At 42.5% G+C, this 144,179-nt stretch overlaps 2 protein-coding genes and 1 long non-coding RNA gene across 21 annotated transcripts; 1 reads left to right on the forward strand and 2 right to left on the reverse strand.

Annotated features, from left to right (window-relative positions):
- Positions 1 to 1,892: 1,892 nt before the first annotated feature.
- On the reverse strand, positions 1,893 to 24,809 carry Bnip3l (BCL2 interacting protein 3 like). 11 transcript variants are annotated; one of them, NM_080888.3, is given in 6 exon segments: positions 1,893 to 4,476; positions 5,800 to 5,949; positions 6,071 to 6,174; positions 10,524 to 10,596; positions 16,209 to 16,392; positions 24,614 to 24,716. In NM_080888.3, coding segments are annotated over 6 exon segments (657 nt in total). In that variant the 5' UTR covers positions 24,711 to 24,716; the 3' UTR covers positions 1,893 to 4,427.
- A 6,797-nt stretch (positions 24,810 to 31,606) lies between these two features.
- Ppp2r2a (protein phosphatase 2, regulatory subunit B, alpha) lies at positions 31,607 to 90,645 on the reverse strand. 6 transcript variants are annotated; one of them, XM_087584814.1, is made up of 11 exons: positions 90,327 to 90,645; positions 88,535 to 88,609; positions 86,707 to 86,786; positions 57,266 to 57,363; positions 45,248 to 45,413; positions 40,487 to 40,599; positions 39,386 to 39,563; positions 38,777 to 38,941; positions 37,813 to 37,982; positions 35,203 to 35,294; positions 31,610 to 32,589 (listed from the first exon to the last, which is right to left on the reverse strand). In XM_087584814.1, the coding sequence occupies exons 7-11, from the start codon at positions 39,543 to 39,545 to the stop codon at positions 32,310 to 32,312; spliced, it is 867 nt and encodes a 288-aa protein (XP_087440940.1). In that variant the 5' UTR covers positions 39,546 to 39,563; positions 40,487 to 40,599; positions 45,248 to 45,413; positions 57,266 to 57,363; positions 86,707 to 86,786; positions 88,535 to 88,609; positions 90,327 to 90,645; the 3' UTR covers positions 31,610 to 32,309.
- Positions 90,646 to 100,219: 9,574 nt separating this feature from the next.
- Positions 100,220 to 107,060, forward strand: LOC102555410 (uncharacterized). Of its 4 annotated transcripts, none has more exons than XR_015638895.1 (4): positions 100,228 to 100,358; positions 102,449 to 102,664; positions 104,192 to 104,414; positions 106,812 to 107,060. It is a non-coding gene; the product is annotated as an uncharacterized LOC102555410 (long non-coding RNA). The 4 variants fall into 4 exon arrangements; XR_015638896.1 differs by having other exon boundaries at positions 100,230 to 100,358; positions 102,449 to 102,539; XR_015638894.1 differs by lacking the exon at positions 102,449 to 102,664 and having other exon boundaries at positions 100,220 to 100,358; positions 104,175 to 104,414.
- The last annotated feature ends 37,119 nt before the right edge of the window (positions 107,061 to 144,179 follow it).

Here is a 144,179-nt window from a genome sequence, read left to right on the forward strand (position 1 = left end):
TATTTGACTTTTACAATTGAGTTGCTGTCTTGAGTTTTGCTTTTACAAATGTTAAATGATCTTGGAGTATTGTGGTGACTAAAGATGAGAAGAGGCTGAAGAAATGGCTCAATGGTAGTGAACCTGCTGTGTAGCCATGAGGAAGGACTAGAGTTCAAATCACAGCCCCCATGTCTCAAGGCAGAGAGAAGGGGATCTCTGAGGACTTGCTGACTTCTGGTCGAGGCAAATAAATATAAGTCCTAGGTTAGGAGTGGGTGGGAGTCGGGGTGGACCGGACTTTGACCCATAAGGATATGTGGATTAACAGAGGCCACACATGCCCTGTCTCAGCCTCCGGGCTCATACTTCACATTTGAACTCCTAAAGTAAGTCTTAATGAAGGAAAGTGGAGTCGGGCTCATGGGGAACGCTCCCTCTCGGTCTCCGCACTTCCTCTGGCCTTCTGACTTGTACTGGAACCAGCTCATGAACAGTTTACACTGTTAACAGCTAGTGGCAGTGTGTGGGAAGCTGGTGGTCATTTCCTCCAGCTCCTTAGCCTGACCCCTAAAGGCTGTCTCTTTTGGCAAGTTCAGTGTGGACTTACCAAAGGAGATGAAGATCAACCTGGAGAAACAGCTGAAATGTTTGCCCCACCCCCAACTGTACTCACCATACTGAACCTAGTGATGTCCCAGTCAACACCTTGAAGTTCTATTCCTCTTTGTACCAGTGTGGCCAGCACTGATTCCTAGCAGGCAAGGGGACAAGGCAGACAGACACTGCCCTGTGACCCAAATGCCATCAGGGCTGCTGGCTGAGCACTTTTTAGAATCTGCATTACTAGAGTCCTATTTTGTTATAATTCTCCTAAACACTAATGATACTTTAGGACTAGAATAGTTCTAGGAAGAGTGATTCATGATGCTTGCTCTTAAGAGGCTGGTGCCTGCAAACTGCTTCTGCTCTGAGTTGCCATTCCAACTCTGAATGATATGACAGGAGTTTGACAGTTTGAATACAAGGCTCATAGGGTAAGAGCTTAATCCCCTGCTGTAAGTGGAAAAGCTTGAGCTGACAAAGTATACCACTGGAGACCGACTTTTTAAAAAAAGATTTATTTATATAAGTATCCTGTAGCTGTCTTCAGACACACCAGAAGAAGGCATCAGATCCCCATTACAGATGGTTGTGAGCCACCATATGGTTGGTTGCTGGGAACTAACTCAGGACCTCTGGAAGAGCAGCCAGTGCTCTTAACCACTGAGCCATCTCTCCAGCCCAGAGACTGATTTTGAAGGGTGGTCCTGAGTCCTTTCCTGTCTGCCACTACTGACTTTGGGTTAATTAGCCCTGTCTGGCCCCAGTTCCTTTAGCTGTGAAGTCACCCATCACTGATACTAACATCTGCCACAGTGCTCAGTTAGGGGAGTCCCCAGCAAGCAGATTTCTCTTAGAATGCAGGGCAGGTAACTTGAAGGGATACTGACCTACAAAGTCTGATTCTCTACACTGCACTGTACACTGAATTTTATACAACTCCACCACCTCATTTCAGGTTAAATTTTAATCATAGTCCCTACTTATGTGGGGATGAGGGAGTGCTGAGGGTTAAATCCAGGACTTTACAGGGCAGGCAAACTCTCTCTCCTTGTGAGCTGCATGTACTGTTCTACAGTAACCAAGATTAATGTCAGGCCAGCCAACCCCCAAGGCGATTACAAACCCCAAATGATTGAACACCACCATCTTGCTGACTGCTACTCCCAAACAAAAGGCTGGGCAGCACCACTTGGGCCAGTCAGGTCCTCTGACCCCAGTGAGTGAGCTCTCCGTGGAAAGGGCTGCACGTAGACACAGAAAGGTTTTTCGGGCAACAGGAGCGAAGTCAAAACGATATTCGGACAGGCAAGTTTTGTGAGAGCTTTAATGGCACAAAATGTTTATAGCTACAAGTTACATGTGTTCTGTAAACTGAAAGGAATGACGCCAGTGCTGACGAAGAGACAGACGAAGGATGCATGTCACTCTGGCTCCATTAATACCAGGAGGTCCAACAAACGCTTCACTGTGAGATTCGTCTCACGGGCTGTCTCCATTTCACTCTTTACTGCAATTGAGTGACTCACTGTGCTGTCTCTGTGCCGCTTTTCTCTTGACCTACAAACATCTGAGCCAGGTTTCAATAAACTTAGAACGAAGCCTGCTTTTCATCCCAAATTGTAAACAGGAATAAAGCTTTTTAAACCTTATCTTAAATTTCAACTCTGTTGAATCCTGCTTTGTGATAGGACAATCTGTTTTCACTCAACAAGAATCTGTGTAGGAGCATGAACATCCTGTATGTTGGAACCGCAAATCGACATCGTACATGCTCACTGATGGACAGTTGCTCTGGGACATATTCCATGATTTTATTGATACTTTCAAAAACTGGCAAAACTAAATTTAGTTTTAATGTTGAGACAAAATCATAAATGTTCCCACAGTTCAATGGCACTGCCGATGAAACTGCTACTGAATTTAGAGAGGTGATGTCCGCCTATAAGAGCATTAAAGAGTGATTCTGCTCTGCTCACACGTCAGTGCTGCAAACTGTGCTGCAGGTTAGCCTCAGCAGTCCTGACAATTTGAAAAACAACAACAAAACAACAGGCCACCAGATTTGCTTTCTTCCTAAGAAACTCAATTATAAACACTTGAAGTAATAGGTGAGAAGGCAGATCAAGCATCACCAGGTTTAAGAGCAAGAAAGGAAAAGGGCAGAAGTTGCCCTCAAATCAGGTAGACATTAAATGCCAGAAAGAAAATAACTCACAAAACTATTTTGGATATATTATCTGCCTTAAAGATAAACAGCCATGTTCTTGAAAAATGACAGAAATGTCTTATCTACCTTCCTTTCCATTTCCATATAACACACCAATTTTATAACCCTTTATGTGAGAGAAGAGTGAGTTTCTGCATGCTGGCAAACCTGGTTGCCAAATTTATTCAAGTCAACCTGGTGCACCGTGTAGGTTGCTAGCCTTGAAATTCACAATGGTTCTATAACTTCAGCAAAGTGTACATCATTAACAGTAATTATTTATATATAAGACACAGATTCCCTCAGAGTGATGCTGTGCTCTGAAATCTAACAAAATCTACTTGAGATAATCTGCAATCCTGATACTAGCAATTTGGTCCTAAAGCTTCACATTTTAGAAACAGACAGAAGAAAGTCTGCCATTCAAAGAATTTTCTGAGTGCTATAGAGCATCAGGAATTTGACAGAACTGAGAAGACACTTACGTAAGACAGTCACAGGGGCCTGGGAGAGACTAAGGAGACCTTGGGAAGACTGTAGCCAACAACAGGAAGTAAGGACCCAAAGAGAGTGAATGGCATCTTTCCAGAACTTTATCAACTGTTCCCACAATCCAAGTCTACTTTTCCAAGTTACACAAGTACTTGGAATAACTCTGAAGTTATTCTTCAGAGTGTAAAGGCTCCAGAGTGTAAGCAAAGCTTCCTAAAACAAGAAGCCTCTATTAACACCATGAATCAGACTCGTTCCAAGTCTCTTCTTAGAAAAAAAGAAACTAGAAAAACAAAGAAAGTCATGAAAAATTCACATGCAGTTAACACATGAAAATACCAAACGCATGAAAATCTCAAAAGTAAGTTTCATGTATGTCTAGGCCTGAGACACTCCTTACAAATAAAGATTCTCTACCATAGAAAAGACAGCATTGCAATATACTGATGTTAAACCTGCGAGCATGCTCTCCTCTCCTCTCTCCTGTCTGTCCCTCACACAGCTGTCTCCTACCCATTCAGGGCGGCAGGAGGATGAGGAAAGAGGGGCTCCAGAGCTGCTTTAAAGTAATTTTTATTGCCCAGGATTTTTTTTTTCCTTGTGTTTTGCCTTCTTTTTTTTTTTTTTTTTTTTTTTTTTTCCTTTTTTTGGTTTGTTTTCATTTTATAAACTCAAGCTCAGGGAAGCTTGTTTTTGTCCTGGAAAACAAAACAAAGACTAAACAAAGCTTTCATAGTATTATTTGCAAACCTGACCTCATTTAGAAAGAGATGTAATTGCATGGCTAGAACACAGCTTCTAGCATGAATGATGCAGGTGTGACTAGTGGTACTAAGAGGAGACGATGCACTGTTGACAAGATTATAATCTGCTGGTGGCGTTGCTGAAAAAAGCCCTTGCAAATTTCTAAACAACAGTAAACTCTGTTAGGAATCTCTAAAGTGTTTTACAGGCCAAAAAGGGAACAAGGTTAGTAAAATGCCCCAACAGAGTTTGAGTAAAATACTGGATTTGAGAGTTACTTGGAATTGGGCATGTAAAAATAGGGTTGTAGGTGGGGATCATGCTTACAATAGGTCTCAAATTCAAACTACAATACACCACTTCACAGGCCACACGGATTCCCAGGGGCTTTTCGTCTCCCTCAGTAGGTGCTGGCAGAAGGTGTGCTCAGTCGTTTTCCGATATAGATGCTGTAAGGAAGCAAAGTGTATCATGTTTTCTATTTCCACAATTACAGCAGCCTGGCCCATAGGGTGATCTCTGCTGACAAGCTGGGACAGCTCTGAAAGCCCCAGTGCACGTTCCCCAGACTCCCCGACCACTCTTCGTCTTCCTCTACCTGTTAAAGCAGCATGCTCCAACTGAGGCACAGGCCACTGAGAGCTCGGAGCAAATGGCTCTAGGCACTCTGCTCCCTCTTTAAGTCAGGACTGGAGAACACAGGAGAGTGATGCTGTCCAAATCAAGCTAAGAAAATGAGACCCCTTCACAGCACACAGCAGAGCACTCCCCAGCCTCCAAGTTTCTTTCGGATAAAATGTTCTTTTGCTATTTCGAATCTAGAGAGAAGGTCCCAGAGCCAGTATTTTAAGATAGGACCTGACATGGCTTTCTAATACCAGGCAAGAACATGACCCTTTCAACAGCAAGAGCAAAATAGGCCAAGAAAAGCAGGCAGCACAATCCTCAACAATGTAACAGCAGTTTTTAAGCCTCCCTTTAAAACATTTTCTGTGGTAAATTTACTTAGCACAAAAACAGCTTAAAGATTCATGAAAGCAAGAAATACTGCAAGCCCCAAACCAAGCTTATGAACTGAATAGTCGGCACGTATTAAGAGTCCTCCCAAGCCCCATTCCCCAACCCTGCTTCCTCCACACGTGCCTTTCACTCAGCTGTCTGTGAATACTGGCCCTGTCTTTGGGAGAAGATCCTCTACAGGGCAGACAGTGACGGATGCACACCTGCCCATGCTCCAGAGCAGGCACTTCCGTCGCTATGCTGAGCCACTCACAGCCAGATCAGGAATGATCCACTTTCCATGCATCAGACACAGAAAAGGACTCACTGGGCATGCTCAGAGCACAGCAGGTAGGTCTTGAAACTAATATTAATAAAGCTAATGCTTACAAACTAAAATTTTTCAGAAGTATATTTTCTTAAATATCAAAATCAAGGGGTAAAGCTATTAATTGAAAAGACATGCCACAAGTTAATGAATTAAGGGAAATACTAGGTTGACTTTTTAATAAATGCCACAAAGTCTGAAAGACAAAAAACGATACCCAAAGCAGCCTACCAGTGTATTCCAGAATCATCCTCCACAATGGTGTGTTTTACCATCTGGGGAAGGGAGGGCGATCATTTTTCATTTACTCCTACATTTATATTTAATAATTTATAAATTACTCACAATTAGCCAAATTTTAAATAACTCATAAAAGATAAATAATCAGGGCTCCTTTCTTTCGATTGCCATTAAGTCACACGAACAGCGCCATCAGGGTACTTACCCCAGCCCCAAAGCCAACACGTGAGAGAGGAAGAGAGATGGGATGAAGACCTTCAGGAACTCTGCAGAGAAAATGCCCCCTTTCTTCATGGCTCCACTCTTCCTCATGCTTAGAGAGGCTGCACGCTTAGGGTGTCTGAAATGGAACTCTCTGGGGAGGAAGTCCAGAGGCTGGAATCAGACCACAAGTGCTACAGACAGACACCCGGTCTGAGCCAGCCCCTCCATGTGAGCACAGAAAGCACATCGACAAGACACATGCAGTCACTTACTTGGGTGGGATGTTTTCGGGTCTACTGGACCAGTCTGATACCCAGTCTGCACTTTTCTTCAAAGCCTCAACTTCTTTTTCTCCATCTACAACTTCTTCTTCTGACTAAAAAGGAGAATTAAACAGTGAGAAGGAACAAGAGAGACACAGAAAAGAACAATTCTTTTTAATCCCAAAACAAACTAAGTACAAAGTTGTGCACTGGTAATTTTGATGGAGGGAATGTCCTGTTTCCTAAAACCGAAGCACAGACTGTAACCCTGGAAAAGCCCTCTGCAGGGATGTGGCGAAGCAGTGGAGTTGCTGCTGAACCTGGGGATGCACACACAGTATTTCACTGTATCCTTCTCAACATTGTACCTCCCTACACTGTACAGATTTTCAACTGCATTTAAAACAAACATACCAAAAAGGAGATGGGAACAAAATAAACCTGTGAGAGAGTGGGCAGAGGGATGTGGTAAATCATGAAATTGCTGGCCACCTAAGACCAACATCTACTAAAGCTGATCTCACTCATTAACCTTTTCCTTGGTCAATTCCAAGCAGAAACTGCTGCACTGCACTCATCAGATAAGGACAAGGCTTGTGCGACTTGCTGAGGGCCAAGCAACTAAAGGGAGAGACCACTGTTTTCTAACCCAGGCAAGTTGCTCCAAACCCTTTCTTACTCTCTAAAGGATTATGTTTTAATATGAACATTTCCCAAGATTTTGAAAATATGTCAGTCAAGTTTTTCTGAAATAAACTATTTTTAAGTGAGCCAGAGGTTAACATGTATTGCAATAAACAAACAAACGAACGAACGAATGAATGAAAAAATTCTTTTTACTGTTAGTGATAATCTAAACTTTCAGGACAGAAAAAAAGAAAAACCCTTACATTTCCACAATCTTTTTCTTGTTTTTGTTTCTCTGAGACAGTGCCTTATTCTGTAGCCTAGGCTGACCTGGAATCCACTATGGGGCCAGGCTGGCCTTTGATCTCCCAAGTGCTGGGATTATAAATTTGAGCTACCATGTCTGGAAAACTCTTAACAGAAACCAAGGGGATGACAAATTCCTGGAAATGACACATTAGTTGTATTTATTCAGTTTCAAAGGAATGTGAGGCTGTGCTCCAAATCGGAGTCTTAAAGCTATGGAACACTCCACAGCTTTTGACTGACAGTTGAAACCACCTGGCCATGCTCACAGGATGCTTTCCCCACAGCCCCAGCTCCTCATGACTCAGCTGTCTGGGAGCTTGAGCCTGGCTCTACACAGAACACCCCTTTACTACCAAATCCAAGCCAAAAGCTCAGGGGATGTCTGCGTCCCTCTGTCAGCATAGTCCTTATCGAATTCTGCTGAAGTTGGCAAATCCCACTGACTAACACAATGCAGCACTTAAGACGAGCTTTTCCCAGCAGGCACTGAGCTTCTCTCAGAATCATGAACTGGCTCTGTAACCCTGAACTCATCCTCAGGCAGAAATCAATCAGTAGTCATGCACTGAGTAACAAGCCCTGAGCAGCATGTACGCACACCACCTCTCAGTCTTCAGCCTACCACAGGTTATTCTTCTGTTTTTATTTTTTATTTGCTTATTTATTTATGGTGTGTAGAAGCCACAGGTCAACCTGCAGAAGCTGATTTATTCCCTCCACCATGTGGGTGCTGCTGCTTCAATGTGGGGATGGAACTCAGGCGGTCAGACTGTCGTGCTGGTCCTCCTGGTTCTTTTGATTTGGTTTCAGCAACACTGGAGACTTAAACCCAGGACCTCCCACATGTTAGGCAAGAGCTTTGCCTCAGTAATGACACTCTAGCCATACAGCAGTTCGTTCTTAGTTCCTCCTTTGGCCTCCCAGAATTCCTAACTGCTTTCTGGTTTAGCTTAGGTATTTTTTAACCAGTTAATATTTTATTCTTTTCACAATACAAACAGTGAGATGTGCTCTGAATTTTCCAATATGATGAGATTTCCTCCAGAGAAGTAAAGCATAGTTACCTTTGGATTCATGTAGTTGTTTTAGTCTACAGACACAATTCTAACCTTAAACTGTAATATTTATTATGTTTCTGCACTATCCTGGGGTTTTGGAGAGGGGATGGTGAGACAGCCTCACCACACTCCAGGCTGGCCTCAAACATTCTTTAGAGCCTAAGCTATCCTTCAGATCTCATGATTCTTAGCCTGAGTCCAGAAACTGTAATATAGGACTTAATACTATGCTTGGTTCATTTTGAGATTTTGGCCCATCTTCCTGTGACTAAATATGGCAAAAGGGCACTGCATCTAACCACGGAGGACTCATGCTTTGCTCTTCCCTGGACATACACAGGCTTCCAGTCAAATATCTCAACTACCTCAGACAGTCAGGGAGATAGGGAGGGGGTCAGTCCTTATCTTACACTCATTTAATTCTTCCTTTTCTGGCCCACCTCCAGTTCTCTTAAAGTCTCTAAGCAGGGATAGTAAACTGCATGCCTGTATCCATGTACAAATAAACCATAGTCTCACAAATCCCAACTCTGCGCTAGAGCCACTGCAAATAGCAAGAGTATCTGCCTGATACTGTGAACAGGTTTCCTGCTGCACAATGGAGCCTCATGAGTACTGTTATCCTATCAGTAAGAAAGACACTCTGCCCTGGCTGGGCCAGCTTAGGAATCCTCACACAGGGTTCTGCAGTCCTGTCAGTTTATCTGTATGCCCAGCAAGCTGTCCTGGGACCAAGTCCCTTCAGAGGTTAGTCTCAGTGGAAGAACGAGACAGACCATGGGTTTGGATCTACTGTCAGTCCTGACTCCAACTCTGACTTGGATTGTCATCTTAGGTGATAACCATATGAGGACCAAGTGTCTCTCTCCCCATTTCCCCTAGCTAGGCCAAGAACACTACAGTGCTAAACTGTGAAGTTTTCGGGTTTGTTTACATAAACTCAGCACCCAGTACAGACTGGTAAGCACTGGTATTTTTCCTCACTTCTCTGGACAAAGCTGGAGCCTGACACCTCACCTATTCCTCACGGGTGCGCATAAAGAGAAGAGGCAGCCTCAGTCAACTGCTCTTAACTTTCCAACACCAAACTTTCTAACTCATGAAATATCACTTTCCTAATCCCCAATGATTAATTTTTCAATTGTTTCTTCAACTTTAAAAAGGCAATATAGGGCTGGGGATTTAGCTCAGTGGTAGAGCGCTTGCCTAGCAAACGCAAGGCCCTGGGTTCGGTCCCCAGCTCCGAAAAAAAGAAAAAAAAGAGAACCCAAAAGGCAAAAAGGCAATATAAAGCATCTACCAATACATCATCTTCATTTTAAAATTCTTACCCCACACTGTTTTTATAGGCATTAGGCTAGGTGTGCCAAAACCAATGCTATCCCTGCCTGCCAGCCTAGCATGGCTGGTCCCATGCTTAAGGTCAATCACACTGGCAATCTGTCAGAATCTCATAAGCTCTCCTGAATTTCACAATTTCTTTTTAATTTTTTGATGGCTGAATTCAGCCCTAAAATCTCAGTTAAATTCAGTGACCGAATGTGCCTGACACTGGTGTCCTTACTTTAGGCTCTGATGACCTGACATGGCTCAAGGGGCAGGGACTACAGGACTGCTGATGGTTTGACTCCAGAGTATGTTTATGGAGCTTCCCAACTGAACACTTGGAGATACTCTTTGGAATATGTATAAACAAAAGTAAATAGACTGAAGAACATATACAGCAGAACATCAGCTCCCTGCTCTCTTCTGTCCTGGGGATGCCTTTTGTCATGAATTTCATGTGCCTTTTCCACATCAGTTATACCATCCTGCCTGTGGCCAAACTCACATACTAGCCAGAGATTTAAACATTTCAGCAATCACTACCAATCTTCTTTATACAATAAAGTGCATCACAGAGTAAACTGGTAATCCAGGTTTTAGCATGTGAGCAGCTGAAGTGGGCTTACATAAGCCAGTGTTGAGCACAGGGATTTTTCCAGCATCAGAAAAATAGCAAAAGGGAGAGCAATGAGGTGTGGGGAAGCTGTGCAGTCTGACAGAAGACTAGAACCAGTACCAGGCACTGCTCCAGCACAGGTGCCTATGCCCGCAGAGTGAGAGGACAACGCAAACAAGGCATCGGCAGGCCTCATTCAGATAGCCACCAGTACCTCTCAACACCTAACCACAAGAGAAAATGACAAGGAACAAAGAATGCCTAAGTTCCACTGACTATCTTTATGCTTGCTGGTAAGAATGCAGAACATCAAGGGCCAGCCTTGTACAACTGTGAGCAGCCCAACAGTCAAAGAGAGCTCCATGAGCTCCGAGCTCTGCACTCTGCAGTTAAACACACCAATGGCAAACTACTAAGTCCTGACGCTTCAGAATGCAATCAGGTTTGGAGCCCAGCCCCAGTTTTCAGCCAACAAACTTGAGAGACTCTTATGTATTTTCCAAATCAAAGTAAAACACACACCTACCTGAGAGCTGTGGTCCCTGCTGGTGTGCATCTCAACATCAAACATTATTTGCCCGTCTTCTTGTGGTGAAGGGCTAAGAGAGAAAACTTAGTCATTAGTTTTTCTTTTCTTTTTTTTTTTTAAAGATTTATTTATTTATTCTATATAAGTACACCGTAGCTGTCTTCAGACACACCAGAAGAGGGCATCGGATCTCTTTACAGATGGTTGTGAGCCACCATGTGGTTGCTGGGAATTGAACTCAGGACCTCTGGAAGAGTAGTCGGGTGCTCTTAACCGCTGAGCCATCTCTCCAGCCCAGTTTTTCTTTTTCTTTTTTTACAGTTTAGTTATGTTTCTGGACATGGATGTCTTTATGTGTGGCTGCACATAAGTTCCTGGCACACATGTGAAGGTCAGAGGACAATTGGGAGTCGATTGTCCCCTGCCACCATGTGGGCTCTGGAAATAGAACTCAAAAAGTCATTAGGCTTGGCAGCAATCCCCTTTACTACCTGAGCCATCCAGCTAGCCTTCCCAGTAGTTTTAGTTCTTGGTGTCATATCTTAAGACTTTATTGGAAAACAGAAAACTGAAAGCTACAGCAAGCTAGCTTGGAAACAGGAGCAAATCTGAAAGTCTATCAAACACCAAGTAAGCAAATTGTATGTGAGACAAAGTGGTGAATGTAATGGAGCAATCATGCAAAATGCTCGGACTGTCAGCGGTAACGAATGCCTTCACAGGGATAACGCCAGAGAACACAGGCGGCCCGATGATGTAGATGCATCACACTTTCTTGTACCACTGTCCAATCCAAACAGCCTGAGTTCTTTTGTACAAGCCCCCAGACCTTAGCACAACTGGATGCCATGCCAGAAGCACCATTCTGAGTTTAAAACCCGGCGTAGAGTCCCCAACACCTGCCAAAATAGAAACAAAGACCTAATCTATGAAAACCTCATTCATAATCCCAGGATCCAAGAAAAGTCCCTGGATGTATTAACTCTGCTTTTTTGGCTTCTGTAGTTTCACTGCTTTGATAACTGAAGTGTGACAACCAGGATGTGGGTTTTGTGCATAAAAGACAAAGAATTAATGATGCTCAGGGGCTGCATGATCAAGGCTAGCTCTCTGCACAGCCACCAGCCAGCAATACACTTTCTGTGTGGCATTAAGAGTGTTTGTGTGTGTTCCCTGATGGAATTACCTCACAACACTCCTGCTCAACACTTTTGAGCAACTCCTCAGCCTTTCTCAGTCTCTTTAGAGGTTTCTGTGAGGCAGAAACTGCTCTTATGATTCTGTCAGGGCATGTCCTTTCGCTGCCAACCTCTTGTGAGTATACACTACAGCTTTTAAAGGCTACACAATACATGTGTTGGTCCGTTTTATGTCAACTTGACACAGCTAGAGTCATTTTCTAAAAGGGAATCTCAATTGAGGAAAACCCCCCATCAGACTGGCCTGTGGACAAGCCTGTAGTGAATTTTCTTGATTAGTGATTGATGTGGGTCCAACTCACTGTAAGCAGTGCTACCCCTGGTCAACTGGTCCTGGGTGCTGTAAGAAAGCAGGCTGAAGAAGCCTGGAGGCAGCATCTCGTGGCCTCTGCTTTGGTCCATGCCTTGAGTTCCTGCCCTGCCTTCCTTGGATGAAGGACTATAAACTGTTAAGATTAAACAAACCCTTTCCTCAAGTTTCTTTTGGCCACGTGCCTCATAGCACAGAAACCTTAAAACAGTATGTGATACCACCAGAGATTGAATGCAAAAGTGGGTGAGAAGACAGATGTCCTTTAGGTCAAAACTGAAAGAGTGAAATTGTCAACAACTGCTCTCCATAGTATTTCTGGTTATAGAGGTGGCATGGTAACACACCTTTAATCCCAGTACTTGAGGCAGGTAGAACTCTGTGCCATTAAGGCCAACATGGTCTACACAGGTGTTCCAGGACCCATCTCAAACAAACATAAAACAAACAAAAAACCCAAAGCCAAGTAAAAATTTAATTATAGGAAATAGGTATTTTTCATCAAGAGTCTGTATGGGTAGGTGAGATGGCTCAGTGGGTGGAGATGCTTGCCTGGGAACCTGAGCTTGATTCCTGGAACTTACTTAAGGTACAGGGAGAACCAAATCCAAAATGCCCCTCACCTACACATAACACACTAGGACACATATGTGCACAAATATGGCAAGTATATATGATCAGTTAAATTTTAAAGAAGTCATAAATAGAAATAGAAAAGATAAACAAGCATCATATACATTTATTGTCTTTGTGATGATAACACCATGACATCAAAGTGTATGGCCAACCTCATACAACTATGACCAGACCCAACAGTCGAAGTGACCTGCTACTTAGAAGGACTTTCCCATAAGTCCATAGAAATGTTGTACTGTTGACACCAATCTTTGCTAGAGAAATACTCCCTTCTTCACTGGCAAGCTAGTTACACCAGAGGATTCAGAATGCCATCAACCTGGAGCCCAGCGCCTCTCAGGTTCACCTGGGGAGCCTGTTAAGCCACTGTAATATGCTTCTCCTGCACTGACAGCCAAAGGAAGAGCTCTAAGGATGAGCCTTCACTAGGCTTTTGGACATTGCCTTGAGACGGCAGGAAAAGAGCACAAAGCAAGGAATGCTGGGACATTTTATAACCACCACTACAGTGGCTGTCCTAGGACTAAGAGATCTACCTACCTGTCTCTGGAATGGTGGGATTAAAGATGTGTACTACCACATCTGGCATGCAATAGCTTTTAAACAAAACATCTGTAAAACAGGCTAGGCCTAGTGGTGGAGGCCTGAAATTCCAGCTATTTGAGACTCTGGGTCAGGGAATTTTCACCCAGCCTATGCAACTCAGCAAGGCAGTTCTAAAACCAGAGTCACAAGAGGGTTAGGAATGCAGCTCACAGGCTGGAGAGATGGCTCAGCCGTTAAAGGCTAGGCTCACAACCAAAAATATAAGGAATGCAGCTCACCAGAGCAGTTCATGCCCAGCACTCTAGAGCATTGAGTTTGGTCCTCAGCACCATGAGAAAAGTAGAGAAGGGGAGACAGAAATGAAAGGAAAAAGGAGGAGAAAATGTACATCAGCTGTGACTAATGTCCAACAATTCGAAGAACTCTTCCACCTACCTACATTGTAGGTCCTACAAGAAACGCTTAATAATAACCAATTGCAAGTCAAATGACACAAATCTTCAAAGCAGTGTTGTGTGTTTGGTGCGCACGTCGGTGCAGGTTCAAGTGTATGCTCTGTAGAAGTCGGAAGTGACTCTTACTACCTTCCTCTTTGCTCTCCATCTTAAGATAAGGTGGTGTCTCTAACTGGACCTAGACCCACTGTCTCAGCAGGACTAGCTGGCCAGGGGGCCCCCTTGCCGTTCCTCATCACATTCAGGAACCCGAACTAAACTCACCCTGGGAAGATGACTTCATAGTCTGTCTCACACATCACTGCCATCATAAGCTAAACAGGCTGTCCAACAAGCAACTTCTTTGTACCCTGTGAAGAACAGGCTCATGGTACCAACAATCAATCTCGTGCTAGCACATAAACAAAAATAGTCTAGAGAGCAGAAAGCTTCAGGAACCCAAAGAGAAAGCTCTAGAAATCCTTCAGCAAATCTGTGATGGTTTGTATATGCTTGGCCCAGACAGTGGCACTATTAGAAGGTGTGGCCTTTTTGGCAGAAGTGTGTCACTGTGGGTGTGAGCTTTAAGATCCTCGGGGTTGGGGATTTAGCTCAGTGGTAGAGCGCTTGCCTAGGAAGCGCAAGGCCCTGGGTTCGGTCCCCAGCTCCGAAAAAAAGAACCAAAAAAAAAAGAGTTGCCTTGGTCATGATGTCTGTTCACAGCAGTAAAACCCTAACTAAGACAAAGTCCCTTGATACAAAACTTTATTCTGGCCAGGCATGGTAGCATGACCTTTTCCAGCACTAAGGAGGCAGAGACAGGCAGATCTCTGTGAATTTGAGGCCAGCCAGGCTATATATTTCATTCTAGGCCAGCCAGAGCTATGTAGAGACCCTGCCTCAAAAACAAACCAACAAAACTACTGAAAAAACAGACTAGTGCTACAGCCTCCAGAATCAAGGGCAGCTATTCAGAAAAAAACACGTGCTCACTTCTGCTTGTGACAGGAGAGTCAGCAACAAGGCAGAGGCAACATGGGGGGTGGCAGGGTGCTCACTGTGCCAAATAACCAACCAACCTGTCTTCCAGCTGCCTTGGAGAGAGAACTGGGTCATAAGGCATACAGGAAGGTCAGGTATGATTTAACTGCTTTCTCTTTTTCTCAGACAAAAATTAACCATGTACTATAGATGAAACACATAACAGCTAAGACAAACATGCACAATCTCTTCCTCTAGTCCTACCTAGCCTGCTGCTTTCTAGACATCCCTCAATCTTCTTCTTGTGTATGTGCATCTTCAACATGGTGAATAATCAGCCAGCTGCAAATGAACCAGCACTGAGAAGCCTGTAAGGCTAACATTGTGCCAGGGACTACACTAACAAGTTCTCCCTATTTCTGGGGATGGTTATTACTACGTATGGTTATGTAGTCAGGCAGGCCTTCATCTTGTAGAAATATGTCTGCTCAGCCTCTCGAATGATGAGACTATAGGTATGACTTAACTATATGAGCTTAGAATTGTTAGTATTATTTAATACCTAGTTTCTCAGGAAGGGAAAGGAAAAAAAAAAGCTCAAACTGAAAATTAATCACTTGTTTTCCTTTCCTACAGCTTTCTGTATTTTTAGTCCTCAGCATAAAAATAATACATGGACTCAGGGTTTCAGAGGCAAAGAAGCACACAGCGATGTAAGAATTGAGTGACACGTCCTCTGAGAACACACTGCTTACTGAGAGTCACAGAGCCACAGACACGGCTGTAACCTCCGTCAACTTGCAGACCTGTAGCTGAGCATTTATTACGTGTCTCATGTGTGCCAACCTTTTACTATGAAGGGTGAAAGAAGGCCACATGGCTCTCCCTGCTTCTGCTGCCTAGAAAGGGACAGAGATTTGTTACTGTGAGTCATAATATGGGCCCAAAAAACAGGAAAATGGGATAAACTCAGATGAACTCTGAGATTACATTAATGACACTAAATTCAACTTTCATCTTAAAATTGCATTTAGTTTGTGTGTGTAGATACATGTGTGGCTGTGTATGTGGAAGCCAGAGGACAACTTGAGGAAGTCAGTTCTCGCCTTCTACCATGTGGGACTGAAGATGAAACACAAGTCAACCAAGCTTGACATCGAGTGCTTAACCACCTTGCTGACCTGTTACTCAATTTCAAACTGATAAACATCTAAAATTAATTTAATCTGAGAATAAAAATGACAATGGGGGTGGGCAACTCAGGTGCCTATCCAGCAGCTATTCAGTTATTAATTTAATTTTCTTGAGACCAGACCTCACCACACAGCCCTGACTGGCCTGGAACTCAAGATGTAGTAGATCAAGCTGACCTCGAACTCACTGCCTCTAACTCCAAGTACTGAGATTAGCGGTGTGCACAATCATGCCTGGCCTAGCTGCCTAGTTTAAACATGTATGCTACAATAAGTCTGGAGGCCTATTCTACTAACGAATATTTAGGCCAATAAGCTTGCCCCTTACAGAGTTAACTTGACAGCCACTCAACTGCCAACTTAGCACCCAGAGCTTTACTTACCTGTCACAGTGAGAACTGCCTCTTGAGCTGCTCTGTCCCGACTCATGCTGCGCATCCAGAAGGATCTTCTCCATGTCTCCATTGTGGATGGAAGACGAGGAAGGAACGTGCTCCAGGCCCCCATTCTTCCCATTTCCATTACCGTTGCCATTGCTGCTGTTCATGGGTAGCTCCACCCAGGAACCTGTTGGACGGCTCAGATAATAAGTCAGAACCACGGCAGGGCCAAAATCCCTCCTGTGCCACAGATGTCCATATGCTGGGTTCAGATAAGAATTCTGACTCGCCTCAAACAGAAGCCAAAGTCTTCTGAAGAAAATAAATATGAAGGAAGTCAAGAAGTCCATGCTGTTATGCCCCACAGGGACTCATGCACCAAAGCACTCAGAAGGTAGAAATCTGAAACTACGACCATGTGTTCTCCGTCGCTTTTCTTTTTTGTTAAAGCTTAATTTGTATCCAAATTGGTTTTGGTGAAAACTCAGGCCATTCTTCAAAACTTACATGCCTCTTTCTTTACTAGACAGGATGTTACCTTTAACATTTCACTTACACACAAAGGCACTTGCCATGTCCGCTACAGAATTCCTCAGCTCTTTAGGAATGTGCACTAAATTAAGTCAACGTATGACTTAGTGACATCGCCCGGTTCATCTTAACAATACAACAACTGTCTACTAACACAAACTGAAAAGGCTCATGGAGTGGAAACCTGAATGTAATCACAAAGCCCCCAAATAGCTCCCAAAGCCGGAGCATGCAGTAATGCAGCTGGTCCTTAATGAAGCTAGGTAAGATTAAAACTTGGCGGGTGGGGAGCACTGGCTCCATTCCACAGATGTGCATCTCTCTCCTTTGCTACTCGCTTCAAGTCTTTCTCTTCTACACCGAACATACCTTGTCAAGTTGTTCCTTCCTTTTTTTCTCCCAGGACCTCTACTTTCTAGAGTTTTCATTAAGTCCTGAGGGTACGGAGGAGGGAGAAGCCACTGTAGATGGGTTACAAGCAGAAAAAAAATTGGGACAAATAGTTGAAGGGGGTGGGACCAAAGGAAAATGGGATGGGCCTTTATAATCTGAACGTTTTGAAAGTTCTTATTGGCCCAGTAAGTTAAATGATTAAGGTTCTTAAAATTTTAATAGGAATTGCAACAGTAGCCAATTAGTCAACTTGACAAAAAAGACATGCTCTACATTCCCTCAGTACAATCCTTTGCTTTAGGAAATATGACCAGCAGCCAGGTACAATGTTCACACGTGTACTCTGGAGTCTGAGGCAGTATGATGATCAAGAGTGAGGCCAAGGCTGGCCGAGGCTACAGAATAAAGCTCTAACTCAAAAGGAAATGAAAAAACAAATAAAATTTCCCCCTAAACCAAACTAACAACCTCCAAAATGTAACCTAGCAGGTCAGCAGGGCCAACTCTCTCTAAATCCTTAGCAGATCAGTCAGAATCATCAAAGACTACCTCAAACCCTAAAATACACCCAAATGAGTCAATGACACCAGGCCTAGAGGGAGGCAACAGCTCTTCTGGCTGGAATGGCACTCCAGCCTTTAACCCCTCCTATCCTCACTCAGTGTCATCAGAATACAGAGCTGTGACAGAGGGACCTACTTCCCAGAGCTGCCAGAACCAACCACATAACATAAACTGCAGGCCAACACTTACTGACATACCAAGGAGTTTGTATCTGTTACTAAAGGGTTAGCTGTCTCTCCATCAAAGGCAGCGCCTCCTCCCTCTGCCCCTTGCCAGCAGTCTTGAAGTCACCAATTAATTCCAAACAACACAGGCAAACAGCACCTGGCCTCATTCTACACCTACATGAGGATGGGCATGGACAGAACCCGGAAGGATGAGCACGTAACGCCAGTATCGTTAAGAGAGATCTTTAGCTGGCTACAAACGTGCAGAGCACATCTAAATTTAGATCTCTGTAAAATATTCTAGAGGGAGGGACAGAGAGAATAAACAATTTCCCCCCTACTCCCACTGCTTCTAGGATTTCAAGCATCTGTTAAAACCAATGGTATTGGTTCTTGTAGACAGCCCACTGTGCAAAATAAACAAAACCAACAAAGCCCAGGGCTGCTCTGGCAAAAGCGCTGAGGACCCAGGGCTTCAGATAGATACTCAGACAATCAACATGTGCTTGGAAAATCTGATCAAAGGAAAACGGTGGCCACAGTGCCTGGGTTTCTTTCTGCTCCTCACTTTTCTTATGGATTTCCAACCCACCATGCCAACTCTACTTTCTGCTTTAAACATATACAGTCACTACTTTTAACGTTAGGAACTGAAGAAGACACACCTAGAAAAGTTTAAAAGTGATCCCTGCCGTGACCTCAACAGCCTGAAGCACAATGCCCTCTTCCCACTGTTAAGAATGTCTTTGCAAAAAAAAAAAAAAAAAAAAAAAAAAAGAATGTCTTTGCTAGGCATGCACCAGCACCACAGTTAACAGTGCAGCGTGACGACACACCTCATCCTAATGCTAACAACACTTGGGCTTGGACAGGTGCCTTGGTCTGTGTCTCAGTTTCCTTATCTGTAAATAAGGATAAATGCTGTATCTATTTCAGAGTTACTAGGATGGCACAAATAAAGCACACAGAAGATTGTAGTACCAGGGCAGAGAAGTGCCACATCCAGGTCAGGTCAGTCATTATGGTAAAGTATAGTCTGTATGTCTTCAAAAATCACAGGACTTCAAAAGTATGTTCCTTAAGCTCAGAGGTGTCTGTATATAAAACTAAGATTCAGGGCTGGAGAGAGGGCTCAGCAGTTAAGAGCACTGGCCACTCTTGCAGAAGACCTGGGTATAATTCCCAGCACCCACAAGGAGGCTCACAGTCATCTGTAACTCCAGTTCCAGAGAATTCCATACCCCCTTTCTGGACTCCTTGGACACCAGGCACACATGCTGTGAACATACATGAAATGCAAGCAAAACACACATACAATTTTTGTTTAAATCTTAAAAACAAAACCCTAATAATTCTTCTTTCCTCCCATTTCTAGTGCCAATTTTTGTGGGGTGTTTTTGGGAGGGAAGGTTGTTTCTTTGTGGTATTGGGGGACTGAACCCAAGTGCAACAGGCCTAGGTAACCCAAGTTTTGATTGTGATTTGCTAGAAATGGTTTCATGCAACTCAGTATATACCTCAAATTCCAACACCTTGAGTGCTGGGATTATAGGAAGGCACTCTACACCTGACTCCTATTCCTACATCCAGAGGAAATCACTTAAATGGTTTCAAATGGAAATTTCTACAAGTAGTTTTTTTCTTATGAAAAAATTTTTTTGGGACTCAGAGTAATGGCTCAGCAGTTATGAGCACTGGCCATTCTTCCAAAGGACTTGGGTTCAATTCCCAACACCAACATGGCAGCTCAAAGCTGTTCTGTAATCCCAGTCACAGGAGACCTGACACACAGACACACACACAGAGGCAGAACATCAATGTACATAAAATATTTTTTATATTTATTTTTTGTTTTTCCAGATAGAATTTCTCTGTGTACCCAACTGTCCTGGAACTCACTCTGTAAGTTCGAAAATTATTTTTTTAAAATAAACAAATGGAACTGTACTATATATAAGTTCCTCTAAGTCACTGGTTCTCCACCAGTAGGTCATGATCCCTTTAGGAGTCACACATCAGATATCCTGCACATCAGATTCGTGACAGTAGCAAAATTACAGCTATGAAGCAGGAACAAAATGATTTTATGGCTGGGCGTCCTCATGTTCCACAACTGAGGAGCTGCATTAAAGGGCCAAAGCATTCGGAAGGTTGAGAACCACTGTGTTAAGTACTGATTTTTACCTAAACTCTGAAAAGCCTTTCAATGTTAGTGTGTGCATTCTTCTGAATACCTCGAATCTCATTTTTAAAATTTTACAACTTCATGTGCATGGGTGTTTGGCCTGCATGATGTCTGTGTACCATGTGCATGGCTGGTGCCTGTGAAGGCCAGAAGAGGGTGTCAGGGCCCCTTTAGTTGGAGTTAGCAGTTAGAGCCACTATGTGGTGCTAGGAATCAAACCTGAGTCCTCTTTAAGAGTAGTCAACACTCTAGGGGCTGGGGATTTAGCTCAGTGGTAGAGCGCTTACCTAGGAAGCGCAAGGCCCTGGGTTCGGTCCCCAGCTCCGAAAAAAAGAACCAAAAAAAAAAAAAAAAAAAGAGTAGTCAACACTCTAAACCATTGAGGCCAGTTACCTGAAATCTCACTTTTTATAAAGACACAGCATACTTTTAACTATAATCCAATGACAATTACCCAGAAGACTATATTCCCAATATTTTATTACACTGCCGCCGGAGTAAGTGAACATTCTGAAAGGTCATCTGACAGTATCTAACCAGAGCCTTAGAAGGCTAGATTATCTTTAACTCATCAACTGTCTTTTAGAGACAGTCTAAGTATGTGTACATATGCACCTGTATGACTGCATGTGTATCATGGAGACCAGAGGTCAACCTCAGGTAGTTCCTCAAGAGCCATCCTCCTTGTTTTCTGAGACAAGATCTCTCCTTGACCTGGAAGCTGATAATTAGGTGAGGGTAGCTAGCCAACAGGCCCCAGAGATCTATCCATCTCTGCCTTCCCAATGCCAGGATTCCAAGTGTAGACCATTATGCCTGGTAGATTCTGGGAACTCAAATCCCCACACTTGCAATGACTTTAATGATGGAGCCATCTTCCTGACTCCAGCTGTATTCTCTGTGGAAGCATGCTGTGCCATAGAGAAAGCTAGGTATACATTCCTTACAAGGAAACATATTAGACAGGTGTGGTAGCTCACACCTGTAACTTTGGCCAGTGGGTGTTTGAGGCAGGAGGGTTGCTACAAGTCCAATCAAGGTCATTATGGGCTGCACAATGAGACCCTGTCTGAAAACAAAACTAAATAATCTGGTGTTGATAACAGAAATAGAAACATTTTAAAACATTAGGTTTATCTTCTGAGTATGACCCAAAAAGAAAAAGGGGAGGGGAATTATTTCTTTTGTTATTGTCTTTCACTTCATGCCTAGGCTGTCCTGGACCTTACTTGTTATGAGGTCTACATTACCTTAGCCATGGTCCTAACTCACTTACACTCTCAGGTTCTCTTAATGTGCCACTTCTGCCAATCCTCACAAACTCCCCTAAATACTTGGAAAGGAAACATGGTGAAGATTTCATGTAATCCAAAAAGTACATAGAGGAAACCACTTCCAAGGCAGTTAGTTCTCTTCTTAACAAGAAAGCTTGAAAGAAAGAGCTGAAGTAGTTATTGTTAAAGGACTGGGACTGTTTACATGTTCAAAGCTGCTTCTTTGTGCAAGTTTGTACAAAGACATGGAGTCTTATTTTCTAACTGAAGTCTTCTGGAATGGCTAGGGAAAGGCATTTCTGGTTCTGGTCAGTAACTGATCATCACACTTACTACTAAGCTTCTCGCCAACAATTAAATCCCCTTACACATCACAGGAAACATTCTTTCTCATTTCCCCCCAACTTTTCAAGTCGCTAGCACAGAGTTAGGGGTTCTGACAGCCCTTCTGTCTGCTTGTTTCAGGTACTAGATGCTGGGATCCCAGATAATCACGCAAGAGTCTGGCACTCTACTGTACAGTGGTACACTAGTGACTGACAAAGGCATCACATGTGCCACAGCCTGAATCTCTTCCCAGGAGTTACATGAGAGTTATGACACCACTCTGATCTTCCTTATGCGGTCCTTGTAGTCTCCTATGTGTCTTATTCATATCTTGAGAAACATGACAGTTTTCTTAATTATAAAAGTAACAACTAGAAACCTTTTAACTTTGCAAGAGGTTTAGGTATTTGCTCTCCAACAGTCTCTACAGTGTTAGACAACAGAATCGGAGAAAGGTTTGACTCTTTCAAATATATCAATATTTTGGGCTGAAGAGATGGGCTCAGCTATTAAGAGCATGCACTGCCCTTACAGAAGAACAGAGTTCAATTCCTAAGACCCATATCTGTTTGTGTTCCAGATCTTAAGGACCTAACATCACTAAAGTGGACATACTTCAACACAGGTGTACACACACACACCCCTAAAAATAATCCCTAAGAAATTTCAATAATTTGCTATTAAAACTCTGCTGTGGGGCTGGAGAAATGGCTCAAGAGTTAAGAGCAGTATCTGCTCTTCCAGAGGACCTGGGTTGGATCTATACTCCAGTTCCAGGGAATTTGATACCCTCTTCTGGCCCCGTGGGCACTAGGTATGCACATGGTGCACATACATACATGCAGGCACACCCATACACATTAAAAACAAACAAACCCTCTGCTGTGATCCTTGAACTAAAGATAAAAATCCCAAGCCAGAGATAATCTGTACGAGTTTCAGCTGCTGTTTTCCACAGTTGTGGAACCATGGCCAGCAAAGTGCTTGGACTTATCAGCAATTAGGATAGTTTTAGATGTCTGAATAAGTTTTGCTCAGGGGGGTGGGGGAGTTCACTGGGAAGGTTCAATAAGGCTTGTTTTGTTCAATCCAGGGTTTAAAAAGCAAACAAAGAGGCAAGGATAGTAATTAAACCTGGCATTATCCAACAGCTTTCAGTAACTTTAAAAGTGCAGTTTGCTTAGCCTAAGTACAATACTTTCTATCAAGCAGATTTCCCAAAGTAACATCTGGTATCACATATGGGATGGAGGTTCTATAAAACCACTAAAAAAACGAAGCTGGTTGGCCAGTGACAAACTCCTCCCAGGTCTGTCAGACTTTGGGATAAACAATCACAGAGCTAACCCTTTTCAGTTCTGTTGTTAATAGAGAATCCAAGGACAAAGAAAATCCCTTTGTACTTCACATCCCACACTAACCAGACATCTAAGTAGTACGAAGACGCTGAACCTCAGAACGGACCAGACAGAAGACACACATTCAGAAGCGTGCTGAGTCCAAGAGAAGGCTTCTGAAAGCACCAGAGGGACTCAGAACATGTTATTTCTTTCTCTCGTTTCTAAAACTTAAAATTCTGAATTACGTGACATGAGTGAAATTTAAGGACACAATTGACTAAATCTTTGTGAAAGCCACCATTTAGAGAAGTTATCAAATAGTGCTTATCAAAATATGGGGCAGGGGCAATGTGTCTTAAAATACCCAAATTGTTACTTAAAATACCCGAATTGTTACTTATTTTTTTGGTTTTGTTATTTTCTGACACAGTCTGTCTCTGGGGCCCAGGCTTACTCCACTTCCCTAGAGCTGGAATGGCGGCCAAGAGCCACCACACCCGGTTACAATACCAAATGCTCTTGCAGCCATCCTCTAGGCTCAGTAACAGGTCTTCACTAAGTCGTTTTTGGCCACCCTGGAAGCAACCCCTCTTATGAAAGACACTGCCTGACCTTTAAGCATGCAAATGGCTTTTAAAGAACTTTATCTGGCCCTGTGTCGACTACCACCACCCACTACCTCTTTCATTAAGATATGAAATCCAAACAGAAAGATTGGGCAAGAAGGCAGGGTGATCTCACAACAGTGGACACTCTGGGGACAAGATGTCTGTTTGACTGCAACTCTATCCTTACCATCAACTTTCAATTGCCAATACCTGTGCCCTGTGTCTGTTGTGCTATTTACTGTATTTTCTGAAGTCCACTGCAGATTTGGTCGAAAGGGATGTGATCTCAGGGCATGTGCTGGACACTCAATCCATTTAACATAAGAAACAGCACGTTTAAAGACACTAGTATGTTAGCCGCCTGTCACCCCAGAACTTGGCAAAGTGGAAAGCAGGTAGGATCAGGTCAGACTCAGCAACACAAGTGCAAGCCCTGCCTGGGCTACATAAGACAAAAAAAGAAAAAGCAGTAAAATATGAGTTCAAGGTTAACAGCAACAAAAAACTCACATGAGGAACTTGGGAATTTTTCAGACAAAAAAAAAAAAGAAAAAGAAAGAAAGAAAAGAAAAAGGTAAATGTCAGAGGCGGAGCAAGCACCCTGAAAGAAACTCCGATGACCCCTGGACTGGAGTGCGGTAGGAGGCAAGCCCAGCACGCACACCTGCGGGGCGGCACGTCCACCCGCCACGCCCGGCCAGTCGCATCCATCTCCGGGTGTCCCCGCCGCACGTCCCATGCCCCCCTCGGCTGGCCAGCTCCAGCTTGCCGCCCACAGCTGCGTGCGCCGCCGGCTCCAGACGCCCACCGCGACCCTAAACCTCTGTGCCCAGAGCGCAGGCCAAGAGCCAGCCCCGAGCGCCTGCTCCTGACCGGAGGGCGTCGCTGTCACTCACATGCCGCAACCTCGACCCAAACCAATGAGCTGCCGTCTGCTCCCGCCCCCCTTTTCCCCCCACCGCACGGCGGCAGCGGCTCCTCCCCCATCCCTCCGCTGAGCCCGGCGGCCCCGTGCTCACTGTTGAGGCCAGCGGGCGGCGGCAGGGACTGCTCCCCTTCCTCGCAGTTGTTGTTGTTGTTGTGCAGGGGCGGCGGCGGCTCGACTAAGTGAGACATGGTCGGGAGGCTGGAAGCGGCACGGCCGCAGGACGACAGTATCCGGCTCTCGGGCAGCAACACAACAAGTCGAGTCCCCCCGCCCCCTTTTCTGCGCCTGCGCACTCCCTCCCAGCGTGACGTCAGAACCTTCCCGGGCCACGTGATGACAACACAGGCAGCCGGACTATAGGGTCTGAGCGGGGGTGAGGGGGCGTGACCAGGCCGAGTTGAGGCGGGGCATTCGCCAGCTCCTCCGGACTTGCGGGTGCGGAAGTCGCGCTGACTCGGGCGCCAGGAACGAATTCCTGCGAGTCAGTCGCAATAGCCGGAAGGGCTGAGCTAGGAAGTTGACACTGGATTGAGAATGGGAAGGAGTGTGCAGCCCGGAAGCTCCGGGCGTGAATGGAACCCCTCCCACGCCTGCAACATCCACGTAAGGACTCACCCCAGGCTTTAAAGAAGCAGAAAACCCCAGTTCCTCCCCTGGTGAAACATCCATTTGTGCCTCCCACAGGATACCGTGTGAGGTACCTTGGAGCTAATCACATTGTTGGAATTTCTAATATTTTAATTACAAAAGTAACACGCAATCACTGTTAAAAAAAAAATCAATGGCTGGGCGTGGTGCATACCTGTCATCTCAGCCCTTCCAGAGACTGAAGCAGGAGGATCCCTAGTTCCCTGTTATCCTGTGAGCCCTTGCCTTAAAAAACAAATTAAAAGGGGAAAAAATAACCCACACAGATTTACCCAAACCCTGGTTGTTACCTGTCTCTGTTAATGCCCTACCTCCTGTACGTTGCTGACTCTGTTACTTAATTCCTAAATACTCCTACATTGTATCTTTGTCAAGTTTTCTCCACCTGATTTTCGTACAGAGAATGTTTTTCTTTTAACTTTGTTTCAATCTGTAGATGTTGAATTTTCATGTAATTGTCTTTTTAAAAAATATGGTCTGAGATACCCACACACCAAAATATTAAATCTAGGACTAGCCAGTGAGATAGTTCTGCCGGTAAAGGTGCTTGTTAAGTAAATCTAGAGACTGAGTTCGTTCATTCCCCAGAACTCATGGTATACCGAGAGCTAACAAAGTTGCCTTCTGACCTCCACAAATGCACCTTGGCATGCACTTGCCCCCTATAAATCATAAATACATGCACACACAATGATTTGAGATTTATAATTTTAACTTTTATTTCTGTGCATGTGTGTGCTGGTGTCCAAGGGCCTTCTGAGGCCAGAAATATCAGATAGCTCTGATACTGGACTTCCTGGAAATTATGAGCCATCTGACTTGGGTTCTGAAAATCAGGTCCTCTACAAGAGCAGCACAGGCTCTTAACTGCTCAGCCACCACTCCTGCACCAGTCGTTATATTTTTTAAAGATTATGAATTTATTGTATAACTAATTCTCTCTTAGGGTTAATTGTACATGTGGATTCTTCCTTAATTCTCCTGGAATTAACTTTTCATATTGTAAATTCCGTCTTTGATTCTTCCCAACTTTGTAGCCAACTGACCCAACAATACATATCTATTATCTATTCATTTCCTGGCCTTTTTGAGGCAGGGTCTCACTTTGTAACCCATGCTGGTCTTCAACTCACTACATAGTACAGTCTGGTCTCTAGCTCTTGACAATTTTTCCTCAGCCTCCTGAGCCAAGGAAACATATAACATCTCAAATGGGTCATAGACCTAAATGTAAAACCTGAAAAGTATTAACAATAAGTCTTTGTCACTTTGAATTAGGCAAACACCTTAGAAGACACCCAAAAACACAATCTACCAGAGAAAAAAATACATAAACCATGAGAATTTATTACTGCTTTCAAGGGCCTGAAGGGGATGGCTTAGGAGTTAAGCACATTGGTTACTCTTGCAAAGGACTTGTGTTTGATTTTAAACATCCATGTTTCAGCTCGTTCACAGGGGACTCAACACTGTCTTCTGGTCTCTGAGGGCATGAGGAACCCGCATGGTACACAGACATACATGCAGGCAAACACGCACATGCATTTAAAAACAAAACTCCCTATTATCTGGTGAGATGACTAGGGTTAAAGGCTGGGTTGCAGCCTAGACTAATGTACTGAGTTTCATCTCTGAGACTCACATAGTACAAGGAGAGAACTGACCCCCATAGGTTGTCCACAGTGCCATACAGAGAGAGAGAGAGAGAGAGAGAGAGAGAGAGAGAGGGAGGGAGAGGGAGAGGGAGAGGGAGAGGGAGAGGGAGAGGGAGAGAGAGAAATCACCTTTAAGGTCTTTTCCTCCCTAGATACGGTGTTATATTTATAAAGGCATAATGAAGGTATAAAAACATTCTTCTGTGGGTTTTCTCATGTCTAAGCATTTTATGCACCTAAGACTGACAACATATAATGCGAAGTAGGCAAAGTAGACCATCTCATCTCATTCTCTGACCTCCAAAGGCATGCCTCCTCTTCTCTCAAATACATAAATAGAAGATCATTAGAGTGAAAAGACATACTTTTCAAGGAGCCATTAGGAATGAAAAGAAGGGGCTGGGGATTTAGCTCAGTGGTAGAGCACTTACCTAGGAAGCGCAAGGCCCTGGGTTCGGTCCCCAGCTCCGGGGGAAAAAAAAAAAAAAGGAATGAAAAGAAATACTCCTCATATTAAGAGAATGTACTCTCCAAAGCATATTCTGTAACAGAGTCTTATATCCAGATTAGAAATGTTGGGGAGCAGGCAAACAAACTGTGTTACATTGTTATTTCTTTCAGATTTTCGTATGAATATTTGTTTGCATGTATGTGTATGTATGCATGGATGGATACATGTGTACAATGATTTGCACCCTCCAAGGCAAGAAGAGGGCACTGGATTCCCCTGGAACTGGGATCACAGATGGCTATGATCCACCATGTAGGTGCCAGGAGCTACTGAACCTAGATCCTTTGGATGAGCAACAAAAAGGCCCTTAAAATGGCTGAGCCATCACTCTAACCCCTACCCCCTCCTTTTTGATAGTGTCCCAGGTAGTCCAGGCTGGCCTGGAACCTTATATTGCTGAGGATGACTTTGGGCTGCTGCTCCTCTTTCCCTGTTTCAAGGCTGCTGTGATTACAGGTGTGCACCACCACACCCAACCTAAGTCACTGTTAACTTTCTTAAATGGATAAAAATGAAAACCCAGTTTTTGTTCAGTTAGTGGATATTAAAAACATGGCTGATATAATCATGATCCAAGGTTTTGGTATTTTGGAAAGTATTTTTGCCATCATGTCCCTATCATGTAAGGTACTAATTCTGTCTGTAGGGCTGTACACTAATCGGTTTTACACCGAGACTGGTATGCTTACTGGTATGCTATTTGCAAAATAAAAACAAAAATGAAAAACCAAGAACTGGCCATGGAAAATGCACACAAGTGAGGCTATGTAGACAAGAAAATTCTGTTTATAGATAATACTTGACAGTCACCCACTAGCACACACTTGGAAGACAAGAGAAGCAAGGAAATCTGGAGTTCAAGACTACCCTGTCTCAAAACAAAATCCTCAACATAGGAATCTGCTCAAAATGTCAGGGGGAGAAAAGACACTAAGCTTATATAGGTGGATCCAGTTCCTATTGAATACCCTCTCTGATTAGGTACTTCTTGACTGTCCAGAGAATCAAATTTACACTATTGCTCTTAATTGCACAAATGTGCATGGAGTGTCTGGCCTTGTAACACGGTGTATCAGATCTGCCTTTGCAAGGGAGAATGGTGAGTTCTTTCCCAGAGAGGCTGGTGCATTCCAAACAACAGTTGGCTTTAGGGTGTCTATCACTGGTCTCTGCTCACTGCATGGTCTCATTGAACAGGGAATTAACCTGGACATAAGCACACTTTAAAATGACCTTTTACTTGATCTGGTTTGGGTTTTAATGGCTTTCGTGTCTATATAGTCCAAAAACATTTCACAAAGGCTAGTCGAGATTTAACTACTGCCCTCTAGCGGGAAATTACCCAAACAACCTGTTGCTGGCCCTCTTTCTAAATATTTTTTTATGCCAGTTTAACTTCCTGCTTGGAGAAATCTTTGTAAAATTCAAAGTTTTGTGGTTGTCTATGTGACAAGCAAGGTGTTACAGAGGACCATTTTATGTTAACTTCAAATTTGTTAAGTCTCTAATTCAAACATAGGGCTAGTGCGTCCCAAATGACCCAGTGTCTTAAGCATTTGAGAACACTTTCAGGTTCTAAGATTCACTAGACATGATAATTAAGAATGCTGCGTAAGGGGGTTGGGGATTTAGCTCAGTGGTAGAACGCTTGCCTAGCAAGCTCAAGACCCTGGGTTCGGTCCCCAGCTCTGAAAAAAAAAGAAGAAGAAAAAAAAAAGAATGCTGCGTAAGAAACTGTCATATAGCTTCAACTCTCCACCTTTGGACAAATCATTATGGGTTCTCAAATAGTGAAGAAAATTGGTAAGATTCATTAGACACACTTAAAATGGGGAGTAGCACAGGATCTCTCCATAAGTAGCTCTGGAACCTACTTTGTAGTCTGGCCTTGAATTCAAGGGATTAGCTTGCCTTGATCTCAAATGTGGTGACTTTGTAGGGTAGGTTTGTCTCCCATGTGGTGGGACTGAAGGTGTGTACCACCACACCAGAGCTTATACACATTTAAAAAAAATGTTTAGTGTGTGTCTAAGTGGACATGCAGGTGTGGAGGGCAGAGGACAACTACTGAGATTCTCTGTCACTTAGGTTCTGTCTGCTGATCTCAGATCAGGTTTGGTTGTGTAGTACTAAACCATCTTGATACTGGCTCAGTTGGCAATTTTGGGTAGGGTTAGGGACAGTGCAAATTATTTCTATTTGAAATCATGTGGGATAGAAAAGGATGAACATTCTTAAATAATTGAATGGTTTAAGTTTCACCAAAAAAAAAAGTTTTTGCCAGTACTGTTTAAATCTACACACAGATTTTCTAAAAAGAAATATATTGATGTAGTAAGTTGCATGTGACTGTTTGCATTTCTCTAAGGTTGGTGGGATGCTTAGGGGTAGCAGTGCAGGCAGTGAGCAAGCCTGATGACCACCATTCATGGTGGAAGACAAACCTATTCCTGTAAGCTGTACTCTGACCACCACATGTATGCTGTGCCAGATGCACTCAGGCACCATATAATAATACTAATGTATCAAGTGTAAGATTTAGGGGGTTGAATAACAAAGGAAAAAAAAGTTCAGGAATAATTTTTCTAAAATTCTGGGAAGAATGGATATACAACTTGATACCGAGAAGTTAGTTATAAAGTGTGTTAGAGGTTTATATATTACCAATTTTTATTGCCCAGCCACCAAAGACTGACATTTAACAGAATGAGAGCTCTCTCTTTCTAGCACTTCAAAAACATTACAAGAGGGTAAAATATGTGTACAGATCATAGGAGATTAGGAAAATACAATCAAGTTGACAAGACTATATTTATTCTATAAGTTTTATTAATAGAAAGTTGACTATATAAAATGAGTGGCTGGGCTTAGTTTGCTACACCAAAGATACTGGAAAAAGACTTAATATGATTATATAGCTTATGATAGCATTCCAGATAGGCATCTTAAATATGACAGGTTTCTTTTGACTATACAAAACTAACCCTTATAGTGATGGATGAAATCATTAAAAATTACCAATTGAATAAAAAAAAAGGGACTCCTATTAACTGTTTGGTGACTCAAAGTCAAACCATAGAAATTCCACCATCCCAAAGGATATGAAAAGTTATCCATCAAAAATTAGTATTGTTGGTCTTTCTGGATACATAACTATCCACTTGCAAGCCAAAGAAACAAACAGACTAAGAATGTACCCTCACTCCCCAAATAAATTAGTAAAAGTGCCATTAAGAATCATCAGACATATTGTTTAAACAGATTCAAATTTAACTCCAAAAGATACAGTAACTTTATTACATAAAATTTCTCCGGTGTGCTAAAAATGTTAATGTACAAGACATAATATCTGTGTAAGTGTAGAGGGAATTGTGGTGGAGTTGTTTAATCATTTTTCATTACTGAAGAACAATAGGCAGTGGGAATATATAAGCACGCAGTCCTCTAAATTCAACATTGTTATATTACCGTTCAACCAAAATACACTGCCATCCTCATATAAAGGCCTGCTTATTCACCTTTTAAAAATAAAGTCCATTCTCTCTCCATAAAGCTTTCTGCAGGACTGACGAAGGTCCATCCCACGCTAATTGGGACACTCTCCATCTTTGGTTTTAGGGCCTCAGCACTGGGACACTTTGGGTCAACACACATCTGGTGCTTATGCAGTTGCTGCAGTCCATGCAGCACTGTACCTTTAAAAGCTTGCTCCAAATATACCTTTGGAAAACCAAAACAGAAGACGTATCTATGGCAAAGTACAATCCATTGATTCCACAGCAATTAGTACAAAACAGCTCTATAGAGCAGCATCAGGTTTCATCTACCAAGTTACTTCCAGACGGAATTCCAGTCTACCATGCCTGAAGAGTGAGAAAAGTCAACTTGTCTACTTGGTATTTCCTAAGGCAAAGGAATTAAGCACTGAAAAGATTTCAGAGTGAAGCTCTACAACTGTGGTTCTCATGGACAGCAACATTGTTAACACACACACACACACACACACACACACACACACACACACACAACCCAAAAAACAAAAAGCCCAGAACCTTCTAGCATTTCTAGGCTGTGAACCCTTAACAATTATATATATTCAACACATGGATGCACAGAACCATGATTCTGAGGTTTCATGGAAAAGAACACTTGTTAAAAATAGTTCACAAAAATACCAAGGAGACAACAGAAACCCATTTCATTTCATTGTGCCCAAGGATGACACAAAATGTTGGTTTAAAGAGGTAGATGAAAAAGAAAGAAAACCAGATTCTCCATTCTTTGTCACTTTTATTCAGTAGTAGTTTTTTTTTTTTCCTTATTTTCAGTGCCAGACATGGCAAGGAGTGATTACAGCCAACTGTTATTAAAACATTTGTTCGTAACATAGTCCCCCATTACCACTGACCCCAAACTGACTCATTTTGTGTGCTTTCGTTCTTCCTTTTTAATACGCCACCACCGAGACAAGGTGGAAAGGGCAAGGATAAGAGATGGAGGGGAGAGTCCAGGAGGCCAGAGAGGAGGAATGCTACAAGCCACAGTAAGAATGAGCTGTATTTAATTTAAAAAAGAGGGGAGGGATGTACCCCACAAATGATACAGTAATGAGGATACACAAATTCCATAGCATGACTGAAGGCGTTCACTGTGTTTGACGTCATCACAATGGAAGGCATAAAAAGTGGAGTACATCAATGCTGACACAGTCCAGTCCAGTCCACCAGGCAAGATGGTGCAAGAAGTCATTAAATTAAAAGTGCCCTTCCCTTCCCTAAATGGCTAGCAGACATGGAAACAGCCCGGGATGCATCCGCACAGCTTTCTCCATGTGGCTATCAAATGTGTTGTTGAATGGCACACTGTCAAACACTGGAAAGGGACGCCACAATGGACCGCTCTCTTATAGGTACGAATGCTAGATTCAACTATCTCACTAAGCAGGAAGTGGCTCCTCTGCAGAGAATGCCAGCCTAATTCACTTTGTCTTGAAATATATACAGATTGTTTGTAGTCGCTACAGCAATGATGTTTTCCTTGGGATGCCAGGCTGTATGAAGGATTTTCTTGTTGAAGTCTAGACTGTCAACACTTATTTCATCTTTCTTTCGCTTGCCACTTGCACAGACTTTGCGTGGTTTCAAAACTGTACGAGGCTTATTGTTTTCTCGCGATGCTTCTAGAGTTATATCCCGCTTTGTGTTCCTGTCGAACATTCTGAAGAAATTATTGTAGGATCCAGTCATGACAACACTGTAAAAGTAGAACACCCAGTCAAACATGTAAACAAGAGACTGTGTTTACTGTAACAAGGCCATGACTATCCTGGCCCAGCACTCTATAGGAAGCAACTTCTCTATACTTATTTGAGTTAAGACACAGAGCTATTGATATTAAACCACAAACACTGGAACCCTCCTTCCAAAAAACAGTCTAGAAAATTGGAGAGAGTTGACAGCAGCTAAGCGCATTCCCTCTCTGTATGAGTTACCCAGTGAATGAATTTTTCCAACTGCAGGTCACACAGCCAACACAACCAGGTGGTTTCTAGAAGCAGCAGCCTGTGGAGCGTCTACCAGTAACATGCCAACCTCCTCCAAAGCAGAAAAGGTTGTTTCTTAGGAGGCAAATTTTCATGATGCAAATTATGGCCTTTCTTACTTGTCAGGTAATTTTTTGTTTTTGAGATCTCTTTATGCAATTGAGATTGACCTTAAAATTATAACCTTTCTGCCTCAAGGTTCCTAGTGCAAGTACAACAGACCTGGTCAAAAAATAAAACATATCTTCATTAGCAGAAAATTACCATACTTGTAACACAAAACACCTTTGGGAATCCTCATGAAACCAACAATGGTCCCCAAACTCAAGTGTGTACATGACATTGGACTCCTGGTCCCTTTGTCATCCTTCTTCTGGTTGTATCCCAGGAGACCTATTTTCCGAAATTCCCTTACCAAAAACTTTTTCAACTTTTACTACATATCTTCAAAAGCAAATTTAGACTTCTGAAACCTTTCCTATACAGAATGTCAGTCCCTCAAAAAACAACAGAAAATCTAAAAGTTGATACATGTCTCTGGCAACAATGAAACTGTTTAAGAATAATTCATATTCCAGGCCTACATGGAAAACCCTTGCTGGGGAGGTGAGGGAGAATCACATAAATTAATCTGGTATGCCCACCCCTCCTGGTATCCAGATTTGAAGATTGTATATAACATGTATTTAATGAAGAAACACAATGCTCACACAGACTGTGTTACTGTCTAACGCAAAATGCTGAGGTTATAAAAGACAAGAAAAGACTGAAGGACTCTTCTAGAATGAAAAGAACAAGATGAGATATGACATCACGTTCCTCTCTGCCATGAGGGACTGAGACCACCTGGTGGGCCAGTAAGCTCTGTAGACAGCACTGACAAGCTAGCACTGAGGTCGGAGCTGCGGCAGACAGGATGTGTCCTTTAGGAGGCAGTATGGGAACTGTGAGGGTTTGATGAGTAAGAGCCCTTGCTGCTTTTACAGGTTTCTGTTCCCAGCAACCCACTGTGGCTCATGACTAACCACCTTTTACTCCAGTTCCAGGAGATCTGCAACCCTCTTCTGGCCTCCACGGGCAGAAGGCACAACACGTATATATACATGCAGGCAAACATTCATTCACAAAATTAAAATAAACACCTTAAGAAATAGTTTGGAACTTAATAAGTAATTTGAAAAGAATCATTCCAAAAACATTTTCCTTTCAATTCTACCGACCGACCTACCTACCTACCTACCTACCTACGGTTGATGGGTTTACTGATTGTGGTGTGTGTGGTGTGTGTGTGGTACGAGGAGGTCGGAGGACAATCTTTAAGAATTGGTTTTCTTTCCCTTGCGAGTCCCAGGAATCCAACTTCGGCTTGGCAGCCTTTTGCTCCATCCGTTACCCTGCCTGCCCTCAGAAAGTGTTCTTAATGTTGAGAATAACTTCCTTCATAATGGAAGGAAACTGAGAACAGCTAACCATACAGCTATACAGCACACACTTACACACCAGTATGTTCTCTTCTTCACATCTGTCCTTCCTGGCCTCACATTTAGCAGTGATATCACAAATGCTTGGTCCACAGAAGGCCTGTGAGTAGTGTGGCCTCATGTAAAAAGACAAGCACCCCAAGCTGCATGGCTCTCCGGAGCATCTAACGCTAAGGAATCTGAATCATATCAAACTTTTTAAACTCAACTACTGCCAAATAAAGCACCTTTAACTGCATTAGATAGGGACGAAAGCAACTTCAAATTGAGGCCTTAACTGAAACACAAGCATGAAGCGCTTGCAATAACATATAGTGTTACTTCTGTGAAATGGAATGGAGTGGTAACCAGACACGGAATCAAGTATCTGCTGCCTCAACAGTTCCCCGAATGACAGACCAGCACCAAAGAAAATCCACTATTTTAACTAAGTGTGCGCATAACAGAGTTGTGACTCTATTTTAACTGTTTCTTGAATCATTGTTACTCAGGCTAGCCTCAGACTCTTGAGCTCAAACAATCCTCCTGCCTCAGCTGCCCAAGTAGGTGGGACTACAGGCACACATTGTACCTGGTTAGCAATGTTGTTATTAGGCTTACAAAGGGGGAAAAGATTTTAAGATAATTGAAGTACCTATAGCATCTTGCTATTGATCGCCTCTGCTTTACATTTACTTTGAAAATCAATGCTTAGTTTTCGTCATTAAGTCTCTATTCATTACTAGAGTTATTAGCAGCTACCCAGAAGAAAAGTGAATAATAATTAACTCCTGTCAAAAAGAGAGGTTATATTTTTACCTAGTATAACAAACAAGAGATGAAATAGCCAGTTTCTTTCCTTACCTGTCAGACCCATTCCAACAACATTCAAATTTGTCAAATATGCAGTCGTTTTCATACAGTGAGCAAAGTTTACTTCTGAGGTATTCGTGTACCTGTAGAGAAAATAATACACTGAGTTTACATCATTGTCTTCTCAAATCAGGAACATGACTAAAAATCCATATACTTAAAGAGTGAGTATACAGAATCACACATCCCTTTAATAGTACTATTTCTCTTAATCTTGACAAACTCTTAGGCAGGCCCACTTTCCTGTGATACAACTAAGAAAAAAAAACCACCTTTCTGGGTGCACTGTACCCTGATAAGAGGTATGAGACTAGGGGCGGGCTTTGAGGTCTTAAAAGCCCAAGTCAGGCCCAGCCTCTCCCAGCTCCTGCTTGTAAATGCCACTGCTCCAGCGCCAGGCCGGACTCACAGAGATCTGCCTGCCTCTGGCCCCCACCCCACCCAGGTGTCTTGGTCACAGGTGTCTCTTGACATCAATAGAACACTAAGGGAGACCACACCTAAGTCAGAAAGTAATTGAAAAGGATGAATAAGAGACTAACAAACATTGCAGCAGAATTCCATTTCCACGTCTTAGCACTCCGCCCACGACTACTAGTAGGAATGCTGCTTCCTTGCCTTTAAGTACCATTTTCTGAGCACAAATTTAATTTTGGCCAATTAGTTCCAAAATAAATATACAGTGCAGCAAGGCTTCAGTGATGGTTCAGTGATGAACTGGTTTCTCTTGGCTTTCATGTACCCACATCACTCAACAGAAATTCAGTGGTGGGCAGTGAGACAGATGACCAGTAATGCTTGCCATGATGACCCAAGTCCCAAGATACATAGTAGAGAGAGCAAAATCCTGTAGGTTATTCTGACTCTCATATGTATGCACATAGTGTACTCATGTACATACACACAAATAAATACAATAAAACATGAATATCACTTAATATTATTTATTCAGCATAAAAAGGTAATGAAGACATATCTCTTGAAATTATTATTCTACATTTACTAGTATTTCACAAAGAGTAATTTTGGAAAGTCAATCAGATAAACATAAAAGTAAGTAAACCTTCGACATAAAAGGCAGTCAAGCATGGCACATCTCTACACTGATGGTACTTCCCAGTGTTTGCTGAGATTATTAATTATCAACCGTTCCTGTTTCACTGAATGAGACCTTTAGGAAGAAGAAATGACAGCCACCAGTAGGTGACATGTTTAATTTATGCTGCTCAGGTTGGTCTCAAACTTAGGGGGCTCTAACCTCCTGCTTCGTGTTCCTGAGTTCTGGTATTACAAGTGTGCATTGCACACTCAGACCTAAGCTCAGTATAAATGTCCACTGTACTTGTTACAAGCAGTGAGTGATTCTAGCCATGTTTATATAACATTAAAAAAACTTCTTTCCCCCTCTTGCCTTCTTGCTCTTGCTTTGTCCTCTTCTCCCTACCCCCACCTCTCCACGTGCTCATGGCCAGCCTCTACTCAGCTACTCTCTCTGCCTTTCTCTGTCCCTACTGCCCTTTTAACTCCCCTCCCCATATCCTGAATAAACTCTATTCTATACTTAAAAAAAAAAAAAATATATATATATATATATATATATATTGTTTTTTTTTTTCGAGACAGGGTTTCTCTGTGTAGCCCTAACTGGCTTGGAACTCAGAGATTCACCTGCCTCTGCCTCCCAAGTGCTGGGATTAGAGGAAGGCACCACCATCACCTAGCTAGTGGAACTGCAACTGACATATTAATGGGAAGAAAAACAAAGAAACACCAAAAATAGCCTTTAGTCCCACAGAGTCAGCAAGATGACCATATAATGCAGACAGGACTGTGAAGCTAGTCTCACTGCCAACTTAAGAAAGACAGCTACAAAATGTAGCTCTCCTTGCCACTGCCAACACTTTGAAAACAAAGCACGATTTTCTCTCTTTGTGTCAATGCAACATATTTAGAGGTTTGAAAAATTAAGACTGGAGGAGTGTCTCCTAATTGTTCTGTATGTACACCGTGCATGTCCTGAATCCAGAGCAGTCTGACTGTTTTCTATACCTTGCTCCATAGGCCCTGCTGGACTGACTTGTGCTGCACTGTGCAACTCAGTTTCTCCTGCCTGTGATGTCACAGATACTGGTCAAGGATAGAAGCTAGCTGACAGAGGGAGAAACCTGCATGTACATTTTGCACTGGAGAAACTTTCCTAAAGCCGTAGGCTGAGATTTCAGATCCTTTAAAACTTGAGACAGTTAGCCAAAAAGGAGCCATGACTTGGCTGCTCAGATTTAAGCTCTGACTCACTATTACCCACACTGTTTGGGGTGTGCCCTCTGCTAAGAGTGTTCTCCCCAACCCTGTGCCTACCTCCACTTCTCACTCTCACAAACAAAGGAGCACACCAATTTGCCAGTAATGAACCACATGAGTAACAAAATTAAGTGTAACCCTGAACAGACAATATACTTTACACCGGCGATGGTAGCATATTTCATGACTCAGATTCTGAGAAAAGCTAGTCAACAGTGTAGCACTCCAAACCCATGTAAGGAGCACCCCAACACACCTCCCACAGGTACACACTCTTCAAAAGAAACAGCCTGCAAATACCTGGTATGTCTCCACGGGCCTGTTTTCCATATTCAAGTCCCAAACTTTGACTGACAAATAGTCTCTAGTCATCATATAGCGACCACTGTGGCTGAATTTTACATCAGAAATTGAGGAGATGATTTCAGAAAAAAACGACCTGTTGCTGGGATCTTCGGGTTCTTCAAACACTGAAAAAGAAGGGAAAATGTTTCATATTTGGGCTTGGATAAATCATTTTCCAAAGTAGCCACTCAAGTGAGATAAAAATCACAGGCTAATCCAGAAAAATTAAAACATTTTGCCAGCTTTAGGAACATGTTTCCTCACAAAGTCTTTTGAGAGAAAAGTATCAATACAAAGTGCAGAATCCTGCTAATAAGGTAGGATTCTGGTTCTGCAGAGGACTCCCAAGGTTCTTTACCTCAGTGCACACCCGACGCCACTGCCTCTATAGCATCACTCTGGAAACCACCACCAACCCCACCTATCTAGGATTTTGTCAACTGGAACATATTTGGATTTTTCAATGCAACCAAAGCCAAGAAAATAATTTTACAACCCCCTTGTTTGGATTTTAAAATAGTTTATTTACTTTTATTTTACTATGTGTATGGTATGTATTGATGTGTATGAAGAGTGTGTGCAGAACAAGGTGTTGTTCCTTTGGAACTGGTGCCACATACAAACAGCTCTGAGCCGCCCCAGTCTTCTTCATTGCTGAATCAGGTCCCCAGCCTCATTCATTTAAAAGCTCATGTTTCCTCAACATTTTATAAAGATGAGAAAGACCATTCTTGGAGACGAAATGGGAAGGGAGGAAAGGAAGGAAGCTCTAACTGATATCATACTACAGAGTTTGGTTATACCTATACCCGACAGACCCTCCTACCCTGTGGGCTCCCTGTGGAATACCACAGACACACAAGCCCAGGTCAAGTCTGAGTAGATGACCATTTTAAAGAAAGGGCAGAAACAGACTTACGTTTAGAATGCCTGTCACAGAGTGCAGATGCCCTCATGTCACATAAGCGAATGGTCCCTTTACTGCTGCTGTACACAAACGTGTTACAGCTGTTGGGATGGAACTCTGCGGCTGTGATCACCTCCGTGAGCTCCTCCATATTGGCAGGCTTAATGTCCACAATATCTAGACGGCATTTCATTAAGGAATCTATACTCGGAAATGGGCAGATAACGAAGATCAAGTATTTCTTCTCAATAATGACTCCTTTTTATAACCCCAGAAGTGTTAAAATGTGTTCTGTATCTTTCTTTCTTTACTGAGAGGTCTTCCCATCTGTAGACAGGCTGGCCTGAAACCCCTGACCCTCCACTCTCAGCCCGCTGAGTGATGGGACTGGGAGATAGCACTGCTACACATGGGCAGAAACAACTCTTTAAATCAGTTCCGTATCCCAAATTTCCCAGTTTTGATTATTTAAAAAAGAAGGGGTGGAGAGATACCACACAGATGGAAAAATATTATTAAATCAAGGACTCAAATACATCTAGGAGAGAAGATAAATCTAAGATTGATAGACATAATTTGATTTCTTTACCAAACACCAAACTAAACAAATCAAGTGGATACTAAAACTCCTGTCTGTAATTTCCAGATGCCAGAGATTAATTCGCAAATCATCTGCTGATAAGTAGGTTTCATAATCACTATTGATAGAAATGGAGTTGATGTGGTAGGTATGGGCGTTGGCAAATATTCTCCGCGGACTGGCCTCCACCATTAGATCCATGGGCCTAAACACCGGCACCTGTCAACAAAATAAATCCTTTGAAATAGTATTCAAGATTCATAAGACCATTATTCCACTTTTGAGAAAACAAGTCATAGAAGAATATAGCTTGAGTTTGGGTTTTTTTTTTTTTTTTTTTGGTTTTTTTGTTTTGTTTTATTTTGTTTCTAAGTCACAGATGTTGGTTGGTAAGCAGTGAACTAGAAGAAAAATAAACAATCTGAACAACCTACCTTCTTTTCCAGGAAGAAACAGTACTAGTTTATAAATCGTAGCTCTCGTATAAACTAGCAAATGTTTCTGGTTTGAATTATGAAACTAAAATAGAAAGCCCAGTTTCTTTTTTCTTTTTTTAAAAAATATTTATTATATAAACATCAAACAGCTTTCAGTCTGCATGTGTGCCTGCAGGTCAGAAGAGGAAACCAGATACCGTTACAGATGGTTATGAGCCACCATGTGGTTGCTGGGAATTGAACTCATGATCTCTGGAAGAGCAGACATTGCTCTTACCCTCTGAGTCATTTCTCCAGCCCAAAAGCCCAGTTTCTTATTCTTAGCACCTTTAGCACAAACTGTAAGAGTCTGCCATTTCTACTTCCTCAGCTCCAAAGCTCTCTATGTAGCAAAGAAGGTTCCAGCACTGAAAGCCCAAACCAGTGAATAGTATAGTATAAAACACAGGTTATGTGTGTCCAGCTCTGCCTCTGTTAGCAAGGAGACCACTACAGAGTATTTTCTGTTTCAATGGAGAGATACAATGTCTCATAAAGAAGTGTTCATTAGCTTGGAGCCAGAGTATACAAATATTGACAAAAAACCAATCAGAGGCTTTTCCCCCCTTTCTTTGAGGACGTGGTCTCCTTATATCTCAGGCTGGCCTCAAACACAGAGACCCACCGCTGCTCTGGGACTGGGAGTCGTTGTTATTAAGGACTTACTCGTAGTGTAGTGACTGTAGTAGGGTCTCTATACCTTCCATCTTCCTCTTTCAAGTTATAGCCTTCTGGTCTTTTGTCTCTTTCACTGATTTTCCATAATTTTATTGTTTTATCTGGGGAAAGAATGAAGAAAGCCTTCAAAAACAGCAGGAAAAAAAATAATTCTGATAGGCCATTTTAAATATGCCATCAAATACTTCACCTAAAGGAATTTTTACTTCACCCCACCCCCTTTGAGACAAGGTTTCAGTGAACAGCCTTGGCCTAAACTTCCTACATAGACCACGGGCTTCAAACTCAAAGAGAGATCTCCCTAGCTCCGTCTCCCAAGGGCTGGGGAGGGTCCAGCCAACGAAACCTTTCTAGAATTCTTATATACCTCATTCAGGTGCTAGAATGAAAAGAGTGAGGCCCCACTTTCAGCACAAGCTACTCTTAACAACAATAACAAAAAGAAAAGCCATGTGCTTATTCATAAAGTCTAAATAAGGTCTCTAGTTCTCAGAAATACTTCGAACTGTTTCAGGGGTATAAACACGTATGTCTGTGCACAAACGTGCCCAGCAATCAATATTACGGTAGAAAATAAGCAGCACTGCCTATTACTGAGCTCAAGTGGCAAGGCCTAGCTCCTCAGATCCTATCCCAGTGTATCTAATGGGAGACCAGGCTCCTTGATAGCATGATTGTTTTGAATTTGTCTTTTCTCCTCTTGAATCAAGGATTCCCTAAATACAGAACAGGGGCCCGAAAACAGTGATTAAAAGCAAATCCTCAACTCCTTCAAGACAAAAACCCCTATAATTCAAGGATGCATACAATAACATACTATATGCACTTGTGCACACGCACACACAGACACTACCTTGGAATTGCATTTAGACTTATTAGTTCCAAATATAGATGTATTCTCACATATACTTTACCCGGTCTAATGTTAGCATCTTACGCAACAATGGCAAAGCTTGTGAAAACCATGTGTAACACTACGGAAACTAAGGTGTCCCTAAGATTTGAAGAAGTTTCCCATTAACCAACACCCATTTTCTGTCTCAGGGTCCAAACTCCACAACATTTTGCCATGAAGCCTCCTTAATCTTTAATCTGCCTCTCAAAGACTCGGATAATTTGTCTTTATCAGGGCAGCTGTGAATAGTAGGAGTGTGGCCCTTCAAAGAATGTCACTGGGTATTTAGAAGAACACAATGGAGAAGTGACTTCCAAGCTCATCATACAAGGATACAGACTAGGTCAGCATAATTGGTGGTTGGTAGTTGATATTGTCAGGCTTCGCCTCCGCACACTTTGCACACCTACTCACTTTATTCTTTGGAAATAAAAGTCTACCCATGTATTGTTTAAGACTATTTACTATGGACTCATGTATGATTTTATGTAGTTATAATTCTAAAATGGTATTTTTATACAAAAGCAAGACATTTTGAATGATCTTTTTTTTTTTTTTGTTCTTTTTTTTCGGAGCTGGGGACCGAACCCAGGGCCTTGCGCTTCCTAGGTAAGCGCTCTACCACTGAGCTAAATCCCCAGCCCCTTGAATGATCTTATATAAGCAAAATTGAATATCATAGTTTTAAAATAGCCTGAAAGCCATTTTAAAAGTGATACAAGACAATCTACAGGGAGACACTAGAGCAGCCATTTCTACTGCCTGCTTGCAACACTTGATTCAAGTGTAAACTCCTGGCTTCAGCATCTTACAGTGTACCCCTAAGCTCTCATCTAGATCTTGTTTGTGATTCCTCTGCAGCTAGGCTCTGCTTCCAGTATACTACTAGGCTTACAGACAGATGGTTGAGTAATAGGTGCTCACATAAAAGCCATTTACACTCTCTTTTTTAACTTTGGAAGACATAAGCATTGCTTAGAAATCCCTTTCTGAAGATGAGAATGACAAATACCCCCCACCCCGAGCTCTATCTTCAGTCTATTGAAATTCATCAACCTTATAAACAGTCCAGATAGGACCGTAACATACCAAACTTTCAGATGGGATTAAATTAGTTCCTATTTTCTTAGAGAAAAACAAAACAGCGCATGTGTGCACACAGGCCCATGCCCCCCCCCCCCCAACAAATAAAGCCCTCTAAAGCAAACAAACAACTCTGACAAAATCTGAAAGAATTTTTTTAAGGTACATTTTTTTTCAATCATAAAGCTTGTGACTTAGAATTTAAAAATGTTTTTGTTTCAGTCATGGAATACAGAACACTGAAATACTATAATAGTTACATGATCTCAGTGTAGTACACTGGGAAGCAGGAAGACAGGAAATAAAATTGCTACATGAAAATCCATTTAATTAATTATGACTTAAAAATATCTTGCCAAAAGCTCTGAGAACAACCTCTTTACTAGTGCTCATGCTCAATACGGTGAGCAGCAGGACTCAGGGAAAGGCAAACAACTTTTGTTTCTAACTCTGCATTTAATATATAAGGGCTTTGATGCTATGTCTCACAGTAAACATGGAGGCCACCCTATGAGTGCTGACATCTCCGAGATGCTTTATGTACATCAAAACCATTGGGCATGGCTCCAGTTTTACCCTTCCTCTACCTTCTCTAGCCCTTCACACTCAAACACAAGTCTGTAAAATGCTGACCTTTTAAATACTACCATATTGGGCCCTATTTTTAAACACATATCCCCCCAAGGTGTTACCAACGTCTTATTTAGATATCCCCCACCAATGTATGACTGTCTAATTTAGATTATCAGTAATAACAACGAAACACTGCAATCTGTTCTTTCAGGCTTGTAGTGGTTTGAATAATTATAGCCCCCATAGTCTCATGTATTTGAAAGCCTAGTCATCAGCGGTGGGCTTTGAGGTTTCCAAAGCCCATGCCAGATCCAGTCTGTCTGTCCCATTCCTTTCCATATCCCTTGCCCCTCCATGATGATAACGACTAAACCTCTAAAACTGTAAGCCAGTCCCAATTAAATGCTTTCTCTTATAAGAGTTGCCTTGGTCTTGGTGTTTCTTCACAGCAACAGAATAGTGACTAAGTCAAGGCCCTTAAATAATTTGTAGCATTATTCAGTATTTTCAAATGTAGGCACCTACTGTGCTTAGAGATACTGTCCACTGTCTATAGAACACACAGACTCCTAGGAAAGGAAGGTAAGGTAAGTATGTAACTGGGTATAATGTTGCCTTTAATCTCAATACTCAGGAAACAGAGGGAAGCAGAGTTTTGTAAGTTCCAGGTAGGCCTGGGCTACTGGTGAGTCCCTGTCTCAAAAAAAAAAAAAAAACAAAAAAAAAAAACAAAAACAAAACAAAACCAAAAATCAACTCTAGAGACAGAAATACCCTTGACCATAAAAACAAATATTTTCAAACCACAAACTACAATATACAACACACTTCCCAGGGATATTTGTTTCTAAAAGTAAAACAAAACAAATATATAAACACATAGTATAATCATATTACTTACTTGATGCAAAAAAAGTGTTGAAGAGCTATTTGATGTACCTCAGTTTACCACATAAATCAAAATGAAAGCAAGACTAGAAACTATCATCTGATTCTTCTATCAAGGATGCAATGTATTGCAGCCGTGTTATATCACTTTCTTTCAGGAAGAGGTGAGGTGGGATACAGTGGGCATACCCATGTTTGGGAGGCCAAAGTAGGATATCAACATTTCAAAGCTATCCTGGGCTATGATGCAAGACTGTCTCACTACCTCCCTTGCCTCGTAAACACGAAGAAATTGTCATTTATTTAGAAAGAGGAAGGCAGAGGGTAAAAAGGGTAAAAAAATTTAATTGAGAGAAAATGGGTCTCCAAGGAGGCATGGAATCAGGAGTAGAGCGATGTTTTATGCACTGCATCCCCATAAATTCAATACAATAAACCACAGGGTACAAGAGTGCACGAAGGGGCTCTAAATATCTCCCACTGTGTTACCCTAAGTAGTCATGAGTCTACACACTCTGCAAACAGAAAGATGTAAGTGCTAAGGTTTGCTTCTATTAATAGTTAGATGAGATAAATGTGAGATTTCTGCTAATGTGTGTCAGCCTAAAGTTTTAATAGACCATGACACCCAGATCTCAAAGTGTCACCCCCATCTCTTCAATCTCAAGGTCCTGATAAGTCAAAACTCACTCTCTCTCTCTCTCTCTCTGTCTATCTGTCTGTCTCTCTCTCTCTCTCTCTCACACACACACACACACACACAAATTTATACTACTCTTAATTTGTCATGCAAAACCTCAAACTCTGACCAACATTACACCCAGCTCTAACCCTTTCTCCCACCTTTCCTTACACAAATACAGCTAACATGAGAATCTTCTTCCACCCATGTGGCTTATAGAGAAGAAAGTGAAGAGCTAGTCAAAGTCAAGGAAGAAGCATACTCTCCTAGAAATCATCCTGGAGATAAATCATCTTCTGTAAAGTTTGGAAAGAAAATAAGCATTTTCTAAGCATTGGGTCTACCTGCCAAGTTACCATGTTAATATACATTCATAACAGTGCTGTAACAAAGACACTGCTACCTATGTCTTCTGGTAAGGAATATTCAACTCAGGATTTGGGATCAACCAAAGGAGGCAGAAATAAAATTGGCCTAAATAAAAAATTAGTACCCAGGAATCTGAATTTGCAAGTTAGCAATAAAAGAAGCAAAAGTAGTAAATTAACGTTCTGCACAAGGGAAGGGCCTGCATCCTCTGGAGAACCATATGCCCATGGATGCCTGAAAACAAAAGATGCACACTTACCATTGGTAGACAATAAAAACTGGGCAGCATTTTTCTGGGGTAACCACCTAATTTTGTTGATCTTCTCTTCTATTTCTAAGCTTTTCAAGTAGTCAAATTCTGGCTCATGGCTCTGGAAGGTGCTGTAAACATTGTATTCTCCTCTGCTATGAGACTGGATTTTGTTCTACAACAGAAAAAAAATATTTGGACTATGTTGAGAAATATATCAAACCATAATCAACTCCAACAGACTCTGAAAATTGTAGATACCCCAACCAGGCAGCTCTATCTTACACCCTATTGTACTGTTTTCTGTATTTAAAATTCTTCAAGGAGAAAGAAAGCTTTACGAAGAGCAAGAAGGAAACACTTAAGTAAGCTTCATTTAATAGGGAGATGGTATACCAAATACAGACTGATTTAATTAACTTGTATATTAAATAGCATAATCATACCGTTAAAGAAGAAAACTGAACACCCATAGTAATGGATACCATTTAAAATGTAAAATGAGAAAGCCACTGATCAGAAACAGCTAGCTGGAGCACATTTTGTCTGCTCTTTTATCTAATCTGATACTTGGTCTTTTTGCCGTTCCTTTCTATATTCCCTACTGAAAAGCTCTTTAAAAGGTGCTCTCATAAATCCAACAACCCATGTCACCCCTTTGGACAACTTTGCTGCCAATTAAGTATGCAACAGCACCCTGGCAACGCCTGCCTGAACCTCTGCTCCATGGCTTACTCTCCTGAGTTCTGATTACAGGAACCTCACACACCAATGCTTAGTTCACTTCGTGCCAGTCTGCTGGTATATATTTGTTCAATTAAAGGGATTCATATAAACATTACTTGTGACCTATCACACAATTAGAAACACTTTTGTAAGAATATTATTAAAAAAATTTACTAGAATCTTCAGAAAAATAAATGATATTACAACTGTATGGATAAGCAATCACTTTAATAAAAACCAAGTTATCAAGTGAAGTATTTATAGCTACCAAAATAGCCATCTTCCCATTCACATCAGAAGAAACCTGTTCAATTATCTCGGAAACACATACTTTGGTTTGTGTCTTCTAACAGTGTAGTCATAACTGTTCAATCACTTATTCTGGCACGTATCAATAATTAGTGAATGGGCTGGTCAAAACTGTGAAGTCTTCAGAATATACCAAGAACACATCCAACCTTGGGGTGTGTTGGTGTGCCACACTCATATACCAAATTCCATAACGTATTTGTTTTTTCATGTATACTAAAATACCACATGCTGTCAATCTTTCACCTAAACTTACCCAAACAGCCTTATATGAAATAAATAAAACTACAATTGAGTTATTATTGTGAATATTGTTTTAATTTTCTTTAAATATATTTAAACGATGGTATATAGTACCATGAATATCTAAGGCTTAAAGAGAACAGAACCTCATGTCAAAAGTATACACGGGTTGGGGATTTAGCTCAGTGGTAGAGCGCTTGCCTAGCAAGCGCAAGGCCCTGGGTTCAGTCCCCAGCTCCGGGGGGGAAAAAAAAAAAAAAAAAACTTGAAAAAGTATACACTTCAAGTACCCAGTGTACAAAATAAGAAGCTACACATGGAATTATTTCATGAAAACCATAAACCCATGAAAACCATGAAAAAATTTTTCAGAAACAGAATCAGAACACCATCATAAAGATTCCTCAAGAACCTCACACAAGGTTCAGACTTGATCTATTTCAATCTATTACAAAAACCTAAAACAAGCAAACAAGCAACAACAACAAAAAGGAGTCCAGCAGCTATAGACTACATGAAACACCTTTTACCAAAGAAAATTTTATCTTAAGGGTAAAAGAAGCCACACCACCAAACTACAGAAGAGAAGTGAAGAAGAAACTCACCCCTAAGACAAAGTAATAGAACAGATGGCCTAGCACTTAAAACAAAAAACCTTCTGAGACTACAAAAGGGAGCTTGCAGCTGGCCTTTTCCTCCAACAGAAGAACCTGTGCTTAGGTTAAGCAATCATGGCAGTTCTGTTCTCTAATGGACCCATGACAGTGAAAAGTGTGAAGAAAAAGATCATCTACTTGAACACTCATCAACGTCAGAGGGTGGCTTTCTGGGTTTCACTTAAAACAAAAAACGAAAACAGCACTCCTACCTAACAGAGAATTATGACACATTCTAACATGTACCGTGCTCCAGTTTTTTGCATGGCGCTTTAACATCCCGATTTTCTTACTTTGTTTTTGATGACCACAAGAATCTATTTTCTTCACCATGTGCTCTATGTGTGAAATTTTCCTTAACAAATTTACAAATAGTTTATCCTTAACACCTGTATTAGTATCGGAACTATAGCATGCTTTCAGTCAAATTTCTGCTTGAGGAAAAGCACTTGGAACAGAAAGGATTTAGCAAAATGCACATCTAGCAACACAGAAACAGCTTCCAAAGAGAAGCTACTTCTATTCACCAAAAACAGTACAAAACCCAAACCACCCATTTCCAATAAAGTAACAACAGAAGAGAGCCCCACACAGAAGGCTCTGTCCTAACAAGCCTCAGAGCCGAGTACGTGAGGCAGAGCTATACTGCACAGGGACAAGGAGACACAAAAACCACACATGAGAAGAGGAAGGCTTGGATTCTGACCAAGGTGGTCTTGTGTAGATCCACTGGAAGGCCAGCACCTATCTCAAAAACACATTACAGATATAAAGGTGAGCACAACGTAATTCAAGGACAATCGTGTCAAAAAAGCTGTTTTCTACCTGCCACAGGTTAACCACTGACCATACACCGAACACCTAAAATACTATAATCAAAAGGAAATTCACTCACTCAACTCATTAACTCCAGATTGCCTCAAACCTGTGATTCTCCCACACCACTCTGCCCAGTGCTGGAATACAGGTGTGCACCACAATGGATGGAGTTAACTTACTCCTTTGTTCATTCACTCACTTTCCAGCTTTTAGAAGGGGTCTACTGGTTGTTTTCATGAACTACACTACCAAAGTCCAAGGCTCACCCATTCTAACACCTTACACGTCAGCATTTCGAAGATTGCATCCCATTAGAATGGAGGGTGTAGTGACTGGAATCTCATGTGGAAGCCTTGGGTATTACAGTAGCATTACTGCAAACCTAGCTATTGTATGTATTTGTTCTTTATTTCACCACCATGACTACAGCTTCTCTCTTCTTTAATAAATTTAATTGTAGATAGTCACATGGCCAGTTAGGAAGAGAAAGATAATACCCGATTCAGGAGACACTGCAGACACAGACAACAGAGAAGAACCTCCCCATCCAAACGTAATTTAAACAGCAAATACACAAAACAAAGAAGTAATCTCAAAACAAGAATGAAAACCTACTCGCATTGTGGAGGCAGGCCCACCTACTGCAAAACTGAAACCTGCAAGGCCAGAAGGCTTCAATTCAGAAAGATTATTATCTAGATTATTATACCCAGCAAAGCAATTTCTCATAATGGTAGAAGAACAAAAATTTTCCATGATTAAAATGGACTAACTAAGCCAAGCAGTGGTGATACACACCTCTCATCCTAGCATTGCAGAGGCAGAGGCAGAGGCAGGCGGATCGAGGACAGCCTGGTCTACAAACCCTGTCTCAAAACAACAACAACAAAAGATGAAAGCAATGTATGACCAGGAAGTCATCTTTACAGAAGAAAAGCAAACTTATCTACATGGCCACAGGGAGAATAAATCACACTAGACTAATAGTTAAAACGAAACAAAGAATAAAACACCAAACACTACAAAATGGCAGAAGTCAACACATATTATTAATAACTACTCTAAATATCAAAGATCAATTCTCCATTCAAAAGACACAATTACAACTGGATCAAAAACACAGGTGTCATCTATTTGCTGACCCCAAGAAATCTAACACACAACCAAAGATTAATTTAGGGTGAAAGAACAGAAAAAAGTGTTCCAATCACTTAGACATAAGAAGCCAGGGGGAAAAAATATTAAAGGCCTCTTCACACTGACTAAGAGGATAATCCATCGAGTGGACAGTGACAGTGTAAAACACACTGACATGTCCCAAACACAACTGCATGCCTAATTTCATAAAACAACTAGATGTAAAGTCACAGACTATCCCTAGCACAACAGTAGTGGGTCACTTCTACACCCCATTTTCCACAGGTCACCCAGACCAAAAAGAAAAAAAAAAAGGTAGAGAAACATTAAGAATTAAATAGCATCATAGACCAATGAGCTTAACAGACATCAACAGAGCATTCATTCCATCCGAACACTCTAGAACACATTCTCTCAACAGCCCATGGAACATTCTCTACAATAGATCGCATATCTATTTTAGAAGGAAGTAAAGCCCTGGCTGTCCTGGAACTCACTCTCCAGGCTGGCCTGCTACTCAAAGAGATGCATCTGCTGCCTCTGCCTCCTGGGTGCTGGGATTAAAGGTGGGCACCACCATGCACAGCATGCAAGTGTCTTGAACACAGGAAAACAAACAATTCATTGCATTCTACTTGATCACAGTGGAATAAGACGTAAAGTTAACAGCAAGAGCACTCTTGAGCATACATAACCTCAGGGAGATTAAACAGCACACTGAAGAATGGGTAGAATTCTTTAAAAAATTAAGTAGTAAAGAAAAACATTTCTAGGGTCAAATAAAAATGAAAACATTAACCTAATATAAACCCATGTGATATGACTAAGGCAGCATTAGGAGGGAAGTTTATAACTCTAGGTACCTGCATTGACAAGTTAGAGGCCTCTCTCAATGCTGCATGCACCTTAAAACTCTGGAAAAGAACAAGTCAAGAAGTGGAAAGATGGTGAAGTTTGATATCAAAGCATAAACTAATGAAACAGAAACAAAAAAATATAATTACCCAAAGAGCTGCTTCTATGAAAAACAAAAACAAAACAAAACAAGATAGGCAAACCCTTAGCCAAACTAATTAAAAGATCCAAATTACTAAAATTAGAAATGAAAACAAGAGCAGTGTGAAGATGCAAACAATTGCAAGGATGACCTGACGGACCAAACCCGTGCGCTGCTCTAAACCGGTCGTGCTCAGCGCTGGTGTCCCCTGCTGCCGCCATGCCCAAAAGAAAGGCTAAAGGGACACTAAAGGAGACCAAGCCAAGGTGAAGGACGAGCCACAGAGGAGCTCTGCAAGGTTTGTCTGCTAAACCTGCTCCTCCAAAGCCAGAGCCCAGGCCTAAATCGGCCCTGAAAAGAAGGGAGAGAGGGTTCCCAAGGGAAGGAAGGGGAAAGCAAATGATGATAAGGATGTGAAGGCCAACACACACCAGGCACAGGAGGCTGAAGGTGCTGGAGATGTCAAGTGACGCGTGTGCATTTTTGATAACTGTGTACTTCTGGTGCCTGTACAGTTGGAGATATATTTTTTATCAAGTTTTATAAAAATGCAAAAAAATGCATTATGGGGTTTACCAATGAAATTCAGAAAACTTTTAGGTCTTACTTAAAAACATAAAAAGAAAAGTATGAATTTCTAAACAACTGATCTACCAAATCAAGATGAGAAACAATTTGGAACACATCACAAGGCAGTGATATTAAAGCAGTAACTAAAAATCTCAACTGAGTGCAGTTGTACTTGCCTTAATATCTTAGCACACAAGGTAGAAAAAAAAAAGTGGATCCCTGAGTTTAAGGCTAGCCTGGTCTACAGAGTGAGTTCCAGGACAGCTGGGGTTACACAAGAAGCCATGTCCCAAAACAAACAAATATCTCTGGGGACTGAAAGAAAGCTCAGCAGCAGGTTGCCTCTCAGCCTGACAAGCAAAGTACAAGTCTCAAAATCACCATGGTGGAAAGAAAAAAAACCGACTCCACATGTGCAAGTGGCATGTGCACAAATATACACACCCAGAAACATACTGTGATAGTTTGAATAAAAATGGCCCCCAAGGGTCAATGTTGGAGTGGGTGTGGCCTTGTTGGAGGAAGTATGCCTCAGTCTCTTCTGGTCTTTGCCCCTCCAGATAGAGAACTCTCAGCACTGTATCTTCCTGCACGCAGACATGTTTCCCACCATGACAATAATGAACTAAACCCCTGAAACTGTATGTAAACTAGCCTCAATTAAATATTTTCCTTTATATGAGTTGCCATGGTTATAGTGTGCCTTCACAGCAATAGAAACCCTAAGACTAAGACAGACAGATACACACACACACACACACACACACACACACACAAAATAATTTCATTCAGGGATTGTGGCACACACCTTTCAGTAGGTAGAGATGGCCGATGGCCAGAAAACAGTGATACCCTTTCTTGTTAAGATGATTAAAAAAGTCTCCCCACCAAATGAGTCTAGAGCTACATGGATTCACTGGAGAATATTACTGGATCTTCAAAGAACACCAATGCTTTCCCAAAAGCATTCCATAAAATAGAAAAAGACATTTTACCAAAATCTTTTTATTAGTATTACCTTGACACCAACACCAAAGATGTAAGAACAATATATCCCAGACCAACCCCCTGATGAACTTCAAAACAATCCCCCCTCAAAAAAACAAAACAAAAAACACCAAAACAACAAAACCCAAACCTAAAACTCTTGCCACCTGAACTCAAGAACACAAACAGATCATCAAGTTGGCTTCATTACAGAGATGCAGATGGTTTAAATCAATAAATGGTATGAATTATATAAATAGACTAAAGGACAGAAATCACCTGGCTATCAAAATAGATGCCAAAAGGGCTTCTGACGAATTTCAATATCCTTTCATGTTAAAAGTCCTGAGATAACTGGAATAGAAAGAATGTACTTTAACAAAATAAAGGGTATAGAAGACAAACTTACAACCAATATTAAAATGGGAAACCTCAGTGCATTTATAATAAAACCAGGAATAAGACAAGGGTGCTCCCTATCTTCACTCCTATTCATACAGTGATGTAATTCTTAGCCAGAACAGTCAGAGAACCAGGGGTTCAGTGGGTCAGAGCACTGGCTACTCTTCTAAAGGATCGAGGGTCAAAAAATATCTGGCTCTAACTCCAATTCCAAGAGATCTAAGGCCCTCTTCTGGGTTTCACAGGCCACAGGTGTCCACATGGTGCACAGGCATACATTCAAGCAAACCATCCATGAACATAAAAAACAAAGGAAGCAAATAAAAGGAATACAAATGGACAGGAAGAAGTCATATATCCTATTTGAAGATGATATGATTCTAACCTGAGATCCAAAAGACCACCAGAAAGCTCTCAGATCTTAATAAACACGTTGTGTGTAACATATCAATAACAAGCATCTGGGGGAAAAAAAAAATCAACCAGGGAAGTGATCCCACTCAATGGCTTAACACCAGGATGAAAAAGCTTTCCAGAACCCACTACTTTGTAAAAATATACTTTTGTATAAAGTAACTTTTAGTATAAAATTCTTATACCAAATTTTAAAACAATGGGTTTGAAGGATGTCTGGTTGGGCAATGCTGCACCCAAAAGATACAGATTATGAAATGAAAATTTCAGTCCAAGGACTGGGTTATCTCCCTACAAGCCACTAGTCAAGAAGTTCTGGAAGCACCCAAAACAACACAGGCTATTGTCATTGCTATTGGCTATCCATCATAAGTAGATAGAAAGACTCTACTGCCAAAACAGCAGACCTATTATAAGACAAAGAAATGAATCTGGAACTAATGGAGAAACTCCCCTGCTGACTAGCTTCCATAAAGGAAAGATACTACGCAGGCTGCTAGGAAGGACAAGACGTCAGTGTTCTTAACCAGCACTGGACCTTGCCTGCTGCAGCACCAACCTTAACAAGGTTAGTTAAGAAGGTGAACAAGCTCACATAACCACAAAGGAATGGCTGTTACAGAAGTACACCTACTTATTAGTTGGATTTGAGGTTTGTACCCAGGAGGTAATTCATGTGTGGAGCTGTAAATTTAGCCAAAGCCTATGGTTAAGAAGGTCACAGGCTGAAGGGACGGACGGTCCTACACATAGGTTATTTTGCTAACTGCTCATGCTGTCAAACTGCCTTCTAGATATTTATGTTGATGCCCACAGATTAGTTACACTCTCTACTTATGCCAAGGAATCTTCTTTTGGCAGTCTGGAGCAAGTAATAATACAGAGACTGACTAGCAACTGATCAAAGCACTATTAAGTGACTACAGTGTTCCACCGTAAGTATTAACTTCCCACCTCTACCTCAATAAACATCCCAGAAAGGGTGTAAAGAATATACCAGCTACAAGTTGAGAAGGATGCTGTAAAATGTTTTTGGGGACAAGATTAGGCTGTAGCACTAGTGAATTCACAGTAGTAGTAGTTTCCAGCACAAGACTTAAATACGGATCAAGCCAGTCAGCATCCCAGCATGGATGCAGAAGGAACTTATGAGGTTCCACCCCAGTTGAAGATCTACTGGCAATTGGTGAAGGCTGGGGGAGGAAGAAGGAGTCATTTTTCTTTCAGAATGTGGCCAGTGGTAAGTTGCCCAGAGTCCTGTGGCTGGCCTCACACCCATGTATACATATAAGCAGTATTAACTGGACTGTGGGCTTATAGAAGGAGGAAGGAGAGGAGACAGAGATGGGAAGGGTTACAGGGCATGGTAGAAATAAATGTTAAAATATGTATGTAAGAATGAAAATCTCAAAGAAGAAAAAATATTGGTTAAAAAAGAAGAAACCAGCAACTATAATGGTACACACCTTTAATCCCAGCACTCAGAATGCAGAGGCAGGAGGATCTTTGTGAGTTCGAGGGCTCTCTGGTCTACAGCTAGGTCAGCTAGAGTGACAGTAAGAATAGACTGTCTCAAAAGAAAAGAAGCAAACCAGTCACAGCAACTGCTCACTCACCTCAACTGAACATCCATGCAAACCACAAAACCCATCACGAACCAAAAGGCGGCCCTCCAATCTTCTAAAACCTATACTGTTATCATTAAAAAAACTTTCAGATATTTCCTTATTCTCAAAAGCTATTTTAAATTGTAAAAACAAATTAGGAAGATGGGCAATCTACTTTAGGATACACCATAAGGATTTATTGACCATATCATGGCTATGATCACCTCAGAAAAATCTTAAGTATATTATGCCTCAATTTCTCTATTAAAATAAGCAATATACCCTTCTTATGGAACTTTGGGGAGATTTAACCTAAAAACTTGGAAAAAGAATATTGTAGCTTCTTTCCCTTTCCCAGGAACACACTCTCACCAATATAGATGTGAATCCCTCAGACCTTGCACACACACACTCCTTAACCAATCACTCACTTACCCAAAGTTACCCCCAAAACACAACTTACAGTATGTAAGATTAATTAGCAGAAACATCTCAATTAATATCAAACAACATGAGGTATGGGGAAAAATCATCACTGTTACTTAACAAATAACTTAAAAACATATTTTATATATACTAAGTGATTCTCAAAATAATGCATATAAAACAGATGAAAAGAATTCTTTACATATCATGACACCATTACCAAAAGCTACCCATTCTGCTAATTCTTCCTCAAACAGTACTTATTTAAAATAGCATTTCAGAATCTTTGGAGAGATTTCAGAAAATAAGAAATTACTTTTTCTTTTCGTTTTAAAAGAACACCATTTGTTTCTTTCTATTGGAGGTGTGCTACAGCTGCCGTGAGGAAGCTAGATGAACCTGTAGGTGTCTGTCTGTCATCTCTTTTCACCTACGGATCACGCTGTAGGCCATCAGACTTGGCTGAAGGGCTGTTATCCACCAAGGAGTCTCACCATCCCGAGACTACTCTGAGATGAACTGCTGGGCTTATTTTCTTACACACTTATACTGTTTACACAATTTCCCTTTGTCAGGTTTCTGCTACCAAACACTGTCGCTGGTCCTTTCACAAAGATTCTAGAGTGCTTTGACAATTAGTAAACTCATATAAAAGCAATCATGTGCTCCGTTTTATTAAATTCCCACCCTTGTGCATCTGATTTGACTTTAATATCAAATTAACACCTACAGAAGGTGGAAATGACTTCATCCACATGCAAAATATTTCCAAGTTAGCTTTAAGCTGACAACTTTCACTTTAAAATAGCAGTGACCTCAGCAAGGAACCAAAGCACCCCCAGCCCCAGAATGGAAAGCCTGTGTGTACTGCCCTTTGCCTGGCAGATTAAGCACAGTAAATTGAAATTAGCTTTGAACTTTCTCTCTAACCAGTTGTAGCGGCATATACTCATACTCCCAGGACTCGGAAAGCAGAGTCAGAAGATTCAGAAGATCCAAATTCAAATTCTCTGTCAATCACTGCAGGCCTAGGTTATATGACATCCTGCCTCCAAATAAGTAATCAAGCAAATAAATAAATTACACATTTTAGGGGAATCTAGCACAAAGGCAGCAAAAAAAAAAAAAGACATGCCAAAAATTCTAGAGATTTGGCTATATATTTCTCTTTTTTTGGCTATATATTTCTAACTTAATATTTTTATTTGTAAAGAAAGAAACATAAGTCTCTTCACTTTCTTTCTAAGATAATTATGGGATAATTATGGTCACGTTTCTACCTGTTTGAAACTAGAACAACAGGCTGAGGATGTGGCTCAGCTGTCACACTGCTTGCCTAACATAAAGTCCATCCCCAGTAAAACTAAAACTCAGCATGGTGCTGTAGGTCCTCAACCCCAGCAGTCCAGAAGTGGAGGCAAGGTTATCAGACGTTCAAAGCCATCCTTGGCTACATAGTAAGCTCTAGGCCAGTCCGAGATATCTGCACCTTGGCTCAAAACAAATCCAGAAACAGAAAACTGATTCAGCCTCCCTTCCCACCAGATTACTCTTTGTCGAGCAAAGCCTTGAGGCTTTTTTTCTTATTTTCTTCTAAACAAAAGATTAAATTAAAGGAGACATATTTAGTGTTTGTGCATCTTCTATTCAGACACTATTAATCATTTCTTTTAAAATTAAATTACCTACCTCACTGGGGTGTTGTGAGGATTAATTCATTAGTGTTTCTAAAGCACTTTGAGATCCTCAGGTCAAAGGCGCTATAGAAGTGCAAAGTAGTCGTATTATTACTAGATTCTTTGCTTATTTAAGGAATTTTACAATCCTTTAAAACCTTACCCTGTGTTTTGATTTAGACATTTGTAAAATCCTGCTATTTATCAACATTAAATTCTTTGAGTATGTTACAGACAGACAGGGACAGGTGTTTCAAAGCCAATTATCTTAAAGGTTACACCTTGACATAAAATGACTGGAGCAAGCTTGGAAATATCTAGTATGACAAACCATGTCCATACAAAATTCTTAGGAGAAAATCTGTCAATCAGATTTACAAGTGTGCATAAATTTTAAGAAAAACAAAACTGAAATAGTATTTAACTATAGTATTTATATAGTATTTAACTATAAACTCTGTATTTAAATTTTTCATTCTTAAGAGGAAAGGGAACACAGTATCCAAAAAAAAAAAAAAAAAAAAACCAAACCAAACAACCCTTATTTTAAAAGCTAGCACTTGGTTGATGCATTAATTACATTCACATAGGTGCAAGCACAACACAGACACTTAAAGGCTAGTAACAGTTTTTGTATGAACTGATCATAAAGCAATTTGGCTGATTTTCTTCCAGTCAACCTTACCCTCAATTACACAGAGCAGCTAAGCCTTGAGAGGTCAACTTATTACTGAGGGTGAAGGCTTCAACTCTGGCTAAGTCTCAGATTAATCAACTACTTCCTAGCCTCCTCTATAACTGAAGGTTTTTACAATTAAAATGGGTTTTCAAATAAAAGCAACAGAGGCATAAATACGTACGCGCACACACGCACGTACGCGCACACACGCACGCACGCGCGCACACACGCACACACACACACACGGAGCTAAGAGAAACCATAAGCTATCTACAGACAAATATTTACTCAGGGTTCAGTGTTAAAGCTGGATTTCTCCAGCACAACCTCCAGTCTCAAGATCAAACTGAAAAGGAGACACTGAACTGTCAGTACTTACCTCCTGCTCTTGTTGAAAGATGACGACTCTCCCACCTTTATCTCCTGTGGCTAGTAATTCTCCAGAATGATTAAACTCTACTGTAGAAATTATATCTGCTGTATAATTGAAACAAAAACAAAAAGGCATCAGTTTTTGTCCATCAACTCACTAAGGATGTTCCTAACAACATTCTAGATCTATGAGGATCAGAAACAAAGAGATCTAAATACTTCTGTAAAACACTTTCATTTGGGGGAAAGGATCCCCCAAATAAACCAACGCAAAGCCATTCATCCAATCAGGAAGATAATAATAAATGCCAGATTTGTAAGTATTTCACTTAATTTGTGAATGCAAAGAAAAAAAATCAACCACCTATTTATGGGATTTGTTACTGTTGTTTGGATTTATTATAATCCTGTGTGTGTGTGACTTGTAGAGGGGTGAACAGGCACTGTGTGCATGTGGAAGTCAGAGGGCAACTCTGCAGAATGGGTTCTCTCCTTCCAGTTTCAGAGTCTCCAGGCTCGCACTATGAATACTTTACCCATTGAACCATCTTGAAAGCTCAGTTAGTGGATTGTTTGGAAAAGGAGTCTCTTGTAGCCTGGGCTGGTCTTGAACTCCTTATAACTTATTTTCCTTCCTGAACTTCGTGAAGCATTTTATGATAATACCACCAAACAATAATTATTTTATTAATCTTCTAACAATACTGTTTATTGGTTTGGTTTACCAAGACATGGTAGCTCAAGTTGGCCTCAAACTTACTATCCTACTCACTCAGCCTCTTGAGTGCTGGAGTTAGATACGTGCCTCCATACCTGGCTTTATTTACATACTTTTAATGAGCATGATGGCATTTTTGATCTTGTTTGTTGGAAGGGTTACTATAGATCCAACTCTGAAGGAAGACTTAAGTATGCCTCTCTGCTGCTAGGCTTGTTTATACAAACTCAAAACCTTCAAAATCAAGGCAGACAGAAACCAAGGTAGTAGTGCAGGCCAGCAACTCAATACTTAGGAGGCAGGGGCGACAGGATCAGGACTTCAAGACCAGTCTTTGCTACATAAGACCCTGTCTGAAAAACAAACAAAAACCAACAACAAAACTCTAAGACATTATAGGAGAGTAAACATTTTTAATATAAGAATAGTTTCTGATGGAATTCTAAAAGTCATAAATCCAAGTTGTATCCTTAAAAGTCAGTAACATATACACTCTTGGGCACAAATAAAATAGTTAATTAGAATACACATCATTATGACAAACAGGCTGAAAACAGAATTATGTCATGAAAGCTACCAACAAAGGTATACTCTTTAGATTCTATATTTTATAAAAATGACAGCAGTGATACCACAATCAGGCTGTCTTTTTTTTTTTTTTTTTTTTTTTTGGTTCTTTTTTTCGGAGCTGGGGACCGAACCCAGGGCCTTGCGCTTCCTAGGCAAGCACTCTACCACTGAGCTAAATCCCCAACCCCGTGATACCACAATCAGAATCATTAAACTGTGACATATTGCCCAGTATCAAACATTGAGTTATGATCTCATAAATAAGAAATGACAAAGATCAAAATACTCCTTTAAAAGAAATCTTTCTAAGGATAATAAAAATGTTATTTTACAATCAATCAGACTGTCCCACTAATCTCAGAACATTCTAACAGGGTAAGTGAAAAGCCCCCTCCCATTCATCAACTTAACACTCAGCAAATTTTAGACACATGGATTTAAAAATTATGCAACAAAAAGAATTATCTTTAAAAGGCTTCCTCCGTTCTTACATCAATTCAAATTGCAGAGTTTATAATGGAGTCATTCTATGAATATAACATCTCCTCTTTAAACTATTACCATCCAGGCTTGCCCTTTGCAGATGAAATAATCACTTCTTTTGGGGGTGGAATACAGTTGGGGTGACTGACAGCAGCATCAGCGGCCTATTTTTACCCTGCCTGATCTTGTCATCTACTTTTCTGAAGGTCCTTTGTGTGGCATAATAAACAGATAAGATGATCAGACAGATAGCCAAGAATTCCAAACTTTAACACTTTTTTAAAACTCAAAGGAAGGGGCTGGGGATTTAGCTCAGTGGTAGAGCAAGCCTAAGGCCCTGGGTTCAGTCCCCAGCTCCGGAAAAAAAAAAAAAAAAAAAAAAAAAAAAAACTCAAAGGAAAACATCCACTGTGGCATATAGAAAGTTTAATAATTAGTGACAAATGCTTCCCATTAATAGACCAAAATCTCAGCCCTATCATTCTCACTGTATTTCAACTCTGAGCTGAGAGGCAATGCAGTTGCTTCCTCACTGGTTTTATAATCTTAAACGAGAATGGCATTTCAAAGAATTTGAAATCTGAAAGAAACCAGCCAGTACAGCTATGTAAGGTTTCTGAAATTGAGGCAAGCTGAGCATGTGCTAAATACCTGATAAACAAGAAATGTGAAAGGTACTTGTAGTCACAAGTTGAAAATTATGGCCTACCACCCTCTTTATAAGCATCTTCCTGGAGCCCAGTACTAAATACTAAAAACTAAAGGTAATTTACTAGCCGATTAGCTAGTAAATTCAGAGAAGGTCTGACAACCTTGGTTCTTAAATAAAAAGAATTGAACATTAATAAAATAAAATTAGTTATATATAAAAATGACTCTAAGCACATTAATGGACAGAGATATACGGAACTACAGTATACCAAGTGAGCATTAAATATATCTTTATCCTATTCATAGCACTAACTATACAGTTTTTCAATTTCCACTTATAAAGAAACAATGGAAAACTCTAGATATTATCAAGTATGTGAAAGGGGATGATACTACATACAAGTGTCAAGAATCAAGGCCAAGATTCAAATTTAGCAGCCATATGGTCTCAGGAGCAGCACAGGATTCTATTAATTATGGATTGAAGGTAAAGGAATACTGACTAAATAATGAATTTGCTGCTTCGCTCACACCCTGACAAAGTATCTATATTCAACAAAGCACCTAGAACTAAACAGGTTTTTTTAAAAAATATTTATTTATTTTAGGTATATGAAACACTGTAGTTGTCCTCAGACACACCAGAAGAAGGTACTGGATCCTATTACAGATGGTTGTGAGCCATCATGTGGTTGCTGGGAATTGAACTCAGGACCTCTGGAAGAGCAGTCAGTGCTCTTAACCACTGAGCCATCTCTCCAGCCCGAACCAAACAGTTTTATACCTTAGTAATGACTGAGCAATGTCTAAGCACTTAACAAAGCACCCACTACATTAAAGGTATCAAGGGCACTGAATGATTACACATTCTAAATTTCACCTCTACGAGAAGAACAATATATTCATAAAGATTTAACAAATGTTTAAAAATAGAAAAAGAAAACAGACACACATTCACAAAACTAGCAAGGAGTCAGCTAGATAGTTCATGGGTCAAATGCCTATCTTGATGAGCTCTAGGTGAAAAATACCATCTCAGAAATAAGGTAGAATGACAAAAGCAGGGGTTGTTTGAGGTCAGCCTGGTCTACATGGTGAGTTCTAGACTACAGTACACAATTACCCTGTTAAAAATAATAAATAATTCCAGGTGGTGCTGGCGTAGATCTTTAACCCCAGCACTTGGGAGGCAGAGGCACAAGGATCTCTATGAATTCAAGGCCAGCCTGGTCTACAGAGTACCAGGACAGCCAGAGCTACACAGATAAACCCTGCCTCAAAAACCAAACAAATGATAATAATGATGCCAAAGGAGAAATATAAAAGACAAAAACCAATCCTAGCACATAAAGACCAAATGAATATGTAGAGATGCCTTACGTTGAACTTAGGAATGACTGTCTAGCACACAGGCACCCGCCCATTAGGTGAGTGAGCACAAATAAAGGGAAGAGTCACTTGGATAAACTGCTGAAGTGTGTCTAGCCATCTGGTTGTAGGGTCCTGCAAGCTGTACTTCGAAATACAAAGTAAAAGTCAAGCTCATGCTGAACCATGTTCCCAGCTGCTATACATCTTTAATTGTACCTTTAAATCTCATAAACATCAAGGGAAGATAATCATGCTTCTGAGAACTAGTGTTATTTAATAACTCAGCAGAGGGTATTGTATGATTGAAGATCTCGGTACCAACAGGTAGGTTTGTATCAGAAAGCTGCCTATAAAACCAGTTTTCTAGAATTTACAAAAGCGGTCTGATACTGTTAGGACAATATCAGGAAACTAAAAACAAATTACCAGAGCTTAGACAGGGAAACAGTAAGAAATGGAAGCTATAACCATATCATTTCCATGGGAACACCAAGATATTCTTAAATACTCCTCAAATAACTAAATAAGAAATCAAAAGGCAGTAATAATCTGCTGACGGAACAGTCATCACTTAGCCATACTGTATAGGCACACAACACTGCAAACGCACAGGGGGTGTCCAGGACTTCAGCACTGTCATGGGGAATCTTCAGTGTGAACCTGACCACATCTGTTGGCACCTAGGAAACATGGCTCCTCGTGTCTTCTGTTTTGAGAGTAGTTTAGCTGAGAAGGAAGACCCACGGGTGGCAACCATCTCAGGGGTTGTGGTCTCAAGCAAAATAAAACCAGGGGAGGGGCAATGTAGGCTTTGATTCCTGACTGTGGACACAGGATTACTATCCACCATTGCCTTCCCTGGCATGAAACTGTATCTCCTCAAACCATACCATAAGCCAAAACAAGCCTTTTATCATCCCTTAAAACTCTTATTATCATGTTGACTAAGCAATCTCACCAGGTAAAACAAAAACTAAAAAACTAGACACCATACATGAACTGTCACAGTAAGAAGGAACAACTACTGATATAAGCAATAGCCGGATACGCCCTGGGCTAAGTCAACAAAGCTAGATGCAAATGGCCTAAGAGGTTGAAACAAGTTGCTAGAGTCAGGGATGAGATGCACACTACAGAGGGTCTAGAGCTCCTGGTGTGACTCAGTGCTTAGTGTACCAGGTGTGATAATCAAAGCTTGTAACACTGTACAATCAAGAGAGTTAAGTTTACCATGTGAAAATAAGTTTGTCACGGAAAGTAATAAAATCCAGACACTGGAATCCTATCCCAGGCATTTCTACAATCCTAATGTGATATTTCACTTACTTGTTACCATGTTTTCTGGATTTAAAGTTGTCAGGGGTATACCTAAGGCATATAGTATTCTGCAAGTATTAGCAGTCGTTCAAGTTTCACTTTCATAACTTTACATTGCTGATGTTTAAAGTAATGGATTCAAACACTCACTATCATCTGCATCCCTAGCTATCCCATCTTCAGGCTGCCAGGCTCTCTCGCTCCTTCCCTTCACCAAGCTCAACAACGCCCAGCAAGTCACTAACCACTAGAGGATGGCAAAAGACAAGGATATGGTCCCAGCTCTGCTCTACCAATAGGCAGTGGTTTCTTTGTTCAGGATTGGATTTGTCTTTCACAGAGCATATGCTTTGAAATATTTAACAGGTATCCCAACCGATCTAGCAGGAACAAGAGTATAGTGGCTGGAGAAAAATACTATGGTTTTATTAGGAAGCTTCTGATATGGAAAGTTAAAGGCTTGAAAGGGCCATACATCTGCAAGCACTATCCAATTTTTCCTAGGACCATGGCTTTCTGTTAGAAAACCTGGAGTTCATATACTTCACTGACCTAGGGTCTTCAAGAACATGACCACAATGTTCCGTACAGCGCAGTTCATTTCTCACATGCTCACACTTGGGGGAGCATATATAGGCAGAACACAAACCCCTGGGAGACAAACTACACTCAAAGTACCATACATAGGTTTTCCCTCACTTTTCTGCAGAACAGCCAGCCTGCTGTTGCTTAACTGTAAACACTAATACACAGACTAGCAGGTGATTCACTTTTCAAACATTTAACAAAAACAGCAGAAGCTGATGGAGACCAAGACTCTTCCAGAAACTTTCCCCCCAGCTTTAGCTTTATAGAAGGTCACACGGATGATACAGAGTCCCTGTAGACACCTCATCTAATGGCACCACTATTCACACCTCACACTGCTATGGTGTATTTGTCATAGATAAGGAAACAGCTTGCACATTTTAAATGAACTTGAGTCCTGTTCTTCAGTTTCCTCTTTGTGCCTTTTCTTTTCTTTTTTTTTTTTATATTTTTTATTTATATTAGTATACCATCTTCGGAAGCACTAGAAGAGGGCATCGGATCCCATTACAGATGGTTGTGAGTCACCATGTGGTTGCTGGGAATTGAACTCAGGACCTCTGGAAGAGCAGTCAGTGCTTTTAACCACTGAGCCATGTCTCCAGCCCCCTCTTTGTGCCTTTTCCATTCCAAACCTTTGTCCAGTCTCATTACTTTCCTTGACCTATGAGTTTCTCAGACTGCCTTGTCTTGATGAATTTGGGAGTCCTGGACAACAGGAAATCCCTCAATCTGAGACTGTGAAATTTATTTTTTAAATGGTAATGCTGCCAATTGTGGGTTCCTGGCAGGCAAATCACAAATGTTAGCACACCATTTATGTCACAGTATTGCTATGGTACATTCTCCTAGTGGTGAGAGTAGAAATGCCCATGATATATAGTCCATTCTCTGGTCATCTAAGGTTTTTCCCATGGAAAGTTACTCCCAGGCCCCCCCGAATTGTACTTAGGAAGGTGCAGTCTAAATTTGAGGGGGTTGGAGGAAGCTTAAAGTTCTTTGAAAAGTGGCTCTGCATCAAAAGATAGTTTCCCCATTTGTGTCCTCACAGGTATATGTTTTGTTAAAATTTAAAGATAATTTCACTCTATTCCAATTATTATATATTTAGCCATTAAAGGCCTCCAGGGTTGGCTTTTGCATCCTTTTGGCATGCTTTCACCATCCATATCCCTTCATACTTAAAAGAAAAAAAAAAAAAACAATGCTAGAACTTAAAAACAAAAGTGGGAACTGTAACTCGGCTGTGGACTGCTTGCCTAGCATGTATGAGGTCCTGGATTCGCTATCCAGCACCACATAAAGTGAACATGAAGAAGACATTTGACTTCAACCAGTGACCTCCACAAGCATGTACATGTGCACATACATACACAAACATGTATGTGTCACAAAGTTTTATTCAAATTAGCACAAAATTAATGTTTCATTTTATAACTGCATTTTAAAATGACCGAATCCATACAAGCTCTGCAAAGAGGAATAGACAAAGAATAGGATAAACCATAATAAAAGCTATAAAACAATGCACCTCAGAACATGTGACCACTAGTACTCTTGTCCTGGAGCAAACTGCTCAGCAGTCAGCTAGGCTCTGAAGCTTAGGCAGGTCAGTGTCAGCTCATTCACATGTCTAACTAGGCATAACATAGTTAATTAGGCACAAGCCTATACCTTGGCTCATCATCTTGTTAATCTTCTAGTACTTGTTCTTTCCAGACTTTGGAGAGGTGGAGCAAGAAGAGAGACTTATCTGTTTATCTGTTCATTTTCCAAGGTCTGTTCAAGACTCAAAGCTTGTTACATACTTATATTCTGATTAAAAGGCACAATCCATTTTCACCATCTTTTCCTTGGCCTCAAATAGCTATTTAGACATGACTAAATGGATTTTTTTTTTTTTCAGAAAAACTGGTGTCTCCATACTATGAGGGAATGCTCAGACTGAGTGAAACTTAACACTTGTGAGGCGTTAGGTCCTATCTGATTCCTAACACAAGAAGAGGAAGATAATGCATTCGTAAAGCAGTAAATTACTTGAAAGGGAAGGCTACCTTCAGGTTCTTTCTCTAAAGAACTTCAGGAGGCTCTTTTTTAGGCTGTTGTCCTCTAGAGGGAGCTCAAAGTCCTCAATATCCTTCCCAAGGTCAAGCTGCTAAACCCATACAGATCTGCTTTGTTGGAGCAACATACACTGTGCCATGTAGAGCAGGTTCAACTTAATAATGTCCTTTGGAAACCTCTTCCCTTCAAAAATAAACCCCTGACAAAAGGCCATACTATTTCTTTCTTCCACCCAACTTCAGACTTCCCACTTGGCATTGACTAAAAACCATTCATTCATTCCCCTTTTACTTAAGAGGCAGAAAGAAGACGTGGTGGTAAGCATCTGGAGGCAAATGCTTCCCCCACTGTTGACTCCCTGTTGTATTCAGAGCAGCACAAACCAGTGTTTCCACTGTCTTCACGTCGGGGCACGGACAGAATGAGATGGTTGGCATACTTTTTAAAGACAAAGATGCTTTTGTCTTCCTAGGTTCTAATCAGGAAACCACTCAAGGACTGAGATCTACAATATCCCAGGATTGCATTCGTGCTGAACAGGCACAGAAAACAGACATAAAGTAAGACTGTCTGATTCCTACTTGGCCATTATCTTATGACCTAGAGGAGGAAGCTTACCCTAGTCTCTTAAGAGGCTCCTTAACCTCAGCACTAAGGAGACAAAACAGGCAGGCAAACATGAGTTCAAGGACAACCTGCTCTACCTACAGGGTTGTAGCCCAGCCAGCATTACATAGTGAGACCCTTTATAAACAGCAAAATAAAATAAAATATTAACTGTCCCTACGGTATTACGGTCAACATAGCTTTGGCCTTTGTTTCCAAATAGTCTACTTTAGTTCACTAAGCCTAAAGCCTAAGCAAGTAACAGTATCACAACTGCCTTGCTCTGTCACTTCACATACATACAGAGCTTGGGCCTATGTCACAGCTGGTCGCAGTCAGGATTCCAACTGTCTTTTGGCTAAAATATCACCCCAAGTTTAACGTGATTCCCAACTAAATTACAGAAAAGTCTGCATGGAACAAAATGTCCCTGGCTTTCCTCAACCCAACTCAGTGAAAAGGACTATGGTTTCTTATAAGCTCAACAGAAACCATTGGCTGTCCATGCTCAGGGAAAACCTACATTGTACTGTTCCCATGAGAACTGGGGGACCAAAAAGTGTTTTCCAGAGAAGTGATCTGGACCCAGTCTCCCTTAATAAAGTGTTCCTGGTATCATGTTCGGATAAATATAATGCAATTAACAACAAAGAGAACAACTTCGCGCAACAAAGAGAAACAGCTGCTAATACATTAGCCTCCAAGCTATGATTTTAACAGGCAAACCTCAATGTGGAATTGCTTTTATAAGTTACAAGGAGAGAGCTATACGCTGATCATTCTAAACCCAAAGTTAAGACACTATCTTCACGGGATGTCCAATAACTTAGCTCTACAAATTAAATTATCCCAATTGCTTGATCCAAACCAGGAGTGATGGCTCATACCTTAATCTTACCAACAAAAATGGGTGCTACAAGTTTGCCACCAACCTGGTCTACATAGCAAACCACAGGCCAGAAAGGGCTACTGAGTGCGACCCAGTTTGAAATCACCAGTAATACTGATGACGGTGATACAAACACTTCTTCTGTTATTTATGCAAACAAACCAAACTCCACACCTATAGGCACCTTAGTCACCAACTGAGGGTGTTTCTACTTTCACTTCTGAGATAGGGTCTTAGTGTGTGGTCATGGTTGGGCTGAAATGGACTATGCGGACCAGACTGGCATAGAACACAAGAAATTTGCCTGCCTCTGCCAAGATTAAAGCCCACGAGCCACCACATATGGCAATTTTTATATATTTAAATGGTTGAAAACTAAAATATTCCATGCACTGAAAACACACAAAAGTATCTAGAGGTTTTTAATTTTGAAATTAAAAACAAAAGAAAGGTCTTTTAAGTCTGAAGAGATGGCTTTAAGGACCTACAACCATGCATAACTCCAGTTCCAAAGGATCCAACACTCACACTCACATCTGACTTCCACAGGCACTTGAATACATTCTTTGAAATTCAAATTTGATTTCTCATAGGTTACAAACACATAAGAAATTTAATGAGGAGACTAAAGAGACATTTAGATTATGTTATAAAATTTTTTACAGGCCTTACTCTAACATCCAAAGACAGAACACTGAATTTTAACTAACAACAACCCAGTCAGCTTGTGCTCCGTCAGCTGCAACACAGAAGACTGGGAATCAGGAGAAAGGAGAGCAGATAAGAGACCAAGGCAGAGGTGCTCAGAAATTCTAGTAAGCAACCCTGTAGTCAGAGCTAGGGCAGTGCTGTGCTATAGTACGCTTCACGCAATGTACTAACTAGCATTTAATTCCCACCACAAACATGTAAACTTGTTTACATTAATACACAGGCTTAACAGATGAAAAACCTTAAGCCAAGAGGCCAGATATGAACAAATCTTCAGCCAAGCATGTGCATAAAGTAAAGATAAACATCAAGAAATCAAGAAAACTGTCCAGGTCTTCCCCCTGGCTCAAATGCCTCACCTCTAAGAGGCAGATATTTGACTCACAAGCTCCATTTAACAGCATCTAAAGAGCAAATATACTGTAAAGACAAAAGGTCTACTGGATAACTAATCCAAAAGATTACACCACTGACTTCCTTACAAGCCCTTAGTCAAAAGGAACACCTCACATACCTTTATAAAAATAGCAATATAAATACCACACTCCCAACACTTAAGATAGGCACTTCCTGTAAAGGGTCTTCTAGGTTAGCCTGAGACACTGAAGAGCCAAACAAAAGGGAGAAAGGCAATTTCAGTAAATCCTTTCTGCTTGTATCTTTTTAAAAATTTCTTTTCCTCTCAATTTGCTTGTTTGTTTGTTTGTTTGTTTTTTGGTTTTTTTTTCGGAGCTGGGGACCGAACCCAGGGCCTTGCGCTTCCTAGGCAAACGCTCTACCACTGAGCTAAATCCCCAACCTCAATTTGCTTAAGTAAAAGTCAGGTAGTCATTTCCTGACCTAGTCTGCAACTATACTCAAAATTCAATTCCTTGTCTCCATTATATTTTTCAAAGGAAGTTATGTTTTCAAGTGCTAACTGTGAATGTGGTCTTACTAAGCAAGGGATGAGAAGAGTCAGAGCTGGCTGGCAGCAGCAGAATGCTTTCTGAAGGCAGCCCTGACAGAAACACGATGGACAGACGGACGGACAACCAAAGAGCAGTAACAAGGTTGTAAAAAGAAAGCCAGCAGGAGAAAACGAAGAAAGCTGTAGTCCATCTGCACATCTCTCCCTGGGTATTTGAGCAAAATGTTGTATCGGCAGCTAGACAGATTTGGCAGTAGTTTACAGAGGGCACTTAAAGTCATGTGACACTTCAAGGTGATTTTCTTGTGGGATAGGCAAAGAAAACCAGGATTGTGGGTTAAGAGCCTTAAGGCTCTCCTATCCTTGGCAGCTGAGCAGGAACCACATGAAGAGATGACTGGACAAGGGGGCTGCTGGTAAGGTGGAATGTTTTTCCACAAGCTAAGCAGACAGTGTTTTGGAAAAGCAGTAGTGATAAGCTACATTTAAAAGAACTTAGAAAGATATGAGCAATGGGGCCTTAATTTTAGACTTGGTAACATGGAGATTTTCTGTGTAACACCACTGGATTAGTATCTTCAAAATAAAAACTATTGTTTCCTGTGGCCTTATTTTTTTGGTTGTTAGATGAGAGGATGCTCCCTCCAGAGGAAAATTATGTAGGTATCAACTACAGACTCACTCCCATGTCTGCTGTCAGGCATCAGTTTTCCTGGATGCTTACCTGAGATAGCAGTTCTCTGCCACATGGATTCAAGCAAAGTTCACAATCATGGTAGCAGGTCAGGAAAATGAAAGGGAGCAGCCTAAACCCTTTGGGTTGCCTCATCTGTAAGTGTATGTCATCACTTCCATCATGCTTGTAAGAGCCAGTTGCTAGGCCTGTCATATTCAAGTGAGAAACTTACAAAAAGACCAGAACACCAGAGGGCAGTACCCATTGGAGGCATCTTAGAGGATGCCTACTACAGCTCCTTGGTCAGCATACAAAAACAGTTAAGAACTTCATGGCCAGGTAGCAACGCTACAACTTAAAGAGGGAACTGCCTAGAGCAGTTAAGTTTCATCTTTGAGCTTCAAGGTTAAGTAAGATTCTCTCCTCCAGCCCTAGCTGCCTCCCTGCCTCCCCGACCCCCAGTGTGCCCAGGTTTGTGTATGTGTTGCCGCTGTTTAAGAGCACCTAACACAGGTCCTCCCCAGACCTATGAGGCAGACATTCTACCATTTAGTTACAGTCCCAGATCTCAGGCTATTTGATTTTTAATCCCTGTTTCAAAATACAAAATACTCATTAATCTAGCCATTATCCTATAGTCCACTGTCATTTCTACTCAGGCCAATGAATACAGGTCCCTTCTCTTACTCTCCAGGGGGTTCTCAACCCTGTAAACAAACACTAAAACAGTCAGCAATGTCATTTTTTCCAGCTACTAGTTTGTACCTGCCAAGTGCTTCTCACAGCTTAGTTAGGGCACTCTTCCAGGGTTTCCAAGGATACTGAACTCTCCCTATTATGCTTGTTGGACATTTCAGAATGTCTGTTTGTTTTAACACATGGGTTTAGATCACAATTCACTACCACAAGTCAATTCTGCTATTGCTTAAATAAGGTACTTTGCACGTTCTTTCAAAGCCTGTTTTGATAAAAAGTGATAGGAAATGTGTATTAGTTTTTCTACCTAATTAGTCTAATTCTACTTTTGAAGAAAACAATGTTTTCACCTATATCAGTAATTCCCAGGGTATTTTCTTCTATGGTAATTTTACTAACTGCTGAATTCTAAAACTTCAGTGTCAACAAAGTCAATTCAAAACACTAGTTTAGGCCAGGTGTGGTAACATACATGTATAACCCTACTATCATTGGTCTAAGGGAAGAGAATTACAAGTCACAAGCAGCCTAGACCACATAAACTGTCACAAAAACTCCACAAAGCAATTTAAACTTAGCAATACGTTTAAATAGTAATAAACTATTTCCTGAGACAGAGTTTTAGTATATAGCCCTGGCTGGCCTGGTAGTCAACTAATTTATCATATAACCAACAGTAGCCTTGAACTTTGCAGCAATCCTACTGCACTACAATCTCCACTTCTTAGCAGCTTTATTGCTGTTTTTTTAATTTTAAAAAGTTTGTGAGCCAGAGCTACAGAGAAACCCTGTCTGTGTATGTGTTGCCTACATGTATGTCTGTATACTGCATGTATGGAGTTACATGGAGGCCAGAAGGGAGTCAGATCCCTGGGACTGGAGTTAGATTGTCGCATGCTGCACTGCTGGTAACTGGTGAGAATCCAACACTGGTCCATGCTCGGAACCACTCTAGCCCCTGTAACTGAATTCTAACATTGCAAATTACAAAACTCAGTAAGCTCAGTTACTCTTCAACAGTAACTATAGTCACAAAGGGAGGCAGAGATAGGCAGAACTACTCAGCAGGGTGCATAGTCATCACTGCTGAGCAGAGGTCCCCACAACACCACGCTGTGATAGGTGTACCTAGTGCTGTGCAATGTGTAAATACTTGAGAGCAAATCTTAAATTACCAAGTGTATTCTAGCTCACAAAACAAAATATTTAGTTAGGGTTAAATAACTAAAAAGCTTCCCTACAGAATATACAAGTCCTTTACCTCAGGCCTCACCTTCCTAAAGATAGCCATTACCAAAGATGCAGATTCTATGTTTACGGTCTAACAAAAGACAGTATAGGGCTCCTTTAGGCATTTCTACAAAAGATACAAATACAGACAAGGAAGGTAAAGGCAGAACCCTGTGGAGCTGGATCTCACTGGAAGTAACAGAATAAACTGCTATCTTAAGTTCTGTGACGAGCACTCAGTTTCCTGGGAAAAGAAGGTAGAGGAGCGGAGAATAATGAGCGCCTATACCGTCGTGCTGCTGGTTGACAGTTCTGTATCCTTCTCACAAACCTAGAGCTACTGGGAAAAGGGAACGTAACTGCTGTCATCTATAAAGTTCACTCTTGACAACCCCACACAACACAGACCTCCGTCTGTGGGGAGGCTCCATTCATTCACTATGAGCCCTGAGTGCTACAGACTGGACATAGTTGGCTCGCTTCAGGTTTAGGGTGCTGCACAGCCTGACACGGCTTGTTCACTTTTCCCTGGCTTCTGGAAGACACTGCTTTTGTTGGTGGTGCTTCTGATGCATTTCAGGAGCTGAAGATCTTGGTGCTATCCTCGTTGGGTTTCTTCCTTTCTAAGTGGTATGCTCTTGTTATTCTCTGTAATTGAGATGGTGGTACAAGGTGGACCTTCTCAACTTGTAAATTCTGCCTGTTTTCTCCTTTTCTCTAACATTTGTTCTTTCTGGAGAGCCTCTAACACATCTCTGGGATTCTAGACTGATTTGATTCCCCCTTGTCTCCCTTTTTTGCTCTACTTTTGGGGAGAATTTTCCTAACTTTTACTCAGAACTATTAATTCTTTTACTATTTGCTTCCTGCTTCTGATAGCAGTATGAATGTTATTAAATCCTAATTCAAACAAAAATATTTTTATTATGTGAAATAACTAAGGAATTTGACCTTGAACTTGAATCTGCTGATATAAGTCCTTTACCAGTAATCTCTGTTGAATAATCTGCTGTCTGAGTGTGCATGAAATAATAATATACCCTATAAGTGAAGGAAGATTGCTATGAAAATAGTTGCTATTGTAGTTAGGGTTTCTACTGCTGTGATAAAATACCATGGCTGATTTGTGAAAAACAGCTGTATGACATGTATTTTACAAATATGAAAACATAAGCCAACACTTTAGAAGTCAGAGAAGAATTTCAAGGATAGGTCAAAGTCAAAAAATTGTTCACTTCAAACTATGTACAAAAAAGAAAATGAACCAAAACTAAATCTAAGATTAGATGCTTTGAAAGAGAAGACCTTGTCAAAGATGGTTGCTACTCAACAGGACAACAGAAAGATGCCAGTAAAGAACAGGCCCGTGAACCAGCATCGTAGTTCACACCTGTAACTCCAGTACTTAAGGGGCTGAGGAGGAAGACTGCCAAAAGATCCAAGCCAACGTGGGCGAAAAAATAGTTCAAGTCTACCCTGGGCTACAGGAATATTCTGACTTAACTATAATAAACAATATCTGATCATAAAAGCAACTCTAATTAAATTAAACTCAGTGAGTCACAAAAACAAGGAAGTAAACAACAAAAAAAAAATGGAAATAAAAGGGTGAACTCCCTGGGAAGGAAGGGTTGAACACAATGGGATGAGAAGGTAATAGGAAGGATAAATGACAAAAATGTCATATATTCAAATGAAATTGTGAAAGGACAATTAAAATTAAACAAATAAGATTTTGTTAAATTCATTCTCACATTAGAACATAATCTAGCATAAGCAACCCTGACTAAACAGCAAGATACAACCTCAACTAAACTTGAGTTTAATCTAGAAATGACTGTATACTTAAGGCCAGTACAAAGCTCCCCATTCCAAGTTTGCCCACTGTGTTTAATACCTAAAAAGAATTCCCTGGCAATTGTCTACAACAATTTTCAGCACAATGGATCCACTCAGAAACAAAGTAAAAGAATTGTTATTTTCATAATAGAACTCCCTTCCCCTAGAAAAACAAAACAAAACAAAACCAGAGCATACCCAGTCTCTCTGGCAGCAAGCAGCAGCAGTGATGCCCCTGCAATGTTCAAATTGCACAACCCTGGACCCAAATGAAGAATCAAAGGTGGATTCTTACCCCCAAGCATATCCACATAAAGACTCTGAATTTAAAAAGGGGGGAGGGATATGAAATGCTCACTGGCAATGCAATTTGTTGTCTAAGCTCCTCAAACATCTGTAGATTTCCTAAGGACATTAAATATATTCATCAGTCTAGAAGGTTCTGGCAAAAGACCTGAGATAAGTATTGACCATATTCTTTCCTGAGGAAGACAGAAAAGCGACTATGTACCATTTCCACTATTATCTTGAGTAGCAAGGGAAGTTTCAGGCATGACTTTTTTCTAAAACCTGCAGCAATTAGGGTCAATACCACACAACTCCCAACCTCTGCTTAGAGCAACTCTTCCTCAAAAAATATGACCACACTTGAACTTTTGTTACTAAACATTTAATTTTAGACTACCCAAACAGTCAAAGTGCCACTTCACTGCCTAACTTCAACTCTGATACGATCAATATTCTTGGCTTACTTTCCCAATCTCCTAACCCAGCCAAGGCAAGCAATACTTATGAAAGCAACAGGTATTTCCTGTGTTCCAAACAACTAAGTGATCTTGAGTTGAGCATTAGAATATGCCTTTAAGATTCTTCTATTACTCAGTTGAAAAGATGACTCAGCAGACTCTTCAGAAGACCAGGGTTGGAATCCTAGCACCCACATAAGTCTACTTCCAGAGTACCTGACACCCTCTTCTGGCACATTTTGCAAACAAACATGCAAGTAAAACATTCATACCTATAAAAAGAAAAGCAAAATCTTCAAAAAACTCAAGAAGATTGCTGTTAGATGGCAGTCTGTTAATATTAACAACTGAGCTACACCAACTAAGCTTCTTGAATGCTCATCATGTGCCTATACTAGACATCATTGCATTTAACCTTTTGACTAGCAGTAAGGACCATAGAAACCTTTACTTAATTTTAGACTACCTAAGTGTTTGTTCACCTGACTTCCTTTCTACCTATTCAAAATTACTTTATTTAGAAACCTATTCTCACATACTGAACATACTTGTTCGCTGAACTGCTATGTAAGCACCCATTAAAAAAAAAAGAAAAGAAAAGAAACCCAGAAACGATGCTGCTATATGGTTAATATCATGATACATATTATTAAGGTCAGGAGATAGACACCATCAGTCACTGATAGATGAAAACCAAAGCTGACCCCCTCCCAACAAAGAAAACCAACCCCAATGTCCTAAGGCAAATTGTCACTATGAATCAGAAGTCATAAAAAAAGATGTATTGATCCAACAATCGTATTTCTTAATAAATATATCCTAAATAAAGTGTTAGGAACTATATGAACCAAGTATGGTGTGATATATCCCTGTAGTTCCTGCACTCTTGGTAGTGGTTAAACAAGAGGATCAGAAAGTCATCAAAGTTATCTTTGAATACTAGTTAAGTTTGAGGTTAGCCTGAGTTACATAAAATTTTGTCTCAAAAAAAGTTTTTAACTAAAATAAATAATTCTCAACCCAAATGTCTACACTAAATATACCAGTTAGACATACAACTACAGCCACTTATCATTCAAACGTGACTTAGCATAATGCAAAGCATGTATTTTATGAAATATATGTTCACAACAGAAAAGACCCAGATGTTAATAGACATGTCTAAAATTCGAGAGATGACACTGTATGAGTTCATAGCTAAAAAGTGCTACAGGGAAACAGGCTAACGTTAGCTGTTTCCTTTAACACTTAGCAGACATTTTACATTTATCGAACCGTAATTATTTAGTGTGCATATATGTGGTGCATGTGTGTCACAGACTGAAAGGCAGTCAAAGGACAACCTTCAGGAGTCTGTTCTTTCCCTGTACCAGGTCCCTTAAGAGACATAAACAGAGAATTATGAATTGGAGACCAACCTGATCTATGTGAGTTTAATAAACCAATCATAAGAGACTGCTTGAAGCAGGTGTGCTTTTATGGCAGCATTTGGGAGGCCAGCTAGATCTACATAGCAAGTTCCAAGACAACCAAAGCTACCTGTCTCACCCTGTCTCACACAAAAGGCTGCTTGGTTGCCTTTACTTGAGGTGTCTTAAGTAGTTAAGTACAATGGTGAGCCTCCATTGTAGTGATGTAGGACCACCATCTTCCATGGAGCTTCAATGTTTATGGGATCAAAAGTTTGGGGGAAGAGATGGCTCAGTGGTTAAGAGCATTGACTGCTCTTCCAGTGGTCCTGAGTTCAATTCCCAGCAACCACATGGTAACTATCTGTAATAGGATCTGATGCCCTCTTCTGATGTGTCTGATGACAGCTACAGTGTACTCACATAAATAAATAAACCTTTAAAAAGTTATGGAGTCAGGTTCACGCCTTTAGTTCTAGAACCTGGAAGGCAGAGGACAGGCAGGGCTGCACAGTGAAACCCTGTCTCAAAAAACCAAACCAAACTAAACTAAAAGTTCTGAAGACATCACCAGGTTAGGCTTAAACTCAGTATAAGTGCCTAACAAGCATTATGACCCCAGGTTCAAGAAAGAGGACAGAAAGACAAAGGCAGAGACAAAAGTATTTCACTCGAGGAATTCACTGTGCTGTTAGTAAATGATCCCAGTAACAATCATTCCCATGCTGTTTTCTTTACTTACTACATACAATAGCCTGTTCTTTTCAACAATCTTACCATCCTAGTAGTCAACAGAAAATACAGAAGAGTCCTTCTATCCCCTTTAGAAATCTAACTATAGTCAGCAATTTGGACCTTTATCTTACCTTGAGGCAAACTGGAAAAACAAAACAGAAGAAAGACGACACAAGCCCACACCAAAGCACTTCTATGTGTCGTCTGCAGAAGAGCAACAGCTGCAGAAGAGCAAGTTCTCAGAAGCAATGCTGCTCAAAGCTAACATTCCCAGAACTTTAGAAAAATTTAAAATTACCACGCACAAAAAAAAATCCTCTTTACATAGTTTCATTTTTCTCTGAATGTCTGTCTCTCTTGCAGTAATAGGGATAAACACAGAGCCACACATACACACACCAAGTGTTCTCCCAGGGTTATACCGTCAGCCATATTTTTCTTTCTTTCTTTTTTTAAAGATCTATTTATTTATTTTCATGTACACTGTCGCTTTCTTCATGCCTTCCAGAAGAGGTATCAGATCCCATTACAGATAGTTGTGAGCTACCATGTGGTTGCTGGGAATTGAAGCTGGGTCCTCTGGAAGAGCAGCCAGTGCTCTTAACTGCTGAACCATCTCTTTAGTCCCCATATTTTTCTTTCTTAATACAGAACACTGTGGAGTTTTAACTAACTAACTAACACACTCTCTCTTCCCCTTCTCTCTCAGAATGAAATTATGAAATGTACACATAGTTCAAGTCAATATATTCCTGTACTATTTCTGTTGTTGAGACAAAGCAGATAGCAGAGGGAACAGCTGACACTAAACCTGTCAACACTAGTACCTAAAGATTCATGCCACTAATATTAAAGCCAGTATTCTTTCTCTCCTTTTCTATGTTTTCCAAGACAGGGTTTCTTTGTGAAGCCCTGGCTATCCCAGAACTCAATCTGTAGGTCAAGCTGGTCTCCTCTCTTAACTCAAGAGATCCACTGCTTCTGTTTCCCGACTGCTGGGGATTAAAGGCATGTATGTACTGACACCACCTAGCTTAAATCAGTATTCTTAAGAAAGAATATTCTCTTAGCCAGTATAGGGAAGCTCATTTGTAACCCCAGTACTAGGGAAGCTGAAGCAGGAGTATCAGTTAAACTAGAGGCCAGCCTGAGGTTCACAGTAAATTCAAGATCAGCCCTAGCTACAATGACAGATTATCTCAAATGGGGTTAAGTGGTATAAACGCTATCATAACTAAAATACCCCTGCAATATGCATGCAAAGACAGAACTAGTTTAAAGCAGAGGTACAGCATCCCATCATTCAGGAAGTGGAGGCAGGGGGACGGCCATAGAGCTGTCTAAACCAAATACTGAGTTCCAGGTCAGTTCAGACAACTAAAATGAAGACTCTGGCTCAAAAGTTAAATACCCAAACTTGGTGGAGCACACTTTTAATCCAGATGTCTGAGAGCAGCCTGGTCTAGCACATTCAAGGGTAATCAAGTACAATCATGAAACCCTGTTTAAAAGTGTGTGTGCGTGTGTTTTAAAAAGTGTTTATGACTCCTGTCACAAACTGCCTGATTTGGATAGACCTAAGTGCTCTTAAACCCTGTGGTGTTTTTCTATACCTAGTGAGCCATTATTGATTAAACTCTACTGTATTCCCTCTTCTGAAGTCAATCAGTACGCTCAAAATTCAGTGAGACCCTGTCTCAAAAAGGTAGAGCTGGGCTTGGTTGAAACACCTTTAAGCCATCTCTTGGGAGACCGGGAGAGGCAGGCAGATCTTCTGCTTTTAGAGGCCAACCAGTCCTACATAAGAGAGTTCAAGGGCCAGCCAGGATTACATGATGAGACCCATCCATCCATCCATCCATCCATCCATCCATCCATCCATCCAGCAAGCAATCAAGTCATTCACGTTATAAACAAGATGTGGCAGCACACACCTATAATATCAATATTTGGTAATTTGAGGCAGAGGATCAAAGTTTACAACCAGTCTCAAAACAAAAAAAAAGAGACAAATTTGAGCTGGTGGTTTACACTGCTGCAAATCTCTTCAGTGCCTGGCCTGCTTTAACAAGATTCTCATGACATGACAATCAGCTGCATTTTCTGGGAGGGAAAAAAACAGCCTCATGTAGCAATGTGGCTGATAAGGGAAGAATATTATTTAATAGTCTTGAGGTGGGTAGGTAGTGATAGCACTACAGTCAAATTTGACAGGTGATAGTTTTTGGTTTTTTTGTTTTTGTTTTTTTTTTTTTAGGATTCTATCTATCTATCTATCTATCTATCTATCTATCTATCTATCTATCTATATACAAGTATACTGTCTTTATGCACCCCAGAAGAAGGCATCAGATCTCATTAGAGATGGTTGTAAGCCACTGTGTGGTTGCTGAGAATCTGAACTCAGAACCCCTGGAAAAGCATCTCTCTAGCCCGACAGGCAGTAGTTTCTTAGAGCTCTGTAACCTGAAAAGAGCGCAGTGGCCTGCATCCTCAGTCCCAAAGCCCTTGCTTATACTTGCTTCAACAAATGCTTCTAACACCTCATGCACTGGTCACCTGTAACACATTACTTAGACATGCAGATTTTCCAAAGCACTGACACAATTCATTACACAATGTTAGTACTACTGATTTCATCGGAAAGGCCTTTGAAAATCTGAAACTGTCAAGTCCATGATGACATACACATTTTCCAAAACCCCAACTTTTGCTTGAAAACTCAAATTTTACCATTGTCAACAAATACTATTACATCAACAGGTTCAATGCTCATCTGAGAAAACCAAATATCCATGATTCAATAATTCAATAACTACTCCCTGTCAGGTCTTTCTTTTTTTTTTTTTCCTTTTCTTTTTTTCTTTTGGACATAGGCATTCACAAAGCCCATAGCCCAAACTGCTGTAAACTCTGCAGCCCAAGGTGGCCTCCAACTCCTGATCCTCCTACTCCACTCTCCAAGTTTAGTCTTGCTGGCCTGCACCATTTATTAGTTCTTTACTTTTAACCCTGGCTGGTGTAAAACTTGCTATGTAGACCAGGCTAGCCTCAAACTCATAGAGATCTGCCTGCTTCAGGGATTAAATGTATGCTGTCAGCTCTTTAAAGTAAAATAAAACAAAGAGAGCAGCCAGCTCTGTAAAGAGCTTTACCAAAGCTCTTCCTTACATAGTATACGCCTTACCCTGCTGCAGAAATGCTTTTGGTGTTTTCCATTTTGTAATAAAACTTTTATCTGCCAGGTATTCAAGCCGAAAGTAACACTTCTTACTGCTGTGCCAAGGGTGTTCTGAAGAACTGGTCAGTTCTAGCTGGGTGTGGTGGTGCACACCATTACTCCTAGCACTTGGGAGGAGGCAGAGGCAGGTGAACTGTGATCTGAGTTCAAGTCCAGTCAAGACTACATAGAGACTCTGTCTCAAAAGATATCATCCTCATCCTCATCATGCTCTCAGTGGCTCCAATGTGTTACTGAGGTTACTGTGACCACTAGTAATGCTGGTGCCACTGCACTGATTAACACCAACCAAGACTCCTACAGACTGACACATCTTTCTCACCATTGCTATAAACAACACAGTATAGAAGGCAAATTCATTGTAATGTATAGTATTATGAAAATACTTTAAATTCATAAATGTTTTCAATGAGTTTAGAGGTTGCCAAACCATACACTGAGAGCAATAAGACTTAGTAACAACTATTTTCACAGTGGTTATAAATTCTGACCAGAAAAATGACTGTGTATAAACACATACAAACTTACATTCGTCATTAAAAGCTTCATAAAGAATTCTAACCCGTCTAGAGTTCATATCTTTTTCAAAATAACATTAGCAGAAAATTCAGTAAATGCCCAAACTGAAATAATATCAAAACAAAAGTATGGGCTGGGGGTCCGCAGTAGAATGCTTGCCTTGTATATGCAAGGTCCTCAGTTCAAGGTGTCATACTGGTGTCGGCTTCCCCTAAAATAAACTGCATTGTAAACACCAAGCAAAACAAGCAGAAAAGCCCAGGCATGTTCATGGTGGCCTATATTCCTAGTACTCGGGAGGGGCAAGGCTGAACATCTTGAACATCTACTAAATTAAATTAAATCTACTAAAATAAATTGACTAAATTAAAAACAATCTGAATTAAAACAGGATCAACTTGTCCTTTTTTGACAGGGTCTTGCTCTGTATCCTACAATAGCCTCAAACTCACAGTCTCTCTGGCCCCAAATCTCCAGAATGCTGTGATTACAGGTACAGCCACAGAGCTCAGGTTGGAGATCAGCATTTGAAATGAAATTGCATTAGGAAAATGAAGACAAGATAAGTATCTTAGTGGCTCTACTTGCCCAAGATTACAGTTAATACATTAACCTTCTCAATGTGGTCTGCTTATTTCACAGGGCTTTTGTGAAGATTAACCAATGAATACATATAAAGCAATGGTCCAGGAAGAATGGCTCAAGCCAGTCATCTCAGCACATTGGAAAGCAGAAGCAGGAGGCAGACTGCTATGAGTTCTGGGCCAGCCTGGGCAACAGAATGAGACAGCATCTCCAAATACAAAAAAAGTAAGACCAGTGAGATAGCTCAGTAGTTAAGACTCTTCCCACTGCTAATCTGTAGTCAATCCCCAGGGACCCACATAAAACACTCCAAGCTGTCCTCTAATCTCCACCATGTGAGTCACTGAACAATATATACATAAACATAATTTTAAAAATGAAAAGATACGCCAGGTGGTAGTAGCGCTCGCCTTTAACCCCAGCACTCTGGGATGCAGAAGCCTGGATACAGAACAAGCTCCAGAATAGCCAGGACTACACAGTGAAACCCTGTCTCAAACACAAACAAAAAACTAGATTGTTATCTAGCATAAAAACCCCAAAATGCAGGCCACTTCACCAGCTTCACATTACCTAAGATGCAGATGTTTACAGTCTAACAAAAGACAGCACAGGGCTACTTTAGGCATTTCTACAAAAGATACAAATACAGACAAGGAAGGTAAAGGAAGAACCCTGTGGAGCTGGATCTCACTGGAAGTAACAAAATAATCTGCTATCTTAAATTCTGTATTAAAGAACACTAGGCCAGCGTGGTCTACAGAGCAAGTTCCAGGACAGCCAGGGTTAGCCAGAAAAACCCTGTCTGGGGGAAAACAAATAAACAAAGAGGAAAAAATAAATAAATGTATACTCCATGAGCCTGTACTATATAAATGTCCAACAATCCTTGCAGCTGTTGTTAATTAACAACCAGGCCAACTCTTCTACACACTTGGCATAGACAGAAAAAACTCTAATCTGTGTCCAGGGTTTTGTTTTTGGGTTTTTTTGGGGTTTTTTTTTTTTGTTTGTTTTGTTTTGTTTTGTTCTTGGTTTTTTGGTTCAATGTAGGGTTTCTCTGGGTAATAGCCTTGGTTGTCCTGAACTCACTTTGTAGACCAGGCTGGCCTCCAACTCAAAGAGATCTGCCCGTCTCTGCCTTTTGACTGCTGGGATTAAAGGTATGTGTCAAAACTTCCTGGTTTATTAATAATTTGTATATTTATGTACATTGGTGTTTTGCTTGTATATATGTCTGTATACGGGTCCCCTAGAACAGGAGTTACAGACAGTTTTTAGCTGTCATGTGGGTGCTGGGAATTGGCCCCAGGTCCTCTGGACTAACTACTGAGCCACCTCTCCAGCCCTCCAGGTTTTTATTTCTTTCTTCTATTAAGGAAGCAACCTGAGGCACCTTAATTACTCAATTATAATTTCAATCTTCACCTCAGGTAAGAAAAGGGAAAATCACAACTGAGACTGCTAGCCAAATACCGATCTTCAACATTTCAATTTTCCCATTAAAGCGTTAACTTACAATGTCATTATCTGTATTCTTACAACTCATCCTAAAGAACCAGGCAATTTGCCTACTGAGTCAAGCAATGTCCCTCATTCACATTCCACCATTTCCAAGGACTTGACTGATTTTAAATTGGTTATAAAATTTTAATTTTCAATTTATTTTAAAAACTTGAAACAAATGGCAGCTAATTCACTTTTAATAGCCACTACTTCTTATAGACTTGTAATCAGTAAACGTATAAAAGAAAAAAAATTACCTTAAAATACATCAAAGAGAGCTAGAGAGATAGCTCAGTGGTTAAGAGCACTGACTGACTGCTCTTCTAAAGGTCCTGAGTTCAAATCCCAGCAACCACATGATGGCTCACAACTATCTGTAATGAGATCTGATGCCCTCTTCTGGTGTGTCTGAAGAGAGCGACAGTGTACTTATATATAATAAATACATGAATCTTCAAAAAAAAAAAATACAACAAAGAAACTCTGATACTACAAACTGCCAGTAAAGTTATTTACCGGGCAAATTTCTAGAGCAGCAGCATGGCCCATGAAGATGACTAGGTCAATCAGTAGCAAACCTGGTTCTAGAAGATATCTCAGACAGAGAAAGAGAAGGTGGTGGTAGTGCATGCCTTTAATTCCAGCTCTTGGAAGACAGTCAAGTGAATCTCTTTGAGTTCAGGGACAGCAGCCTGGTCTACAGAGCAAGTTCTGGGACAGCCAAGGCTATTTTACACAGAGAAACCCTATCTTGAAGAACAGGAGGAGGAAAAAATATTTTGCCAAGAACCAGTCAACAAGTCTAAATTCTACCAAAACAGGAAGCAAAGATACAATGCATTTTGATTCAGGTTTCATAAAATCAGGTTTTAGGTAACAAAATCCTATCCTAAAATAATTCCCTATGAAATAAAGCTTAAGACTATCAAATATGCAGGTTAGAAATATATTTAAAAGTTAAAAATTATATCTTAAAAATGATTAAATTAGCAGGGTGTAGTGGTATACTCCTGCAATCCTAAGGCTTCTGAGATGGGAGCCAGAGGATCACAAGTTCCAAGGGCGCCTCTGCTACACAATGAATTTAGGAGTCTGTTTAGGAGTGCTACATAAGGAGTTTGAGGCCAGCCTCGAGTTTGATCTCAAAGACCAAATGGAAGTGGGGTTGGGGGGGGCGGGGTAGGGAATCCCTGCTGTTTCATTTTACAATTTGAATTCATACTATAGCTATACTATAGTATGAATATACTAAGAGCTATAGATAGGAAAAAATGAAGGGGTAGGAATAGAAAATGGGAGAACTTGTGGCCTGGCTCTCTACTGATGTGACTGATGGGCAGTACAAGCTCATCACACCACTCCACACACTTCCCTTAAAGATCAGAAGCTCTGCTATCAGATTTTATGCTGCAAAAAAAGACTCAGACAGGGGCTGGGGATTTAGCTCAGTGGTAGAGCGCTTACCTAGGAAGCGCAAGGCCCTGGGTTCGGTCCCCAGCTCCGAAAAAAAAAAAAAAAAAGAACCAAAAAAAAAAAATCCGTTAAAAAAAAAAGACTCAGACAGACACAAAAATGAACAGTCAATAACTAGGGAAAGTGATAGCATGGATCCCCACTGGTTCAACACTAAACATGAACATGGTGCTAACAATGCAGGCAGACTCTCAAACAAAACACACAAGTGGCACTAAAGGGCAAAGAGATGTGGCTGATGATGGGAAGAGCTTAGTCTTCATCTATTAGAGAGAAGACTGAGCTGAAGTGTGTAAAACTGATGCAGCTGCATCATCATTTTACTCCTCCCCAAATGCAAGTGAGCACAAGGAACAATACAAGAGCTTAAGATTGTCTTCAGGATCACAGACAAGGGAGTAAAGGGAATTTGCAGTGTTTCATCCTAGCCATTACTAGGGCATTGGATTCAAAACCAAACAAGCCTGCATAGACCTGCCACCTTCCCCAAACAAACATAAATGTTTTAAAGTATTAAAACCAAAACCAGGGGCTGGAAAGATGGCTCAGTGGTTAAGACCACTGGCTCCTCTTCTAGAGGACCCATATGGCAGCTCACAACTTTTTGTAGCTCCAATTTCTGGGGACCTGGCACCTTCACAGACATACATGCAAGCAAAACACCAATAACATAAAAAATATATAAATCTTTTAAAAACAAATGGCAGAGCTGTGCTAGCACACACCTTTGATTCCAGCACTTAAGAGGCAGAGGCAGGCGATCTGAGGTCAAGGCCAGAGTGAGTTCCAGGACATCCAGGGCTACACGGTGGAGGTGGAGGTGGAGGTGGAGGTGGAGGTGGAGGTGGAGGGGGAGGGGGAGGAGGGGGAGCAGGGGGAGCAGGGGGAGCAGGGGGAGGAGGGGGAGGAAAGAAACAAACAAAAAATAAAATCAAAAAGCTAACAAACCAAAAATATTCAGGTTAATCAAAAATGGCCAACATTTATCTATACACCTATCACCCAGGTCAAGATGTTTTAAGCACCCCAACCTCATCAGAACTTCCTCCTATTTGTTTAGAGGGGCTGCTTTTATGCTAATTAATAGTTTTTTGTGATCCTACTATGTCTTATGTGTCTCTAGTCTACAACCCAGTCTTCAATTTGTTTAGTCTCTATAAGTGTAATCAAAACCCGTGTACCATGAGGGGAGGGAATAAAAGCAAAATACAATGTTCCATATATATGAAGATGTCATAAACTCATTAGCTAACTAGAAGAATTTTTAAAGTCTAAGCATAGTTACATTGTCCTATATTCCTAGCATGTGGGAGGTGGAGGCAAGAGGATCATCAGTTTAAGTTTAAGGTCATCCACAGATTTAAGAGTTTGAGTGTCCACACATAAACATACTAAGCCTTCACTTTGGCCAACAAAGTATTAGCAGCTATTTTAAAAATACTCTATGGACTACAGAGATGGCTCAGAGGATAAGAACACTGACTACTCTTCCAGAGAACCCCAGTCTGATTATAAGGACCTACATGGCAGCCCCACAACTGTCTGCAACTGCAAATCTAGAGGTTATCTAACACCTTTATCTGACATTGGTGGGCAAAAGGCACACATTCAGTACAAAGATATATGTGCCGGCAAAGCATCTACATAAAATAAATAAAACAATTCCCCAGTTTCTTCAACTAATCCCTTACTTGCTCTAAGCATTGAAATAAAAATAAATCTTTACATGGCTCTTACAAGAAAGGCATGCTCATGTGCACCTGAAATATCAGCACTGAGGCAAGAAGATCTTGAACTCCATGCCAGCAAAGACTATATACCACATTAAAAAAGAAAGGAGTTCTGAGCCACAAGAGACACAGTCTCAAAAAATATCAGGCCAGATATGGTAGCACTTAAGAGGCAGTTGGAGGTGGATCTCTGTGAGTTCAAGAACAGCAAGCAAGTCCCAGGATCACCCAGGGTTACTCAGTAAGACTACGTCTCAAAAACAAAACAAGCCCGTCCATTCTTATGAGCAAGGTAGTGGGTTTTTTTATAGTTATACATTCATTTAAACATCAAAATAACATTAAGTCAGGGTTTTTAGTAAACCTTTTATAATAGATTTATTTCACAAGGTAAACTGATTTGCCCAACACCACAGTAATAACTAAGGAAGACTCAAACTTTAGCCTAAAACCTGAGTCTGTGCTCTTAACCAACTCAAAACAAAAAGTTACAAGTCAAGAAAAATCAAAGACTTAAAATACACAGTGTTATGGTGACCTCACAGATTTTGAGAACTCCATGACATGAAAAAACTAGAATGACAGAATTTAGTACCTCAACTTCCTCTCAGGAAGCTACTCCAAAGATAAAGCACACAAGCTGCAGGCCTGCAGACCTGTGTAGATAGAACAGTAAGTAACTTAGCATCTAAGTGTCCTGCCTTGAAGACCAAATAGGCAAAGACAGCAAGAGCCCGTGGCTGAGTGTCATACTCAGTTCTGTACCTAATAAAAACTCCTAAGCCTTGAGAAGTCAGTTTAGTAAAGACATAGTCTGAATTGAGGCCCGTCCCTATTGAGTCAGCATCTTAAAACAACTTATCAGTAGTACTAACATGGAGCTGCCTCCTGACATCTTTGAGAACTAACAAAAGCAGAGAGAAACAGCAGAAATCACTTCATCTAGTCCCATCAATTTTATGGCTGAGTACAGGAGCCCAGAAAGGCTAAATGCAAAGCAGCAGACTGAACTGTTGGAGCACTTGTTATAGCTACAGTGTCACTGCACTATAAAGCTGCAAACCAGAAACAGCAGGGCCCTGACATCAGCTATCCTACACTTTTTACCTCTCTTCTTCCTTTCAAACCCTAGCAGAGGAACACTGGCACTCCAGCTATCCAATGCCTACTGTATGCCAGGCGTTGTTCTAGGCCAAGCAGTTTACCTATGACATTTTCAGAGAAACAAAGATCTTTGGCACTAGGCTTAAAGTGTAACTAGAGACTGAAGGTACTAAATATAGCATTTATTTAACAAAGTAATATAAAATAGATTTTTAAAAATGATTTCCACAGGAGGTAATTAAGAAGTTATAGGTGTGACTGTGGGTGAGTGGGATTCTGGTAAGGGAACAACTGTAGGAGGATGTCAGACATATCAATGGGATTAACAGGCTGGGGATGTAGCTAAGTGGCAGAGCACTTGCCTAGTATGCACAAGGCCCTAGGTTCAAACTCCAGAATAGCAAAAACAATCTGAAGTAGAGTGCATACTGTTTGCTTGTACAGTCAGTATCAGTTCAACGGCCTCATTAGCTTAAGAGTAACACACTGAAAAAACATACTTTGCCAGCTGAAATTTAGTTTCTAAGCAGTGGATCCAATGATCCATTGCAGATTTCCAAGAAAGAAGACAAACCAGAGTTGTGTTTAAAATTAGAGGTATAACACAGGAAGAAAATGGTACTCATTTAAGAAGTTAACGCAGCTAGGCATGGTAGTCACACTTTTAACCCCAGCACTAGAGAGGCAGAAGCAGTCACATTTCTGTGAGTTCAAAGCCAGCCTCGTTCCAGGACAGCCAGAACTACAGAGAAAGTGTCTCCCAAAGAAAGGTTACAAGGCAGGTATAGAAGATGAACTACACAAATAAATCAGCATGTCCTGGCTGCTGCCTGGCTACAAGGGCACAGTCAGACAACATAAGCTATTGAGAGAAAAAAAAAAATCAGAATATATCATTACCAAAATGCAGGCAGTCTAAGGGCCACGATAACAACCATTTAAAGATAATAATCTCTATCTATGGGCCATGTATAATAATCATATTCTACATTTGAAAAGCAAAACTTCCCTCTCATTAACATAATAGACAAAGGTATACAAACTATAGTTTCCAAGAATCTGGAAATCAAAGCAGTGTAACCTGAAAACAATGTTGTTGATGTACTTGTGAAGACAGAGCACTAGAACAAGTCCTGTTCTTCAAGCCTCCAAGTCTTCACACTGTAAGTTAGGAGCACACTGTCATTACACATATCCTAGAAAGTTATTAAACAATCAAGAAGAGCAAAGTGAAGCCATTAAGAACTGACAGACAAGAATTAAACTGATCCATCACATATATTTTGTGTAGTATCACAAACTATCACTTGTTTTGGTTAAGTAATTGATGTTCAGTTTAGAAAATCAATTTCTTCTGATTGAGTGAAGTCTTCTCCCCATGATTAACAAGAAGTAACCCGAGTTTAAGGGTAGACATCTTATATTCTAGACACCACACACCCAGTTCACACCACACACCACACAACATTCAGGAGACCTTTGATAAGGGAATAAACAGTGCAACCAAGAAAGGTTTTCCAAGTAGAGAGCACTTTCATAATGTGTTATTGCACAACTACACAAAGCTGAGGAGCCAGTATCTGAGGGCCTACTACTCAACAGGTAATGGAGTTACAAAATCAGGAATTCGAGACTCCTCCCTTCAACACAGGATTTCTCAAAATGAGTTCCACAGAAAAGCAGCACAGACTGACCATCACTGAATCATTCCTAAACCCTTTTATCCTTTCCAAGTTTCTGGACTCTCATGTGAGAAAGGGATGAGGACCACCAGAAAGCAAAGGTGGGAGAGTCTGTAAGACGCAACAAGTTTGCCAATGACTTTCTACAGGACTCACCCCCAACACCATGCACACACTGGTGACAAATGTCACCACACAAGCATCTCCTTAGTCAATAGTCTTTGGACTACTACCACCTGAAAAACCCCTCACGACAGCAGCAGAGAACCACAAGGAAAGGTGCCACCTAGAGGGGCACACATTTTCACAGACAACCAGGAATACACAGTCTTCTTTGACTACAGTTTAGAAAAATCCCACTAACTTTACTGGGGAGGCAGAGGCAGAGGCAGGCGGATGGATCTCCGAATTCAAGAACAGCCTAGTCTACATAGAAAGTTCAAAGCCCGCTAGGGACAGACAAGACACACACATAGACACACATCCACCACCACTTCTCTCTCTCTCTCTCTCTCTCTCTCTCTCTCTCTCTCACACACACACACACAAGCACACACACAATAATCCCACAAACTTTAAATATTTCTGAGCAAAGAATCCCTTTTAAGATCATTTGTCTCTACCACAAAAGATCAGCTCAGACTGCATCCAAGACCTTGACATTCCAAAACTTCAGATACATTTTGAAATAAATTAGCAAGTTTCTATCTCAAAAAAAAGTCCCCTACAAAACAGTGATTTATTATATCTTATCTATCTTAACCACATATACAAATCCCTGCAACATAATAAAGTAAATAATTTGAGCCAGCATTTTCTCAGCAAACATGTCAACCAATACTACAATTTCAAAGCAGTTACGTTCAAAAGAAACTAAGTCTCCCCACAGAATAAGAGGTGCTGTTGGGAGCATTTCTGAGCTAAGCACAGCTGGTGTCAATCTCTCCTCTATCTAAAGACAAAACATGAAGTCCAGTCATTTATGTGTAGAATTTATGTAACAAGAAAACCTTAGTCACACACACACCTTAGAACACTTACTGATCACCTTTACTTCATTAACTCAATGAAAAAAATAAGATAAACAAGCCATAAGAAGATATGCAGACTTTTCAGAAAGGTGATTTTTAAAACTATTGTCCTGCTTCTTGGACAACAAACACAAAACATTGAGTTCCTTCGGTACCCAGGAGTCAATACTCAGGTGTCATTGTTAAAATTTCTTACCTTCTGCTACGTCATCATCAACTGCTCCTTTCACCTGAGAAAAACACCATTGAATATCATTCCCTCCTCCAGCTCCTGGAAGAATAAAACATAGCAATTAAAATTGAGTTCTGTTCTGTTTACGCTCATAAACACAGTGATGGTATCTGTGGCTGGCAGGATACTCCCTGCATAACTACCACTGGGCCCACAGATTTGGAACCAAATTAGGCTCCGAAAGTTGGTAGTATATTAAAAACAAATCTGCAGGTATGAAATATTCAAAGGCATACAGCCTAACAATAATTATCGGCATACAGATACTCAAAACCGCACTTCTGCTTTCCCCTCCCCTTAAAGACAGCCAGAGCCTTTCAAGTAAGACCTACCAGGGGGAAAAAAACCAACAAAGTTAGTTTTCCTTTAAAGGTACAAAAGGCCCACAAGAGTTATAAGTCTAAACTACCATGAAATATAGAACGAAGAGAAAACTTCGGGAACATTACTGCCAGAGAGGAGGGATGATTCATGTGGACTAAGCAAACACAACACCCATTTCTTTGCGTTCGTGAGGAGCAAATCACTGGCTGCAGACAGAGGAAAAGGGGCGGAAATGCATGCCTGGGAAGAGATGGTCAAAGGAAGCTGCTTCTGCCTCCATTCACCTAAAGGACCCAGAAAAAGCAATTTTACTAATCTGTCAAGTCCTACAATACAGCTCCAATTATCATTTCATTGTTCAGCAAGGTCAAAGGACAGCTTGTTTACATTGCAAACAGTAAACCAGACCAGCATAACTTCTCTAAAGGTCCTATTATCTATGTAACTATTGAAAAGACAGGAAAATTTGTTTAATCTCCGACACTCACTGCCCAGCACTAAAGAGGAAATGGAGCGGGGAGCACCGCCTGGATTTCTGGAAAAGAAACTGAATCTCAATCTAGAATTACTCAACTAGATAAAGGGCTTCAATACTAAAATGTACAAAGATAACCGACTCTCAAACGACATTAAACCTCACTTTTCCTTTACCCACTCCTTGCTAAATTATTCCCCAATCAGGCTTTCTCCCCCCTGCAAGCTTTTATAAAATCCCTCTCCCTTTGGCTATTTATATCGCCAAACTCCACAACTATTTTAACTCCAAGAAACCCTTCTGGGAAAAGGACATCTGCACAAACGCTACCGTGCAAAATGCAAAGTTTAAATTACCTTTTTCTCCCACCCAGCCCCCACCACGAGTCTTTGCAACTTCTATTAAAGGCTTTGCATTCATGAGTGGCCAAAAAAAAATAAATAAATAAGTCAAGGAAGGGAGCACAATCGCAACAAAATTCAGGCTTACATCCTCAAAACCTGATTTACCCATTAATGTTTGTGCGGTGCTGCGGGAACTGTGAGTGGGGGGTATATGATTCCATTGTATTTTAACTTGCAAAGCGCTCTTCCGTATTATCAGTCCAGAATACATTTCTACAGGAAGGTTCGCAATAGACCGGGAAGAGGAATGAATATGTAAGGAGGAGCGGAGGGAGCAGGGTGCAGAGGAGATCCATCTGCACGCCTGCACCCGCCCCACCCACGTCGTCTCCCACCCCCACCGCACCCATGCCCTGTTCCTGTAGTGCCAGGCCCCGGGCCGGGCCTCCAGGCCCCACAGTCCCAGCTCAGTGCCAGGCCGGCCCGCCCGCCCGCCCCGCACTCGGCCAGCGCCCCAGGCCGAGGCCCCGCCACCACCGTCGCTAGGGGGTGACGGAGAGCGCGCAGAGGAAGCGGCACCCTGTCAGCCGCCCAAGGGCCGTTTCTTCTTTACCTGCCATGTCGCGCTGCAAATGGTGACCCTGCCGGGCTCGTCCGGGCCTCCGCGACCGGGGCTCAGCCCCCTCACCTGGGGATGGGGGGATCGAGGGCGCGGATGGAGGCGGATGGCACCTGAGGGGGGAGGGGACGGGGACCTGGGCGGAAAGGAAGCAGCCCGGGCGGAGCTGTCGGCAGGATGGTGGCGTTCACTCAGGGGCGTCCTGTCTCGTGCTCCTTCTCCCGCGGTGAAGACGGCAGCGGCGGCGGCGGCAGCGGCGGCGGCTAGGACAGCGACGGCGGCCCCGGCGGCAGGGGCAGGCGACTCCACTTTCAAAATGGCGCCCGCTGGCTGCCCGGTGACGTCACTCGAGGGGGCGGGCCGTCTTTGGGGCGGGTTGCTCTGTGTTGGTCACGCCCCCTTCCTGCCTTGCTCTCGCCCCGCCCGGCCCGCTAGGACCCTAGAGAAGGTCCCTGTACGGAGCTAGAGCTGCATTTAGAGCTGCATTTAGTTAGCTTTGGCTGTGGGTTGAATGTGCCAGGCCGCGGTGCCCAAGTGACCTAGGCCTGGCCTGTCTGCACCTGGCACTGTCCCAAGCCCTTGAGCCAGGGTCGGGACTCTGGGATGGCCTCATCTGTTCACTTACGCTCACCCACTTGGTGAGCTGGCTCTCTCTAGAGAATACCCCCCCCCTTTTTTTTTTTTTTTTTTTTTTTTTTTTTTGCTGTTCTGGTGACCCTGTGAGTGAGCTCCGGGGGCACCAAAATAAAGAGACAGTGATGCACACTCGCTACTGCCTGCCCAAGGTGAGAGTTCACTGAGCCCACTGGGCTTGTTCCATCTGGGTGAATTAGATTACCTTCCTGTGGACCAGAGCCCTTGGCTACTGAAAGCAGTTAAGAATAGCTCTCCACAGAAATTGAATGTTGTGAATGGCACAAAAAGTGGCCCAGATCTGTTCAGATAAAAGTGGTAAAAATCAATGATTTAAGAAGCTATGTTCTGCTGGCTGCGGTGGGTGGCACATGCCTGTAATCTCAGCAGCACTTATGAAGTGAATTTTATAGGTTCTAGAGTTCAAGGACAGCTGAGTTTGAGGCTAGCCTGAGCTATCTGTATGAGACCTTGCCTAACATCACACATCAAACATACACACACACACACACACACACACACACACACACACACACACACACAAAGTAAGTTAAATCCATTTAAATGTAACCTCTCCCAGTCAGATTCTCTGACATTTCTCCCATTTCCTAGTCACCTTTTTTTTTTTTTCTTTTCTTTTTTTTTGGAGCTGGGGACCGAACCCAGGGCCTTGCGCTTGCTAGGCAAACGCTCTACCACTGAGCTAAATCCCCAACCCCTTTCCTATTCACCTTTAACTAGGTTGGATGTCCTTGCTTAATAGTGTCAAGTTCTCCTGGTGGGGAGGGGTAGTAGTGGTAGATGCATGCCATTAATCCCAGCACTCAAGAGGCAGAGGCGAGAAGATCTCTGGAAATACGAGGTCAGCCTGGTCTACAGAGCTAGTTCCAGGACAGCCAAGGGCACACCAAGAAACCCTGTCTTGAAAGACAGGGGGGAGAAGAGGAGGAGGAGGAGGAGGAGGAGGAGGAGGAGGAGGAGGAGGAGGAGGAGGAGGAGGAGGAGGAGGAGGAGGAGGAGGAGGAAAGAGCAACTACAAAAACAATGTGTCAGGTCCAAAGGAAACTCCAGTTCCCCAAAATGCAAAAGGCAGTCCACATATCCAGAAATGAGCTCAACCCGGACTATAGGAGGATTTCTGGCAGTTAGATAAAAAACTGCACTGCCCTCTACCAAAAGAGTCATTTCCCTTACTTCTGGCAAAAAGGAGATATAGCTACCTATGTTGCCTAACTGTATATCAAAGCACATGCTGGTATCACAAGAACATGTTACACATTTCAGTCCTGCCCTTCTTATCCCTCCCCTCCCCTAAACTCCCTCCAGCCCTCAGGCATTCCTCTCCCAGCTACTCCTTACACCCTGCTATTCTGGCTGTTTCCTCTATATTTTATCCCCTGCTATTCTTCCCTCTCTGGCCATGTTCAGTCTGTGTTCTGGACTCTTCCAGATGCCTCTGGCTGTTCTCTCATATCAATAATCTCCCCAACCCCCTAACCAACTCTGAAGCAGCCGTGTTGTCAGTTTATACAAATAGTCTCATAAAGTATAATGCACTTTTCTGTTTCCTTAAGCCACATTAAAATGATCTCAGCCTGTGTCTGTTATTAGACAGAATTCTTTGAGGCTAGGAAGTATGTTATTCATCTCCCTATCACCAACCGCATAATTCATGGGATTAATGGATGAATAAATAAGTCTTTCTGGGTTGGGAAGAAAAGCCACTTAAATGTTGGCTCCTTAAGGTTTGCTGAATTGTAAATATTTTCCCTCACTCTTTTTTAATTTTAAAGATTTATTTAATGTGTATGAGTGTTTTGACTGCATGTATGTATGTGTGCCACGTACATGCCTTATGCCCTCAAAAGAGTGTGTCACACCCCTGGAACTGGAATTACAGTTGTGAGCTGCCATGTAGATGTTGGGAATTGAACCTCAGTCCTCTGCAAGAGCAGCTAGTGCTCTCAACTGTTGAGCCAACCCTCCAGCCCTCATTCTTCCTAACTCCGGGGGAGGCGGGGGGAGGCGGGGGAGGCGGGGGAGGCGTTTTAGAAGTAAACTTGGTGGGTTGGGGATTTAGCTCAGTGGTAGAGCGCTTGCCTAGGAAGCGCAAGGCCCTGGGTTCAGTCCCCAGCTCCGAAAAAAAGAACCAAAAAAAAAAAAAAAGAAAGAAAGAAAGAAAGAAAAAAGAAAAAAGAAGTAAACTTGGTGATCTCGCCTACATTTATTAAACAACCAACTCCATTTAGTAAATAGTTGCCCGTGCATCATATATTTGCTGCAAGTACTTCCCATGGCATCTTCAAACTTGTTTATATACTACCCAGGAAATAGGATATCCCCATAGAATAATGCTCTCCTCTCTGTACATAGCCTTGAAACTTTTGTTTGAATTAGTTTTGAGTTTTGTTTTGCTTTGTTTTGTTTTGTTTTGTTTTGAGACAGGGCTTGCTCCTTAGCCCTGACCTAGTAGAACTAAGTAGATAAGGCTATCCTTGAACTCACAGTGATCTGCCTGCCTATGCCTCCTAAATTCTAGGATTTCAGGCAAGTCACCGCACTTAGGTGCAAGCTTTTTAATGTGAGACTCTTAAATGTAACTCTTGATCATTTGACCATGCAAGGTGACCAAGCCTTGCAGAATTGAGCTCAACTTGGGTAAAAGAAGAGAGAAATTCCCTCTTGATTTTTCTGGTGACACTTTTTGAAGACTTGAGACTTTTCGGCTTCAAATCTGAGTCAACAGACACAAAAAATGAATTATAGAATCAGAAACATATTAGAACTGAACAGGTCTCACCCTGGGTGACTGCAAGGTGGCTTTTAAAATATATTAATGATGTCTCGTGGGTTCCATTGCTAACTGGAATTCACTCAAGATCTTCTGGGCACTTGGGACTTGAGTCACTTCTCTACCTCTGCCCTCTGCAGCACACACAGCCTGTCTTTTAGGCTTCTGCCAGCTCCACTCCACTGCTGCTGCTGTTCTTGGTGGTCATCAAACGCTACTGGCATCTCCAAAATGCTAGAATCTTCACTGCAACTGGGATGCACATTCAGTAGTAACCTTTCCTAGGCTTTCTTCAGGGACCCCAGCCCTGCCACACAGTGCCAAGCCTCAGCTGCTCTCCATGACCCCTCAAGTCTTTATAACCAGTACCACGTAGGTTACTCTTACACTACTAAGTTCAGCTGCCAGGACAAGATACAACCTTGGCCTTGTCTGGAACACCCACTCCTGTGGGCTGATTCTCAGGAAATTCTTTCCGGAAGGTTTCACCTCGACAATGCCGGTCCCTTCTTCATCCCTGCTAAATTCTCACTTAGAGCTGACAAGTACTAAGTATCCCAACAAAACAAAGGTTTCACTTTAGTAGTTCTGCTCTCTTACTAATCACAGCGGATTCTTCAGCCCCAGCTAACCAGAACCACAGATTCCTCACACCAAAGGCCCAGTAGAGTCTTTGCTTCCCTCTGAAACCTCGCAAGCCAGGCCTCCGTCGTCTGCACTGCTCCCACCATTCTTATTTTCCAGGCTCTTACAGAACAGCTCCCCGTGCTCTCAACATTCAATGGATTTTCTAGCCCAAAGTTCTAAAGCCCTTCCGCAATCCTCCCCAAAACATGGTCAAGACTGTCACAACAATACCCCAGTGTGCTGATACTAACCTGTCTCCCTTAGGGTTTCTATTGCTGTGATGAAATATCATAACCAAATAGCAAGGAGGAGAGGAGTTAGTCAGCTTACACCTCCACATTCAGTTCATCACCAAAGGAAGTCAGGAACCTGGAGACAGGAGCTGATCCAGAAGCCATGGATTAGTGCTGCTTACTGGCTTGCTCTCTTAGGCTTGCTCAGCCTGCTTTCTTATAGAACCCAGGACCACCAATTCAGAGATGCCTCTACCCGCAATGGGCTGGGCCCTCCTCCATCAACTATTAATTAAGAAAATGTCTTAGAGGCCTGACTACTTATCATGGAGGCATTTTTCCAACTGAAACTCCCTCCTTTCTGATGACTCCAGCTTGTGTCAAGTTCACAGAACACTATGTAGCACACATGACCAGAGGAGATTTATTCAAGAATTAATTCTTTATCTGATGAACCAGATTTGGAATTGGGATTAATACAAACCCTTCTCCATTAAAAAAAAAAAAAAGATGGAGAAGTGGTATCCTTTTGCACTCTGTGTTCTCCAGGTGGTTACATACAGAGTCTCCAAGCGAGACCATACATGTAAGGACAAAAGCAGATATTCCATACACCAAAGTTAAAACAGGCATGATGGCAACTGTAATCACCAGGATAATCTTGAGTTCCAGACCAGCCTAAGCGACATGTGAAGATCTCCATCTAAGAAATAAAAAATAAAGGAATTAATGTTTTAAAGCCAAACCTTGTAGGGCACACTTAATCCTAGCAAGTATGGGAGGTGGAGACAAGAGGATCAGAAGTTCAGAATCATCTTTGACTATGTCTGAGCAAGAAGCCAGCCTGGGCTACACGAGATCCTGTCTAATGGAGAAATGAATTTAAAGAGACGGTGGGGGAGAAAAGGAAATAAAAGAACAGGAAAAAGGGAGAAAGAGATAAAAAGAAAGAAAATGGGAAGGAAAGAAATTAATAGGGCAAGGGGAATGGTTCAGCGGATAAAGTACTTGCTGAGCAAGCATGAGAGCTGTGTCCACATCCCTAGCATCTTACCTTTGCAAAAGCCCCTGTGGTAACAGGTTGCATGTATGTAACACTGTAACACTGGGGGTTAGAAACATGCTGACGCTTGCTGGTGAGCTAGTCTAGTTGTACTAGTGAGTCCAGGTTCAGTGAAGCAATCTGCCCCCATAAATATAGTGGACAACCGAGAAAGACACCCAGTGTTAACCTGTGGTCAATGTCTGTCCCTCCTTCCCTCTCTCACTCCCTCACTCCCTCTCTCTGTTCCTCCCTTCCCTCCCCCCTTCCCATTCCAGCCAAATGATAGCTAGTCTTTCAAGGCCTGAAACAGTTGCAAGGCCTTTACCAGAAACACCATAAGCAGTTGTCAGCTTTTCATCTTTGCTACAAACTTGGGGTGGATGGTGATCTCTCAAAGCTAGTAGTAGTTTACAGTGTAACTACTTACTTAGTAATTCTTACTAAGGTGATCCCAGCATAGAATTCACTTTTTTAAAAGTTACCAGTATCCTACATAGAAAAGTGTTTAGCAAAAAAGTAACAGTAACTCTACCAGGTTGATTATTATGTAGTCAAAAGCTTGTTAAAAACAAAACAAAACAGAAGAAAAAGGAAGTTGCTGAGCCTCAGAAACAGGATACAGAATTTGTATAGAATGTGACTCCCCAGTAGGTACAACCAACTCAAAATCTGTCGATTCCTTACAGGAAGAACAGTTACCACCATGTTCATAACAGTGTCTTCAGGACAGACACAGTTGGGTGGTCATTTCCTCCTTAGCCAGTTGGGTTTCTCTAAATAGTTTATATTTAACCTATATCAATGAGAAAGAAAAATTTTATTTTTAATGCTAACTCTAGGCCAGTAAGATGGCTTAGGCGGTAGAGGCCTTTACTACCAAGTCTGGTGAGCTGATTTCTATTTCTCAGACACACAGTGGAAAGAAAGCAACTCCTGTGAGTTTACCATTGACCTCCAAACAGGCATCATACCATGAGCACATGTGTGCATGTGCATGCACAGGTGAACACTCACACACACATGAATAATGCACACTCATATACACACTCACACATATACACACCCACACACACCCACACAGACAGACACATATACACACATACACACATATACACACTCACACATGCACACAGGAACACATACACACACATACATGAGAGTGCATAGCACAGATGCACAAAACTTTAATAAGCATTTAAAAAATAAAAGTCAGATGATGGTGACAACACATCTTAAATCCCAGAATTTAGGAGGCACAGGCAGGTGGATCACTGAGTTTGAGGCTAGCTACACAAAGAAATCCTTACTCAAAACATATAAATAACTAAATAAAAATAAATAAATACATATATACATAAACAAACAAACAGACAGACAGACATTCTACTCAGGCATGGTGGCATGTGTATGAAATCTCAACATTTGGGAGCAGGCAGTAGAGACAGGAAGATAAGGAATGGTGTGTATCTGTGTATCTGTGTCTATGGCATGTGCACCCACACTGAGTTGCTCAAGTGTTGGGATGCTTGAGTGTGAAGGTCAGAAACAATTTTTCAGGAGTTAGTTCTCTACTACCATTAGGATCAAACTCAGGGCTTGGAACCGTTACCTGCTAAGCCATATCATTATTCTTCCTTTAAAAAATTATTATTTTATTATTGTATGTGTATATGTGCATTGCCTGCCCATATGTATGTGCATCACATGTATGCCTGGTGCCTGCCAAGGTCAAAAGAGAATTTTGGATTCCCCAGGACTGGAGTTATAGGTGGCTATGAGCCTCCACATGGATGCCCTGCAAGATCAACAAGTGCTGTTAACTAGTAGGCCTCTCTCTCTCTCTCTCTCTCTCTCTCTCTCTCTCTCTCTCTCTCTCTCTCTCTCCGTTGGTTTTTTGAGGTAGGGTTTCTTGGTGTAACCCTGGTTGTCCTGAAACTTATTTACCATCGCCCAGGTTCCAAAACCTTTCTTAAAAAGAAAATCTCAGAATTGGAGAGACAACTCTGTGGTTTAGGATGTGCACAGCCCTTACAGAGGACTTGAGCTTTGTAACCCACATGTGAGTTCAGCATCCACTTCACCTGACTTACAGTCACCTGTAACTCTTGTCCCAGGAAACTCAGAGAGGGCTTCTGGCTTCCAAGAGCACCTGATTCACACGGTGCGCTCACACTCTCTCTCTCTCCCTCTCTCTTTCTCTCATTAAAATTAAAAAATAAATCTTTAAAGCTGTAGGATTATCTTTAAAATCTTTAAAAATCCTATTCCTGTAGTCCTAGTATTTATGTTGATCTTCCAATTATGATGTCCACTTTCCACATAATGAGCTCAGAAGTCCTATTTTAGAATATTTACTAAAATAGACCTATATAACCATTGGGAGCCTTTTTCTTACTGTGATAACAAAACAGAAGTGTGGGACATGTGTACACAGGAAAGATCCACCACTAACTAGTGTGAAAACAGCTGTGCTTCCTAGTGAAGGCTGTCACTGCATTTTGTTAAAGAACAATTCGAACGTTCTGGAGGCCACTGCTTATTTTTCCAGCTAGACCGCTGGACAGTCCTTGTTCCTCCATTTTCCCCAGAAGGCAGTTTGGCTCCAGTGTTTTATAATCATCATGGGATTTACTTAACTAGTGTGCATTTGACCTCTTTTTGGACATGCACTGTCTGAGGCCTGTTTTCACTCAAATCTAGCTGGGGGCGATCAGTAGCTTCTATATGTGCAAACAGCTCTTCCTAGGCCTCGTGGCTGGAGATTCTGTCTTATCCTTCACAGTCCCATTAAGTCCCATTGACAAGCACTGACAAAGCAATACTTCCATGACCCCTAAAATCTTATCTCCTCACATTCGCAGCCCTGGGGCATTTAGTCTAAATACTGGAGCTTCTGATGGTCTTGGCAGACTTCCAACTATTGTAGAGTAGCACGTGTGTCTTGAGGACTCAAAACCCCAGGAATCTGACTAGAGATGTGACTCAGTTGGGAGAGTGCTTGCCAAGCATGCTCAAAGCCCTGGGTTCCATCCTCAGCACCATATAAAACCATGAATAAACCAGGCATTAGGAGACAGGAGCAAGTGGTCTTTGAGTTCCAGGCCAGCCCTGCCTACAGAGTGAGTTCTAGGACAAACAGGGCTACACAGAAAAACTGTGTCTAGTAAAACAAAACAAAACAAACAAATCCCCCTCCCAAACCTTGCGTAATGGTGCATATCAGAATTCTGGGCAAGACTTGGGAGGTAGAGGCAGGAGAATCGTGAGTTCAAGTCATCCATGGCTACCTAGCAAGTATGAGACTAACCCGGGCTACATGAGACTATTTCTCAAAAAAGTAAAACAAAACCAGGAGCGGAAAAACTGGCTCAGTAATTAAGAACACTTACTGATTTTGCAAGGACTCAAGTTAGGTTCCCAGCACCTATGTCAGGTAGCTCATGGCCACCTGTAACTGCAGTTCAAAGGATTCAAGAACATCTGGCCTCTGAGAGACCGATGCACACAACACACGTGGTGCACATAAACTCATGCAGGCACATACTAACACACACAAATCAAAACAAAGCTTTGCAAATGTTTAAAAACAAGCAAAAACTTTCAAACACTGATTTATATCCCGGGCTACCATAACCTTGGGGACTTCTAGTCCCTTTAGAGGGATAAACAGTTTATTTTTCATTTGTCCAAACAGAAAATAGCCACTAGTATTGGCTCACACTTTTGTGTGGGATAGAAGGGACACATGGGGACACTTTGTGCTCTGTATTATAAAGACACAATTGCTCTCCACATTATATGTCGGAATCTACACATATATGTTAACCTTAACTTAGTTAATGCATAACTATTAATGTTTTTTTTTCCTGACTTAACTCCTTCCCAATCCATGAGGCCCAGAGTATTACAAGGTTGATACTGTCATGTCCATAGGAAATTCCATTTCTACAAATTCCAAATGGCAGAAGGGACAAATGTCTAGCTATGATGCCTATTAGCATACTAAACAAAGTGCCTGCTGGCCTCCAGGCTCCCTGGGTGTCACAAGTACCTGTTACATCCTTCAGAGTCCTTGTTCTGATCACTTCTTCCCCTCTCCTAAAACTGCCTCCAACTACCCCTTTCTTTACACCACTACTATTTTGGATATGCTAACTCCCCCCAACTCACCCCCAAACTTCCCCAACCCTTCCAAGCCCCCCCCTTCCACCCCTGCATCTGCTTCTCTCATGGCCAGATACAGTCTCCTGGTCATGCTCAGTCTACTGCTTTCTCCTCTGCCCAAAACCTTCCCCTTAATCATATCACGGAGCAGTCATGTTGACAGTTTATACAGATACCAGCAGAAACAAATTTGACCCAGCATTTTTTTTTTCCTTTTTCTTTTTTTCGGAGCTGGGGACCGAACCCAGGGCCTTGCGCTTCCTAGGCAAGCGCTCTACCACTGAGCTAAATCCCCAACCCCTTGACCCAGCATTTTAAGAAGCACCCAAGTCTGGATATACACAGAATGAGAACAGAATTCTAGAACTCAAGGGATGAGAACCAGGGAGACACAGACTTCTCAGAGTCTCGGAAGCACTGCTGACCATCACCTTATCAGAGCGGCAAGGCTGAGTTCCCGAATGCTTGACTCTCTTTGTCCCCATCCCATCCCCATGCCCTATAAAGCTTGCTGTCCAGAGAGGAGATCAAAGGTACTTGGGGCTTCCTAGTATACTAATTGGCTGCCTTCTGAGATCACTGGCTTTCCGAGTACCATACAGCTTTAAAGTCTCGGTTCTCTCTCTCTGCTCCTTGGCCTTTGTGGTGACAGGCACCCAGAGCTCCTGGACACTGGTTATGACTTCACAAAACCGCATCTCAACAATAGGGCTTCTGAAGGCAAACCCAGGTCCAATACTGAGCCCCGAGCACTGGCTCAGGGTGCACAGGGGAAGAACCAGACTTTCTCTACTTTCTGAAATGTTGAAGGAGGCAAAGCCTGTTTCCTTCTGTTTTTATTGTTGCTGTTGTTGTTGTTGTAATCACAATTCAGGGTTCAAGGATCATCAAATTATTCTGGATGGCGTCTGCAAAAACCAAGTAGCAATTCTGTATTTGGCAAGTTCCTAAACTTTGTCGGGAATGTTATCTTAAAGATCTTCCCAAAGTAAAGGGGTACACTAGGGTTTGAAGGGATTGAGGCATTCTTTGCTTAGTGGAGTGGCTGGAGGTCAGCCAGCCAGTCAGAGAAAAGACCGAGAGCAAGGGTGGTTTTTGTCTCTCAGTCCACTCAGTAAAAGCTCCCTTCACAATTCCACCAAGATGTGTGCTTCCCAAGTGTCTTTCATTGTGTTCCGACCCAATGAGCACTTATAGAAGACATAAGTTTAAACACATTTTGAAAACACTAACAGGGGCCAGCAAAATGGCTCAGTGGATTAGGGTGCTTACTGCCAAGGTTGGCAACTTGGGTTCTGTCTGCCCCAGAACCCACACAGTGAAGAGAAAAACCAACACCCTCAAGTTGTCCACTCACCTCCCCCCTATAGGTTCATCTCTACTTATGCGCACATACGGACAAACATATACAACCAATGAGAATATTTTATTTATACAAAATTACTGGGCAACTTAGTAGGACCCTGTCTCAAAACAGGGGGAAAAAAAAGGACTAGTGATATAGAGTGCTTGCCTAGCCTTCATGAAGCCCTGGGTCCCATTTTCATCACCTTATGAACTCCATGTGTGAGCACACACCCATAGTCCCAGTCCTCTGGAGGTAGTAGAGGTGGGAGGGTAAGAAGTTCAAAGTCATCCTCAACTTTACATAGGGAATTTAAGGTTAACTTGGGTTCCTGGAAACCCCATCTCAAATACAAACAATAACTAGATACATGAGTTAATAAATAAGAGATTTGTGGGTAGAGATCTGTGGTACCACACTTGCCTAGCAATGTGCAAGGCCCTCAGTCCAATCTCTAAGACTGCCAAGAAGAAAACAGTCAATCAACAACTGTCAGGACAAAAAAAAAAATCCTTGAATGCCAATGGTGGTGGTTCATGTCTTTAATCTCAGCACTGGGGAGGTAGACACAGGCCAGTGTGGTTTGAGGTCAGAGTGGTCTACAGATCAAGTTCCAGGACAGCCAAGGCTACACAGATAAATAGAGAAACGCTGTCTCAACCTGCCCCACCCCCAGACACACACGAAAGTCTTTATGGTTAAAACATGTAAACTCATTCATAGGCCACAAATATGCCCTGGTGTGGCGTTACCTCACTTCTTGTCTTTAGGAGAAACTCGCCAATGCACAGGGGAAAAGGTGATAAATATGTCTACAAACATTTAAAAATGACTTTAGGGAAAATTGAAAGTTTAATGAATCAAATACAGCTTACATTGTAATAGACTGTTAAAAAGTAAAAGCAAAAACAAAAATAAAACAAAAAACCTCTGCTGTGGTAGGTTATGTTGGCAGCAGTTATAAAAAAATTGAACTTAATAACTTCTAATTTGGAAGGCAGTAAACTGTAACAGAAGTGAAACTTAAAATTGCCTTCAGCAAGGGAAGGAGACAAGGAACACCCTCCGGACACTCTTCGAAGCACGGCCTCCGCCACTAACCTCCTCCTCTGTGTCAGAGTCCGAAGCCCTACAAAGTAACCAGTGACTTCTTTGGAAGGTCAAGTGAGGATGCTATGAAACCCCACTTTCAGTCCCTGGCAGAACTCTTTCCAAATCTAAGATTTCCCTCAGGCGCCAGCACCCACCCACATAGGCTGTCTTTCTTTGTCTCTGCAGGCTTCTGGGTCTCAAGCAAGATATCCAGGGGAAACTGTTTTTGACACTCATAAAAGCAAGACAATATGATTGAGAGAAGAATGTATCTAAGGTCCCGACTCATATAAGAATAAAAGAAAATAAGCCAGGAGCCTATAGTAACAAGCCAAACAACCAAGAAGTACTCATCCTGGTGAACCTCTGAGAATTCTGATAATTGGATTGGCCAGCTGGCCTGTAAGGATTTTCAAAAACAAGGCAGAGGGACTGGGGATTTAGCTCAGTGGTAGAGCGCTTACCTAGGAAGCGCAAGGCCCTGGGTTCGGTGCCCAGCTCCGGAAAAAAAAAAAAAAAAAAAAGAACCAAAAAAAAAAAAACAAACAAACAAAAAAAAAAAAAACAAAAACAAGGCAGAAGCAGCTGAGTGGATAGTGGGGCACTGGTAACTGTATATATGATTCCATTCACTCACTCATTCATGGATTGTTTCTTTTAATATTGCGTCTTTCTATGCAGCCCTGGCTGTCCTACAACTCACCTTGTAGTCCAGGCTGACCTTGAACCCAGAGAGGACAAGTGCCCACAGAGGCCAGAGTTGTCTTAGTCAGCATTTTTGTTGCTGTGATGAAACACCACAACCAAAAGCAACTAGAGAAGGAAAGAGTTTATTTGGCTTCTGCTTCCATATCGGAGTCTATCACTGAATGAAGTCAGGACAGGAACTCAAACAGGGTGGGAACCTGGAGGCACACCAAGCCCCTGAACTCATGATTTCTTTGCTCTGATGAGTTGTAGTGAGAAAAGTAAACCCCTTCTTTCTTTTTTTAAAAAATATTTATTTAGGCTGGAGAGATGGTTCAGTAGTTAAGAGCACTGACTGCTCTCCCAGAGGTCCTGAGTTCAATTCCCAGCAACCACATGGTGGCTCACAACCATCTGTAATGAGATCTGATGCCCTCTTCTGGTGTGTCTGAAGACAGCTATAGTGTACTCATATACATAACATAAATAAATCTTTTAAAAAATATTTATTAAATTTTACATATGTTTACATACACACACACACACACACACACACACACACACACACACACACACACACACACCATGTACATCAGGAGCCTGTGGAGGAGAGAAGCAGCATCAGATCTCCTAGAACTGAAGTTACAGGTAGTTGTGAGCCACCGTGTGGGTGCTAGGAACCACACCCAATTCCATTGCAAAAGCAGTTAAGTGCTCTTAACCCCTGAGCCATGTCTCCAGCTCCAGACTCCTCCTTCCTTAAACTGCTTTTGTCAAGGGTTTTGTCCCAGCAGTGAAACAAATAACTAATGCAGAGATGGGGCTAGAGGTTAGAGTAATCCTGCCTGGTTTCTGCTTTCTGTTTTCCCTGTTTCCTGGTCTTCTGAGATAGTAGTAATCTCACCCCATGTTCTCACATGAACCCCTACAAACTTTTGTTGACTGTGCCCTTTCAAACCATGAGCCAAAGGTAAACCTTTCCTCCCTTGCTTCTTGTCAGACAATGGCCTCAGTAATGAGAGGAGAATAAACACAGAGGGGATCCAAGTCATATGGGGAGCTTGAAATGCTAAGGTTGGCTTGATCTCAAAGATGGTTTGTTGCCACCCTCCAGCAATTTGGCTTTCCTTGATCAGGGTGTGGTTTGGGCCGTAAGCGGGTTTTTTGTTTTGTTTTGTTTTTGTTTTTGTTTTTGTTTTTTGTTTTTTGTTTTTGTTTTTTAAAGACTCCCTGTGATTCTAGTATGTGACCAAGACTGAGAAGCGCTGCAGGAGGAGAAGTTAAAAATAATGAGAAATAATTGGATCCCAAGGTTCATCAAACGAAGATGTGGCCATGGACCTTGGCATTTGAAACTGTCACCATGGAGACAAGCAAGCCTCAAAGAATTTGGAAAGAAGCTCTGTTCCAGAACTTCCTCTTTCTAATTTTTCTCATGTCTACAGAAGGGGAATCTTAAAATGAGGTCAGTGAAATATATTACATACAAAGTGCGTGTGTGTGTGTGTGTGTGTGTGTGTGTGTGTGTGTGTGGTCTGTACCAAGCAAACTGGTATGCATCTAAGTTTTGAAGAGGGGAGGGTCCATGTTTATATCCCAAAGTTTTGGGAATCCCTCACTTATTGGTAAGAGGGGTATGATATGAGATGTCTTATTTGACAAAGCAGTATCCTTACAGTGCTGGTCTTGTATGTCCCTGGAAATCAGGCCTCACGGCTAAAAGTATTCTTGTCATTTGAATCACAAATGTACCCTATAAGCTTCTATTTTAAATACTTGGTCTTCAGTTCATGGTGCTGTTTGGTTTTTGCTATTTTATTTTGTTTCAGAGACAACGTTTGACCATGTAACCCTGGCTGGCTTGAAACTCACAGAGATTCTCCTACAGGGATTAAAAACATAGGCCAGCTCACCCAGCTATGGTGCTTTGGGGAGTTTTTGGAAACTTTGGGAGCTCAGGCCTGCTGGAGGGAGTAGGCCTTTCCTCTAGTTCCACATAAACATCTGTTGTGCCCTGAGTGCCGCCTTGATTCCCCCATCACGATGGACTGAAATCCCAGTGAAACTGTGAGCCTTTCCTCCCATAGATTGTTTCTGTGAGAGATTTTGGTCACAGAGTAGAAAAGTGAATCACAACAAGTGCCACTTGCAATGAGCCATTGTGGTTTGATGAGAAGTGAGGCCCTCTGTCTATCGATGTGACGTCTGTCAGCATCGCCCGACATGACATGAGTCAGTGTTTTCAGAGAGAATAATGACTGCAGTAACTCTAACAGCAGTCCTACCTGCCTTACACTCACAGGTAGTGCTAGACACTAAGCTGAACCCAGGACAGGTACCACTGAGTGTGACTTAATGATGGGAAACTGTCTGAGAAGGACAGTGTCAGGTGCTCTTGGGCACAAATCAATACTATGGAGTGTACTTATGCATGCCTCAACCAACTGACTGGGTGCAATCAGAGATTGCAGCTCTAGATATGGTAGTGCAGGCCTGCAATCCCAGCCACCTGGGATGCTGATAAGAAGGATTGGAAATTTAAAGGCTGCCTAGGCTATAGAGTGGGTTCAAGGCTAACCTCGGCAACTGATGATATAGCTCAGTGGAAAAGATTAGTGTGTGTGAAGTCATAGCTTCCATCCGCTGTATCTCTCTATGTTTATCTCTCTGTCTCTGTCTTTATCACTGTGCCTTTGTCTCTCTGTCTCTCTGTCTCTGTCTCTCTCTCTCACACAACACACACAACACACACACACACACACACACACACACACACACACCATAATGTACTGAACATTTCTGCTGGTAGAACATGTCATACTATTTTATTGTCATTTAAATATCTTAAAAATAACTCATTTTAAAAGATTTACTTAGCTTACTCTATGTGTATGACTGTCTTGCCTGCACATAGGAATTGTGCACCATGTGTGTGGTTGTTTAATCCTTGGAAGTAGAGTTACAGATGGCAATGAGCCACTACATGGGTGCTGGAACTAGCCCAGGTCCTGTACAAGAACAGCAAGTGCTCTTAACCTCTGAGTCATTTCTGCAACCCCCTGTCTATTTTTTTAATGAGACAGAGATAAAAACATAATGCATAGACCAGTTACATAGTGCTTTATAAACATTATCAAATATTGCATGCTGTGCATACCTGTATTGCTGTGCGTCATAACATTTAATTTTATTTATTAGCATGTGCATGATGTGTGTTTGTGAATGCAGGCACATATATGTCACAACACATGTATAGATTCCAGGGATCAAACTCAGCCTTACACAGCAAGCATTTTTTCCCCTCTGAGCCATGTTTCTGGCCCTGAACTATACTGTTAGACAACTGGGCATAAGAAAGTGGTCTTGCACCAACATCACTGAACAACGGAGAGGAATGTACTGTGTTCATTTGTATGGAACAGGGTCTCACTCTGTAGTGCAGGCTGGCATAGAACTCACTACAGAGCCCAGTCTGTTCACATACTCTCAGTGATCTTCCTGCCTCAGCCTCCTGAGTGCTGGGGTTATAAGAGTGTACAACTCCTGGTTGAGTAATGAGTTGTTTGTGGACATTGCTGAGGCCCTACTGTCATTAGGTGGTAAAAACTTATCATCCGTGATACTCTTCCTGTGGTCTAGAACTGCACTAACTCATTCGTGCCTCTCAATAACCCAGGGTTGCCCCTATGTTACAAGCAAGTGCTTTCAACTAATGAGTATTAGTTAGGCTCCTAACCTGGGCATTCAGATGCCAGGGTTCATCCTCAACTAAGCACCCAGAAAAGAGGTGGCAGGCTGGCCAAAGGGTGGTGACTGTCTCGGAGGCAGTGTGACTGAGTATCACTTTTCTTCCTCATGCCAGTTACCAGCAGGATGGAAATTCAGGACAACAGAAACAGCTGGATGTGTGAGAACGTCGGTCATGATCACACGGTAGAGGAATCACACGGTGGAGGAAGCTGGGATCAGGTGCAAGGCCACCTGCCTTCATTCTTTCACTCGTAGAGGTTTCAGCTCATTAAAAACTGCTGCGGAGAACACACATTCTTGCTTAAAACACTCATGGGAAAAATTTAAATATAATACTTTCCTTTATCTTTTGAGAATGTTATACAAGTATACAATGTATTTTGGTTATATTCACTCCTACATCCCAACAACAATAACAATTCCTGGACTCCCTTATCCTCACATCCCTAGATATGTCTTCTAATTATATCTTACTTATTTATCTATTTAGTTATTTATTCAATGGTGGGGGGGGCTGTACACATATCACTTCCAGTATGTGGAGGTCAGAGGACAACAGTTTTTTCTTCTTCCATTCTGTGTGTCCTGGCATTGAACTCAGGCAGGCTTGAGGCTTGGCAGTAAGTACGTTTACCGACTGAGCCATTCCCTTATCCCCCTAGGCATGTTTTTGAAGAAAAGCAATACTGAGACAGTAGTTTACTTCTTGGAGGAAGTAAGGGCAAGACCCGTGGTGCATGATGAACTAGTCACACACACGTGGCACATGACCACCCCCTCACTGGATGAGTAACCTAGCATCACCTATCTTGTTGGGAACAGAGAACACTCATTATTGGCACATGGATTTCTCACCAGTTCTCCCAGATGCTTCAAAAATGATCAACCTCACAGGGGTGTGAGGCTTGGGGAGTGTACACCTTTAATCCTAATACTTGGGATGCAGAGGTAGGGGGATCTCTGAGTTCAAGGCCACCGTGGTCTACAGAGTGATTTCCGGGCCAGCCAGGGCTACACAGAGAAACCCTGTCTCAGAAAATAAACCAATCAAAAACCACTAGGTAGAGCAACAGGGTGGTAAAGAATAAACCTGTTGCTCTCTTTGTCTGAGTGTTAGAAGATGGTTTCGTGCATAATGTGCTCGGATGCTGATTTCTATGCCCAGACATCCTCTTGCAGTCCAGACGACAGCATGGTCAAGCATCTCAATGTTGTGTAAAAATTGCTTTCCATCACTTCTGATTGGTTGATAAAAGAAGAGCCAATTAGCTGGGCATAAGAGAAATGGTGTGTCTTCCAGTTCTAGTCAGGGGGCCAGCCCCAGATGAGAAGAAGGAATTTAGAGACGGACCACAGGGAGAGGCCAGGAAGATCTGCCACGAGGTCATGATGAGAAAGTTGCCATGAGGTGTTGTGGTAAATATTGAAAATGGAACACCATCCCACCCTATCGCCAGCACCATCAGGCCTCATGGCATCAGTGGGGTGTTCTCATCTCAGTCAGCCAGACTCAGCAGACTCTCTGGCCTGGAGCTCTCATAATGTCTCCACCCGACTTGCTAAATTCCTAATTCCCATCCCATGCTACCTCTTGCTACTCTCTGGGCCCTGCAGCCATCTCGCCATGGCTAACCCCATCAGCGACTGCTTTTCTAGTTCCCATGTAACGACCGCCTATCTCTCGTTGTTGACTCTGCTCAGTCACAATTTCCAGTAACTGATAAAAATCAAAACTCTAGGAGGTTGTAGTTTATCAATCAGATTTATATCGCTAAATTCTCACCCCCACAAAAACGTCCACACAATAAACTCAGAGCCAATTGATACTGCTATAAACTGCCCACCTAGATAAGACAAATTGTCCTGTAATGATCTGTCCCTTATACTCATAACTACCTGTGGCTGTTTAAAGTCACACAGATCTGGGTTGTCCTTCTCCTCCTCCATCCCGGTTCTTCTTCCTCCTCCTCCTCCTACCTTCTCGCCTCTCAAAAACTCTGGGTCCGCCTTTCTTTTTCACTGCCCATTCACAGGCCTTGCCTTCTCTTGTGCCTGCCCTCACCTGCATATAGACATCAGTCCACAAATGAGGACACACATGGACTACAGCAAACCAGGGCAAGACTCGAATGACAAGTAACGGAACATTCGGCTGGTAGTAGCAGCTTACTAGTTGGATTAGAATAGATCAGAGTCTGCCCAGCTGTTGGTGCCTGCAGCGTCTTAATAAAAATACCAGGTCTCCGTGTCTTTATTCGGGAGCTAAAGCGGGCTAGAGTGGGTGCAGAAACACTCTGCGATTATTTGGGAGCATAAGGGGTGTAGAAAACCCTTCAGAGACGTCTATTTACATCTGAGCGTCCTTATGCTTCCACACGAAGCCACTGATTTGGGGTAGATTTGGTGGCCATCAATCACCCTGCATCCTGCACCTCCTGGCTTAAGTTCACCAAGATCAGAGAAAGGCTCACTTTCCCAGATAATCCATTTCGATACTGTCACTCGATACCCTGAGGATGACAGGCAGGCTCCTCTGGCTCATCTAAAGATTCATCCCCACCTCTGCGACTGGACCGAGTCTCTCAGTAGAGGCCTGGAAGAGTTGTGGGGCAGTATGTCTATCTTGCCCTCACTAGTGCACTAAGAAGTCCATGTTAAGTAATGTTAAGTATGAGACTTCCTCCTTTGGTTGGTCTTTGCTTTTTGGGTTTTGAAACAGGGTTCTGTGTGTGTGTGTGTGTGTGTGTGTGTGTGTGTGTGTGTGTGTGTCTGTGTGTGTGTGTGTGTGTCACTGACTAGGTTGGAACACACTATGTAGACCAGGCAGAGCCTCAAACTGGTGGTGTTTTTTTCTGCTTCTGTCTTTCAAGTATTGGGACTGTGAGTTTGGGCTACCATGTTCTGATCTCCAAGGACTTTGTCTTCGGGGGTAAATATCTCGCTCTTTCAGAGAAATAAGTTCTCTATTAGTCACAATAATTGATACTGCTATCATGGTACTCAAGTTCCCAAAATCAGATAGAACGGTCAGCTGTGGCTTTGCATTTCAGCACTTGGTGATTAAATCCAAAACCTTCCCCAGATGAAGGGCACCATTTGCTTTGCCAGTGACTCACTAGAGTGCTCTCTAGGACCTTGTTGGAGCATCGTGGAAGGATGCACCCTTCACATTTTGTCTGGCTGAATTAGCACCAGAAGCAACATAGTAACCTGAATACAGCACAGAGGATGGAAAGACATACATGTAGCACCCCTCAGGTGTCTTAGGTGGCTTAGACCGTGTCAGACACATTCCAAAGCTGTTGGTTTATTTAAATTGCTGTGCTGTGAAACATCACAGTCTTTGTTGGAGTTCAATGACAGTAGTTTTCATTAAAAATTGAGGGGGGTGGATGGGAAGGCAATCGAAGAGTCTGAAGATATAGTTTGGTTGGTAGAATGTTTGCTTGGCATAGCACACCTGAGGCTTTGGATTCGATCCCTAGAACAGCCTAAACTGTGTTGGCTCATATCTATAATTCTAGTACCTGGAGATGAAGGCAGAAGATGCAAAAGTTCAAAGGCATCAAGTTCAAGGCCAGGCTGGGTTACATGAGATTCTGTCGGGGGGCGGGGGGGGGTAGCTGATCACATTGGTATAAAGCCCCAGCGATCACACCGTCCTTGCCTAATCTCTAAGTGGATAGTACAGGCCCCAGCGATCGCACCGTCCTTGCCTAATCTCTAAGTGGATAGTACAGGCCCCAGCGATCGCACCGTCCTTGCCTAATCTCTAAGTGGATAGTACAGGCCCCAGCGATCGCACCGTCCTTGCCTAATCTCTAAGTGGATAGTACAGGGCTTGACTGGCATCCACGCATTTGGTGACGTATGTGCTTATAGGCTTCACACTTGTGTATTCATTTTTGAGTCCTTCTTGGCTCTCTTGCTAAAAAAAAAAAAAAAAAAATGCTAGAACATCTACAAGCTCTCCACTGAGCACGGTCCAGCTTCTTTTGGCTTCTTAGCAGAGGCTCTGCTTAATGCTTGGGGGCCAGATTGATCCAGTTCACTCTCCTCCACTTGACTTCTGAGTTATGTAGCAGGTAAAGTCCAAAACAGTGGCCTACAAGAGATAGAATAAGTATTTATGGAGAAGTGACCACTTGTCATCTAATTAGCTTGTTTCAAGAGAAATAATGGGCTGGCCCCAGGGTCTAACAGAGACCTCGCTCTTAGAGGTGAGTTAAGTAAACTAGGTGTGGGGGCATCAGATATGGGGCACATGCCTGCAATTCCAGCCCTTGGGAGGCAGAAGCAGAAAGATCGTTAGTTAAAGGCCAGCCTTGGTTACGTAACAAGTTTGAGGCTAGCCTGGGCTATATGAGACCATTACAATCTCACTGTAGTAATGTTGAAGAATCCCAACCAGTTAATACATTTTTTTTTTAAAGAAAACTTAAATGGTGAACATCAGCAGGTGCTAACTTTCATCACCAAAGTAGAGAGCATCCAGGAATAAATGTAAGTTCCATTCCCTTGCTGGCTTCTTCATTTCACTGACATCCAGGTGCAGTATCACTTAGGCCCTGGTTGCAAAGAGCCAGCCGAAGGTACCCAAGTAACGATGTCATGGTGGTACCTGGAACAACTTATCTTTATTTGTGGTAAATGCCTCCTAAGAAGTTGCTTGACTCACAAAGTCAGAGGGGGAAAAAGGGGGGGGGCTATAATGAGGCTCTTATTTTGGCCCTAAGGTGAGGCAGGAGACTATAAGGAAGAAGAGGATATGAGAAGTAAGACCTGAGACAAGTCTAAGTGTGTGAGGACTGGGAGATGACTCAGCAAGTCAGCTGCTTACCATGCAAGTGTCGGAACCAGAATTCAGATCTCCAAAGCCTTGTAAAAGCCATCGTGTGTGTGTGTGTGTGTGTGTGTGTGTGTGTGTGTGTGTGTGTGTGTGTGTGTGTGTGTGTTAGGCCTTCTGTAATCCCAGCTCACAGGAGAAGACAGAACCCCTAAAGCAAGCTGGCTAGCCAGATTAGCCAAAACACTGAGCTATGCTGAGCAAGATACTATCTTTAAAAACAAAAGGGCAGAGAGAGCAATTGAGGAAGATTTTCCACACCACCCTTAAACACTCAGATGTGTACCTGCATTCACATGTGAGAGCATAAAGACACAAACGTGCAAACATATGTACATAACACACAAATACATACATATATACATACATACATACATACACATACATACATATATGTGCAGGAAATTAAAGTGAAAAATTAGGAAGTTAGAGAGATGGATTAGAGGTCAAAAGTATTTGCTGTTGCTGGTGGTGTCACAAGCCTTTAATCCCAGCAGAGGCAGGCAGATCTCTGAGTTTGAAGCCGGCTTGGTCTACAGAGTGAGTTCCAAAACAGCCAGAGAGTCAAAGAGAAAACCTGTCTTGAACTAACCGCCCTCCCCTAAAAGAAGGAGAGGTTTTTGTTTATTATTCTTGCAGAAGACCTGGGCTCAGTTTTCAGTACCCACATCTTATTTCTCAACCGTGTGTAGCTCAATTCCACCAGATCTTACTTACACTTGTGCCTCTATGATCACAGGCATGCATGGGCTGCAATACACATATGTAAGCAGAACACTACACACACATATGTAAGTAAAAAAAATAAATCTTTAGTAATATTAAAAGTAAGTATATGAGTAAAAGAGGTGGCAAAGAGGAAGACTGAAAAGCCCAGCACTGCCTGAGTCTGACTAAATCTGGCCCTAGACACAGGCAGGGTGGGACCCAGGGTCTGGAGGTGACCCATGGCTTATTGTGATTCTAAAAGGACCCCCACCCTGGGTGGAGATTTAAGATGCTAATGAGGCTGTGTATAACTATATATATGAAATTGTATGTAGAACTAAATGTAATAAAGCATGCCCAGAAAAGTCAGCTCTATGCGGCTGCACTATGCAAATGACCCTCAGAGATCCAGCCACATGATGTAAAGCCCCCACTTGTATATCCTACGATTGTTGGACTGCTTAACATTCTCTCTGCTCTGGCCTCCTTCCTCCCTTGGAAATGTATCTTTTCTAATCAGTATTCTCTTTCTGCCAGATTCTCAAGTCTTTGTTTCTCAACACAAGAACACACACACACACACACACACACACACACACACACACACACATCTAACATATGTATTATATACATACATGTTTACAGTTGTAAAAAAGCTGCTTTATCAATAACAATATATTGCATATTTAAAAACAGCTAAAATACTTGTTTTGTTCTCGCTGTGAAGAACTAATAAAAAGCAAAGCTGACTGCTATGCCAGCCATTCTGATTTGATCATCATGCATCATGCATGCAAGGTGTGGATGTTTCAAAATTCACCTTTTGTCTCCTCAATAGGTTTGATTAATATGTGTGAACCAAAGTTTAAAGAAGGGCCCAGTGAGTTGGGAAGACACCTGCTGTCAGTCTAAAACCCTGAGCTTGATCCCTGGAGCCTACATGGCAGAAAGAGACAACTGACTCAGGCAGCTTGTCCTCTAGCCTCCCCGAGATGTCAGGGCATTCCTGCATCCTTCTTTATATGCTAAATAAGTAATTAAGTAAGTAAATGTTAAAAACCAGTTTAATAGCAATGCAGTCACATACTCATCTTCATATACTAAACAAACAAACATGTAAAAGTCAGTTTAATAACTAATTTTAAAGAAGAAGAGATTGAAAACAAGGTGTACTAGTCATGCCATTAATTCCTGCACGCAAGATCTCTGAGTTCAAGGCCAGACTGATGTGTAGAGTGAGTACTAGGGCTGCACAGAGAAATCCTGTCTCAGAGAAGAGGAGGAGAAGAAAAAGAAAGGAGAAGACTGGAGAAAAAGGGAGGTGGAGACTGGGAGGTGGAGCCAGGATCAAGAATTCAAGGCTAGCCTTAAATCTATAACAAATGTGAGGCTAGCTTAGGCTATACGACACTATCTCAAAAGAAAGGAAGGAAGGAAGGAAGGAAGGAAGGAAGGAAGGAAGGAAGGAAGGAAGGAAGACAAAACTAACTTAAACCACTAGCTTCCCCACTAATTCTACTAATTATACAGTTGGGCTGTTGTTCCTAATATTTTTTTAAGTGAACACACACACACACACACACACACACACACACACACGAAGACACACCTACATGCATGTGTATCACACATGTGGAGGTTAAAGGACATCTTGTAGGAGGTGGTTCTCTCCTTCCACCATGTGGAATCGGGGATGGAGCTCTGGGTGTTAGGCTTAGTGGAAAGCCCCTTTACTGGCTGGGCCATGTCCGTGACCCTATTGTTCCTTATTTTGTTTTGTTTCCATTTTTTTAGTTCTTTCCAAACAGTATATGAAGCTATGTCTAGAGACTGCTACATTCGGTGATCCTCCTGCATCACTGAACATGGAGCTCACTGATTGTTTAGATCAGTTGGCCAATAAACCCTGGACAACCTTGTGTCTCAGTTGCCCAGTTCTAGCCTGGAACGCACAAAGAAATCGGCTTACGTTTGTGTCCTGAGTGCTAAGATTAAAGGAGCATGCTGCTCTATTTGGATCATACCCAGCTCTCACATGGGTGCTGGGATTCAAGCTTGACTGCTTACGTTTTCACAGTAAATACTTATCCACTGAGCTGTCTCCCTAGACCCCACTATTTTGCCCATAGGGACTAAGTACATCTTTGGCCAAAAGAGATCAATGTTCAGTAGTACAGTGACTCATCTGAGTAATTTTTTTTTTCTTTTTTTCGGAGCTGGGGACCGAACCCAGGGCCTTGCGCTTGCTAGGCAAGCTCTCTACCACTGAGCTAAATCCCCAACCCCTCATCTGAGTAATTTAATAGATGCCATTAAGCTACATTCTGGAGATATAAACACAAAGTAGGCATTGACTCTTCCTTCAAGAAACTTCTAGTTCTGGGTGTGGTGGTGCACTCCTTTAATCTCAGCACATGGAGGCTGAGGCATGAGGATCTCTGTGAGTTTGAGGTCAGCCTGGTCTGTGTAATGAGTTCCAGGACAGCTAGGGCTACATAAAGAGACTCTGTCTCAAAGGGAGAAGACACAGCAGCAACAGCTGCAGCAGCAGCAGCTTCTGGTAAATACATGATGGCTCACATCTATAGTCCCAGCATTCTAGAGGCTAAAGCAGGAGAAGAGTCATACATTTTAGGTCAGCCTGGGTTACAGAGTGAAACACTGTCTCAAAAATACCAAAATAAAAAATCCCGACAAATCTAAACAAAGAAACAGAGAACAATAACATGCTTCTATTCCAGTGGAGGACCACATAAAAACATAGTTAGAATCGAAACCTCAGGCTTCACAGTGCAGATACCTGCCCTAGAAAGGCTGGAGGGGTGGCAGGACAGAGGAAGTCTGAGGCCTGTTCAGGGTTGAGCATGGTGCTTTGAACCTTCTCTGTTATTTTACTAAGTTTCATTACCTTGTATCACATCTAAGGATTCTGAGAGCTATCAATGAAGAGTCAGACTAGAACAATTTCAGCATTTGGTGTCATGGACAGACATATAACATACAGCATTAAAATTAATTAAGGGGAGGAGTGAAGAGAGAGCGGTTAGGATCACTTGTTTTTGCACAGAACCCACATGGCAGCCCCAAACCACCTGTGACTCCAGTTCCAGAGGTTCCAATGTCCTCTTCCGACGTCTGTGAGTACCAGGCATACATGTGGTACACAAACATACATGCAGGTGAAACACCCATACAGGTGAAATAAAAACAGTAAACCTTAAAAGGCAAATAACATAAAAAACTAGGTAAGGTGTTTCTGTTCTCTAGCTGGCCCTGGCATTGCAGCTCTGGTGTCTTATGCAAATTGTTGAAGTGGCCATTCCGTTGGTTCAGCAACTGTGTGTGTGCATGTGTGTGTGCGTGTGTGTGTGTGTGTGTGTGTGTGTGTGTGCTGCTTCTCAGAGTTCAGCTCCCAGAACCCATGTCAGACAGCTCGCAGCTGCCTGTAACTCCAGTTTAAGGAGATCTGGCATCCTCTTTTAGCCTCTGAGACCCCAGCACCCCCAGGTACACTTGCAATAAATAAAAGAAAAGGAAAGAAAAAAAAAGAAGAAAAGAGGAGGGAGTGAATACACACACTGAAGAAGCCAGGCTAACTCAAGAGTTAGTTGATGGCTGACTGAAAGGTGCTCTTGAGCAGAACTTGAATCATGCAGCATGCCCTAAGCCTGACATGGGGCTTGCCAAGACATGCCGGACACCAGCGCTTAGCCAGAGGAGAGTCTTGTACAAGGATCCTGGCTCCCGCAGCAATATTGCCGAGGAAGCACAAGTGGCTGCTGCAGAGGCCTGTTCCATTCAAGCAGGAACATGTGTCACTTCCTCCCTGGCTCCTATATAATTTCTCTGCCAAGGAAGAGGGGGTGGAAGGGATGGGAGCCTAGAAAGAATTCAGAATGGGTCTGGGTGGGGGGAGGGGAAGGGCAGGCCAGAGTGAAAAGCCAGTCTGAGTGGAAGAGTAGGCTTTACCCAGCTGTGGCTACACCCAGTTTAAAATCCCCAGCATATTTTTATGTCTTGGCTCCCTTTCAGCCTCCCTCTTAACTGCACCCTCATCCCTTTTTAATTCAGTACTAAGAACTCCCTCACTCCTCCCCCACTGCCTTATCATCCTGTCTCAGTCTTCTCTCTTGGTTGCACAGATTTTTTTTTTTTTTTCTCTGCAAAACTGGGAAACATTGAGAGCAGGCTGAATGTTTTTCCTCTCTCTACCCACCAAAGACAGTCTTTGCCTCACCTATTAGCAATATATGCTGTGTACATGGACACAAGCACACACAAACGCACGCATGCACACGTGAGCACACACATACAAGCACACACACGCACATGCACAACTCTCCCAGATTCCCACGGGCTGCTTATTTTAGAGTACTGATTTATTCATTAGCTTTCTTCCTCTTATTCTCATGAAAATGATGAAAGGAAAGTGGAAAGTGGGGTCTGTGGCTCCTCGACTGGACTTAGAAAGGGAAGGGCCCCCATAGTGTTCCGTGCTTCCTTTTTGCTGGAAGAATCTCCTCGGAGATTAGAATCCCGCTATCCTTTTAAGAGCAGCACCTCCTCCCCTAGAGCTGAGACGCCTTCAGTGGACTTAGTGAGAGTTAGGGTCCTGCCACAGGTGACTCTTTGTACATCCTGGTACTTGCCAGGACTTCTGAGGCATTCAAAGCTCTTCCCTGAAAGCCACTTTAGTTAAGATCAGTGTTCCAGCTTTTCCCAGAGCTGATGTGTCACTCAAGTGCACGCTGAAGTGTCCCATTTAGACACTCCTCTGACCTTGTGTATTTGGAGTCACCTAGACATGGGCAGTTTCCTTGTTTGCCCTGTTGATCATCTGCAAGTAGCTGAGCTTTCCCTGCAAGCTGGGGCAGTTCTAATTGGCGAGCTCTGTGTCAACAGTTCTAACCTCTCAGGCCAGTCAGCATGCATGGCATTGTTCGCCTCTCAGAGTGGTTCCAGAGAAGATACCAACTCCCTTCCCATCGCTCACCCGATACCACACACACCCAGCCCAGGGGATCAGAAGAGCTTGGGCAAGGACAATTTCCTTTTGTGCTGATTCATCTCCAGCCACGAGATGGGAGGCGAGCTTACTTGCCCCCTCCTCCCCCCAGCTTAGGAAGGGAAGTGGGAGCCTTTTAAGGATAGATCTCCCGAGGTGAGAGACCAAGTGTGGGCAGCTGCCTGGCACTTAGTAGGACTACATGAAAAAAATATTTAATGCGCATAGGATGGCCTAGTGATCCAGCTCAGAGTAGTGAGCGTGCATGGGGAGGTGGCAGAACTGGCTGGAAGTGGACTGGAGCTGGCCCCAAGGTTGGCATGCAAGGATGTGCTTTGTGGGCCAGCAGCATCACAGCCATCTGGCATTGATCTCTCATCTGCTCTGCCAGCAGACCCTGACCCTGGGGATGGGGGCAGGGAGGTAGGTTGATTCAGATAAGGGAGGAGGAACAGCTCTGTCAGCGGCCTTTTTGTTCCGGAGGTCATGGGGCCAGACTTCTGCTACAAAGATAGAAAGGTAGAAATTTAAAAAGAGTAAAAAGATTAAAAAAGAAAAAAGGCAGTTGGGGTGTAGTTCAGTTGTACAGAGCTTTACCCAGCTTGAGTGAGGCCCAGGGTTCAGTCCCTAGTACCAAGAGAGGTAACAACAATGAACAGAGAGAAAGGGGGAAAACAAAAAACCTGTGTATTTCAATGTATATCAAGGCACCTTAAACTGGATAAAATAGTATGAGTGGGAAAATGAGGGCCCATTATAATATTTTGCTAATGCCTGGAATTTTTCACAATATTTTAAAAAACCTGGGTTTTAGTATTTTTTTAAATTTTATTATTATTATTTTTTAAATCCAATGCCCCACTGATACCTTAATTATAAAAAGCTCATGATTACTTTGCCATGCTGAAGATTAACAGTATGGGCATAAAGTTATTTTGAAAGTCAAACTGTATATTAAACAAGATTTTCAACACATTTAGTCTGAGGCTCTGGTTGGCTTTTGAAAAAAATTTTTTTCATGCTAGGGATGGAACTCAGGGTTTGATATATAATAGGCAAGGTTTTGGACACACTCCCATTGTTTTTATTTTAATCTTGTTGCATTTTATTTATTTATTTATTCAATTTTTATTGTGTATATATATATATATATATAGTATGTGTGTGTGAGTGTGTGAGTTCATGAGTGTGTGTGTGTGTGTGCATTTATGTGCACATACTGCAGAGATCAGAGGATGACTTGCAAAAGTCAGTTCTCTCTTGCCACCAGGTAGGTCCCAGGCGTTAGAGTCGGGTTTGCCAACGGGTGTCTTGACTCACCGAGTCACCCTTCTGGACATCTTGTTTTATTTTTATTTTATATTTCTTAGATGTTGGTGTGTAACTCGGGCTGCCTTATCCCTAGGTAGCCCAGGCTGCTCTCACACTCTATCCTTCTGCCTCCTCACCTCCTAGGTGCTGAGATGGCCAGTGTGTATAACCACAGGCTTCTGTCTCACCACCACAAGACCAAAATGGAGGAGGGCTTTCGAAGGGTAAATGAACCAGAAGGATTTTATTTACATGGTGGTGGTGGGGAAAGGTTTGAAGAGGAAAGAAGATGCTCGGAAACGCTCAGTGGTGGTGAAATGTTAACAAGCATGCTGGTGGGATGGCTCAGTAGGTAAAGACGCTTGCCACCATGCCTTATGACTAGAGTTCAATCCCAGGTAATCACACAGTGGTTGGAAAGAATGGGTCCTCTTCAAGATCTGTAGAAATGTTTCTTTCAGCCTTTGTACACAAAATTCTATATTTTATATGTAATTCGAGGTTCCTTTGTGGGAATTTAAGAGGGTCATTTCACATACATACTAACTGAAATCAGGGGAAAGTATTGCCGAAAAGCCTTGCCTCCTTTAATATTTATTTTACCCCCTTTAAGATGGGGTGTTTATGTAGCCCAGGCTGGCCTCAGAGTTATTATTTAGTTGAAGCTGGACATGAACTTCTGATCTTCCTGCTTCAACATCCTTTGTGCTGTGGATTACAGGCATGGGTAGTCGCTCCCAGCTGGCATAGCTACATGGTTTTGAGGTTTTTGTTTCCCCTGTCAGTGCTGGTATTCTGGGATTTCTCCTCCAGAAAGGCTTTTGTGACTCATGTCATTTTACTTCACACTGTTCCTGTGAAATCATGTAGCTAAAATAAATACAGAAACTGGGAATGGTGGTGCATGCAGATAAGCACAGCCGCCAGGAGGGAGACGGAGCAGATCAGGAGTTCAAGGTCATTTTTAGTTCCATAGTAAGTTTGAGACCTGGGATACATGAGACCCTATTAACAAAACCCAAAAATCGAGGCAGGAGAGGTTGCTGTGGGGGTAAAGGAACTTGGCCCCGAGCCTGACTACCTGAAGTCAGTGTTGCTTTGATGCTTCAATCCTTGAGCTTGCTCCTGCAGCAACAAAATCTCAGTGGGACCCTTCAGCGGCCTGGCCAAGTCCTTCTGGGCTTGCATGGTATTATTGTTCGGTGGCCACAGTGTCCAGGCCCTAGGCATCCTCTTGATTCTCAGGTTGGTACAAGATCACGGGAGGACTGTCTGCATAGTTAAAGACCCATGTCCCCATAGGCTAGGGGCAGTGGCATCACCTCTGTGAGTAAGGACACAGTCACGTCCTTGGCTCTTCCCCAAATGCCCTTCCACTCACGCCCTCCACAAGGAACCAAGGTTAAATGAGGCTCTTTCCAGAGAATTCTCTCATTTTTCTCAGTCTGAATGTTAATTCTCCAAGGATTCTCCAAGGAGACTAGGCCAGAGGTCTTGCAGAGGGGGGTGGGGAAGAGAGAGAGAGAGAGAGGGAGAGAGAGAGAGAGAGAGAAAGAGAGAGAGAGAGCCTTTATACCCTTGCATAGAGGGGGAGGGACAGCCCAGAGCTTGAATTCTAGCCTGGCTCACATCCTAGCTGGAACCCTTTCTCACTGACACCCTGGTGCAGGACGTGCTGGACACATCGTAGACACTTTCTAGCCAGTTGTGAAGAAAGCAGCTTGTTTTCCCATGTGGCCTTTGACAGCCCAGCTGACCAAGCCAGGCCTCTATTTCCTTTGCTGTGGAATGAAGGAGCGGGCCAGCACGAGCTCTGCTTTTACTCTCAGCTTGAGCATTCTTTGGTTTGAGAAGGAACTTTCTAAATTTAACTGTTATCACTTCTATGTCAGCGTGTTCTGGGTAGGGATAAATTGCAAGAGAATTTTGTCTTTCCCAGAGAAATAAGACTTTGTTTTTTCAGGGTAGCATTTAAGAGCCCACAGCTGGGGAGGGAAGCCACCGAGTCTTAGAGATTACTCATTGCCTAGAATTAGTCTACAGTTGATTGCCTGTCACAGTCTCAGATACCTGTGACATTAGGAATATCTTGGTGAGGAGGACCAAAAAAATTAACTGGAAAAAACCAACCAGAAATAAAACGTGGGGCTGCTGACATGGTTGAGCAGGTAAAGACACATGGTGCCAAGTCTGATGACCAGAGGTCAAAACCTAGGAGGACCTACAGAATAAAACTAGCACAGTGGCTCTTGCAACCTGTCTGCTGGCCTCTACACACATGCTGTGACGTGCGAGTCTATACAGAATTTTGATCACTCTGGGCATAAAAGGCAAAACTTAACCCCCAGAGGAAATCTGTGAGAGGCAGTTTTCCACTCTGGTAAGTCTGATTGTTCTGCGGAGGGCCAGGCTTCTGGTAACTGCCTGCTTACCACCGCCTTCCAGGAGTATACCAAGATAGCCTGTTGTCATCAAGTTTTATGGGAGGAGGGTATTCCCAGTAGGGGTGGGGTTGGTAGGAGATTAAAGTATCAAAGTAGGGCTGTTGTTCTCTTGCCCAGAAAGAGTATGTGCTTCTCAAGAACTCTTAAGACAGAGTCAGGGAGGCAGGAGTAAGCTTTAGACACCTGGGAGTCCTGATTTAAGCAGATTTTCTCTCCTGTTGACACAGAAGTAGAACAGATTTTAAGATACTTGGTGCTTACAAATGCACAGAGACTGCCCTGGGAACAAAGACAGGTGATAAGAAGATAATTATATATTTATTTTATCTTTTTAACCTGCCCTTATTTTTGAGATAGAGACTAATGTATGGTATGTATAATTTTAATATCAGTGCTTGGGAGGCAAAAGCAGGTAGATCTCTACGAGCTCGAGGCCAGGTTGGTCTGAAAAGAGAGTTCCAGGCCAATCGGATCGATATAGGGAGACTTTGTCTCAAAAATAAATTAAAAAAAATCCAACCTTGAAAATACGATTGTGGGCTGGAGAGATGGCTCAGCGGTTAAGAGCACCAACTGCTCTTCCAGAGGTCCTGAGTTCAAATCCCAGCAACCACATGGTGGCTCACAACCATCTGTAATGAGATCTGATGCCCTCTTCTGGTGTGTCTGAAGACAGCTACAGTGTACTTATATATAATAAATGAATAAAAAAAAAGATCTTATCTCAGAGCAAGACAAAATATCTCCATTCAGGGCCTGGATGGATGGCTCAGTGGTTAAGAGTACTTGTTCTTAATCCCAGCAACCACATGGTGGCTCACAACCATCTGTAATGGGATCCGAGGCCCTCTTCTGGTGTGTCTGAAGGCAGCGACAGTGTACTTATGAATAAATCTTAAAAAAATAAACAAATAAATACTTTAAAAAAAAAAAAAGAAAATACGATTGTGGTGTGCTTGCAAGATGGCTCAGTGGGTAGAGATGTGTGCTGCCAAGACTGAGCTCCTAAGTTCGATGTGGGGGACCCACTTGGTGCAAGGAGTAAATGGACCCCTGCAGGTTGTCCTCTGGTCCCCCAATACATGGCCACATTACCACACACACACACTAAAATAAACATATGCAAAAATAAAGGTCACCAAAAGAAGGAAGTGTGTTGTAACGTATGCAGCACTGTATTAGCCGGTCCCTTCAGTAGGACGAGCTCATTTGCGTGTTGGACTTCTAACCTTACTTCAGGAAGTCTGAAAATGGCTATCTCTGAAAGTTTATGAGCTATTTTTTAGATTTTATTTTTGTCTTTAGTGGTTAAGAAATGGTAGGAGAGCATCATGTGGTATACCCTGTAATCCCCAGCACTCGAGAGACAGAGGCAGGAAGATTGCTCATGAGTTCAAGGGCAGTCTGCTTTACTTGGAGAGTTCCAGGCCAGCCAGGCCTACATAGTAGGACCTTCCATCCCCCCAAAAAAGAATCCTTGAACTCCCAAGATATATAGAGGCTAGGGCAGTAAATAAGTGACAGAGTTCTGGCTTAGCATGCTCAGGCCTCTGGGTTGCACCTCTAGCACAGAAACTTGGATTTTTTGAGAGACACAGTTCTACCATGTAGCTCTGGCTGGTTTGGGAATCACTCTGTAGACCAGGCTGGCCTTAAACTCACAGAGATCCCCTGAATCTGTCTCCTGAGTGCTGAGATCAGAGTGCACTACCACGTCCAGCTTCTTTTTCTCTTTCTCTTATTTTTTTTCCCCTTTGAGATAGGATCTCATGTAGCCTAGGCTGGCTCAGATTCAATATGTGGCTGTGGTGGCCTGAAACTCTTTCATTCCTCTTTTCCACCTTGATGATAATGCTGGGATTTTCGGAAGGTGCTACCCACCATACTGGCTTTCTTGGGTGGAGGACACTAAACCCAAAGCTTTATGCATGGTAGGCAAACAGCCAACTTAGCTTTATCCTGCCCTCTACTTCTTTACTTTTTGAGATAGCCCAGTCTGGCCTGGAATCTTGATCCTTGGGCCTTAGACCTCAGCTTCCCAAGTGTTGGGATTATAGGCCAAGACTCAGTGCCAAGTAACTCTTTATTCTGAGGGATCCTTTAATACTTAAATTTACTATTCACAAGCTTGACCTCTTCCAAGTCAAGGGTTTATCTTAACATCTACAGCAGCACCTCAGAAAAGCTTACCAGTTCTAGGTAGGTATTTGTAAATACACCGGGTATATCTACTTTAAAGATAAATCTTCTACCTGGTTTGCTCATGATGCAGTCAATCCTTTGTGGATGTGGATTCCAGGCTAGGGGACTGCCTTTCCCACCCTGCTAGGCAACACCTCCCTTTTCTTCACCTCAAGTGCAGCTGGATGCACAGGGGAAAACCCTTTTGGTCCCAAGCTGAAGTTTCAAGAGGACCAAGGGACATGTAAGAGGTGAAGAGAAAAATTTTCAAGATTCAAAAGATAAGAATTGGGGTTGGGAGTGTAACCCAGTTGGTGGCATGCTTCCTTAGAGTGCCTGAAGCCCTGGGTTTCTTTCCCAGCTTTGCATAAACTGGGGATGGTAGCTGCAAAGGCTCAGGACCATCCTTGGCTTGATAGCTACCCTGGGATACAGAAGACTTGGCTCAAACAAACAAATAAAGTGGCCAGTGAGATATGGCAGTGGGTAAAGATGTTTGCTGCCAAGCCTGAAAACCAGGTTCTATCTCCAGAACCCACTTGGAAGAAGAACAAAATTGATTCCTACAGGTTATCCTCTGACCTTCACACTTGTGTGTGGCAGTACACACACACACACACACACACACACACACACACAGAGAGAGAGAGAGAGAGAGAGAGAGAGAGAGAGAGAGAGAGAATACCTCATGGTAAAAATTAATTAATTAATCAAAGCTAAGGGTAGCTTTTTTTGGGTAAAAATCCATTTATTTATTTATTTATTTATTTATTTTTTTTTTCTTTTTTTTTTTCGGAGCTGGGGACCGAACCCAGGGCCTTGCGCTCGCTAGGCAAGCGCTCTACCGCTGAGCTAAATCCCCAACCCCTTATTTATTTTTATGTATGTGATTACACTGTTGCTCTCTTCAGTCACAACAGAAGAGGGCATCATCGGATCCCACTACAGATGGTTGTGAGCCACCATGTGGTTGCTGGGATTTGAACTCAGGATCTCTGGAAGGACAGTCAGTGCTCTTAACCACTAAGCCATCTCTCCAGCCCTAAGGGTAGCTTTTCAAACATAGGCTCTTATGTTTGAATACTTGATGCCCTGTTGGTGAAACTCTTTGGGAAGGACTAGGCCTTGTTGAAAGAGTACGTTACTAGAGTGGGCTTTAAAGCTTCAAAAGTCCATGCCAATTGTAGTTAACTCTTTTTATGTCTCTACCTTGTGGTTGTATCTCAGATACTGCTCTAGCACCATGCCTGCCTTCTGCCAGTATCCACACACACATTCCCATTACCATGATGGGCATGGACTCACCCTCTGAAACTGTTAAGCCTCAAATAAACCCTTTTCTTCTGTGAGTTTTCTTGATCACAGTGTCTTATCACAGTAGCTAAAAAGTAGCTAAGACAGTCAGTGACCCATTTCTGTAATTCTAACACTTGGGAAGCAAAGATATGTTGAGACCAGCCTGGGCTACATGGTGAGACCTTATCTACCAGTCCCCCCAAATATATATTTTTGCTTTATATACATACACACATTGTACATACCTATATAACACATATGTATAAAATGTATGTATGTGTGTATATAAAGTAAAAAGGAATCAACAATAATACCAAGAAACTTGAACACTTAAGTTGTGTATGGCGGGGGGCAAATGTCGTACAAGAGATCAAGCCAGGTATAGTGGCACATGCCTTTAATATCAGCACTTGGGAAGCAGAGGCAGAAAGATCTCTGTGAGTTTGAGGCCAACCTGGTCTACAGAACGAGTTCCAAGACAGCCGGGACTACACAGAGAAACTCTGGAGAGAGTCGGGGGAGGGATTCATTAGGAGGTAGAGGCAATAGAGAATGTGGAGGTGGAAAGCTCCCTGTAATTTGCTGTCAGAACATTAAATGTGGAAAGGGAGCTGTGGGTGGAAATAGCAGCACAGAATAAAAGCCTTCCAGAGCCTACAAGCGAGCAGAGATAACTGGCTAACTACAAGAGACGAGTAGCATGAAATTTCCTGTATTGATTTTGGTCCTTCAAGACAAACATCTCCTTGGAGCTGATTCTGACTCATAGTACAGTCCAGAAGAAAACAGTGCAGTGTTTACAAGAAGGTACCTCTTCCTAGTCTGGTGCATTTGGGAAGTCTCCAGACAAAGGGTTACCATACACACTGCAAGCCGTAGACCATAGAGACTTCATGGCGGGTGCATTCAGGAAATGCAGCAACCCTGGGGGCTAAACGTGACCTAGCCATTAGAGATACCTACCAGCAAAGATGTCAGCACCTTTCTGGGGGTAGTGGCACGCGCTTGTAATCCCACCACTTGGGAGGTGGAGGCAGAATGCTGGGCATTAAAGGTCATCCTTGGCTACCCAGGGAAGTCAAGGTCAGCCCGAGGTACTGAGAGCTTGACTTAAAAAATATGTACTCTCCTTAAGATGGAATGCCTGGTGTTTCCTCTGACACAGTTAGAGTGGGTACAAAGGCTTTCTAGACAGACCAACCCAGGCGGGAGGGACCACATTATGTTATATTTTGCAGAGTGAGCTTGTGAGAACACAAATATTTTTTTTCTTTTCAGACAGTGTCTCGTCTCATGTATCGCCGCTGACCTTAAACTTTCGAAGAAGTTGAGGATGACCTTCTGATCTTCCTCCATCCATCTCCTAGCTCTCGAGAACCGTGGACACAGGTCCTCTGAGCACTCTAGCTGACAACTGGTCTTGTGCTGAAGGATTGGTAATTTGTCTTTAAATCCTTCTTAGGTGCCTTTCCTATAATAGTAACAACAAAATAATAGCCTTCAGCATTTACATATCAGTTTGTAATTTCTTGTAGATTTTCATATCACCTAACTGTTTGAATCCCCCGGAGAAATCCTGTGATGAAATTCCGATTATTATTCTAATCATTTCAGAGGCAAGACATCTCTCCTCAAGGCTCTTGTCCTTAAGATACTCCCCTCAGAAAGCCTCTGGGTCTACCCCGGAGCTCCAGACATCTTTGTTGAATTGATAAAATGCTGCTTGATTTGGCCGGTTCCATCAATATGTTTGCGGGTACAAGGAGGGAGGAGCCAGCCAGGCTGGTTGATATTTCTCGTAGCTTTTTTTTTTGTTCATTATTTATTAATCAGTTCATTCTCAAAACAGACAAGCCCTGGGGGCTAGCTCTGCTCCAGGCAGGACTAGGTTCCAGGAATGCACAGGAAGTGCAGCATGCAGCCCTTCAGTTAGTCACTGAAGTGAAAAAATAGACTTACTTTCTTTCTTTTTTTAAAATTCATTTATTCATTTGCTGTGTGAGGTGGGCTGGCATTATGTATACATGCATTATATGTATGTGTGTGTGTGGTGCCCTTGGAGGTCAGAAGAGGGCACTGAATTCCTTGGAGCTAGAGTGATAGATACTTGCGAACCACGTCATGGGTGCTGGGAATCAAACCTGGGTCCTCTACAGGAACAAGTGCTCATTATCACTGAGCTGTCTCCCTGGCCCCAGCAATGACACTTTCCAGAGTCACTCCTATAGTTTGGAGGAAGGAATTTGTTATGGAAAGTAAAGGGGGGGCTGTGACATCTGTCTGGGATGTCAGCTAAGTCTCCCTTTATATTACATTACTTATTTATTTGTTTGCTCATTTATTTATTTTGTGTGTGTGTGTGTGTGTGTGCATGTGTGTGTGTGCATGTGTGTGTGTGTGTGTGTGTGTGTGTGTGTGTGTGTGTAGGTCAGAGGATAACTTGAAACTTGAGGGAGAAGAATTTGTGGAGTCCCAGGTTGTCGGGCTTGGAAGCAAACACCTTTATCTCCTGATCCATATGGCTGGTCTCACTGGCTAAGTTTTCTGGCACATTCACTTTCTGAGCAGAGTCTTGAAGGGCAGCAAGACTTTGCTGAAGATCCCCCTTTTTGCCTCTTTCCTTTTTCATCCCTTCCTTATGTCGTCTTATTTAGTCCATGCTGGAGAACTTGACATGTAGTGGAGGATGACCTTGAAATTCTCCCCTCCTGTGTCCACCGTGAATGCTGCAATTATAGGTCCGGACCACAACAGCTGTAATTATGGAAAGCCTGGGATGGAATCTAGGGCTATGTACACGCCGGGCAAGCACTTTGTCAACTAAGCTACATTCCTGGATTCTAGTCAGGGTTTCTTGAGGGATGGGAGGACTGGTGAGCTCACAACACCTTGAAGCTGGTGGGAGAGTGAGATGGACAGTGGGGTGGTTAGTGAGGGCTTAGATTCACATACACACACACACACATACACACACACTCACACACACATACACACACACTCACACACACTCACACACTCACACTCACACACACACTCACACACACTCACACACACACTCACACACACACACACACACACACTCACACACACACACATTTTAGAAGAATGGGTGGCAGTGTTCTATAGCTCAGGGCTCCTAAATCTGAATCTGGAGTCTATCTTCAATGAATAGTGTGACCTCGAACGAGTGACTTAAATTCTTAGACCCTCGGTTTAGCTGTAAGATCAATACTGTCTTCCCTCATAGTGAGTTTATTGACTGCTTAGGACAGTGTGAGGCACTACCAGAGCACCTGACAAACAGGGACAGCAGTGTTCACACAGAGTGCTTGCTGCAGGCTGGTGCAGGAGCCATAGCTCAGCACAGCTGGATATGCATGAGAGCCTGGGTTTCATCCCAGCTCCGTAGAACTGTGTGTGACAATACACACCTGTAATCTCAATGTCCCAGAGGTGGAGACAGGAGGGCCAGGTCGTCCTTGTTGCACGGTGAGTTCAAAGTCAGCCTGAGTTACATAAGACCCTGACTCAAAAATTAAGCAGAAAAAACTTATTAAAAACCAAACCAGTCTTGCCTTTAGCTGGGATTGCACTTTCTCTTGTGACCCGCCCTCCTCCCACCAGTTGGTTACCTGGCCTTAGTTTACAAAACTTGGACTGCATCATGTCTTCTCCAGACCCCAAGACAGCTTTGGTGTGATGTCGCCAGAACAGGGAGGCTGCTGTCCATGTCACAGGGGAGGAAAGAAACTCAGCAAAGGAAGCAAGACCCCAAATGGAGCTGTGCTTGGTGTGATAAGTTGTCTGTGACTCCGGTATTCAGGAGGTGAAGTCAGAGCTGGGGTCAGTCTGGTTATATGTGAATACTAGATCAACCAGAGTTAACCAGAGGATTTCAAACAGGGTTTCTCTCTGTAACAAAGCCCTAGCTGTCCTGGATTTGTTTTGTAGACAAGCCTGGCCTCACCTCCTGTCTCTGCCTCCCCACTGCTGAGATTAAAGGCATGTACCCGCCCAGCCCAGCCCAGCCCAGCCCAGCCCAGCCCAGCCGAGCCCCCAGCAGTAGCCCAATTCTTTAATCCCAGCACTTGGGAGGCAGAAGCAGATAGCTCTCTGTGAGCTTGAAGCTAAGTTGATCTACACAGTGAGACCTGTCTCAACAACAAACCACATAAAAATCCTAGAAACACCCAAAGGCCAACAAAGCAAAACACTCCACAAAAAAAAAAAAAAAAAAAAAAAAAGAAAGAAAAGAAAAGAAAAGAAAACACTCTGAGGTGAGGAGGGGCATTGCCAGCTACTCTGACTCAAAATGCTTAAGGCCACGCCCGTGTGAGCCTCCCATTCAGATATCCGAGGTGTGGCTACCGAACAGCATGCTTTCGGATCCTATCAAGGAAGGTCCCTCTAATCAGGACAAGGAAACCAAACAAGCTCCCCATCTGTCATCGCTGAGTTTATGACTCTCTAAACACATCTGCTACTAAATGCTGCACTAGAGTAAATGCCAGTGTGGGAATTAAAGGGGAAAGCCCTGAGCCAACAGACCACAAGTATGTGGGCTCGAAAAGTCTGTTTTGATAGAAAAGGTTCAGAGGGGCATCCCTTCAACTGGTCCAAAGGTGCTAATGGTTAAAAACACTTCCAAAGCATCATTTCTGGAGATCTCCCTGTGTGTGACAGTAGACATGGAAGGGGCAGTCTATCTGCAGAAAGCACCACCAGAGTCCTCCCAAGTGCACATGGTGACCGTCTTATTTCCGTGGCCTTCATTTATGTTTGGTGCTAGCCACAGTGACACGGATGTGTGACTCATCTGATTCTCATGGCAAATCTGGGTGATCAAGATACTTTCTTTTGAGACAGGGTCTTACCAGGTAGCCCTGGCTGGCCTGGAACCCCCTGAGATACCCCAACTTCCACCTCTGCATCCTGAGATAGAAGATGTGTGCCACCATGCCTACCATGCCCGGCCTGGGCTTTGTAAGATTATTATTTCAATTTATAGATCAGGAAACTAAGCCTTGGAGAGAGTGAGTAATCTTTCTTTTCTTTTCTTCTTCCCTCCCCTCCCCTCCCCTTCCCTCCCCTCCTCCTCCTACTCCTCCTCCTCATCCTTATCCTCCTCCTTCCCCTTCCCTCCTCTTCATCCTTCTCCTCCTTTCTCCCTCCCTCCCTTCCTCCCTTCCTCCCTCCCTCCCTTCCTCCCTCTCTCTCTCCCTCCATCCCTCCCTTCCTTCCACCCCCAATTCTCTGGCTATCCCTCTCTCTGGCTGTCCTGGAACTCACTCTGTAGACCAGGCTGGTCTTGAACTCACAGAGATCCAAGGGCACACAGTAACTTCTTTAAGGACAGAATATTAGGACTTAAAACCAGGTCTGTACACGGTTCTCTCTATTCCCCATTTTTATTTATGTGGACCAGCCTGGCCTCAAACACACAGAGATCCTTCACCTGCCTCTGCCTCCTGAGTGCTGAGACTAAAGGCAAGCATCGTGACGCTCAACCAGGGATTTTGTTTTACTTTCCAGTGAAAGTGGGTTGTTTGTTGTTGATGTTTTTAAGGAGGGGTAAGGGATGTGTCTCTAAATCTAGGGCGGTTTCCAACTCCCTGTGAAACCAAGGTTGTACTTGAATTTCTCATCTTTCTGACTCTGCTTCCTGAGAGTTAGGCTTAAAGACACTTGGCTCCAAGCCTGACGACCTGAGCTCCTTCCTGGATCCCCACGGCAGAAGGAGAGAGCTGACTCCCGCAGGTTAACCTCTGGCCTTCACACACATGCTGCGGCACATATACACCTGTATTCTCTCACACATGTAAAAAAACATGTATTTTTAAATATGTGGGCCCTGTTTTAGCCCCTCCAACTAATTTTCACTGCTAGCCTAAGAGTCATTTGGAACAAAACTCTTGGGTCATTTATTATCTTGATGCTCGGGGGTGATGAGCTGTTGGAAAGGATGCTCGCTGCCTGGGAGACCCTATGGACTTCTGCTTGTTTACGTGACAGGAGAACATGAGCATACTTCCAGCATATTTCAGCTGCGGTGGGGCTCAGTGAATGACATCATTAATGTGGGACTGGAGCAGGAAGCAGAGGGCACAGGTGGGAAGGCTCTGTCCCCTCTCATGGTTCGCTCAAAGGCCTTTCTTGGAGAGGAGCAGGTACAGTTCTAGTGTTTCCTTCCAGCTGGCTCATCCTGTGACCTTCAGAAAGTTCCCTTTCTGCTCCTTTGTTTCGCTCTGAGCTTCGAGAAAAAGGGCTTGTGGTACCGCCTACATTGCTCATCAGAGGGAGATATTATCAGACATGCCCCAGGGCTGGGGTGAAGGCTCAGCACTTAAGAACCCTTTCAGAAGAGAGGACCTGAGTTGGGTTCCCAGCAAGATGATGTCAGGAAGTTCGCAGCTGCCTGTAGCAGTCAAAGACACTTGAACGAGATGCACATATGCCTAACCCAAACAAACCAAACAAACCACACCAGCCCCGTGGCAGTGTGGTTAAGCAGTGCAGGAAAGCTGGCAATTACTACATCACCCACCATCTAGTGAAGGTTAAGCAGAGGCAGGAAAATGACAGCTGATGCTGCAGACTGGAAATGCATCTTAGTGGAGATGCATTCCTCAGAGGAAACACACTGTCCTAGGCCCTCGCTTCAAAGTCCAGGCCCCACCCAGTGCTTTGGCTAAAACATTTTGCTTCTCGAGAAACAAGCATCCCTCACCCCACTACCTACCACCATCCACTGTCCTTAGCTCCTCACTTGGGGCAGGAGCCACATATGTGTTATTTATGTAAATATTTTTGTTTGTTTATTTGTGTGTGTATGGCTTCTGGGAACAGAAGTTGGTTTTCCTTCCTTCCTTCCTTCCTTCCTTCCTTCCTTCCTTCCTTCCCCCCTCCCTTCCTTCCTTCCTTCCTTCCTTCCTTCTTCCCTTCCTTCCTTCCATCCTTCCTTTCTTCTTCTTTGTTCTTGTTTGTTGAAGCAGAATTTCTCTGCTTGGCCCTGGATGTCCTGGAACTCACTCTGTAGATCAAGCTGGCCAGAGAGTCAGTTGAAGGCTGTGGTCTTGGTAATTTGACAGTGCTCCAGTGCATGATCCACATCCAATCCAGGCATGTGTGGTCGAAGGACAACTTGTGGGAGTCACTTCTCTCTCTTTACTGTGTGGGTCTGGAGCTTGAACTTGGGTAATTAGGCTTGGCCTCAAGCATTCTTTTTTTTTTTTTTCCGGAGCTGGGGACCGAACCCAGGGCCTTGCGCTTGCTAGGCAAGCGCTCTACCACTGAGCTAAATCCCCAACCCCGGCCTCAAGCATTCTTATTGAGTCATTTTGTCAACCCTTTCCATATGGTTTTGGGGTTTTTGTTTTTGTTTTTCATTAAGAGATACATCTAACGAAATAGAAATCAGCCCTTCTGGACCTGCAGAAGTTTAGCATATTCAGTTTATGATACATGCTTGGAGAACAATACACAATATTATTTGTTACAGATTTTTACAATAAAAGCCAAAACACATTTGAGAAAAACATTCTAAGTGTTACCATAGACACCAACCACTAAAATGACCTTATGGTATGACTTTTTCTGGTTATTACGATTGTGCAAGAGCTGGTGGGGTGGCTCAGTCAGTGTTTTCCCTTACAGTATTGGGATATAATTATCTGTGTAAAAGTTCTAGGCATGGTGGCCCACACTTGTAATCCCAGTGCTGGGGAGACAGAGACAGGCAGATCCCCAGGGCTTACTGCACAGTTAGTCCAGCATCATTAGTGAGCCCCAGGCTATTGAGAGAGACTGCTCAAAGGTTGGTATTCTTGAGGGCAGTATCTGGCCTTGTCTTCTGGTCTCTACACACAGCAGATACCTATGCATGCATGCATGCATGCATGCACACAAACATGAAAGTACACACACACACACACACACACACACACACACACACACAGAAGCATGAAAACACACATGGAAAAAGAAAGAATAAAATTGTGCAGTATTATTTTCTTATCACTAAAATGAATGTTATAGTTCGTGTTACAGCTTCTTCCTTTTAGAATTGTTTTAAGTGAATCTTTTCATATTTAGACTTTTGTTTTGCTTTTTTCTTATGATTTATATATTGCATTATTATTATTATTATTATTATTATTATTATTATTGCTGTTTTTCTTTTTCTTTCTTTTTTTGAGACAGAGTTTCTCTGTGTAACTCTACCTGTCTTTGCCTTCCAAGTGTTGGGTTTAAAGGTGTGTGCCACCACTTCCTAGCTCAGCCCCAGATTTTAAAATAAAGTATATAAATTATTATTCTTTTTTAAAAATTAAAAATTTGCCAGGTGTGGTGGTGCACACCTGTAATCCCAGTACACGGGAGTTAGAGGAAGGAGGAGCTCTGTGGGTTCCAGGCTACCCTGGTCTACAAAGTGAGTTCCAGGACAACCAGTGCTGTTACACAGAGAAGTCCTACTTCAGAAACAAAAAACAAACAAACAAAGCCTCCCAAAACAACAACGACAACAAAAAACCAACAACAGCAAAAAAACAAAACAAAAGTTAAAATGTTCTCTGTGTGTGTATGCACATGTGTCTGTATATTTTCTGTGCACTAGTATTAGCAGAGAATAGAAAAGGGCATTAGAACCCATGGAGCTGAGGTCACAGCTACCCAACATAGGTCTTAGGACTTTTTGTCCTCTGCAAGAAGAGGAAGCATGGAACCATCTTTCCAGCTGCCTAGTTTTTTGTTTGCTTTTGATGGTTTGAAACAAAGTCTCAAATAAAGCAGGATGGTCTGGAAGTTACTATGTAGCCAATAATGACTGAACTTCTGATCCTCCTGCTGGTTAGAATTACATACTAGTACCAACGTATTTGGTAAACTTTTGTGAATTTAACATTGTTATTACCTGTCCACCTGGACAATGTATTCAACTAGTTTCCAATGGTCAGCCATTTGAGTAAAATTCAATTGTTCATTACTGCCCGGGACTTATTTTTAATAGCATGTGGATCCCTATCCACCACAGAACCCATTCTTGGCTTGGCTCCCTCTACTGTTAGTTGATATATACCCACAGAATGCCAACTCATTTTATTATTAGCCTGTGCGCGACCAAATTAAGAAGGAACCACAAACGTTTTATTTTTAAAACTAGGATGTGCATTTATTTCAAAAGCAGTTTAGGAATGACTTCTGCAGAGCATGAATGGAGTTGGGACCCTTGCATTGTGGCTTTCACTAACCAGAGGATAGTGCTAGGTTTACACATCGGTCTTAGTTACTTTTCTATTGCTGTGAAGGACTCAGGGACCCTGCCTCAGCTGGTAAATCTCTTACTGCACAATCATGAGGATGAGTTCAGATCCTCAGCATCTGCATAAATCCAGAAGAGCACAGTGGCCCCTCTGTAATCCAAGTGCCTGGGGGACACAGAAAGGGGATTATTCCCAGTGCAAACTGACTAGTTTGATTAGCCACATGGATAAGCTCTGGGTTCAAGTGAGAGACCCTATCTCAATGTATAAGTTGGAGAATGACTGAGGAGGACACCTCAATATTCAACATCAACCTGTGGGCACCACGTGCATGCCCACATATGTGCAGCTACACATATTTGAACATACATATATACCACACGAATATACATGCATGTGCACGCACGCATGCGTGCGAACACACACACACACACACACACACACACACACACACACACACACACGTGACGAAAAGTCCAGGACTCACAGAATTTAGAAGACAAACTAATGTAGACGGTGATAGACCTTTGGGGGCCACATGGGAAGTCCTTAAGCCCCTTGAGAGAGATGATGGCACAATTCTTTCTTCTTCCTCCTTTTCTGCTCTATCCTCACCTTGAGGTAGCAGTTTATGTGCTCACACCGTCTCCACCAGCATCTCCTCACGACACCCAAAGCAATGGGTGTGTGTGGTACCGGATTCAAACTTTCCCGAAGAATCTTTGTTCCTTATAAGTTCATAATCTTAGATTTTATGGAACATTATTTCTGGACTCTGAACAAGGCCAGCCTCTGATTAGAGTTTACGTTGGGATTTGGATTGAGGATGTAGTTCAGTTGGTAGAGTGCTCGCCTAGAATGTGAAAAGTCGCAGGTTCCATTCTAAGCGACCTATAAACTGTTTATGTTGATCTGTGCCTGTAAGCTCAGCCCCTGGGGACAGAGGCAGAAGGAAATTCAAGGTCATCTTGTTTATCTAGTGAGTGTAAGCTACTCTGAGCTACATGAGACCCTTGAGCTACATGGGAGGAGGGGAGGGAGATAGAGAGGAGAGGGAGAGAGAGAGAGAGAGAGAGAGAGAGAGAGAGAGAGAGAGAGAGAGAGAATGGCTATAGAGATGTCTTTGCGTTAAGAGTGTTCGCTGTTCTTCCAGAGGATCTGAGCAGTTCTCAGCACCCACATCAGGCGGCTCACAACTACATATAACTCTAGTTTCAAGAGATCCAGCACTCACTTCTGGCCTCCACAGGGACCCCCCCACATGACATATTCATATGTTCCTCATATATTCTTTTATATTAATGCTCTCTCCTTCCCTTCCCCCCAGGCTGGTTTGTATCCTCTTGTGTCCACCTCCTCAGTACTGGGACAACTGGGGTGCACCAAATCTGACCCACACCTCTCTTGACTCTTGATAGTGTGCACAGCAAAACCATCTGTGCATGATCTGGTCCATGCGTCTAGTATTATAGCCAGCTAGACAGATTGATGGCACTTGCTACTTACTTGTACTGTGCCTTAGGAAGTTCCCTGACTCTCAGATTCCCACCTGAAAAATGACAGTGACTATATTTTCAAAGTGGCAAGATTGCAGATAAAAATCCAACAAAGTGCCTGGCTGGCCCCAGGGGAGCCCTTCATAAAGAGCAGCTGTTTTTATGGATATAATTGTCTTAATTTTTTACGAAGAAGTTTCTATAATGCCATAATGTCTCTCTAGAGCGTTCGGATTCTAGCATTTGTATTGCCTTCCTGTTATTAGGTCTGAACTAGCTAAGTAAGTCAATCCTGTCTCTTAGAGACTGTTATTTCTGACTAAAGATATTTAAAAGTTTGTTCCTTTAATGAATTGCACGATTTTAAGAGCTGACAACTCTTTGATCTAATTTTCTGGCAGATTATGCAAGAAATAAATATTGTATTGAAATCCCGAAGCTAGTCAGTTCTTGCCTCTCTCCTCCTCCTTTTTACCCTGTCACTGCACCTCAGCTCTGCAGCTTCAGAGATAGGAGACACCACTGGGGAACCAAAATTGGTTTCAGATTTGGACCCAGATGACTGGCTCTCCAAGATGTTTGTGCTGTACTTGTTGATCCTGGCTTGGCTTCTTTCTTACCCGTTTCTGTGGCATTCTGTCTATTGAACCTCTTCTATGGTGTCTGGTGCTATGTGGGATTTCTAATATGTTCTGTGGGCCACATGGCCCAGGCAGGATCAAACTGGACAATACTCAGGGCAAAGGGGAGTGGCCAGGGCTTCCTCCAGCTGGAGGCAGGGAGGCAGATGGGGGAGGGCTCCGGGATCCCATGGGATTTGGCTAGCTTGGCAGAACTCTTTTTGTCCTCTCTCCAAAAGATGTTCCTGGGAGCCAACAGGCAAGCTCTCCGTGTTCATTTTGTATCCTGGGAGTGAGCACAGAAGCTTGGCAAGGGAACATTAGATCCATAATAATAATGCAGTTCTCTGACATTAAAGTGCAAAACTATTTTCCGTGACAGCTTAAAATTAATCACCACTGCTTGCTGCCATAGATACCTCTCCTTTAAGCAGTGCCAGCATTAGGACAACTGCAAAGGCAGCCACATGGCTCCCAGGGAAAGACAAGAAATAAGCAGAGAGGTTCCACACAGCCGATTTTCTACACATCTGCTTTTGTCCTGGTGAGGGGTGCTTTGTGCAGACACAGTGCTCTAAGACACTGGCTATTGATCATGTGGGCGAGCTGCCACTGACAATTGTGGTGAGCCTATAAATGCATCTGGAGCTCTAAGTGGCATTGATGAACCACTAGAGACTCCTGCTGTGCTCGGGAAGTTACTGATCACGGTCTTTGAAGTCACAACGAGGAAGAAGAAAGAAGCCTCTGCCCACATCACTTTGTCTTCCTGACGGAAATGAATAACCAAACAAACAAAGACAACTCAGATAAGCCCAGAGTGCGATTATTCAGAGCAGAATTAACTTTACACTGGGATTAATATTGTTTTGTAGTGCTGGGGATTGAACATACATATATACCAGGCAAACCCACTGAGTTACAGCTCCAGCCCCTGCATATTTCATTATTTCTCTTCCCAAATTAATTCATCTCTATGTTAATGAATTCAGATTGTCTTGGAGACTAAGTGATTAGCATGAGAACCCTGTCTCACCTTTCTGGGTCCCTCTCTAGAGAGATAACCACATTCCCCACTTGGGTCCTTCAAGGAGCTGCTGTTCTTTTTTAATTTTTGAGACAGGGCATCTTTGTGTAGCCTGGCTGTCCAAGAACTTACAATGTAGACCAGGTTGGCTTCAAACTCACAGTGATCCTCCTGTCTCTGTCACCAAAGTGTCGGGATTAAAGGCATATGCCACCATATCTGGCAAGAAATTGTTTTTAAGCTGGACATAATGGCTCAGACCTGTAATCCTCAAATCTGAGAGACGGAGGCAGAAGGATCGGGAGTTCAAGGTTATCCTTGGGTACATAGCAAGTACAAGGCCAGCGTCAGCTACATGAGATCCTGATTCACAAAGAAAATAAGGGGCCTGGAGATGGCTCAGCAAGTAAGAGCACTTGCTTTATAAGCCTGACAACCCGAACCATTGCCTGAAACAAAGGAGAGATGGAAGAGTGCCGACTCTGCACTTGTGTCTGCACACCCCACTGCATTCACACACACGCCTGCACAAGAAAGATTCAAAATCAAAGACAGAGTATGAGGCCAGCCTGGTCTACAGAGTGAGTTCCAGAATAGTGAGGGCTACAGGGAGAAACCTTGTCTTATAAAATAAAAAGCAACAACAACAAAATCAGAAACAAAGAAATGACTTGTTTGTATGCAGCCTGGGTGTGTTCTGTGGTGCTGATATTTCTCTCTTTTACAGTTGGTTCTTGTGACTTCCCTACAGTATTTTATGGGCCACCTCTCCACAGCAGGACTCAGAGATCTGCAGTATAGTTTTGAACGGTACGTGGTATTTCTTTTGTTCATTCATGTATGTGTGCTGCTGACTGCTGACTCTGGCTGTTTAGGAATTTTAGCTTGTTTGATTTGCTATTCCAACTTTTTTTTTTTTTTTTTTTGGTTCTTTTTTTTTCGGAGCTGGGGACCGAACCCAGGGCCTTGCGCATCCTAGGTAAGCGCTCTACCACTGAGCTAAATCCCCAGCCCCTGATTTGCTATTCCAAACACTTTCGGTATTCTCCTCTCTTTTTTTCTCCTCCCTGCCTCTGTGTGACAGCCCTGGCTGTCTTGAAACAGGACAGCTCTGTAGACCAGGCTGACCTCCAAGTCGCAGAAATCTATCTGCCTCTGTCTCAAGAGTGCTGGGATGAAAAGCTTGCGCCATCACACCTGGCTTGGTACTTGTCTTTTATGTATATTGTGCAATCTTATCTGTAAGGTAGGTTCCTAGAAGTGTAATATGCATGTCAGAAGGTATGTGAAACTTAATTTCAGAATTTCATTGTGAAGTTGCTTTCTCCACAAACAATAAACATAACAAATACTTTCTCTACGCCATTTTACTGTGCAGGCATGAAGGATAGAAGCTTCTATGTGGTCCTTGGGGGCTGGATAGATGGCTCGGTGGTTTAAGAGCATGTGCTATTATCTGGGTTCAATTCCCAACACCCACATAGCAAACTTCTGTGAGTCCAGTTCCAGGGGATCTGATGCCCTCTTCTGAGCTCTGAGCACAGTAGGTACACATGGGTACATATACACAGATGCAGACAAAATACCCAAATACATAAATGAAAGGACCATGAAACAAGAAGTGTCACTGGTTGAGAAAAGACTTTGTGGGTCTAAATTAGGGAGAGACAATGGGATACTGGGTATGTAGGCTCTGTTCTACTGTGGCCGCCCTACTTGGCATTGGAGTGGAAAGCAAGCCCGTGACTCATGCTGCGTGGTGACAAGGCACAAAGAACGAGCTTTAAACACACCAACAGGCAAAAATCCTCCGAGCAAAAGCTAATTGACACAGTACACAATACATGTTTACTGATTTGGGGAAAAGATGGTTCATAAGTACACACGTCCTGCTCAGAATGGGAATGTTTTTCACTATTGGAATCTTGTAAGCCATGCTAGAACTCCCATAGTTCTCAGTTCCTTTACCCTACCAGCTCTCTATCTAGCCCCTTTAATTAACCAGGGTGCCCTAGGATAAATGGTTTGCCTAATCTTTGGTTCAGAAGAACTTCCAATGTGCCTACATGGGTCAGAGTATGTTGAATAGCTACCAAAGTAGCTGTGACCTGTGGCAACATCTTGGGTGTGTACCTGTGACCGAATCAACTCTGATTTTTCAAATAGCCAATTGGTACCTGGTATGCGTACACTAGGCAATATAGCTTTTCCCTCTGGAGGTATCTGTTTGTCTAAGAGCACCAGACACTTACCCAGTTTAAATCAATGAATGCTGGTTCTTTGGGGACAGGGAGAGTGGTATCGGAATCTGTCTACTGTTGTTTTTGCCTCTCACAGCCTCTCTGCTGCTGGTTGCATCAGGCTCCCCTCCCCTCTTGTAGATGCTTATCAGATCTGCTGGTGATGCCTGGACAGAGTTCTCTTGGTGGGGTGTGTTTCAGCTGTGGCCTCTGACTTTACAGCACTACTCTGTGTTTTATAAAATTTATTCATTTTAAAATGCAAATTTTAAACATTTATTCATTCATCTAGTTGTCTGTGTGTATGGACACACACACACACACACACACACACATGTGTGTGTGTGTCAGAGGACAACTTGCTGGAGTCAGTTCTCTCCTTTTACCATGTGAGTTCTAGGGATCAAACTTGGTTGTCAGCCTTGGCAGCAAGAGCTTTTACCTGCTGAGAGCCATATTGCCAGCTTCTCCCCTTTCTTGTTCTTGTTCTTGTTCTTGTTCTTGTTCTTGTTCTTGTTCTTGTTCTTGTTCTTGTTCTTGTTCTTGTTCTTGTTCTTGTTCTTGTTCTTGTTCTTGTTCTTGTTCTTGTTCTTGTTCTTGTTTTCTTGTTCTTGTTCCTCCTCCTCCTCTTCTTCCTCTTCCTCCTTCTCCTCTTCCTCCTTCTCCTACTCCTCTTCCTTCTTTCCCTTCTTCCCCCTTGGTCTCTCTGTTTCTGTATTTGTCTTTCTGTCTGTCTGTCTGTCTGTCTCTCTCATGGGTTTGTGCATTTGTGGAGGCTGGAGTGGTTACTGGGCGACCTTCTTTATCAGTGTCTGTCCCATTCCTTTGAGACAGAGTTTCTCAGGGCACCTGGAGTTAGGCTGGCCCCCAGTGAGCTGCAGCAGCTCTCCTCTCTCTGCACTGACTTAGTGCTGGAGTTACAGGCATTGTACTGTCATGTGTGGCTCTTCATATAGCCTGGGGATCTGAATGCAGGACCTTATCCTTCACAGGAATTATTGTTATTCACTGAGCAGTATCTCAGTTGCTGGAGCTCCCTTGACCCACACGTGAGGTAGGTGTTCCTCAGATCATGGCCCCGATGCTGGGGAAACAGGACCTGCAGGTGTTCCGGTGTTAGCCACGTGCCCAGTGAGGCACACGTGCAGCCTCCCGTGCTTCATTCTGCCTGGGTCTACTCCCACTTTTCTTTCAGGCATATTTAGTCATGTCTGAGTCACTGATTGAGAGCAGCCTCAAAGGATGTTCTGTGTAGCCATGTATGGATGGCTCCACAGTATGAGAAGTTCTATAAATGAAAAGAACAAGGCAGTAGGAGAGAAAATAGTATTAGGTAACTACTCTAGATTTAGCAGTTAGGGTAAACCTCTCTAAAGAAATGACATCTGAAAAGTCTCAAACTTTTTTTTTTTTTTTGGTTCTTTTTTTTCGGAGCTGGGGACCGAACCCAGGGCCTTGCGCTTCCTAGGTAAGCGCTCTACCACTGAGCTAAATCCCCAGCCCCGAAAAGTCTCAAACTTAATGGAAGGTTACCGGAATGACAAAACTCCAATGTAGCCTTTCCCTCTGTCCTTCCTCCCTCCCTTCCTTCCTCCTCTTTATTTTTTAATGTTGGCTTTTATGAGATGGAATATCTTGAAGTCAAGGCTGATCATGAACTCACTATGTGGCTGAGGCTGGCTTAAAACTCTTGATCCTTCTGCCTTTGCCTCTCAATTACTGGCTTAAGGCTTGCCTACCTGCCTGCCTGCCTTCCTTTCTCTTTTTGTCCTCCCTTTCTTCCTCTTCCCCCCCCCCCTTCCTTTTCTGTGTCAGGTATTGAATGAAGAGCATCACTGAGGCTAGACAATTGTTCTACCACTAAGCTGCATCCTCAGCTCCCAGGTCCAACGCCTCTCAGCATTTTATATCATCTGCTTCCCTGTCCACCCTCTTCTCTCCGCCACAGCATACGCTGGTGCTTAGTTATTAGCATGTACATTTTACTGTTTACACACTATCCCTACATATGCGTAGGGATGTATGCTCATTCCATGTGGTGTGTTTGGAAGTCAGAGGACAGCTTGCAGTAGCTGGTTCTCCTTCCACCTTTATGAAGGTTCTGGGGGTTGGACTCGGCTTCTCTGGTTTCTTGGCAAGCACCTTTTCCCACTGAGATGCCTCTGCTAGTCCTATCCTCGCTTTGTTTTTGTTTCTTTTAAAACAAGGTCTCATGTAGCTGTCTGGCCTTGAACTAGTTATGTAGCTGAGGCTGGCCAAGAACTCCTTATCTTCCTGTCTCTGCCTCCCTAGTGCTGGGATTGCAGGAGCAATCTTCGTGCTTGCCTTTCACAGTTGAAAAATACGTTTAAATTGCTTTAAAAATAAGTGCAAATTGGCTATGAAAGACAGACGTCACTAGTGCACTAGAATCCCTGTGGGGGAATGGGATCAGAAGAAGAGGTGGGAGAAAGAAAAGTGAGGAACACTCTGGAGTCTGAAGAAACGCAAGGATGTGAGACTGAAGGCTCTGTGGTTGGAAATGGCTGCAGGAGACAAAGGGACCCTGTTTTCCTCACAGAAGTGGGTATTGTGGAAGATGGGGATAGGGCTTTGGCAGTGGGAAAAGAAGTGTGCTCTTGGAGCTGCTGTGCTATTGGATGAAGCAAGGTGACTCGCTGAGAATGGAGAGGCCAAGCCAAAGCTTCTGTGGGGAAGGAGATACTGAAGGATCAAGGTTCCCATCAAGGTTGGATGTGGTGGCTCAAACCTGTAATCCGGGCACTTGAGAGGCAGTGGAAGAAGAACTGACACACATTCAAGGGCTCCTGATCTACAAAGTGAACTTCCAGGCCAAGGCTCTATAGAAATACCCCATCTGTTAACCAGCAGACTACCCAGTCAACAAACCATACACATAAGCATGTTCCTGTCTGTTTTTTATTTGCTTTTGTTTTTCTTAAGACTTATTGTTTATTTTATTTGTGTGCATGCACATGTGTGTACACACATGTAACAACTTACAAATGGACATCAGAGAAGGACGTGTAGGAATCAATTCTCTTCCCACTGTTACGTGGGTCTGGGGTGTTGAACTCACGTTATATAAGGCATGGCAGAAAGCATTGTTACCAACTTAACTATCTTTTTAGCCATGTTTTCCTTTCTATTTTATTAGTATCTTTATGTGTATAGGTGTTTTGCCTACATGTATCTGTGCACCAAGGCAGAAAAGAACCGTGTTTCCCTGGGACTGGAGTAACCAATGGTCCTGAGCTACCATGTGGGTGCTGAGAATTGAACCTGAGTTCTCCACAGGAATAGTCAGTGCTCTTAATCACCGAGCATCCATCTTTAGCACCCAATGTTTTTCTTAAAAGAGCTTAGAACTTCCTAAGGGTGACATTACTCATGGTTGTCTCTTAGTGAACGAAGAATGAGGATTAGTTAAAATGGCCAGTTTCACCCTTGAGCTGCCTCATTCAGTCATTCAGGGGAAGCCCCGGAAGAGAAGGAGGGAAACCTGGACACTTAGTGTTTCCATTTCTATTTACCAGCTCATGTCTCCATGGAGAAAGGCTCAGAAAACTCCCATCAGCAGCTGCCAAGCTCATGCTCTGTTCCTAAAGATGCACATGGACCACGTTCATCAAGGCTGGCAAAGCTTTCAGAGAGCCTGGCATGATGTGGGCGGGGGCGTGAAAGACAAGATAATTTTAAATTTGGAAAGCCTCTTATCCCACCTTGTGAGAGGCTGAATCCAGTGTAAGTTTGCTGCTTTCTTGGTGGGAATTTTCTAGAACATATTGTCTGCAAGATCTCTGTGCTTAGCTGCATTGAATCCCTTTCTAACCCTCTGTTTCCTCTTTGTTGTATGAACTCCACCTAAGACAACCTCAGCTGACTGGGGTGGTGTGTGACAGCAATCCTATCATGCAAGAGATGGAAATAGCAATTTAAGGTCACCGTCACCCTGAGCTACATAACAAGTTCAAAGCCAGTCTCAATTGAGACTCTTCTCAAACAAACTAAAACAGAACCAAAAAGATGTCTTTTCCCCAAAAAGGATTTTCCTGAAACTATAGTCTAGTGATCTGTCCTAGGAAGTGTGACACTCTAGTGCCTGCCATACTTACACTGAAGGGCAAATATTGGTATCCTTTCTAAGGAATGGTGGGATGGGGTCCAGCTAAGAACTGTTCAACAATCAACTCTTACTTTGAAAAGGAGGAAGAATTGCTTAAGGAGAAGGAGAAGGAACAAGAGGAAGAAGAGAGGAAGAGGGAGAATGGTAGGAGGAGCAACAGTGTACAGTAGCCACAGTACATGACATTGTATGATTTGTCCATTTCCAGGGTGGAAAGCTCCCATCATGTTCAATTGCAGAGTTCCAAAGTGACAGCACAAACTGATAAAGATGGGCACAATTAGTTCTGCGGATCCAGCGCAAACTTCCACCAACATACCAATGGTGGATTCGAGACAGATCAGGGCTCTCCCGAGACTCTTGGCCTACCTCATCTCTTGGACTTACTGTGGCTATCTCCACTTCAGCTGCCACCATGCACCCAGGTGGGTGGTGTACTATTACCAACTATTACCAATAGATGTTGTCTTCTTCATCTCAAGTGTCAACTTGGTTGACTGAGAGGTGCCTGGATCTATCTATCCAGAAGCTTCCAGAAATGTATAACAACTGAGAGGGAAGATCTGCCCTGAATGTCAATGGTGCCTTCCAGGAGACTGAGCCTCTCGTGAAGCAAAAGCAGCAGAACAAACCATGCTAGAACAGGATGCTCTTTGCTTCCCAGCCACAATGATGAGCAGCTTTACTCTTCTGTGCACCCACCAACCATGATCCTCTGCCTCTCCACATTTCGCATAGCAAGGGAACCAGCTGCCATAGACGGGTCCTTCTTCCTTTCAAACAGTTAACTTCAAGTCTTCTGATAGAGTAAAGAAAACGGAGTAAGGCACATTCCTCCTTTGAGTGCCCTATTTAAAATTATATTCAGAGTAGTCCTTGTTTTCTTTACAGTAATGACTAGAATGTTCTCAGTTACTGCA

The sequence above is a fragment of the Rattus norvegicus genome, chromosome 15 (assembly GCF_021556685.1).
Source record: "Rattus norvegicus strain SHRSP/BbbUtx chromosome 15, alternate assembly SHRSP_T2T, whole genome shotgun sequence".
NCBI lineage: Eukaryota > Metazoa > Chordata > Mammalia > Rodentia > Muridae > Rattus > Rattus norvegicus.

Bases quoted from the DNA above. Each gene is read 5' to 3' on its own strand.
- Bnip3l (XM_087584834.1), bottom strand. From the start codon at position 17,164: ATGAAAACTCTAGAAAGTAGAGGTCCTGGGAGAAAAAAAGGAAGGAAC. The intron at 10,597-16,208 runs GTAAGTAAAGCT...TTTCTCTCTTAG, and splicing joins GGCAGTTCTCACTGTGACAG to CCCTTCACCACAAGAAGACG. The intron at 6,175-10,523 runs GTAGGTGTGTGT...TCTCCTTTTTAG, and splicing joins GCAGGGACCACAGCTCTCAG to TCAGAAGAAGAAGTTGTAGA.
- Ppp2r2a (XM_087584811.1), bottom strand. From the start codon at position 89,043: ATGAATCATCCCTCCTCTCTGGCAGTAATGTTCCCGAAGTTTTCTCTT. The intron at 57,364-88,534 runs GTAAGAAATTTT...TCAATTATACAG, and splicing joins TGATGATGACGTAGCAGAAG to CAGATATAATTTCTACAGTA. The intron at 38,942-39,385 runs GTATCCACTTGA...AATGCCGTCTAG, and splicing joins AATTACAGACAGGAGTTTTA to ATATTGTGGACATTAAGCCT.